The sequence below is a fragment of the Brachionichthys hirsutus genome, chromosome 8 (assembly GCF_040956055.1).
Source record: "Brachionichthys hirsutus isolate HB-005 chromosome 8, CSIRO-AGI_Bhir_v1, whole genome shotgun sequence".
Taxonomy (NCBI): Eukaryota; Metazoa; Chordata; class Actinopteri; order Lophiiformes; family Brachionichthyidae; genus Brachionichthys; species Brachionichthys hirsutus.
Genome location: NC_090904.1, coordinates 10,610,502 through 10,752,758, shown reverse-complemented (window position 1 = coordinate 10,752,758; position 142,257 = coordinate 10,610,502). Strand labels below are relative to the sequence as shown.

General features: G+C 45.0%; 8 protein-coding genes across 8 annotated transcripts in view; 4 read left to right on the top strand and 4 right to left on the bottom strand.

Annotated features, from left to right (window-relative positions):
- phactr3b (phosphatase and actin regulator 3b) overlaps positions 1-16,090 on the top strand; it is a 26,557-nt gene extending 10,467 nt beyond the window's left edge. Inside the window, exons 2-13 of the mRNA XM_068742735.1 lie at positions 1,015-1,167; positions 1,255-1,329; positions 1,418-1,558; positions 1,740-1,976; positions 2,062-2,269; positions 3,035-3,228; positions 3,808-3,961; positions 14,111-14,166; positions 15,092-15,153; positions 15,340-15,480; positions 15,701-15,777; positions 16,001-16,090. Coding sequence (XP_068598836.1) covers positions 1,015-1,167; positions 1,255-1,329; positions 1,418-1,558; positions 1,740-1,976; positions 2,062-2,269; positions 3,035-3,228; positions 3,808-3,961; positions 14,111-14,166; positions 15,092-15,153; positions 15,340-15,480; positions 15,701-15,777; positions 16,001-16,016 — 1,514 coding nt within the window. The 3' untranslated portion in view covers positions 16,017-16,090. The remainder of the gene's footprint in view (positions 1-1,014; positions 1,168-1,254; positions 1,330-1,417; positions 1,559-1,739; positions 1,977-2,061; positions 2,270-3,034; positions 3,229-3,807; positions 3,962-14,110; positions 14,167-15,091; positions 15,154-15,339; positions 15,481-15,700; positions 15,778-16,000) is intronic.
- Positions 16,091-18,587: 2,497 nt separating this feature from the next.
- ppp1r3db (protein phosphatase 1, regulatory subunit 3Db) lies at positions 18,588-19,668 on the bottom strand. Its single transcript, XM_068742862.1, has 2 exons — positions 19,657-19,668; positions 18,588-19,474 (listed from the first exon to the last, which is right to left on the bottom strand). Exon 2 carries the CDS (start codon positions 19,449-19,451, stop codon positions 18,588-18,590), a length of 864 nt encoding a protein of 287 aa, XP_068598963.1. The 5' UTR covers positions 19,452-19,474; positions 19,657-19,668.
- A 2,891-nt stretch (positions 19,669-22,559) lies between these two features.
- On the bottom strand, positions 22,560-33,745 carry si:ch211-236h17.3 (carbohydrate sulfotransferase 11). The gene is made up of 3 exons (XM_068742588.1): positions 33,447-33,745; positions 26,655-26,734; positions 22,560-24,363 (listed from the first exon to the last, which is right to left on the bottom strand). The coding sequence occupies exons 1-3, from the start codon at positions 33,538-33,540 to the stop codon at positions 23,518-23,520; spliced, it is 1,020 nt and encodes a 339-aa protein (XP_068598689.1). The 5' UTR covers positions 33,541-33,745; the 3' UTR covers positions 22,560-23,517.
- A 4,506-nt stretch (positions 33,746-38,251) lies between these two features.
- On the bottom strand, positions 38,252-45,326 carry txnrd3 (thioredoxin reductase 3). Its single transcript, XM_068741933.1, has 16 exons — positions 45,068-45,326; positions 44,638-44,698; positions 43,562-43,671; positions 43,290-43,397; positions 43,020-43,092; positions 42,821-42,940; positions 42,580-42,722; positions 42,169-42,284; positions 41,699-41,924; positions 41,528-41,620; positions 41,040-41,116; positions 40,338-40,494; positions 40,050-40,157; positions 39,844-39,939; positions 39,614-39,748; positions 38,252-39,221 (listed from the first exon to the last, which is right to left on the bottom strand). The coding sequence occupies exons 1-16, from the start codon at positions 45,167-45,169 to the stop codon at positions 39,159-39,161; spliced, it is 1,788 nt and encodes a 595-aa protein (XP_068598034.1). The 5' UTR covers positions 45,170-45,326; the 3' UTR covers positions 38,252-39,158.
- Positions 45,327-46,715: 1,389 nt separating this feature from the next.
- On the top strand, positions 46,716-54,662 carry bin2b (bridging integrator 2b). The gene is made up of 12 exons (XM_068742414.1): positions 46,716-46,862; positions 48,632-48,712; positions 49,297-49,351; positions 49,755-49,849; positions 51,237-51,332; positions 51,431-51,538; positions 51,616-51,701; positions 52,121-52,196; positions 52,277-52,359; positions 52,444-53,137; positions 53,383-53,475; positions 54,306-54,662. Exons 1-12 carry the CDS (start codon positions 46,770-46,772, stop codon positions 54,414-54,416), a joined length of 1,671 nt encoding a protein of 556 aa, XP_068598515.1. The 5' UTR covers positions 46,716-46,769; the 3' UTR covers positions 54,417-54,662.
- A 6,874-nt stretch (positions 54,663-61,536) lies between these two features.
- LOC137897927 (integrin alpha-5-like) lies at positions 61,537-86,204 on the top strand. Its single transcript, XM_068741920.1, has 30 exons — positions 61,537-61,739; positions 65,832-65,956; positions 67,797-67,897; positions 68,042-68,165; positions 68,542-68,603; positions 68,710-68,755; positions 68,898-69,023; positions 69,601-69,645; positions 69,742-69,785; positions 69,959-70,015; positions 71,801-71,853; positions 72,142-72,350; positions 72,443-72,634; positions 72,718-72,763; positions 72,851-72,964; positions 74,253-74,308; positions 74,693-74,850; positions 76,103-76,240; positions 79,091-79,158; positions 82,080-82,230; positions 82,393-82,485; positions 82,672-82,751; positions 82,872-82,952; positions 83,047-83,152; positions 83,363-83,521; positions 83,825-83,941; positions 84,890-85,003; positions 85,349-85,450; positions 85,539-85,661; positions 85,762-86,204. Exons 1-30 carry the CDS (start codon positions 61,537-61,539, stop codon positions 85,843-85,845), a joined length of 3,177 nt encoding a protein of 1,058 aa, XP_068598021.1. The 3' UTR covers positions 85,846-86,204.
- Positions 86,205-86,992: 788 nt separating this feature from the next.
- Positions 86,993-89,307, top strand: fbxo2 (F-box protein 2). The gene is made up of 6 exons (XM_068742534.1): positions 86,993-87,054; positions 87,862-87,928; positions 88,007-88,133; positions 88,222-88,314; positions 88,382-88,520; positions 88,609-89,307. The coding sequence occupies exons 2-6, from the start codon at positions 87,892-87,894 to the stop codon at positions 88,741-88,743; spliced, it is 531 nt and encodes a 176-aa protein (XP_068598635.1). The 5' UTR covers positions 86,993-87,054; positions 87,862-87,891; the 3' UTR covers positions 88,744-89,307.
- Positions 89,308-89,416: 109 nt separating this feature from the next.
- On the bottom strand, positions 89,417-91,059 carry svbp (small vasohibin binding protein). Its single transcript, XM_068742535.1, has 3 exons — positions 90,953-91,059; positions 90,517-90,651; positions 89,417-90,439 (listed from the first exon to the last, which is right to left on the bottom strand). Exons 2-3 carry the CDS (start codon positions 90,628-90,630, stop codon positions 90,353-90,355), a joined length of 201 nt encoding a protein of 66 aa, XP_068598636.1. The 5' UTR covers positions 90,631-90,651; positions 90,953-91,059; the 3' UTR covers positions 89,417-90,352.
- Between the last annotated feature and the right edge of the window lie 51,198 nt (positions 91,060-142,257).

Sequence of the window (142,257 nt, the reverse complement as noted above, 5' to 3'; positions counted from 1 at the left end):
GGGGGCAGCAGCCTAAACAGGGAAACCCAGACTTCCCTTTCCCCGGCCACTTCCTCTAGCTCTTCCGGGGGGATCCCGAGGCGTTCCCAGGCCAGCCGAGAGACATTGTCTCTCCAGCGTGTCCTGGGTCTTCCCCGTGGTCTCCTCCCGGTGGGATGTGCCCTGAACACCTCACCAGGGAGGCGTTCAGGAGGCATCCTAAATAGGTGTCCGAGCCACCTCATCTGGCCCCTCTCAACGCGGAGAAGCAGCGGCTCTACTCCGAGCTCCGGATGACTGAGCTTCTCACCCTATCTCTAAGGGAGAGCCCAGCCACCCTACGGAGGAAGCTCATTTCAGCCGCTAGATGGATTATTTAAACCATTTGAAAAACACTGGAACCAAAGAACATTGATATATTATGTGAAAATTCCAAAGTCTTAAACACGGTACACACTCCTCCCTGATGTTTTCTTGAACCTGGCATAAAGGGGCAATAAAAAAAACAGCAGCAGGAACGTTCCGATCTGCCTGCAGCAGCCTTTAACATTTATTCCGTTCTGTTGCTCCTGTTACGTAACATCAAACTTCTGTAGAATCATGTGAGCCACCATAAAGCATGCTGTCTGGGATACTCAGCTGGGGGATTGCGGGGCTGCGGACGTCTGACCTCTTAGAAGAAGAAGAAGAAAACGCAGTTGTGCTGAAAGCTTCTTGTATTTACTCTCTGCGTCTCTCCAGAGGTCTTTTAAAAGCCCCCTATTGTCTGTGCATTGGAGCCAGGAAGAGCTGGCTGCCACGAAAACATGAGTCACACACTAACAATGCGATTCTATGTCCTCTCCCCGCCGCTCACTGCTCCTCCCAGATAGGACTTGAATGGACAAGACATGCTCTTGCGTGAAGATTTCAGCTTATTGATTTGCGACCTCCATCGGATCGGAGCCCTCATCGACGGCTGTGTTCGGGATGGATTTCATTTTGCCTGAAGGAGCCTGATTCGAAAAGGCAGCTGCTGGTTTTTGTGTGTTGTAGACGTGATGGACCAGCAGAGGGCGCTGCATTCAGGGTGCTTGGTCTCAGGGGTACGCACGCCTCCCGTCCGACGCAACAGCAAGCTCGCCAGCCTGGGACGCATCTTCAAGCCCTGGAAGTGGAGGAAAAAGAAAAACGACAAGCTGAAGCCGAGTGAGTGTTTGAAGATACTGACGCCTCACTTTGTTTTGTCCTGAGCGCAGTCAGCGGAACAGATTCATAAATGTTTGTGTCGTTTAGCTGCAGACAAGAAGGCAGCTGTACGACAGAAGAGAGATGACCTCGTCAGCAGGAACCCGGGGGAGACGGAAGCAGGTGCAGAATGAAGCATGCGCGCGCACACACACACACACACACACACGCCTCCAAGATGATCACATCCCGGTCCGATTCCTATGTGCAGAGTCTGATCTCGCTTGCGGGGGTGACAGCGGAGATGCAGACACACCGACTCACTCTGATGGGGAGGACAGGGACGAGGGGCCCGTGGCGCCGCTGGCCAGCACCAGTGAGGACCTGGGCAGCGATTTAGACGCTTCGACAGGTGATCTGTGTGATTTGTGTTGGAAATGTTCACAAAGTGCAAAACAGATCAATAAAGCGAACAAAAAAACAATGAATGAAATGCTTTATCCATCCGGTGATGGTTAGACAAGTTTGTGATTGACCACTAGGGGGAGCCAGACTCTTCCAAATCACCCCCCCTAACCAATGTTTATTTCTAGTTCAAGATATGACTGAAGACTCGAAGGCCATTGGAGATCCCGGGCAGAGTGAGGATGGAGAAGATGACAGCACCTCGATAAGCGACCCCAGCGACGAGCAGTCGCCGCCGGTGGGGAAGGTGGAGGCTCTCGAAGGGAAACAGGAAGCCGCAGCGGCCCAGCCTCCGAGACGGACCAGCATCTCTCCCCCACCCAACCGTCCAGTCAAGCTGCTCAGCAGACTGGGCAGCCTCGATGGTGAGTACATCAGGCGAACCACGACGGGACGTCCCGCCGTGTTTGCAGCCGCGAGATCTCAATGAGATGATCTTTCCTTCCCCAGGCGCTCCTCCGGTGCCAGTTAAGAAGTCCCCGGCCACCTTACCAAGGAACTTCACACTTCCCAAAGACCCTCACAGCTCCCTTTTTAGAGCCAGGATGTCCACACCTACCGGGTCCCCACATTTCAGGACACTACACCAACAGCTGCCCCCCAGCTGCATCATTGAGGAACTGCACCGTGCCCTGGCCACCAAACACAGACAAGACAGGTCAGATGCTTTAGGTGCAGCAAGACGTTTGACTTTTTGTTGTGCAAGTTTGTCTGTTAGCAGGTTTATTCAAAACCTACTTGATGAATTTTTATGAAATCGGACGGAGTTGAAGATTGGACACTGATGCAAAGAAAGAACCCGAGCATTTGTTAAAACCTTTGTCAGAGGTTGGCATCATGGATGGGAGCAGGTGATTCAATTTAGGTGAAACTTTGTGCACCTGAACAAGAAATGCTGACTGTTCCGTAACATGACCAAAGTTATAGATGGATCCAAGCTCGAGGCTTGTGTTCTCATGGGTCAGAAAAGTCAGGCATTGCATAGAAATGAGAAGGTTAATCTGAAGGATTAGCTAAACTAATGAGTGAATGAGACAGAATGAGGTCTGACGGTCCAACAGAAGACAGGAACTTTACCATTTTATTCCAATCATGAAATAAATAATCCAAAAAATATATGAAATTTGCATTCATTCAATCCCGTGCATAATTTGTAACATAAGGGATGCAGATTAATTTACAAAAGCAACTTGTTTTGTTCTGCCTTCCTGTTTTTAACATATTCCTGCTATTTTACATTATGTATTTTTTGTTTACAAATTGTATATTTCCTGTCTCACACAGAGAAGATCTTTTTTTTAAACTAAATCCAGCACTTTGGTTATTTCGAGTTAATTCTCGCCTTCCAGCCGGTGCTAGCTGAAGCCTCTTTGGGACCGTGGCGTTGCAATTGACAGGCTCGACTTGTGATGTGTGATCTCAGTTTCCAGGCGAAGGAGACGCGCTCGTCTCTGAAGCGCCGGCTGGACGGCCGTCTGTCCCGCACCACCTCCAGCACGGACAAGGAGGCCGACGGGGAGTGCGAGAGCAAGAAGGAGTCTGACGAGAACAAAGAGAACTGGCGTCTGAACGAATACTTGAATGATCAGGACAGCTGGAATGAGTCTGTGATCTCTGGTAGGTCTCCCTCCGCCTGTCGGCACTGATCTTCCTTTTACTGCACAAATCCCCAAAATCTGGACACCCTGCCATTAGAATAATGAAGCCACGCAATCCCTGCGGATATTTGTTTACATCAAGAGCATGGCAGACGTGACGTACCGCAGAGTTACTGGTGTTAAGTCCCAGCGGCCCGTCAGCATCTGTTCTGGTGGCCTAATTCTTGTCCATTCATGTGGGTCAATGGGGCTCAGCCATCTGTGGCATCCGCGAGTCGAAGGACAAAACAACCTTCAAAGAGCGTGGCGTTACGATGTACAGGATGGACGCGCATGCCAGATGATGTCACATCCAGAACCGAGGATATTTGGACCCAAATAATGATTATTTATGCCAAATGGGATGAATTTAGCTTTTGTCTGAAAAGTCTGATCGTATTGACCAAATGGAAGGGACATTTTTGTCTTCCTCTCTTAAGACTCAAGAATCAAATAAGTATGCAGATGATTATGCAAAGTGTTTTCTGTCATGATTAGTATAAGTTCAGCGGTTCAGCCAGACGTCGTCCCTGACTCTAGCTTTAACCGCCTTTAACAGGGACCCTACCGCGCAGGATGAGGAAGGAGCTGTTAGCCGTGAAGCTCCGGAACCGGCCCAGCAAGCAGGAATTGGAGGACCGCAACATCTTTCCCGTCCGCAGCGACCAGGAGCGTCAGGAAATCCGCCAACAGATCGAGACGAAGCTGGCCAAGTGAGTTTCCCCGTCTGGGACCACTTCAGCCTCCCATCCAGCACTTTGCTCCTCTCTATCAGCCCTCTTCTGCCCCATGTGTCTCATTACTTTTGTCTCTTTTCACTTTAGCCGTTACCAAATAATTGCTCAGTCCTTGAACATTGTCAAAAAGGTCTTCACTGTAGATGTCAGTTTGGATTTGGATAGTAAACCCACTTCAGCTGATTATTTTGGCCATTTTATTCAGAGTGCAGCTGCAGAGTCAGAACAGGTTTGATTTGTTTTTTCTTCATTGAACCTGCAGCCATTAAAATCAGAACAAGCTGAAAGATGCTAAAATGAGAATCTGTGTCTCACTATTGATATAAACATATTGCTTTGAGCGGCTAAAGTGTAATTCTAGTTTTTACTATGTTATTATTACGTATGTAACCTTGGGTAAAGCAGGATTCTGAGTGTCACAACAAAGGCTGCTGTGTTGCGCTCGGGTTCGTGGCTTGTCTGGATCAAGCGGTCTGATTTTTGGAACAGGTGCAGGAATGCACAGCACATAATCTTGTGTTATATAAAAGGCCATAGGTCACTGTTGTGGCAACTCTAATTAGGATTAACATTCAAATGAGGGGTTTTAGGAAGCAATGCAGGGCTGGGGTGTTCTGGTAGCGTTACGCAACGCACGTAATGGAATGCAGCCACAAACCCAAATGCATCGTCCGTGTTAATATACCGAAGCAACTGCAGCTTTCTGGCCAATGCCCGTGAAGCAGCTCTTTACATAGGATGAATGATGATGACGTTAACCTCACAGAGAGTTGAAGCTGCTTTCGTTGCAGTTTTTCCTCTCTTATTTTCCCTCGATTCATCGCTTTGTGACGACAAACAAATGCAAGTGTGGAAAAGTCGCACTTCACTTTGTGCCGGCGGTTGCAGAGTGCTTTAATTGGCGGCTGACCCGCTTTCACCTGCCTATTGGCTTTAAAACAGATGCTACTCCTCTCCTTTCTGGATTAAAATATAGCAATCGTCTGAGAGTCGTTTGAGGTATTGTTGCCTTGAATGGCTGGACGAGGCACAGTTTCAGCATCACCGGTAAAGAAACGGACAGAAACTGAGCAGTCACTCCGAGAAACATCTGATCACATGTTCGTCGGTTAACAACAACGGGCGTGTTTGCCTCGATATATCTGCAAAACCCGTACATTTATGCACTTCATAAACTAATTTCACTTCATAAACTCATCTGAAATGACATTTAAAAAATGCTTTTTGAAAGTAATATTTTCCTTTTGTTTGTATGCTGGAGAACATGATGGCTTCTTGTCCCATTTCACAAGCAGCTCTAATTCATAATTACAAGCACTCAGAGGGGGCATAATGTACCCCCCCCCCGCCACCAGTGTGACTAATTGATTTTTGCATCATGGTGAACAGCACACGCTGTTCCTCCACACTGGAAATCTACTTTTTGGAGTTGTCAACAAAATATAATGTTCCGTAACAGCGGGTCATGGTCTCTTATTTGTCTAATAGAACTAATGGAACTTGTTGCCTTCAAATGAATTTGATTGCAAGTCATATCGGTGGCAGTCCCAAAAATTGTAAAGGATAGACAATAAATCTCAATTTGATGATATCTAGAATTTAAATTTCAAACCTGGACCCACCTAATAATTTGATGAACTTTTAACAAAATGCAGTTATTACTTTAAAATACATTACAGTCTGGCATTGCCATCAGGGGGGGGGGGGGGTTGTTTCCTGCAGTTCGTAACAGCGGATGCTGTGAAATCGGATCATTTAATACCAAGAAATCCAACCAGCTGAAATCTGTCTTTCGTCATTTCGCGATGGGCTCCACCAAGAGGCACACAAAGTTTCCTTCATTGGGTTGATCACATGTTTTATTTCACTGGTTGCATTAATGATCTAGCCTCGTACGCTCCCACTCAAAGTGCATCAGACTGAGGTGTTGGAGTTTATTACAGGATATGTAGGGAGAGGACTGTTTCATTTTTCTTTTCCCATTTTGTGTCCAGGTTGGATGCTTTAATAAAATAACAGCTCTATTTCATCCCTGATGTTCCTGTAGGACGAGCGATTGAACAGGGTGAGCGTCCTTACATAACTTTTGCAGCACAAAGGTTGCCATTTGAGTCAGCGAGCTCCGGGGAGGTCGAACCCCTGCTTTGTCCTGGATGTGGTTCCAACGCGTACCGGTTACAGTCACAGGTCGGGGATAATAATTAGAGGGATGAAGCCTTGGCGCTGAGGAGAAAATAGAGCAGCGAGATGTCGATCAACTCTAATTAACTTACTGTAAGGCCTTTTGCTTTGTGACTTCACTGCGAGAGATGACTCATGCATTCAGACGGGCACATGCGCTCCTCTGATTCTGGCATTGCTCCTCTCCAATGTGCATTTTTTTTTTTATGCTACGCCCTCGCCAATGGCATTTCTCAGCTGCTCGTCAATCTGGACCGCCAAATCATCTCTGATGTACAGTATGTGCAGTTATTATAGCCCGAAGCCGTTCCAAACGTGTTCCATGTGACGGGGGGAACGTCACATGGACTTTTTGCACATGGACTTTTGCGGAATAGCAACGAGAACGAGCTGCACCACGAAGCCGAATGCCTTACGTCCTGGGTGCTATTGCATAACGGCAAGAGGAAGCGATCAATTCCGTGTCACAAGGGGTGGCTGTAGGACGCTGGGATGGGGGGGCGCTGCGTAAACAGAGTCCGATTAAGGGCAGAGGTCAGAGAAGCGGGTTTGTTGTGAAACAAGTTCCCTGCTGTTCATTCAGCTTGCTGGATGCTTGAGGTTGCATGACTGCAGTGAAGCAACAGTAAAGTATGTGAGGAATGTTAGATAGCAATTAATATTCAATCAGTGTTTTTCATTGGCAGAGCACAGAGGCTCAGGTATTCCTGCATTGCCAAAATAAAGAGAAGCTATTTATGATTTCTTATATAACTTTAGACGGAGGAGCACAAAAGCCCGACATTTCCTTTTAATTATATTAAACCCAAATTCCTATTAATAACCACATAAAGCTATAAAACGTCCGTGTGATGGGTCTGGTGCTGGAATACCGGAGTGGGAAAAACTGGGGGAGAGAATCCTCTATCCGTCCCTCAGTGAGAGCAGGATTCAACTCAACTATTAGCATTCCGGGATTCTAACTTCTCATCTCATTGTCGGAATATTCTGACTCACCAGATCTGAAATATTTATTGGATCGAGATCAGACTTTGATGTCTGTGTCTGATCCGATGAGGATTGTAGGCAGTAGCTGTGAAACTAACAGACAATCAACCACAGCAACTCCGGCAACCCCCCCCCCCCCCCCACCCACCCCGCACCCCCCTTGGAGGAGGCAGTGATCTTAATTACACCCTGTCTTAATAGCGACACGGTATAATTTTAGAGTCACAGCATTTCAAAGAATGTGTCATACCTAACAACAGGATCTCCCACACCTCCACACTAAGGGCTTCTTTTTTCTCCTTGCGGGCTAATTTAAGATGAGATGAGATCATTCTCAAGAGGAGCTGAGGACCCTGAAGCAGGAGCTTCCTGAATTGAGGAATCAGTGGATCCCTCCTAGTAGCAAAAGACAACAAATCCGATTAGCATTAGCCAACCGGTGCCAGCCTCCATTGGATGGAATGAGAAGTAAAGCGCTAACATCCCCCTCTAAGCATTCATCCTTCACCGACGATTGTCCAGGGACAATGAATTATACCGAATCTGTCGCGTTGAATAAGTCGTGCTCAATGGAAACCGAGCGGCGTCAGGGACACTGTGTTCCGCCCACGGAATTCAAGGCAGCGCTCGAACGCAACGGAGGGCCGTGGGTGGCGCAGGTGTTAGTACATACTCAGGAACAGAACAGTCTCCATCACAGACAAAGAACAATCATTTTCATGTTGACTCCATTGCATGGCAACAGCAAACGCAGCAGGCAACGTGGTGCCAAGTCATTCGCAACATGCGAACCAAAGGCGAGGTGGAAAACATTTCGCATTGTCATCATTATTCATAATCTGCGCCCAAGTGCAGCAAAGGAAGATCAAATTGGACAGCTTTGAATTAGAGTGCCCTGAAATAGTGGAACAAGGTATTGGAACAATATGGGGATATAGACTTGTAGACAAAGAGAGGAATTTAATACATTAACTGTGGGTTTATCCGGGTTCACGCCCACTCCTTCCATCTGTTACTGCTCTGCTGTTCTGTCTCTGAAGAGATTGAAATTAAAATAACACCAACCCATCTGGATGGAGTAAGAACATAGTTTGAAATGGCTTTTAAATAGATATACGGCATTGAATAATGCTGCCTTCTATGCGCCACTAATATACCATAATGAGTGCGTTGCATGGAGAATTGATTTGCAGTTCTTATCTGCAGCACTCTGCTGAAGAATGCAGCGCCGTGGGCCGGTCCACAATAGCAGATGGGAAACCTCTGTTTCTAAATTTAGCTCTGTTTGACCAAATGTTGCAGTGTCGGGCATAATAGATCGCCTCTCCCTCCTCGCTCCCCGCGACTACAGAGACTGTGTTGTCCTCCAACTATTCCCAATCCGATTGAAACATCCTCACTTTTGCTGCAGGACAACCTTCCCTGCAATGGTCTTCATCTCCATGTTTGTCCTCATTCTCAGCTCGTAACCGTAGTTACGTATGTAAAGACGGCTCCGGTTATGTATTTGATGAGCTTCAGTAAGAGTCGAGGTGATGCCCACAGAAACGACTAGCTCACATTTTCAGATGTTCGACGTAGCTTCGTCACGCGATTGCTCTGTGGGTGACAAGTAAAGGAAGCACGAGCGCCACAAAAGGATACGTGGATGTTTGGATTTGCATTTTTTCAATGACTGCACACATTTGAAGTTTAGTTTCACTGACAATTTGGAGGCAGAGCCGCTCTGAAGGCAAAAATAGCCACAGTTTGTAGGCACACTGACAAAAGCAGGGTGGCAAAGTGTGACAAATATCAAGAAACTTGCTAAAGCACACATGCCGCTGGCTGGAGTAGCTTTTCAACATGGGCCTTGTTGCATAAATGTGAGGGCAATTCTCCAAATAAGCTCCCAAAGTCACATTTGCCTGAATGTTGGGACACTATTCTGAATATAGCCACACAAGAATAAAAAGCAAATGGTGTAAAAATAAAAGAGTGTAAAAATCCTCCAACCGAGCGAATAACGAGACCTAACTGTCCTCACGCCAGCCGCGTGTGGGTGGGCACAGCCAAAAGACTCTTCAGCTCCGTCCCCTCACAGAGGAATGAGCTGTCGGTCCGTTCAGCTCGCGTGCCGGCATCAACTCGATGGACTCCGGTCCAGCGTTCCGCTAATGTGGAAAACTCCTGGAGTTTTACAAGGCAGGTAACGACCGGATCAGGAAGGAGAGGAAGGAAGACGCACAGCAGCGACGGTGGAAATAACAGGAGGCCAATTAGCATTCGCCACGGTCAAGCCGGGGGAACCAATAATTGGATATTTGTAGCACGTAAACTAATTTCTGCTGACTCCAGACAGATCAGCTGACCGCAGTTGTCCTGCCAGACAACTATGAATAACTTGCATTGGCCACAAGGCAGCTGATTGCAAGTTAGCGATATCAGAAGAGAGAAGAAAGGGAGGGAGGCTGAGGCTTATTGGCCGTTCCTCAAAAGAACTGTCTGCTCATGCGCCACCTACTCCTGATCTTTAATTGTCTTTAATTGCAAATTGGCAGCCTCGCTTCTGTACTGAAGTACTGAATTCTCTTCTAGCTATGCTCATTTTTTTAATGAATAGATTAATTCGTTTTGTTTCCAACATCTACATTAGTCTGATAAAAATCCGTTTGGAATGTGGTATCGGTCTTTTTCGCAACAGAAACGGAAGGTCGGTGCTGTAGCCGAGAACATCGTCAACAGACGGTTGAAACGTGAGCAGTGTTCAGCTACTGTTGCACCTGAGGAACGCTTCTCGGATCTCTTTTTATGACTTTGTGGTGCGAAGAATCACAGCTCGGCACCAGTCCAATTTCAGGGCTGGATGTGGCAGATATTGCGGAGCAGTTGGAGAGGCGTGGAGCCGGCTGGCACGCCCTGTACATATATGGCACAAAGCAAAATTGTCAAATTAGACGTTGTCAACGCTGTAGACCTTCCCTGTCCCACATGCGGTAATTAATTCTACACAATGGCTTTTTTTCTGCCTGCAGATCTATTTGTGCGTACCCTATAATTGAAATGTCAGAAGTCTCAAAGTCCCTGAACCCACGCACTGCAGACTGGCTATTTGTTTCTGTATTCTAACCTCTTGCCAATTTAGGGTCAGATCGCTATCAGGGTCGCGACTTGTGACTAATTTTGTTAGCTTTTCTCCCGCTGCTACATTTTTGGGGCTATAAATAAACAGTTGTGGCAGGTTGTGCATTTGTTCACCCAGTGTGGCCGTCGTCCATCTCTAGCATTGATTCTGGCTTCCCAGTTAAACGTAAGAGTTCATTATGCCAACAGGGTCAGAAATGGATTTTGGACTATCTGTTGTGCGGATTAATGGATGCACATTATTTTAGAGGAATCAGTCTTTGTCTATTTATTCTATATCCGACATCCATTTCCACCACTTTGATATATATATATATATATTAAACTTTTAGGAAATTATCACTTGAATGTAATGGATTGTGATGTCAGTTATTGTACATGTGTTTGTAGTCGCGTGTCGTTGACCTGTTTCACCGTGAACCGATGAGGTGTCACTTTTTTGGGTCGACATACACAGCCTACTGTTTGTGTTTTAATAACCATCCTACATAGAATCGTTGGCTAAAGAGATAACAGAAAATAAATACTCATTATGTACTTTGTTTTTAAGTAAAATTATTGCATGCAGATAGGTTGTCAGATCTGTGTTGGTCTGTGCTTGGACACAAATAACGGCTAATGCTGACCCAACCACATTGTTTTTCCTTATCATCCCCTCGATATAGTCGGCTCCCCCGTTTTCCAATGTCTGACTGAAGATTTCATCATTGTTTAGTTTAGTCCAGTGCTTGCAAAACAACACTGTCATCAGTCCCCAGTGTACTTTGTGTTTTGTGCCAATTATACTTTTCATAGCATATTAAAGTTTTAGATTCAAATTGTGAACCATTGTAAACAAGTTAAATGTTAACGTGTTAGCATCATTATCGTGACCCTGTTCTCGCATCATAGTTAGGATGTTAACCATTGTAAAAAAAAATGTTTTATAATCATTTTAGCAGTGTCATCTGGTAAACTACTGTTAAAAAAAAGATTCCTGTAATTATTCCCACCAATTCGCCCCCAACTGGCCCCCTCTGCACCCCTTGTCCCCCAAGCCGTCCTGGGCTCGATCAGACTTCACATCCGACCTGTCCCGGGGCTCTGTCACAGGGGAATGGGCGAGGAATTACGACATACCTCGTTGGGCAGTAGCAGGCCGCCACCCGGCCTGTGGCGCCTGACTCATACCATTCTGCTCCACTTTTCATGGCCTGACATTCCCATCAGCCCTTGCTCTTGCAGGGAGGTCATTGCTTTGACGTGCTGGCGAGTTCCCCAACAAGCGAGGAACTTTTACCTCTCATCAAGAAGAGTGGGTGAGTGCTTGTGAAGCCCAAATTACTGCAGGGGCTGTGACTCAGTCCCAGAAGGCAGAAATAAAAAAGAGGTTTTCACACTCTGGCTTTTTATTTCTTCTTTTTTTGGGGGTATTTGAGTTTCGTCTTTGCATTAAATCCAATCCAAATTTACATTTAAAAGTGTGAAATGCATGTGACGCATCCCTTCTAGGTTAAAGAAAGCGGTGGATCCGATTTGCTCTCTGATCTCAGGCGTAGGCCAATGACCCGGTTCCATTTAACACGCCGACTCCCCTCAGCTTCCAATATCACCATTTCTGTTGTTATGTCCTGCAAGCGGTCAGCGGTCCCAATTACATGTGAAGTTGCCACAGGACTGGAGGCTTATTTTAGATCTGTGATCCATTATTTCTAGGGACGGGGACAATCGTTTCGGCTGCTTAAAGGTTTTCCATGATTTTATCTTTGATGGAGTCTCCGCCCCGCTGATTTGAAGTCAAGTAGAAATTGGGTTACTATGTCAAAAAAACAGAGGGGTTTTGCAGTTACGTCATCGGAAGAGCATTAAAAAATCACAACTGTGAAGCCAGCCCAGCAGCTCTTAGGATGTACAGCATGTAACCGGAACACTCCCGATCCAAACGTCGGATCATATTACAAAAGGTCAGAGTTTGACTCTTGTGACTGACCTGCAATAAAGGCTACCCTCTTTCCTGAGCCTTTTTATCGGAGGTCAGGGTCGCCCGCAAATCTTCCAAATCGAGTCAGTTTAAATGTCGTTTTGGCACTGCATGCTTTCATCAAGGACAGAAGCAGAGGTAGAGGATAGTTCGATTCGACGTTCAGCAGATTAAACACGGATGAAAAGGATTTTTAGATAAACCTAAAAAACAGCTTTGATTGATATGCATTTTGATACGCATGTGAGCATTGGATTAAAACATTTTGAATTCTAGTCTGTTGTTGTCTGAAGGGCTGACGCATTTATGGAGTGCAGAACAACATCTGATGGCGTTTTCTGCCTGCCCGGTCTGTCGAGCGCCGTCCCTGCTGCCCGGTGTGAATCATCCATCTCCCAACAGTTGGGATTGTGAAAACATTGTGGCGCTGACCTCTTTCTGGTGGCTTATAAAAATGGATTTTGTCATAAGAATGGCAGGAGAATCGTGACTGATCTTCATTTGAACCGCTTCGGTCATTCTGCGATCAGCACCACGTGAGCGTGGGATCAGGTGGAGTTCGAATGAGGCTGAAGTTTATTCCTTTGGGCGGTAAAAGAGAATCGGGGGTTGCTTTTTAAATCCATAAATGGTGTTTTCAATGTTAAAAACTGATATTTTTTCCTGACTTCATTCTGGATCAGATCCAGAAGACATTTTTCATGATATTGCATTTGGACTCCTTCATGACTGTGATACTTGGTGAGTGAATTGAATGCATATTTTATAAGATATGATTTAAAGCCTCCATTATAAGTAAATGGGAAAATCCAGATTTTATTTGTATCCAGGCGGGTATCCGACTCGCTCTCTAAATTTAAGGGGATCTAAGTTAGCCCAAACCCATCTTCAGATTTGTTTTGCATCAAGATCCATCCTGCAGCTTTTCCGTAATCCTGCTAACAGACAGACAAACAAAACCTCCTTGGCGGAGGCAAAAAAAATATGGCACCAATATTTGGGTGAAAATGACTTCTGTAAGAGCTCCATTGCTGGGGCACTGTGATTGGCCTACTGTCATGTTGGAGGCGGGACATGTCAGGCCCCAGAATGGGTGGGAACCTGAGGTCATAAAGAGGCCGAATACTGTCCTAATCGATGCTGATGGCGGACACACTGATTAGTGATTAGTGTCACCTGAGATGTTTTTGCCCTGTTTGTTTCCATGTGCTGATTAATTCAAGAGGATCAATAAAGGTTAATAAGTTGTTATTTCCAGCACAAAACAACATTTACCAGATAAACATGGTGGTTTTTTGTTTATTCCCTTGAGTGCGCAGAAATGAATAAAGAGGATGACATGAAACGCGAGGTTATTCAGGTTTACCTGGTCGCACAGGTGTTTTTCAGGGACAACGCTGGTGCGTGCGCGGGCGTGTTTGTGTGCACGCGCCGGGGGGGATCTCCTCCTCAGCCCCTCCCCTCCTCGTTGGAGTTGTTCATCTCGTAAAAGGCTGCGCTCAGTCCTCGCGCCGCAGCTCAGCGCGCACGACTCCAGGAGCGCAAGCCGCTTGTTTCCTCTCTTATCCGGCTCTGATGCGATAAACGAGGGGCAAAACTTTACCCCGCCCCCCGATGCCGAGCCTTAAATGTTAAAATACCAAAAATCATTTGCTCTGTGGGCTCCAGCCGGGACGCGCTCTTTGCGTTTTGGATGTGCAGATCTCGGCGCTCTGCAACGCCGATTCAATCATCTGAGGAGCAACGAGGAGTGAAAGGACTGAAAAGACTTTATTCCAAGAAGAAGAAGAGGAGAAAGAAAAGGGTCGAGGAGAGAAAGCCCGACCGGGCAGGAGTAACATGGTCCAGAATATAATTCTGGTGTTCTTCCGCAGGAGACTGAGCCAGAGGCCGGCCGTGGAGGAGTTGGAGAGCCGCAACATTTTAAAGCGTGAGTTTAAATGTTTGTTTGTTTGTTTGTTTTATTACGTTTTGTATTTTATGCTTTTATCATGAAAAGAACCCAACCGTCTCAAGTTTACATACTTCGGTTTAATAAAATAACTTTAGACTGTTGAGATGTTCAAAACATTCACTGTTTGTTGTTGTTTATTTATTATTTATCTAAAAATCGATCATAGGAAGAAAAACAATTAAAAAAAATTACAACTCTGAGGATTTCCTTTATCTGACTTTATTGTTCAGTTAAAACCAAATCAAGACATTCTTTTGACATTTGGAACTTTTGCTTGACTTGTTTCTGTCATTCTAAATCAATTATATCATAATTATAATTATTTCAATGCTAATTATCAGTACAATTCAGCTTTTTAATGGAAGAAGAATCCGCAAAAACAGACATTTGCTTAATAATAATATTTCCACAGAGTCAGCCAAATAATGAACAGACTGTAGTCCTCGGTTTACTTATATTTAAACCGTGAATGAATTTACTCCCCTGTGAAGAAGACACTGTTTTATTCAGAGGAAGAGGAGGAGGTGTCAGATCGTAGCACTTCAGACTGTGAAAACAGCTGCGCAGTCCGGATAGCACGGGCCCAATGATGAAACGGCCTTGTGAGATTTGTAGTGGACCCCTGGATGAGATGGGCCACCTGTGGCCCCCCCCCCCCCCCCCCCCCCTAGCAGCTGACCCCGTCTCCACCTGCTCGGGAACATGTGTTCGAACGAAACACATGCACCAACTAGCATTCCCCCCCCCCCCCCAGATCAACCAGATCAGCTCAGTCATCCTGCTCATTCCTCTGTTTAGAGATTTGACCTCGCTCATTGTGGCATTCCAGTCTCTGTGATTAAATTCCTTTTTGCTTATTATTATAATTACAATTTTTACTTTTTTTTTTGCATGTCAACAGAAAGAAATGACCAGACGGAACAGGAGGAGAGGAGGGAAATCAAACAACGGCTGAACAGAAAGGTGGGCGGAGGCATTTGACTCCATTTTCATCCACTTAATCCCAAATTTGGGGCGATGCCCCGGAGCTGTCAAGCTGCCAAAATAGAACCTTAATACACAACCTGCTGTGTGTGGTTTTTTTTGTATATTAAGCCTCCCTCGTCGCTCTCTTTGATGATTAAATTCTCGGGTATGTTTATTTTCCAGCTGAACCAGCGACCGACGGTGGACGAATTGCGGGACAGAAAGATCCTGATTCGTTTTAGCGACTATGTGGAGGTGGCCAAAGCTCAGGACTACGACAGGAGAGCTGACAAACCTTGGACCAGACTGTCGGCTGCTGACAAGGTAGCTAAAAACCTGCGTTAATAGTGCAAGAACGGCCGTTTTGAGTGGCGTTTTGGAATATAACCGTCTGACAGACTTTGACTGAAAGCGGCGTTACCAATCTCGGACCTTGAGGTGGTCATCGGAGCCGTCCTACCTTTTTGAAACGAAACCCGCTGAAGATGATTTGATCCCCTTGGACGTGTTGGCGCTCACGCTCGCTGTGGCTTTCCTTCCGCAGGCGGCGATACGTAAGGAGTTGAACGAGTTCAAGAGCAACGAGATGGAGGTTCATTCTTCCAGCAAGCATTTGACGAGGTCAGTTTGAACTCGTGCTCCGCTGTGCTTGTTTCTGCCTGCTTTGTCGCCGGCGACGCCCGAGAGGGTCGGTGTGACATTATCCAGCGATTTCACATCCGTGAATTTTGGGGAGAGGCCATTGGCTGCTCCTGAAAGCGCCGTCCATTGAAGGACGAAGCCCCTCAGACGACGTGAACATTTTAACCTACTCTCACGTTTCCCCCTCTTCTCCACTCGGCAGGTTCCACCGGCCTTAGCAACGTTTCTTCTGTGAAGAGTTGCTGATATCCGGTTCTGTCAGGGAAGACCTTCCCCCCCCCCCCCCCCCCCCGGAGTCCTCCAGTGTCCCCGGCTCACAGTCGGCGGGTGTCCTGGTGTCTGTGTCCAGCGAACTTCGGAGGCTATGTCTCCAGGAAGGGGAGCTGCCGGGACGCAGGCAGCGAGCGGAGGAACCCGACCTGAACCCTTCGCCTCACCTTGTCCGAGCAGCAGAAGAATCGAGGCCGTGAATTCGCGGTAGACGAGCAGAGAGACTCTTTTGTAAACAGACTCTTTTGAACGACATCCTTTTTTATGCCAAAAAGGGGGGGGGGGGGGGGGTGTGCATGTGACTGAAGTGACCAATCCCGTTCCAGTATCAGTAGTCACATCCCCGGGCCGTCTGAGTCTCAGCGATTCAGTTGATGTTTCGTATCGAAGGAAACGTTGCTGAACATAAAAGACAAAAGTCCCTTTGTATACACTATTTATTGTCTGCACAATACAGGTTTTTAATTTTTACCGGAGGCTTCCTTTTTGTCTGGTGCACGGCGTGACGTCTGCGTGTCATTCCCATCGCCGTGGCGTCGTAGAAATGTGTGATGTTTCTCACAAAGGCCCGTTCTGAGGCGAACATATCGCCGATTCCACGCTGGGAATCGTTTCTAATCAATTTTATGTGACGACTTATCTCTTTTAGAAAGCGCTCGGCTGTAGAGGTTCACTTTCATTTGATCAAGCAAGCCTTCGGTTCTGCTTCTTCTCATGAAACCGTCTCCGTGGGTCACGTTCCGATCGCTGGCGCCGCTGGTTCGAAGCTTTCCTCTGACATCAGCATGTATGCCACGTGAGTCACAGCCTCCCTCCTGGCACGGCTCGACAAACAAATGGCTGCTCCTGTTTAAATCGCTCTCGGCTCTCTACAGCAAAAAGGAATGTGCGACAGCTGAGAGCAGCCAATATAGCGTCCGGTCCAGAACCGACCGCTAACCTGGAGCAAAGGGGAGACCCCGATTCACGAGCGTCCCTAAAACAGACGAGGGAAAGTGTGTTAATTTCTCTGAAATAATATTAGGAAATACTCCTGTAGATCCTGATTGCCTTGGTGGTTTCGGTCCCTTCTTTGTTTCCTGCTCCAACAAGAGTCTACTCTACCAGTCTCACAGAACTGGAGAAGCCTCTTTGGTCCAGTTGATTCTTCATGACAACGTCACTGTCACTCAACCGGGCCGGTTATCTTTAAGCCTCTACAAATGGATATTATAAGCGACGCTGCTTTTTTAAAATTCTCTTCCAGTCACAGGCGATGTTTCAGTGACGCAACACTGGGATCCTGAATCATGCGTCTTTTTTTTTTTACATTTAAATCCCATCTCAGGCAGTCGATGAAGCAGACGTCACCACTGAGCGTCAGGCCGGCTCCAAATATGACGGCCCCTTACATAACCACCGGCTAAATGAGCTCAAGGGTCCCAAATAAAGGCACAGTGTTGCAAGGCAACGTGGAGGCATGTCGGTGAAGAACCGTCGAACCCAGGGAGGCTCTGTTTCTGGTCCAACTGCAGAAGGGTCAGAAGAACCTGAGGCCATTTGTATAGTTCATTGTTCTAAACATGCCTCACCTCAAATCATCTGCCAGTGGAATAAGTTGTCTGTGAATGCAGTGGTGACAAATGACCTCCAGAGGCCAAATACAAATATACAAAAAAAAAACAAAAAGCGGTGTGACAGGACGTTGCCTGTCACCTCAATTGATTCTAAAAGGTGATCAATAGCAGAATTATCAGGGATGAGTGATGAAATGAGCGCCAAAATGACAGTAATAACAAGAGATCTCTATCATGCTGCCATTAAAGACCTCTGTTAAAATAACAGTGCTGAAGTTCAGATGGTGCATTTAGCAGAACTTAAATAGGGGGGTGACCAAATAAAATTTGGATCAATCTCAGGTAAGGGAATAGATAATAGATAATGTTGAAGTTGAGTTATTCTGACATTTGCACATTATCTCCCATTTTATTTTTATTAGTATTAGTCGTACTAGAGTATTTTACCAATGGTGTTTAATATTTAAGATATTACTGCTTCTTCTACCACTAGTGCTGAACACGTCTGAGCAGCAGCGCCATCTGGTGTCCGATGGGCGTAACGACCGACTGCTTTAAGCTACAGTGTTCCTGCTGATGAATGAAAGGTGTTAAAGCAATAATAATCAAGCAACAATGTGTACTTTACAGCAAACCAGCCCTTTTGGAGCTGAAATATATTTTATTCCTGTGTTAAAATTGACCTAAAATCATTATGAAAATTGTATTTAACGACCTATTTAAAGATTATCAGCCTTTAACCAGCCACTTTACGTGCTGTGGTTGATGGATCCTGGAACCAGGCTTGACACGGTAAAGTAACGAGCGATCAGATGGCTGCCATGCCATCATGTTAAAAGCCTGTCACGCATTTGTATATATTTACACTGCACCAATTCCACCAAGTAAAAGGGAATAAAGCTACCAAGCCGCATTCTGCTCGGCGCCCCCCCCACATCTCTCATTGCACCCCTGACGTGATATTCAGGTGAAGTGCAGCATGCTGTCCTCGCACTCCCTCGGCACCGTCACCTTGTAGCTGTGGCAGGACAGTTTGTAATTGCGTCCATCGTTGTTGTCCCAATAAGAAGTCCCTTTGACACGGTAGCAGATTGCAAATTCCAGCACGGCCCCTGGCTGCAAAATGAAGGGTGGCACGGGCAGTCGAAATCTAAAGGCATCCGTTTCCGGCGCGTCGCCATATCCGCTCGACGCCCAGGATGCTGCGGTCTCCGAGAGAGTCCTCCAGTTGGTGAAAGAGTAGCGCACTGCGATTTCTTTCTCATAAGCCAAATTAAGTACTTGAACAGCACCCGTAATGCCCAGCTCTGAACACGCAACCTGCTCCAGACACACCTTCCGAGCCCGTAGGCGCTCCAGGAAGTGCGGCTGAGCTCCCATATTCTCAGGGAAACAAGGTTTGAAGTAAGGCAGCGACAATTCCAAAGACTTCCCAAAAGCCATTTCGGAGCTCATGAGCAGTCTGAACATGACATGCTGGGGTATCAGGGGGTGCTCTCCTGCTCTGAAGACCTTAACTTCCTCTAACTCCAGGCCCAGGGAGTCCACAAATCGGACCTGCATGCTCCTCAGGCCCTTCTTCCTCTCTGCGGACTCAGGAAGCGACTGAGCTCGCCTCCTCACGATCGTCTTGGTTGGGGGTTCGCCGGGCGAGTTGTGCTTCAGGTTGAGTTCCATCACCGAAGGAGCTCTCGGGCCTGGAGGGCGAATCTGGACCGGATCTTTGGGAGGTTGACACTTGGGATCGTAGATGTCCCGCAGACGTATGGAGGCGATTCTCTTCTCGTCCGGTCCTTTCCGCCGACATTCCTCACAAGACCCAGCCATTGTTTTGCTGCATTAATTGCACCCTGAGAGACAAAGAAGCCAAATGAACATCCCAAATCAGTCACGCCTTCGACACGCACACAAAATATCCTGTCCCAGCGTGTCTACTCGTCAGAGTTGCACTTATTTGCCATCAGCCAAATGCATTAAAATATAAAAGCTGCAAATGCTGCTGCACGTGAAAGACGACGAGGAAGGCCCAAACCTTTTAGCAGCAGAGACGTCTCCCGTTCTGTGGTCAAACCGGCCGATTGACCCCGTTCACCGCCTGCAGGGAAAGCTGCTACAAATCCAACTGCCTTCCTCTGCCAGAGAATTCCGGGGACGCTCTTGGAAAACCAATGCAAAAACAAAACAAACGAAAAAGAATGAAGTTGCTGTCAGCCACCAGCAGGAGATGATCCAACAAGTTTGTGTTCGCAGCCATCGACGAAACGGCGAAACCAAACCGTTATAAACGTGTCTCTCTCTCGTTCTCTTTGAGATGAACCCTTGACATATAACATGAGACACTAACCGGGGACGGGAGGTGTGGAGGGAATATTTATAGCAGGTAGCGGTGTGCCTCGGTCTCTGACGAGGCCTCGCTGGCTGCTTTATACTCACTGAGGTGAAAACGGTGAGGAACTTTCTTGCTTACGACGGTGATCTCGTCTACCCAAATGATTTACGGTGATGATGATGATGATGATGAATATATTTATTAGATAGAATGTTAGTACAGTACAGTACAAGTACAAGTACAGTCACACAGTAGCATGTATTACAGTACAAGTACAGTGAAACATCCTGTCTAAGAGGAGCATTTCAAAAAAGCCCTTGCAGTCTTGTTTCTATTGAAAGTCCTAAACACTCAAGCCGGTAACTAGGTAACTAGGACCGGGTGACCTGCAGGGGAACCAGCGCTTTAAGTGCTGCATGTTGATGACCTGATGAAGAGCAGGTGAGCTGGATCATGCTGCAGGTGTAGGTGAGTGGAACAGGCGACAGGCAGACACTCAGATCGCGGGTTCTCTGGTTTCCTCCCACCACTAACTGGTTACAGTAACTTGCCCATTGTCTGTCATGAACTGGCGGCATGTCCAGGGTGTAGACAGCCTCTCGCCCGTTGACGGCTGGGATAGGCTCCAGCACGATCCAACGACCCGGTAACGGACAAAGCAGATCGGGAAAGGAACGGGTGAATGTTTATTTAACAGAGACATTGCAGCAGAGTTAGCAAATAGCTCGTTTACATTTTACATTCCCTGAGCAGGTAAACAAGATAGAAAAAGCAGGTCAGTGCGCAGAAACAAACAACAAGCAGAACAAAGTAGAGATTCAACAGAATGACAAAGTTTCAACTGCAGTAAACTCCAAAATCAATTAACCAACACAACTTGTATAAAAAATAAAACAGTATAGGAAGGAAGGAAGGAACAGTATAGGAACAGGAAGAAAACATAGGTAATAGGTAAACACAAATAACGATGCATCTGCTGCCCAAACAAAGTGCAGGATCCTTCAGGATGTTTCCCTGAGCAGGAACCAACATTGCAAAATGGGCTCTTCGGTTTGTGTTGACAAACTTCTGACGCCTTTAACACCAATTTAAGTCGTTTTTTTTTTTTTTTTTTTTTTTTAACTGTGCAATATTGTCAGCCCCACTGATGTCGCCAGGAAGGGAATACCACTTCCCAACCCAATCCTTTATGAATGTTTCTTTGTCCAATAAAAAAATACAAGGCAGTGGAGGTGAACTTACAACAAGACGCCAGAAGGGGGTGCTGCAGGGACAAGAGGACTCGGTATAAGTCATGTCTCAAGAAGTGTTTTCAGCTGAGTCACTGCTAGTGTGTGTGTGTGTGTGTGTTTACCTAACAAATATTATTCTAAAATGTAAATTATAATAAAGACAGAAAGCCCCCCTCCCCTCATGCTCCTGCGGGGGGGGGGGGGGGGGGGGGGGGGGGGGCACGGTTGCAGCATCAGGACCCAGGAGGATGATGAAGGAAGGAGGAAGAGTCAGGTCACCTTGTTAACACGCAGAGAGGTCTGTATGGAGCATCAATCTCACACGCACGTGCTAACTATAGTCTAGTTTATGATGAATACTAATTTAATACCAAAGTAAAAGTACTGTGTATTGTACTGTGGACTGTAGATGAAGATGCCAAAGCCAAAGCCAGGCAGTACGGTGGCTCGGCGGGCCCAAATCTCATTGTAGAGCCAAGTGCATACCAGCCTACCTACCGTTCCCTGGAGGATTGGATAAAGGCAGAGAACAAATTTCAGCCAAAGAGATTCTTCTTCTTCTATTGAAACCCGCCTGAATGAGAGCATCGTTTTAATGAATGCCGCCCAACATCCAAAAGGCCTCTTCAAAGCCTTTAGAGAGAAGCTCTGGTGGGATCCTGTGATTCAGGCCTAATTACAGAGTTTGGTCTCATCAGCCGCGCTGCCAGCTGAGCTTCTATGTGGTCGACGAGGGAACAAGGGCTGATGATGATGGTTGTAACCATGGATGACAACCCATCATGTGATATTAAGACACGCTGGAAAGGCAAACGTGAATCCTTTGATGATGAAAAACTGTTTCCTGCGTTGGAGAACAAATTAAATGCTCTTTATAGAATGAATCTGCGTTACATTTTCCACATCCACGCAGGTGGAGGGGGAATTCTGGTGGCGGTCCAGGCCAGCAGGATGTCCACCTCCCTTCAGCACTGGAGCGTTCCTGGAATTCTGCCTTTTTAAAAATGACTGGGAGCCATCTTGGGAATTTTGTGACGTTCTGCTCCTCTGGTCAGGCAAAGAAAACCAGGAGGCCAGACGAGTCAGGCTTGTGCCCAAATAATATTAATATAAAATGGAGACAGTTCCTAAGGAAATTAGAAGCTGCAGAGAACATCCTGCACTGTCAATGCAATAAACAGTGTCCCGTCAGCGGAACAGAGATCCAGCTGTCAGAGCCCGGGGCGATGGCAGATGAGAGAGGGAAGCGAAAAGTGGAAAAAAGGATTCACATGTTAATAAAAGGAGGAAATAACTGAAAGAATAATTTGGCATTTATGGAACATTTTCTTATTTATTTCTCACTGAGGTTTAAATGAAAAGATCGATAACTGTTTGGTAAAAACGAGGTTACACCCAGCAGCTGAGGGGAAATATCTGGAACCTGTTGGCTCGGTCCTGAAGTATCGCTTTGTTTAATCCTCACAAAAACTGAATTGCAAAAACGCTTGTTTAAAAAAATAAAATAAAAAGGACGACTGATTATTGATCTGTTTGCTGACGGGCATTTCCTTGTCAACAACTGCTTTAGTTTGGATTTAGGTGACATTTTAATGATCTGATAGTATTAAAAGGTGATGGTAACCTTATTTTCACAGCGGCACCGAGCTTGGTCGGACTTTGTAGTCATCTTTCCTTTCAGGAAACACCGGCATCAAACTTTCCAATATTAAGACAAACAATTTCTTGCTGAAGTGTATTTATTTGAAAGTTGGAAGAGAAATTATATCTTTTTTTTGGTTTGTCTGACTTTCTGCAGTCAAAAGTAAACACAATAAATTAATACAGTATCATAGCTTCACAGAAATCTCTTCCTACAGCACAGAAGAACAAAACGGTCACAGGTACAAATGTATCAGCGAGGGTGAGAAACAAAAGGCACATATGGAGACATTCGCTGTCTAAATAAAGTTTCAATACATTAATTATGCTACTTAAGCTTGGAGAAATCACATTTGTCATGCAAATTACATTTTTGAAACAGCGGACAACTGAAATCAAACCTTAAATTTAACACATTCAAAGGCAACGACCGATCAACCAATCGCCGGTACAATACAGCATCACTTCCTTAGGCAGCAAATCGCATCTTGGTGATGGAACATCTTCGACTTGTATCCTCTGTGTGAAGTTCTTCAACTTGTTCTCTTTGAGCTCTGGTCTGGATATGCGTTTAGCAAAACTGCAGTGTCTGTAAGGCCTACAAAGAGCAAAACATCTCAAAAAAACACTCTACTTTTACAAGAGTCCGGGCTCCACAAGTTCAAGTCCATGGAGGAGAGACCTCCCAGCCTCATCTAAACTTCAGGTAGGCTGGTTTGGAGTAGTTGAAGAGCAGGAAGTCCATTCGATAGAGGTTGTACAGTTTCTTCTGATAGAACGGACTGATGTTGTGGAAGAACTGGGCCGCCATGTCTCCGGTAGTCCTGGTGCTCTTGGAAGAGGTGGGGAAGCTGACCTGGTCGTCCACCCCGGCTAGCTGCAGCACGTAGCTGGAGTCCTGCTCCAGCGTCTCATATTTACCCACCACGTTGTAGTGGATGAGGCAGGGGTGGCACAGGGAGTGCACCTGCTCCCAATGCTCATTGAAGGGTTCCTCTCGCTGGGTGGCCGGATCCACGAGGTAATACACAAACTCCTCAAAGGAGACGTCGTTTCCTCTCTCCAGGGCGTCCGGTTGGGGATCCAGCCTGTGCCGCCGTACTATTTTTGTGCCGTATCTTTTATGGAAAGCCGTGTTGTAGCTCCGCGTGAATTTGTTGCGGTACGCCGACACCAGCCGCTCGAACGGCTCGCGGACAAAGACGAACTTCAGGTAGGACCTGAGGCGCTGGTTAATCTGGGAGGCAGAGTACTCCGACAAATTGTGGAGCTTTCCTGGGACATGGGCCTCGTTGGCAGGAATTTCCAGGGGGTGTCGGAGGGATCCGGCGACGCCCGTCAGCACCATGAGCACCCGCTTCCAGTTGGTGCAGGCCACTTTGGGCACATAGCAGTACAGCAAGCCGTGCTGGTCATCGACGATGATGTGCTTCAGGTCCTCGGGGATGAGGAGTCTGCGTTTCCGGGTGTAGGACTGGCAGGCTTCTTCCAACACCTCCCGCCGGCCCTGATGGATCGCCTGCACCGGTGACTCAACCTAAAGGGAAAAGAAGAGAGGAATTAAACTAAAAGTACTATTTATGAGTGATAAAACTTAGCGCCGTCTCTTGTCTGCTATTCCTTCCAGCTTTTATGATGCATCTCGATGGAGCAGGTTAGCCAAACGCGAGAGAGAATGGTGTCAAATTTTTAAAGCGTCAGACAAAACGCCTGGAACCACCTGGTGCTTCCATGGGCCAACCGGTTCAGTTTGTCCTCCGTGGGCCACAAATGGCTTATTTGCTTCTACAGTTTACTCCGCCTGGCTCATCAGTGCAGCGCTGGAAGCCTCGAGTCTATTGGTTTGACTCACAGCCTGACACTGTGTTTACTGGCAGACACTGTCACATCTAGGACACGCCAGAAGCTACGCCTTCCAGTCTGTGTCCAATATACAATGCTATCTTCGCACCTAAGGATTAATGCCCTTCATGTGGACCTTATAACATTAAGGTAATCTGACTACATATGGTCTTCAGGTGTGGATCAAACAGATTAGTCCACAGGGAGCTCTTATGGATGAACATAGGGATCAGTTATGGATGGTTTTTATTTCAAGTTTTGACCTGATGATTGTCATTTGCACAGGACGATCATCTGCTGGCCTGTCCTTCCTTTTTAAAAATCACTGCTTTTCACGTAATTACCAGAAAACAAATACAACAAACATGAGCAGAGAAAGAGAATTCAGATTTTAAATGTAATTTTTTAGATAAATGAACGAATCGCTGCTCGATTCCACTCTGCCAGCTTTCGGCAGCTTATTCTCTTCGGACAAAATGCAAAGTGGAATGGAACGAATAAAATACTTTGAGTAGTTAAAAGTCAATGATGTTTACCGGACCTACTTTGTTTTCTGGCATGTGTACCTTCTCTGTCCCCACAGGGAGCTTTAACTGGTAACAGCTGTTGGCTGCTTTTACGGCATCGTGTTTCCAACACATGAAGGGTACGTGTGAAAATATGTAGGGACTTGTATAAAGGGCAAGAGGCCGTTTAAAGCCCCAGCAAATGTCGTTTCTTAGAGAAAGCCCCTTGATTTTTGACTCAAAGACACCAAAATATTATAAAATATCACGACAACAGTTATTTATGAAAAAGTCTAATGCATCTTGATTTTCCACGAACAATGTGGAATGAGATTTTGTTCAGAAACATTTTGAAGATGTCTGGAGGGAGGAAAGCTGCATGATGACATGCGGTAACGAGAGTCAACTGAAGATAATACAACCCGGTGTCGGACATATCATCCAATCCGATGGATGAATAGATGGATGGATGGACGGACGGCCGGACGGATGGATGGATCCACCACATGCAACTCGGTTATTCTTTTTGAAGCTGATAAAAACAATTACCTGAGATAACAAGAGTGTTGCAGCGACACAAGAATCCTAGCATGGTTCTGTCCTCATTTAGCATGTTAGCGACTGCTAAATAGCACAAGCAAAGACAGATCCATCTGAGGTTGATGTGAATGTCGGTTTAAAATCACATGCGATCTGAATACAAAGTACCTGCCAGTTGGAGTATTAATATTATGGTGGTGTTAGGTGACCCTGCTATCTGTTATGCTACGTTATGCTACACTTACTGTGTGTAACATACACTGGAAGAAGTCTGTATTTGATCTGCTTTTCTCTAAAGTAACCGGATCTGACTTGAACGCGTTCAAAACCATGAATCCAGTGCAATAAATGTCACCGCCGTAATTCAACCAAGATGGCAAACCTCTTTACTCTGCAGGATGAAATGACATGAAGGCAGCCAGGCCTGACACGGATAACAAATGGATTACAACTCTCAAGAAACCGCAAATATGGACGAATATGTGGATCCACAATAAGATGATTAGTTACTCCGGAGGAGGAGACGCTCATCAAAGACAGATTGAATTCACTGGTATGCTCACAGCTCAAAATCATGCTTTCATTTTTACACCACCACATCCTCCAACTCGGCATCTTCCATCAAGACACAAGCATAAATAATAAGGAAACGGAAAGAGATGATTAGTTTTAAGTAAATTAAGTATTGGAACAAAATATGGTCAGTTTCCCCTTCAGTTGCGAGTTGTGATGCTGAATCCATCATAAGAAACCAGGATCATTCATTATCCATCCATCTTTACTGTCGACAGATTAACTCCTCTGAATTTACCCATCAGACTGAGCTTGCGATCGGAAATATGCAATATTAAATGTCAGCCAAGAGTTGCAGGCTAGGCTTTAAATGGAGTCACTAAATCAATTGCAGGAAATACGGGGTTCGTCGATGAACGGGACTGACCTGTTCGCCGTCATAAAGTGTCTGCAGTGAGCTTCTCCTCAACTTCTGCTCGCTGCGTCTTTCTCCCACCGTCTCCGAGGCTGACACACATCCGTCAAGAAATCCGACTGGAAAAGCTTGCAAAGCAGCACCAATCAGAGCAATGCACAATGAATAACAGCGAAATGTTCATACACTTAAATCATTTGTGACACACCCTCATATATAAACACGATTTTTTTTTTGTCTTCCATTTCAAATACCAGCAAAGACCAGCTACAATACAAAAATAAACTTCATTTGGTTATTTCCTCGGCGCTATCTGCTCCGCTGCCTTCCTGTATTTCCTGTGAAAATCAACTCCTGTCAGTCACTGTTGGTGAAAGCAGTCCGGACAGAGAAGTCAGGAAACGAAAAATTATCTGGATATGTTGAGAAGCATAGCCTGAGGTCTTGTTTGCAGTGATGAGCTTTCATTTTGATCTCAGATTACACGGCGCCACAAGGTCGGAGTCACGGTGCAGCATTTCGTTGCTAGTTTAGTTCTATGCTTCTGATCCATCCCTGAAAGCAATCTTCGGTTCAGACACTTGGACATTTAGGCTGCAGGGCCTGGGGATTGAAACAACGACCTTCTGGATGAGATAGATTGTGCCACACCACAGCCTTTTTGTCTCACCTTAGCTTAGCTCAAAGTCTTTGCTTTGGTTTCCAACCTTACTTTGTGTTGCTTCATGTTGAACAGAGACATCAGAATGGTATTAATCTTCTCAGTTGATCACTGAGTCTGGAAAAATGACTGTCATGATTACCCGACTCCTACACTAGAATTTATTTCATAGCACAGGTCCATAAACTCGTGACTCTTTACGAGTGATTTCATTTTTCAAAAGCTTCTCTTTCTTTGAGACGCTACAAGTCCTTGAGTATTATTTCCCCTTTTACGATCCACATTGAGTCACTGATGCACAAATCTGAACAAAGGAAGACCAAATTAAACTGACATGTACGGTCTTTGTGTTCCTCTTTCCTCACTGTGATGCAATCAAGGCCGGTCATGGGTGCCAAGCAGCTTAAGGCCTGTCAAGCCACGAACACACCAATGGCGAGGGCAGCCAGTCGGACACATTCAGGACTGCGTTGCGTAGCTATGATCAGAATATATGAAAGTAACTCGGCATAATGAGCTATCAGAGTTCCAAGACCAGACCGTGAGTTATGTGCATTTCCAAGTAGAGGTCACAACTCAAATTTTACTGCAAAATGTTTTCCACCCAAGGACGCTTAGCTTTAAGGACTGGCTGCTGAACTGCAGTGTGTTTTCATGTCAGTTACATTTGAGTGTGCCAAATCTAAAAAGGAACAAAAAAAGGTTCTGCAAAATGATTAATTACCTCAAATTACGCAAGCCCTTGTTAGATTTGTGATTTCCCCAAGCAGGCATACTTTCTTTACATCATCTTCACAGGCTCTAATTGGACAATTATTGGATATAAAATTATTTAAAAAGGTGGGAAAAAACTTCTCTTTAAACTAGCATGCATGATTTACTGTACATTATTAACTTAACTGTCAGAAGAAGCAGTTCACACAGAAGACAACTACTTAAATGCACGAGTGTATTTTACAGTGTGTGTACCTTTAAAGACCAGCGAGGAAGCAACAGTACACTATTGGTCAATAGCTCACAGTTGTGGGTCGAAGGTCCCCAAATTCAAGCTTGACGCCAAAAAAAAAAACTGCACTGGCCCCCACAAGCAAATCCATTCAATGCTAATGCTCAAGCCTTGATGGTGAGTCCATCAGGTGAGTTTTGAAAATCTCAAAGTGATCCAGAATCCAGAATCGCTTCTGGATCATCACAAAAATGTACGGTTATAACCTGTTCCTGGTAACTTTCCCAACATTTTGATCCATCCGGAAATTTTGAGCTTTGCTGCTAAAAGACAGACGGACAAATAAACGCCGGCACAAACATAACCTCCTCGGCGGAGGCAATTACTCAACGCAAATTCTGAAGCTTGATAAGTTGTGTGTAAATCACTATGACTAAGGAAACACTAAATGACAACACGGTCATTTGCTGCACGGCAGTTGCACGAGCGTGAGCATAGCTTTTTGTCATAATGCATTGAACAAAAAGGTAGATTTAAAAAAGTCATGTGACTGAAAGTTGAAGGGGAGGGTATAAGAGGAAGGAGAAAACGGGACAGTGCTTATTGTGCGGAAGTTGAAGGGAAAGCGTGGGCCAACGCTTCCTGCCGCAGAAGATGCACAGATCCTCAAGCAATGGGCTGCATTCATTTGCTGAAAGAACCAAACACTGTCTCAGCTGCTAGCTCACATTCCACCAGTGAGGGGGATTCACCAACCCCACCTAAGGCAAAATCAAAGCAGGGAATAGTCCTGTTGGTTTAACCCTGTGTGACCGGTGGACTTCTGCGTTGTGTTGTTCGTGCAGCGCGTGATGCAGGAAGTTGCCACGGGATACAGTGGGAACTTCTGGAGGCAGTCTCCGTTTAATCTGGTTGACAACATACAATATAAAAATCAACATGTGTCGCTAGCAAACGGTCCAGCCCACACTAAAGGGGGAGAAGACAGTTAGCATCTCCCCACCCTTTCTTCACATGAATAAATCAAAGCATCTGCGTGAAGTCCAAGCTCAATATCAACACAAATAAAAGTAAAGTACATTCACAGACGGAGACAAGGGCAACATGAGGACAGAAGGACACCCAAATCATTGGGGTACAATGGATGACTGGCATCGGGGAAACTCCGTGCTTATGCCAGATGCATGGACACACGAAGAAGGAACCAAAACATAGAAGAAGCAGCTGGAGGACCTGAACAGAACCAGGTATGAACAGAACCGTGACAAACAAAAGACAATTTTGTGAAATCATAATGCCCATAAATCCATAAACCAGTTACACCTGTCTAGATTCCTCCCGGGCTTCTATAGAAGCGACAGCTTAGGAAACGCAAAATATAGAAAGGCTGATGTGTGTTCCTCCTGTCCGGGCCATAAACGGAGCTCTGTGTTTAGGTCCCACTGGGAGAACCGGGCCGCCTCCCCATCCCCCTCCTCCTAGTCCTCTCCTGCCAAAGAACAACTTTACTGAGAGACACTGTCTAAAAGGAAAGCCTGATCCTTTTAGCCTGCAAATGTATGTGTAAAGGGGGTAAGTGCAAAAGCAGAGGTATGTGGGTGGTGTAGTGTCTATTTATGAGAATGTATGCAGATCCTGCTTGCAGACGTAAGGCTCCGGGTTCGATGCACACCTGTGGGTTTTTAGTCATTTATCGTTGCAAACTATCAGGACAGTCGGGTTTTGCGCTCAGACGTGTCAAATTGACGGATTACCAGATGTCGTAGCCTGTCTCCTCTGTTTGTCTGATTCCTGCCCAGTGCTCAAATCATTTACTGGAGAGTTGAATGCATGCCACACTCATGAACCCATCATGAGCAAAAGGCATATGATCCTTTTTTTTTTTTTTTGGTCATTCCATTTTGTATAATCTGACTAAAGATTCAGATTCAGATAGAGATTGAGCAATGCTAGCAGCTCCAACAAAGATTTAAGATGCTAACGCCAGCAAGATGAACGCTCACATAGACAACTGTGACACGGTCATAAAGTCAACTGAACTTGAAATCTGTTCTAAAGAGCAGAGTGCAGAAAGTCCTTATGTAATGAAGACTAGCAAATCTTTATCCATGGACAAAGATGTCCCCAGTACAGGAAAATAGCTGTAATTCTATCCACTAGTCTTTTAAGAGATAAGGATAGAACATATCCTGTTACAGACAGACATGTGGAAAAGGGCAACCCTACGTTCCCACCCCTGGCACGGCCAGGGTCTCGAGAACTTGCTGAATAATCAACTCGTGCAGCGCTGTGATGATGAGTAAGCAGCTGTCTAGGGCGGGGTAAGTTGGAAGTGCAGGGATCACCTTATCCAAACAAAGATAATATAAAGGAAAGACAGAGGACTGAGAGTAATTTCTGCTCCACAGGCCTTAAAGACATTAGGGACAGCGACTGATGCCGTGTCCCTGGAGCAAATGTGCTTAGTTGGCTGCAGGTGTACCAACAAACCTGGAGAGCTGAATAATTCATCTTCATGGCCTCATGTCAAGCCTGGACATGAAAGGTATGAGGTGGGGGTAACTCAGGAAAGAAGCAATGACAGAAACCCCACATCATTCTTTGAGCTTCTGCTTGTATTCTCAGGAGTTGTAACTAGCTTCCCGATAACCATCAACTCGAGATCCGTGCTCCTTGTTTTCACTTTCCAGGGGGATGTACAAGCGAAGCAGACACATTCCAGACAATGCTGCAACACACTGCCTTCCTCCTCCGCAGTCTTTATGTTTGCTAAACTCTATGGTGAAATCACAACTGCCTTTTAAAAAGTCTGAGATGTGGAGGAAAACAGATGATTGAAGAGACCACGTTTTAGTGTGGGAGGCATGTCATGCTCTTTAAGACTGCCATTTTCATCCTACGGTAGGGCAACATGTGCAATGAAATAGTAAATCCACCCTTCATCCATGTAATTATCTTAAATTTAGAGGACTGCTGCACATCCTACAAAAAAAGGGGGCAATTCACAAACAAGACAATTTTGTACTGTGTACCGCTGACTTGGTGGCGCATTCCTTTCTTTTGACTCCTTAGAACCAACAATACTTCCTTTATATATCTGTGGAGATTGTCAGTAATCCATGTCATGCCAGATGTGTTGAATAAAGTCAACTGGACTTGTAGGACTCCAGGACCTTCCTACAAGTCCTTCCCTACAAATCGGCAAGACTTGTAGGAGTCAAGGGCTTTCCAGGACTTTCGTACAAGTCCAGTTGACTTTATTCAACAGATAATGCGAGCTTTACCAAAGATAGAGAGGAAAGGTCGAGGTATACAGAATACAAACAGGACAGATTGGCTGCAAACACTTAAAATTGGTTTTGGACATGTAGCCATTGTTCAAAGACAAGGGAATAGTGGTCATACACTGAATTCCAGGTCGGAAGTTCGATCCACAATCCAAACCCCCGTGAAACGTAACAGACTGGCGAACCTTTCAATATCATCAAACAGACCGATGTAACGCCGACAGGCTGCTTTGACACATTCCATGCTCATTCAACTTAATCTAAAACAAGAGCATGTTAGAGGCAGCATATTCCCATCCAGATCCCTTTTGTGTCTGAGGCAGAAATAGGCTAATTATCTCCTCTGTATCAGATGTGATACTGAAACCAGTCACTCTGGTCCAGACGGTGAGACAAAAGCCAAAGAGGCTCCGGAGTTATGTAGTAGAAACATGTAGCTGTAGGCAAGCCCGAGGAGTCGCTGAACAGGTCTATTGATAATTTGTAAATTCAAAACGGGTTAATGAACTGGAACATTCTGCGTTTTGTGAGACCTAGGGGGGGGGGCAATTTGCTGGTACTCTAGTTGCTCCAGGTCTTCTAAAGCCAGAACAATTTATCCTATGTTTTCTGTGTAACACCTGCAAACACGGAGGGGCACTCGAGCGGGATCCTTGAATGTTTCCAATTGCTCTAAAAGCAGTATATTAATTGTGAAACATTCCATGTTAAGATAATACTATGATTGTATGGAAACCTTCTAGGTCTCAAAAAAAGCCTGGTCTTTCATAGATTTCATTTTTTTTAAATAAGGCTGAATTCTTTCACACATCACACACACCCAGAACTAACTGACCCTCACTCCTCTCAGCTTGGGTTAGGAGCTTATTCGGGTCCATGATATAGCCTGGCCTGTCTGAATGAGGCCATTCATGGCTGAATGTGGCAGTATGTGTGACCTGGAAGAGGTAGAAACAGATCTCAGCGAGAGCCAACAACGCTACCAGCCAGCTGAGACTTCTCCCTGGCCTCTTCCACGTAGCAGAGGAAACAAACCACCAATCTGTTCTGTAATTAAATTGTTCCTCCACCGAGATCCGTGGTTCTTGGGGAAAATCAAACACAAGGAAGGGAGTGAAGCCGAAGGGAACATGAAGGGATTTCTTAGAGTCTAAGCTACATGGTTCAGCCTCTACGTTCTGAAACAGCAGTACATTCACAGTTTGCTAACTTAATTTGGGCGCAGATTGATTTGTTTAGACTTAATGGCTACTTAGACTCTGTGTGGCCCCGCGATGAGCTGGCGACTCATCCGGGGTGTACCGTAACTCTTGTCCATAGCAAGCTGGGATAGGCAAAGTGGAAAAGCGGATGGATGGATGAGATTTCATTTTGTAGATTTACTATGTAGTAGGTTGAGTGGAAATATTAATTCAGAGAAACTATTCTTTGTGGAGTTATTGTCCTTTATTGGCAATGTGCACTTCCTGCAAATGAAACAAAGCCTCTCATAAACATTTCAAATGAGATGATGAAATTCAGATCATCCTTGGAGGTTTTTGCCAAAATAAACCCTGTCTTTTCTTTTTTTTTTTTTTTACATGACCCTTAAATTGAAATTTTCACTGAGCAAAAAATGAATGATAGTAGAAGAACTTTTACCGGAAGCCTGTTTAAAAAATGAATGAAAAATACATGCGGAAATTCATTTTTAAATGCCGTCCCTCCTTTACAAAGGTCTACCCACTGGAGAACACGTGTGGGGGTTATCGATCGCTGTGCCTTCCGCTTAATTTGATTTCTTTGTTTCAGTGATGAAGACTGCAGCGCGTGCCCGCCGATGAGGGTCAGGACCCGGATCAGACGTAATGTTTCTGATTCCGTTACAGCACATTTGATATTTAAATAAGATTTTTTATTTTTCTGCTCACCTGGCTTCAGACTGACGTTGAAGTAGAGGATGGCCATAATGAAACAGCCCAAACACAGAGCAAAAACCCTCCGCATGACTTTGGGCTTCCTCATCCCGAGCCGTGTGAGAAGTACCGGTAGATCCGTTTTTTAGTACGGCTCATCCGGGGAGACGTTAACGATGTAACGGCGTCTGCTTCATCAGCGGCGGGAGCATCGATCCGGCTCGTCGACCTGCGCTGCTCCCGGCCTGCCTGCTCATCCTTACCGGGAGCGGCGGTGATGAATGAAGGGGAAGGTTCGGCTGGTCGGAACCGGCCTCCGGTTACCGGTACATTAGAACCACAGACCAGGCTACGGCGCCGGGTTCGTCCGAGCAGGGCCACCGACCGGTCTATTTGCGTAAGAATCGAGCTCGAGCCTTTTCAAACGGGAAGTTCCGCTTTGATCTTTCAAAGTAAAACGCCTATCCGCGAACTCTACGATAACCGCTTTCAAAAGAACACGACCCAGTTTGAGAAAATACCTTTTCAATATACCTCTAAAGTTTTACTAAAATTGGGACATTTAATGTACATAAAATGTACAATAAATTTATAACAAAGAATGAAGAAATATTGCAATAACTAATGTGATGTAAAATACATACGTAGTTTAATGAACTCTTTCTATGACGTTTCATTCTTATATTCTAAATCACCCTTCCTCTCGTTTTCATAAAATACTGGACATATGCCCACCTAGAAGGATTTTCGTGCTTTTATTTTGAAGGCAGAATGAACACAACTCATTGTTGTTCTCTTTATTTTATTTCTGCAGAGTGAATGATGCCCCCCTCCACAAAAAAAAAAAAAAACTAGGATGAATCCAAAGTGTGACAAATGATGGATGTGCTTGCTGTTGATTTCACCTCTCAGTGACTTCTGAGCCGTAAAATCAGCTTCGCAGAATTGTACCAAAAATACAGTAATGTGGCAGCTGGGGTGCTGCTGAAATACTATAAAATAAGCGAAATAACTGTCCCTTTATTAAAGTTTATACACTGAACTCCATGTTGGATCTTGTGTGGGATTATATTTAGCTTTCTGATGTTTAATGATGGACATTTACAAGTTGTAAATAAAAAGAATCGTGTGAAAATACGATACGATGTCCAGTCTGGCACGTATAGCGCACTTCCTCAGTCAGATAATCAGTCTTTATGATGGAAGAATTACCGACAGAACGAGGATCCTCGAATCGCAGTAGGATATTTCTGCGTCGGCCTTGTGTCCCAATGTGGACCGAACCGCCGGCTCCAGGATTTTCAGGAAGAATGGGAGGTCTTAATCTTGTCAGTGTAAAGTCCACTGGCAGAAATATCGACCAAACTCTAATCTCTAAATTCACTTTGGAACTTTGGCTCTTGCTCAGTGTGTCAAACATTCATCAATTTGAGACCAAGTACAAAAGAAGTGGCTCATAAATACCAGTCATATATTTCCTTACACATTCGCATTAGATGGAAGCATCATGGGGAGATTTACCTCCTCGAGGAAACCACACGACTGCGCCAAGGTCTTCAGAAGCTAACGTTAACCCGACGACTGCTCCCATTCTGGGGGGGGGACGACCAGATGCCATCTTGCAGCTCCATCAGTCACGGGTGCTGAATTCAAGTTGATCTTTTAAGAACAGAGAGGACTTCATGCCGAGCGACTGTTCACCTTTGACCTTTTTTAACATTCCGCGTGTCTTTTTTCCCAGAATTCCGGCATCAAATCCCCTGGAAGAAGTCAGAATGGGTTAGGAGTGCATGCGGCTGATCAAACCCGAGGCGTGATGGCAAGACTGTGCGAAGCCTGCCGGTGTTGACTGTGTCGGTATGGAATGACGCGAGATCGCCGCCGGGTTATGGCTGGTCGGCGCACATTTCCCTCAGCGGCTGACCAATTAGATGGAAGGTGTCAGAGGAAGTGATTTATATGAATGGCTTCCTCCCTCTGGTGTTAATGAGAACTATGATGCACTATCGACAGCTTATTACCAGAAGACGACGTGGAGCTCATTCAGCATTCTCCTGCAGCTTAATGAGCGCACAAACAAAAACACACTCAAAATGAGCTAAATCTCACTGGAGCAGGAGAGAAAAAAAAAGAAATTGATATTGTAAATGAGAGTGTATATTTTTAGACTCTCCAAAAAAAGCTTTCAAACAAAAATTAATTATTACATTTACACTTATAATCTGTAAATAGTTCCATCTTCTGCTTTTAGGTCAAACTTTTTCTTATGTTTTCCATCCATTTAATAGAATGCAAAGGCCTTTAACCCTTTACATGCTAACAAGTGCTAGTTACATGACAAAGTAGCTTCTCTGCTGGTTAGCTGAACCGCCTCCCCGGTCATGCCTGGAGGTTTTATTTACCATGAAATCCTGCTTCTGCTGATTTTGGCACCAAAACCTTCGCAATCATTTCTGGCAAAGATTAGATGCAGCAGATTAGAGAATTTTCTGACACTTCACACGTCAAGTTTTGGTTTGGTTTGGACTTTAAACTTGCAGAAACGACTGGGTTCTCATACCGTACCTCCGGCAAGGCCCGTCAGTCCCTTTAAAAGCACAAAGCCGTATCTTGCAATTTTAAGGAGTGTAGGAAAAAAATGAATCAATCCAAAAACTAACAAAGAAATCTTGCAATATTCCAATAATACAAAATGGTCTTATGTTTTGCTTCATTTCTTTTGAAGTTCTGAGTTAAGATACTGACTGCAATAAAACTACTATTGTCATGTTTTATCTGAGTATTTAGAATACTCAGAAAGTATTTGTGAAGTTTTTGTGTTAAGATACCTGAAATAAATATAATGCTGTATTCTAATCAGGCTACAGTGTAATATGTAAAGGTGTTATTCAGTGGAGACATGCTGATATTACAGAGTGGGCTGCCCCCTAGAGGCCGGTCAACGTCATAGCATTAAAAAGCTGCACGCATAATTAAAATCCGACATTTCTTCAAATATATTTTGCTGTCCATGTGGAAAAAGTTCTTAATGTTGCAAAACCCTCTCTGTTTTAAATCATTCTAACGTGCCTATAAAATTAAGATGTCTGAATAAAAAGGGGTCACTGTCAACTTGAACAGCATCGTACCAATAAAATAAAAACGTCACCTCATCAGGACGTTTCACAGAAGAATACAGAAATGTGTCTCCTGAAGGAAGTCATCATATGAACAGAGAAGTCTGACCCTAAATGGCTTGCTCAAAAGACACAACCCAATTTCCTTTCATCGGGAAAAGCTTCTGATAATAGGTCAGAAATCTTGTGTGTGAGTTTATGCCCTTTTATATGTTACCCTTCATCCAGACATTTGCCATAGCTCTATTATTACAACATTGGTTATCGTAAAACATGGAAAGCTCCATTTCGGTTCCATCCCGGTCATTTAAAATCATTTACTACCGGTAATACTTCCCAATGGATTCCAGTATGGAGCCACTGGATTTCATTCATTCACTTTGTCCTCAATTAAAAAGCAACAAGAGCCTCCGGCCTCATGATCCGGAGAGGAAGTGGGTGGAAAATCGTTGCCGCGGCCAACGCTGGACAGGCTGCATGACTCAGCTAATCTCATTGATCGATTTTCATGCTAGAAAGAAACTGTGTAAATGGAAGTTTTCAGCATGAGCTCGTTTTAAATGGTATATTGAAATCCAACTTTCAGTCATTTTATGTCCAAACCTTGAACATACGTGGGAATCCGATTACGTAAAGGGTCATGCAGGTCAGTGGTGATAAGGAGCCCGTTTTGAAAACAGCAAGTCATAGTGAGACATCATGACTTCAGACCTCTCACTGATAAGACAATCCACGGAAGCCATAAGGTTTATATTGGGTTCAGCTTAAAGCAGAATTACACCGTTTGCAGTTTTATAAATCCAGATAATGTCAACCACGGAGAAGGAAGCAAAGACATTTAATTTCCACGACGGAGGAAGCGGCCGGAGATTCCGCTGTGGTTTGTCTGGGCTTCGGTTACGTTGGATGTTGCAAAGCTCACTTCTGCGGCCTTTTTTCATACAAGTGATCGTTGAGCAGGATAATAAACTTCAGTGCACTATTATTGCGATTAAATGAGCTCTTCATCATGCCAGCTGAAGTACTAAAACAGATTATAGCTCAGATGACCTTTGACCCACACTAACATTTATTAAACGGGGCATCAGTTTTGGTGTCCCTGGAACAACAAACATTAGACTTACTGATAATAAAAAATAAAATAGGTTCCCACCCACCATTCTAGCATGTTATTCTCCCCCCCCCACCCCACCCCACCGCGCATGTTATCTCAAGTTGTCAAACAGGATCTCCTGCAGGCAGCGTGACAACTTCCAAGTTCACCTGTCAGACTGTGGGAAGCATCTAGAAACGGACGGACAAACCCGGGCGATTGCATAACCATAAAGTCTTCGAGCTAACAAGCAACAGTCGTGACTGGAGCCATTTACAGGAAGGATGCACGCGATTGGCTCGGGCGATACGTAGTGACAGGAACAAACTTGACTGTTTTTGCAGTTTAAATACTTGTGAATTATGATTTCTCGTGTGCTCGTTAATTCTCACCCATTCAATTAACGCATGGGACGAAGTATTTTATCCCAATTTATCCTCAGCACCTTTACAATTAAGAATCTCAAAAGTTCTTAGTTAAAATGTCGATAATAGAAATTATAACTAATACCAGCAGATGACTTGTACCCGAACTGCAAGTCATCTCTGAAAATGTATTCTCACTCAGTGTGAGCAGCTTTAAACATTCACTCCGCAATAAACTTGAACAAGTGCTGAAAGTAGCCTTTATTACATTTTGATTAGTGATGACATCGGTTCGACACCAACATTCATTCATAAAGATGGGCAGAAGAGCGTCCTCTAGATCACTGAATACAGCTCTTACATACACATAAGGCAGAGGCAAACAGTGAGATGCAACAAACAAACCTTAAATTCAGAGTGATGCGTCATTACATCTAGTACCACCCCCCCCCCCCCCCCCACCACCGATTCAAATATGTCTTCATGTTGCAGGGTCTGAAATTTAGTGTCTCTTGATCTCTGCCCGTTTGTTCAGACGGACGCTTTGGTAGAAATAGGATGAAAACCTGCCACCACACAGCAAAGAAACATTTCCACCTCGGCCATAGAGAGCCGAGAGGAATGTGTGGAATAAAGAGCACCAGAAGACGGAGTGATATTTAGGCTTCCCCTCCCAGAGTTCAGAGCCAACCAGACCCTGCTATGCAAATTTAAATCTGCCAATTTCAGCCTGCATTACCATCGACTGGGGCGATGAAGAAGTGTTTTGAGTTGGAGTTTGGACGAAGAGTTTGGGCGACCATCAGGTGCTTCAGGAGAGACATCAATCCGAGCCCACCCGGGTATCCAGGTTACGGGCCAGGACATCATTAACAGCCCACTGACACACCCGTAGGCGTGTGGCTCCTCCCCTGAGGGACACGCTGACGGGGCCCAGCAGAGTGACCCCGCTGTCCAGCAGGCTGCCCTCATCTAAAGACCTCAGCCTGGGCGAGACGCTCCGGCTGCTCCATCACCTGATCAAATCGATCTGGGTTGGTAGGTTTGTCCTTTTGAGCAACGACCCGGAGAGGCCGAGCAGAAGGGTAAACCAAGATCAGATGGAGGCGGGGTCTAATGTGAGGGCAGCCCGCTAAACGAGCAGGGCTTAACCTCAGCAGCCGGCCTGGGCGATGCTTCCACCAGAGCTCTTGGTCACTTCCAGAGTGGTAAAGATCTAAAGGATTGAGATGAGAACACATCAGATAAAAACAATAAAGCTTAAACATTCAGCGTCCTGCATTAAAGCCTCGTTTCTACATGGAAATCCAAGGACACATCAAATAAGAGGCGGCTGAGCCGGTTCATCTGCCGCAATGATCAATGTACGACATTAACATAACAAACGTGATGCAAAGCCCGTCGGAGCGCCGAGGGAAACAGATGAAAGCAGACATGCTAATACTCCAAGCCACCGTTTCATGTGTTCTGAACGGATCCGTGTCTCGCACCGGGACCAGGGACGGAGCGTGAGGTTCACACGCCCACTGAAGGACAGCATGCGGAGGAGGGCGCTAGCCCCTGGACCCGTTGGACCTACGCAGCACAAGTTACGGACCCCCATCTTACCTCAGCACACGTCGGGTGGATGCCGATGGTGCCGTCCAGCTGCTCCTTGGTCACGCCACATTTCATGGCTGCGCTGAAGCCCTGAGTCACCTCTCCGGCGTTCGGGCCCAGGTAGTGGAAGCCGATGACCCGATCCTGTCGAGGGACGGGTTTCAGTAACGGAACGCCATTCCTCATGTAAACAGCGCGCTTCGCTGGCAGCTAAGAACAGAAGCGGAATTTCATCTTACGCCGTCCAGCTTATTGCAGATGATCTTGGCGAAGCATTTGTTGTTGTCTCTTTGAGGTAGCGTGAACTCCAGAGGCCAGAACAGACTGTGGTACACCTGAACACACGAGAAACAATCAGTGCGTCGATCAGTCCGATTAGTCAGACCCAGCAGTGGAACGTTCAGCACATGGATTCCAGGAACTCAGAAGCGGAGCTGAAGGTTACCTCAAGGTTGTCCCCTCCGTAGATCGCCACGGCTCGGTCCTCCGACAGACCACAGGCGCCGTACTCCAGCGGGGTGAAGACAGTCGTGGGAACGTTGACGTAGTCGCACTGTAAAAACACACTCTGGGTTACAAACCTGCTAGAAGGGAGCAGGGAAACCTTCTGCATGTGCTGCAGATTAACTCTCCATCGCGTCAATCATCCACAATAATATCAGGATAAATCCCTTTTATACAGCCAGAACTTTCTTCCTCTTTATTGGACAACAGGAACTCAGACTTGCGCTACCTTGACTTTTGAGCCTCCGAAGAGGCGGCGGGCCAGCAGCTTCCCGGCCTGGATGGCGACAGGCGTCAGTTCCCACTTGTCTTCCAGAATGTCGCCGATGGCGTAGATGTAGGGGACGTTGGTCTGCTCTTCGTCGGTCACTGGAATCTTCCCATTTCTGGATGATGATGAAGAGGTCAGTGAAAACAATACTTTAAGTATTTATAGAGCAAGAATATATTTGTGGTTTCTCATTACACAGAACGATAACACGGACCGGTTCCTTCATAAGCGACGGTGCATCTTCTGAAATGAGCCAGCTTTTATCTTTTACTGTATTTAACGGTGAAATCATCAAACCCGCCGATTGATCTGCACGCCACGGGACTCACCCAGCGCTCTTTAGAGCTGCCCCGTGCAGTCCTATAGGCCGAACCGTTTCAGAGTGGAATGAGTCGGTTTGTAAAGCACCAACACTTTATATTTAATGCTGGAGTAAATCATCGTTTGCACACTTTGCTGGAACGACGGAGGCCAATTTTGCCAAGCTTCATCTAAATTTACGCAACATGCAAAGGGAACAGCGATAAAGATCTCTCCACTTTGCCCGTCATAAAAACACTGCAGAGACAGTCGGGAGACGCCATACTTGCAGAATCACCATGACTACCACCATTCTTAAAGGTGCAGGCTTCCTGACTGGAATGGGACCATGACACTTACTTGGGGTTGACTTTGACCCCCACTACGTCAAGGCCGATCTTCTCTGTGCATGCATCTCTGCCGACTGCTATCAACACCTGAGGAACACGGACGGTTTGGTGCGGTTAAGGAGGATAGAGTCATTCCGGCTGGGAATTTCATTAACATGAAGTGAAGGAGAAAAATAATGAAAGTATGTTTCAGATTATTTCACGGGAGTTCTTACACAAACCCCGATTGCTAAACATGACACGGCAGATGGATTGTTTTTGAGACTAAAAACAGAAACTGGAAATCAAGTCTCAAAAGATAAATTTAGCAGAAACTGAACTATTCCCTCCGTGTTTGGTCGGATACAGCCGCAAAGTTTAAACACAAATAAACAATCACACATTGTGAAAACCTAAGAATGAAACTATTCCATGAACAACTGGTGGCAACTAGCCAGTGACTTCCACGGCGCTGCGCTGGAGGTATGACGAGGGCGCGTCGGGCCGATCGGGACTTACCGTGTTGTACTCTCCCTCTATGATGTCATCGCCTTCCGTAGCCTTGGCTGTCACCTTCAGCCTGCCTGGAGAACCGGCTTCCAGCTCCTCTATCTGACACGCACAGATGGAATCAAGTCAAGGGGGGGCGGAGGGGGGGGGTCCAACACAAGATTTACAGTCGCCGCTCACCGATGTCGGGACACGCTTGTGGAGGAACTTGACACCGTGATCCTGCATGTACTCTCCGGCGCGGTTGGCCATCTCCTGGTCGAAGCCCCTCAGCAGGATGGACCGAACCATGATGGTGACGTCGAGACCCAAGCCGGCCAAAAAGCCGCCGCATTCCAGAGCCACGTACGACGCCCCGATGACCAGGGTCTTTCCCGGACAGTAAGGCAGCGAAAAGAGGTCGTCGCTGGCGGGAAAACAGGAGAAAGAAATTAGCGTGACCAAGTCGGCTAAATAAAATATTGAATATCCGTTTCTGACCAACATGAAACGCACGCGAGGATCAAAGGCTAAATAGACGTCCTTAATCAAAACCAGGACCAGAAGATGAGCCCCCGTCATTACAGGATGCGTTTGTGAGCTCACACTGTCTGAAGCTACAACCTCGTCTAAAGTGAGCTCTGGGTGGACGTGCAGCACGGAGCCCCCACCTGGTGATGCAGTACTCCTTGTCCCCAGGGACGCCCAGGTAGCGCGGCCTCTCGCCGGTGGCGAGGACAAACTTATCTGCCGTGTAGATGGTTTCCTTCCCTTGTCTGCATACAGCCTGCATATAAACAAACTTGTTTAAGTGTTCGCACATTTGACCCATTCCGTGTGCAGAAAATGTTTTTAACCAGAGAAGCAGCAACGATGTTGAAAGATGAGGGTAAATGTGCAGAAACATTTGATCAAGGCAACTAAAAGAGAAAGAAGAACGTTGCTTCCAGAAAGCCTGACGCAATCGCTCAGCCTACTTGGATAAAAGACAAGATTCGACAGGCCAACTTGAGAGAGAAGCTCCTACACGGAGAAACAAAGCTGCCTCTGAACATCTGAAACGCTGAACGTTCCTTCTTTACCTTGACTTTGTGTGGCTCGATGAACTCGGCGAAGGCGTTTCCGTACTCGACCTTCTTGTCCCTCAGCGCCACCCTGTAGCCCCAGTTCAGCGAGCCGATGTGGTCGTTCACCGCCGTCTTCATCGTCTCCCAGTTGTGTTTCACTGAACCGACAGACCATCATAAGTGGAATCGATGGAATGATGAGCAAACTGGTTAGATGTACCCCCCCCCCCCTCCCCCACGACCCCCGGGGCCTCACCCGACTCATCAAACTCCCAACCAAACTTGCGTGCATCCTTCATGGCGACGCCGAGCAACGCCGTCTGGTGCATCAGCTTCTTGGGGATGCAGCCCACGTTCACGCACGTTCCGCCGAGACCTGACGGGCCGCGTACGAGTCGGATAAATAACGCATCGGCTGTACCCAACGGGGTGACCAGAATGTGGCATCGCCTCACCCCAGGAGGTTCCCTTTGGAGTGGGCACGACGTAGTCCAGCACCATGACCTTCTTCCCCAACGTAGCAGCTTCCTATTGTCAACAGAACGAGTCACTGAAGCAATGCACGGATCTGGGAATCATTAACACCCACGCGACACTGCAAACACTGGACGCAGGAGGAAATGGTTCATGTCCCAAACACTGCTGGTTACTCATTAGAACACTCTTCAGTTATCTGGAAATCAGAGTAGCATCCCTTCCAACGCCAGCTCGATGAACTGGGTCACCTTTGAGCAGGCGAGGCCTCCAGATCCTCCTCCCAGGACGATCAGGTCGTAGTCGTAAGTCTCTCCGGCGCCGTTTAGCAGCTGCTGGAGGCTGCCATCTTTGCGAGCCTGAAAGAAACAACAAGGTTGTGACGACACTCGTAGGGGACAGAGCGGCGAGGGCGTCGTCAGGTTCTGCTTTTGTTTCCGCTACGCATTAGAGCCGACGCACAGCACCACGACTGAGCACCAACGAAGAAGACGCTCGTTCACGCGCACGCTCTGTTACTCACTTGCATCGTTTTGTCACAGCCACCGACGTGCGTCTTGTTGATGAAAACGTTGGGGACACTTTTCTGTCCCGTCATCTCAAGCAGCGTCTCCTGGTAGTTTTTCCCGTCCTCTGCACAGAAGGACTCACGTCAGAGTCAGACGTAGCTTATGTGGCCGTACAGACGTGCTTCAGTCGGGCTGAAAAGTGCCGGCAACTCCTAACCGTTCATAACCAGTTCCATTTCACGGTTACTATTAGTAGCAGCCATTTGAGAACGTTTTGCATCTTTGCCAGGTAAAACCCTCACCGACGACAATAAATCACTTTTGCAAGTATGTAAATGAAGCGCTGCTCGACGGGACTATCCACACCGAAACCGGTTTCAAGCGTAGCCTGGTCTAAACGCCACAACCGTTTTACGACGAGCCAAATAGTCGCCGACTTAATCCAGTCTAGCGGCAACAGGAAGCTGTGCTGTCGGACCAACAACAGATTATCACTCCTTCAGTTTCGACAGACGACTTGCTTCACCAACTTTCGCCACCCATGTTACTCACGACCTAGCAATGCACGCAATGAGGCGGACGCCATCAAGTTTTACCGCCGGTTACTTCAGGGAGAGACGCCGATGCCAACAGGATGGCCAAAAACACACCCACAGGAAATACTTCTACTTCAGCAGAAACTTAAAATATGTAATCTGAAAATACCTTGAGATAGAAAACAATCATCATGTTCCATTTAAACAAATATCCGGATGCAGAAGGGATTGCTGGCCCGGGGCCAATTCGTATTCATGGAGTGACTCAGCATTAAACAGACAAAGTTCACATCACACTGGCGTCTGTAAGCAGCTTTAAGAGAATGTGCTGATCAGGAAACATTTCAGGCCAAGAAGTGTTTTCATTTCACCATCATCATAAGTATTACATTAAAGTACATTTGGGTGCAACAAAGCTGAATATTTAATGTTGATGGTAGAATACTCTGCATTTGTTTTCATGCAGGCGTGTGGGAGAGGGATGTCAACAACTTGTGTGTGTGGTGTGTGCGTGTGTGTGTGTGCGTGTGTGCAAACGAATTGTCCCATCTCACCCATGAGATCTAACTCCAACGCGTTATACTCGACTTGGAGCTCTTTGAAAATGTCTTTCACCTGTAAAGACACGAGAATGTACACGTCAGACGTCACTCAGATACCGAGAGCACATTCACCAAATACACACAAGAAGAATCCTCTTATCAAATTAAACTACATGGTTGTTAGCTGCGACTCTCCACGCAACACCAAGTTATCTCACCAGAGCGGTTAACACATTCCCGATTTGCCATTGTCAACATAAAACCCCGTTAAGCTGCTCGATGCTAATTATCTGCTGTTAGTTAGCTAACAAAGAGACTGCGTTTAACACAGCAAGGCCAAAACCAGCAAGTAGACCGAGCCCATCGACGTCACCGGGAGATGATAGAAGTTCCCCGGCAGCCGAACGCAAAGCCCCGCATTAGGACTAAACGGACATCTTACCTGCAGACAGTACGGGCAGTAGCTTTTACTGAACACCATCACTTGATTGGAGTCGATGAGCTGCTTTATCCGCTTTTTGAGGTCATTTTCTACGGGCGGCATTTTAAATGTATTTCCGTCTGCCTACAATGGGCAAGCTTCGAGAGACAACTGACTGTAGAACTGGTAGAAATCCCGGAGGGGGGAAAACAAAATCGAACTCTGTACTTCCTGCCGGAGATAATACCAGACAGAAGACGTGTCCGACAGACCTGCCGCTCTGCTGTCTTGAGGCGGTCTACCTTCCGCGCCAAAGGTCTGTCACCATTTCTTGTCTCTTGTATTTGTGCGCGCTTGATGTGTTACTCCGTGTGTGCCGCATATTACATTGCTTGTCATTGACAAGAGTGAGAGCTCCGCCCGCCCGGTTACTCCCGTAACTTAAAACCTGCATACATATTAAACGTCACAGGGTTTCTATTTACATGCCGGAAAAGCAAAAAACGTAACCCCGCCCCAAAAACAAACAAAACAAAGCAAAAAAACGAAAAACTTTCAGCCTCATTTATATATATTAATATAAAAAATAACTATAATTCAACACACAGACCATGTTTTAGTTAATAATCGATTACTAATGTAGGCAGTCTAATTTATTTCTGACCCTGTTAACTCGACATGTAGCGCCTCACGAGCAATAGTTGGCTATCTTCCGCCATCTACTGGTGAATGTAGGTTATGACAAATAACAGGCAACATTTCTCCGTCAAAAGTCTGTCTGTCTTATTGCTGACACCCATCATTGATCCATTAAATCATTTCCTATCTGACTACGCCCTGATATGGCCTTGAGACACCCGAGGACTGAAACCACTAAGTATGCTTCATGAAATAGAGATGCCACAACAGCTTAGGGGGTAAGAAATTGATCATGTCAAGAGGATTATGTTCTATAGGTTAAGGACACAGGGCAGGTATGATGATGGGTATTGGAAAAGACCAACACCTACTCATATTAGGAATCACCTATGAGAAGCAAACGTGTCAATAATGGTCAACTCAGCAATTATTTTATATGTAGGCTATTTATCCGAGCTTTATCTGTTTTATCTGTCTTTATTACTTTTTTCATGACCGACGAGTCACATTATGATTGTCAGAGTATCTCAAATATATTTCCGTTGTAATGACTCGATTGGGAAACCGAGCTGTCTCTCCGGATAATTAGTTATTTCACCTATATGAACTCATATAGTATTACATTTTTCAGATATACACCCACTAAACGTCCTCTGCACCTAAACTTACGCCACCTTTGCTGAATCAGACAAGCATCGTCAAGGGAACGCAATTTTTACGCATCGTTTCCAGGTGAGTGTCGTTAGATGACTTCACTTTTCACGGATCCCGGGTGGGAGCGGCGCGGAGCGCATGACTATGAGGCTTGCAACACTTTATACCTGCGCAATGACTCTTAAGAAGATCGGGTCAACCGGAAAACAGTCAGCCATTCCCTGAACAAGTTTGAACAGGAGCCGCGTCCCGCTGAAGGCTGCGTGACGCCGACGCCGCCTGTGCGCGTCTTGACACTTATTATTCGTTGCTCCACCTCCATCGCGCCTTGAATTGGAGTCGCAGTTCAGCTTGCAGCGAGGCAGTCTCTGGCAAGAAGGGAGCGGACGGGAGGCGGGTCGGCGAGGAAGGAACGGAGAGAAAAGTAACGATGGCTGAAAATAAAATCGGTCCGAACCTCCAGGCTGGAGCCGGATTTCTCGCCAAACGGGTCCAGAAGTCTTTGAATCGCGCCCAGGAGAAGGTGAGCCAGTGAGACCTTTATCACATGGGGAGGATAACTTCTGAATAACTGTCATCAGCGTGGGAAGACTCCGCCAAATTAGTAACGTGTTCCACCCTTTGTCTGCGGGGTTGTCAACGGGATTACGCAAAAAAAACAAAAAAAAAAAACAAGCCCTTGTTTCCAAACTGTTTGGTAGGAAGATGGAGTTTTGGGTCAGAATAGTCTCATAAATGTTGACGCGCATTCAGATGAAGGGGAGGATCCAGGATATTAGGTTTTTTCCTTTTCTCTGACAGTCAGATTGGGTGTATTTCGACATCAGAGTTTAATGCGTGGATTATGATGGGGGGGGGGGGGGCGGGCAAAGAGTCGTTCCAGTTGTTTTAGCTGCAGGCCTCTGTCCTCCAGTTTAACCAAGAAACACAAAAGAGTTTAATCTAAAATGAGTTTTGAGATTCACATCAATGCTGCCAGAGTCCAGCAGCTCCTTCTTTTTTTTTTTTTGCATAGTTTTGTTTGACCTTAGTGGAACTGTAAGGACGGGGAATTTGGCGTATTTCTTATTTAATATGATTCTCTCTAAGCTATTGTGAATTACTGGTGTGTTCTTGCATGTTGCGTGAAATAAAATCGGGTCAAGCTGACCGTGCTCACAACGCCGTGTGGGATCATGTGATACTAACCATGAGTGGAAAGGGAAAAAGCTCTTTATGCAAGCCACGGAGTGGGGTTAGGAGTCTATGTCGCAACAGTCTACTTCTGTCAATGTGAGGCATCGACAAAAAGGGTAGCGAGGACTTCCCTGGCCCGACCGTCCTGATGTTCAGCGCTGTACATGCCTGAGAGGACGCGCAGGCCGCCACTTCCTGCATGTGCACTTCCTCTTGCTTGCTGAGCCTTTCTCTCTCAGTTCGTGGTCGACTTTATCTGCTCCACTTCTACATAGTAGCTGCAGACGTTTGTGCTCTGAAGCTGCAACACACACACAAAAAATAAAGTTATTTTAGGCGACTCAGGGATTTTTTTTTTTTTGGAGACTTAGAAATGAGAGCCTTTGTTGCAAATTTAAGAAGGTGAAGGTCATTTGATGTGGCGTTCGGGTGCAAGCTGTGGACCGTGAAGGACAGTCCAGCACATGTTCACGTGTGCTTTGGGAGGCATGGTGTCCCATATTAAAAGCTTCAGTTTGTGAACATGAATAATTTAGACCATGTGTCCAGACATTACTTCAATCCTAGACTTTTCAATGTAAGATTGCCAAAAATGTGTTTTGAGATGGTGACGTTCTCTTCGGCCAACCAGAGTTGGGAGTATTCAGCCTTGGTTGCTTTTCCTCAAGCTTTATCTGGAACAGTTGTCAACATATTCTGATTAATTTTTGTGTCGGGGTTGCTTCAATGTCAAATAAGAGTAGCTTAATCAAGGTTCCATCACTTTTCACAGTTGGACCGTGATCCTAAGCGATCTGTAGGGCTGCGCTATCTGGCTGCTTTGTAGTTTGGAAACGGTGTCACCCTGATGTCATAGGAGTGAAAACATCATCTGGATTACCCACAATGAAACGGAAGTGCTAACTGCTCAGCCAGAGCTTTAGGAGGTTTATGCAAATTGCAGCTAATTTTAATCTTGCGTTGCCAGTTTCAAGCAGCAACGAGGAACGCGGTTAAACGGAAAAATGCAAAGTGCCTTCACACTTTGATCAGAAAACCGATGGTGATTGTCTTCAACTAATCGTTAATGCATAACCTTTGCTTAATTTTAAAATATACTCTGTTGCTCTGTCTTAGGTTCTTCAAAAACTGGGAAAAACAATGGAGACCAAGGATGAGCAGTTTGAGTTATGTTCCCAGAGCCTCAATAAACAACAGGTAAAAAAATGTTTAAGCATGAAAAGGTCCACGTTGTCGTCCTTCGCTATTTGCTGTATAACAAGTAAAAGCTGTTAAAGTTTTTCCATTTGTATTTAGGGTTAAAATGCTTTCTTTTTTATCCCTCTTACCAATAATCTCCATTTAAGTGGAGCACTGCTAAGTCCAAGAAAAGAGCAGCCTTGTGTTTTTGCTGTTAAGATGCCAACCCACAAGTTCAGACACTCTGCCCAGCCTCGAAAGCAGGAAAAACAAGAAACATTTTCTTTACCCCCCCCCCCCCCCCATTCCCATTCTGCAGAACTACTGCATGTTGTGTCTCCTGTCAAACCCAGAACACTGATAGTGGACCAATAAGATTGTCGGGTTTTGTCTGAAGTGATACCCATATAGCATTTGAATGTAAACACAATGCAGTCTACAGTTTTGGAAATCAACGTTATCAAATTCTACATCAAGCAGAATGATGTTGATGTCATCATTTACGGTTGTCGGGGGGGGGATAACTTAAAGAGCTCACATCGGCCATGCAGCTTTTGCTCTGTTCAACCTTTTTCTCTTTCGTGTTTGGCCCCTTTGCTCAGATCGATGGGAACAGATTGTTTAAAGACGTGAAAGCCTACCACACAGCCATGAAAGGTAGGTTTCAAAAATCATACACGGACCCACAATGCCTTTCTCTGCTCAGGACAGTTGGTGGTTGTGGCGGGGGGGGGGAGGGAAGTGACTTTTCTCTATTCTTAGATTCTTTTCTCGACTTTTGCAATTCTGTCTGTGTTGCCACGTTTTACAAGAACGCATCAAATCCTGCCGTGAAAACGGCTGACTCGGCGTTGCGTATGTAGAACATGTGCAAGAAGCCGTAAGGCTTCCAGCGGTGTCAGCTTTTAGTCCTGCTCCGTGAGGTCCAGTCAGGAAGTCAGTGTTGTTCTGACCTTCTCGGCGTGGGTGTAGCAACAATGCCGCCCGGATTCATTGTGTTCCCGATGCCAATGGAGCCATAATGAGACTCTCTTTGGTCATTTCTTATTCCCCTCCGCAGCCGTACACGATACATCCAAGCGGCTGTCCCAGACCCTGCGAGACGTCTACGAGTCGGATTGGAGTGGCGTGGCGGAGCTCGCCGTCATTACGGAGGTACGTCCACGATGTGTTGCTGCCGACGTAAATCCAGTTAATTGTTTCATTTGGTTTCGTCATTTATTTGGACGTTTAAAGTGTCATATACGTACAGTTCAGTTAAGTGTTCCTTTTTTTCCCCGCTTGAGGGCAGAAATCTACATCTTGACCTCGAAAGCTTGAATTTAGACAAGCGGTCGTCCCTCGTTTATAGGGGTTCCTTATTTTACATGTATTTTTACCTTTTATGAACCCTCCCTGCTCTGTTATCAACCCACCCTCTCCTGTATTTCCCACATGCCTACAAACACTTTTGAATCCCACGATCAAGTAGAAAATCTGCGATAAATGAAGACATATGTTCGTCAAGAAAATCCACAACACAGCAAATCTGCAGGAAGTGAACCGCGATATAGCGAGGGACGACTGTACTTTGATGGCTAAGGTGCTGGCAATTAGAATGACAGATCCAGTTGTAACATTAGCATTCATTTGTAGTTCTATTTCCAAGTCCCATATTTAACCCCCCCACCCCCGAAACTTGGAATGCACCTCTTATCTTGCATCCTAACAAACCATAAATCAAGGGGAAGCTCATTGCACGCTAAACACGACTAGGTCAAGACTCAGTGCATGTCTGGACCTTGTACGATAGCTGTGCGGTTTTGTGGCTAAATAATACAGATTTTTCTGGAACAGCTGTTTCCCCTAAAGAATCTAAATAGAACTCCCGGGGTGAAGGGACCCTGTGGTGGGAAGGTTCAGCCTTGACGGAGGTTTGCTTTCATTATCTGCTGTTCCCCCTCGTCTTTCGTTAGTTTTTATCTACGGTATGTTTCTCATTCTCGGTGAAATACAGTGTTCTGACTGTTTTGTCAGATTCATTGTTACTTACGGTGGTTTAACTGTGTGCTCTCCCCCCCCGTGTTTTGATGGACTGTTTTCTCTCCAATGGCCAGATTGTTGCAGCCTTTGTCACTTCTTCTCACATAGAATTGAATTCATTGAATCTACTACGAACATTAACACTTGCCTATTATGGAAGTCCGACACTCGACCAAACTATGACGTAACTCTCGCTCCGACGGCCAAATTTGCTTCGTTCCAGCGAAGAGTTTGCTCAGCTGCAGCGCATTAATCACACCTGCAAAGGCTCTTCAATGCCACAAACGGCTTTCCAACCATGGCGCGCAGGACGCAGCTCTAGTGTCTCGAGTTTCCATCGCACCGCTACTCGTGTTGATGAATGTGGTTTGACTTAACCTTTAAAGGATCAGAAACCTTTTGTCTCCCTCATGAGTCGGTTCAAGTTGATTCAAGCTGTTGTGCAGCAGCGTTCATTTCACTTCTTGCACTTGGAGACTTGTTGCCTTTGCAGTGACGTGACATCGACTGTGTCCGTTAGAGCGAAGACTTGCTGTGGAACGACTACGAGGAGAAACTCAGTGATCAGATTGTCCGCACCATGGAGAACTATACGAGCCAGTTCCCTGAGGTCAAGGTGATGCTTTCAGTTTTGCCACAGTTCCAGCTGAACCGAAATGTTCAAGTTGATTCTGGTTCTTTGGAGGCCTGACAGAGCCACGCTTTCCGTTTCAGGAGCGAGTAGCCAAACGTGGCCGCAAGCTGGTGGACTACGATTCGGCGAGGCACCACCTGGAAGCGTTACAAAGCGCCAAGAAAAAGGATGAAGTCAAAATAGCAAAGGTAATATTCCAGAAATAATAGAATCATTTTCAACTGTAATTGTCAAATAAAATATACTTTAAAATCCTCTTCAACAGGCGGAGGAAGAGTTCAACAAAGCCCAGAATGTCTTCGAAGAAATCAATAATGAGCTGAGGGAGGAGCTCCCCGTTCTCTATCAGAGGTACGGTTACTGTCCTCTGCAGGAAATGGACACGCTTTGAGATAACGAGATAAAGACCTTGTTCATAAGTGGCTTGTTGGGTATTCAAGACGAACAGAGTGTGCTTGGACATTTTGGAACATGCAGTCTTTGATAACTGCGTGGCGAGGTGTGAAATGAGTTCTTTGAGTTCTTAAAATAAAGGGAAGACAAAGTTTCCAGGCCTCCGGTGGGGATTCAGATAATAGGAATACCCAACTAGACATTGCAGTCTCAAGGTCTGCGGCGTAACCCCGATGTCACTAGGAGACCACTTGTCTTGTCAGTGTCAATGGTAATGACAATAATATTGAACGCTTATCCTTGCTCAACCGTCATTTTCCGGACTGTCCATCGCTCCATACATGAACTACACGTTGGAACTGTCTTTGTCTCTGCAGCCGGATAGGTTGCTACGCGACGGTGTTTGAAAACATATCAAACCTGAGGGATGTCTTCTATAAAGAAATGAGTGTGGTAAGCTAAAAGCCCAGACCCCTTTAACTCCTGCTTTTCGAGTGAAGTGTGAGTGACCTGTGTTTCACTTTGTGTTGAAGCTGAACCATGAACTCTACAATGTGATGAAGAGCCTGGGGGACCAACACTCGGGAAAAGCTTTCATCATCAAGGGTCTGAACAGGTAACGTTCCCACCGGTCCTCCAGATGGAATGTCTTGTAACATGCCTGCTGTCTGCCTCACGTTTGAGTTGTGACTCTCAATAGCACGTCGAACAAGACAAAGAAGAGGACGTCCCTGGTCATCTCCAATCCCATCCCGTGCAATACGTCTTTCCCCGCTGATCACGTCTCCATCTACGCTACCGCCGACGACGCCAAAGTCGCCGTCCCCACTTCCCCCACCCAACAAACCGTTAGCATCTCTGAAGAAGCCAGCCAAGCAGAAGAGAGCATCCTGTCATCCAAAACGGCAAACTCTTCCGACTCCGATCTCAGCTCCAGTGGCGCCAACACACCGAAGGGGCAGTCGGAGTGCAACGATGAGAGCAGCGACAGGAGCACAGGAAGTCCAAGTCTAGATGAGGTGGAGGTGGAGGCGGCGGCACCAGCGGAGGAAGAGGCGGAGGCAGAGGATGAACTTGCTGCAAATCAGCTGGATGATTCCGAGGTGGGAGAACCAAAGACGGAAGCTGCAAACCAAGATGAGTCCAATCCACTTGATGGTGATTCCCTACAGAGTCCAGAGAAGGAGACTGTGAGCGAACCGCCATTGGACAATGCCAAGCCCAAACCTCCTCCAGTACCTGCACCACGGATCTCCTTCCGCTCCACAGATAGACGGCCCCTTTTAATTCAGGAGGAGGAACTGGAGAAGAAAGAGGGCCAATCAGTCAACCAGGGAAGCGCTGATTCAGGAGATGACTCCAGTTCCCACAATCCACCAGGCTTTCTTTACAAGGTAAACTCCTTACAAGGACAGAATTGCTACCGTCACTACAAGCACGGACTATTTTTATAAAGCGCTCAACACAAAATGTGAGCTCTTTCATTGGAGAAGAGATTTAAAGCATCGTGAATACTATGTTTTGTTTTTGCTTTGTATTTCCTGAATTGGAAAATATCTTTCCATGTTTTAGCTGAACTCTATACCATGAAATTAAATGAGGTCAATTAGAGCTGTGATGGTTTTTTGTTTTACACCAGGGGGTGGCGCTAGAGAGCCATGCGGCGTCTGAAGAAGGCCTGCTCCAGTTTGATAAAGGCGACGTCGTCCTGGTGCTCGCAGACACTCAGGAGGTTAGTGTGTGTCCTTATAAACCAAAGGTCACTTCCCAGAGACTGAAGAGTCCATTTTTCCTGCTGCTAAACCAGAACGAAAGTTTAATCGTAGTTTCTGAGTCGTGCGATCATCCTGCCGACGGTTTACTTTAGTTTCTTTAAGCTTCAGCGATGAATTTTAACTGCCCTTGAGGTAACCGGTCGAGCTGAGATATTTCCGCCACCGATTAAATTGAGTGTGACGGAAGGAAACGGTTCGAATGTCAAATTTAAAATATCTTCAGGAAACGTATTCAGCATACATCCTGATGCGATTGGTTTTTGGTCGAAACAATTCACAAAAGTGTTTTAGTGTTTAAAGTAGATCCAAGACGGACTCGGACGGAGGTATCGGACCACATTGCTTTCGCTTCCTCTCATCCGAGGTTTGCCAATCCAATAGCACCGAGTGCAAAGTGGAGCAGGTTCAAATAAAAGTCTGAGTCCACCAGATTTAAATATGTTGACAGGGGATAAGGCTTTATGGCATTAAAGGGGGACCATTGGGCCTTGATGGAAGTATTCCAATTTAGCACTTCCATCAGAAATGTGTCTATTATCCAAGATTCCTTTTTTGCGATCCGTTCTCAATGGCGCTAAAAGCTGGGGTTATTTTTCAGTGCCGTTCGGGAGAAATCCTAAATGTAAGACGAGACATGCTGGGGAATGCGGTTCCAGATGTTTTTGTCGGTCTCCTAGAACGCAGGAAACACTGCCATCTCTAACGCTCACTCGCAAAAGCACGTGATCAGAGGGTGCATTTGTTTTGTTCACCTCTTACATATGTTCGATGGCTGTGTTTCATGCAGGAAGGCCTGCTGATGGGGATCAGGGAGGAGAGCTGGAACCGGCACATGGATCTAGAAAATCACTCTGGGCTCTTCTTGGAAAAACTTATCCAGCCAGTTCAGAGAGAGTGAGGAAATAGCGACACACGCACACACACACACACACACACGGAGGGAGTGAACCCATATGCTATGGACGCAGGAGCGGTGAAAACCGAAGACGTGACAAACAGGCTAATGCTTGGATGTTGCAACCTCGGCAGCAAAAGTGAAGAGATGTTTGTGCAAATGTAAAACACCATGTTGATGTTTTTGGTTTTAATTTGTATGTGAAAACACTGTGAACCCAAAAATCTTTATACCGTTGCTGTGATTTAGTGTGAAATTTACTAATAAAGTTGTAAATATAGAAAGTGGTTCTTCTTTGAGCGGCAGGTGAGATTCCTTCGGTTGACCTGAGGGGGGGGGGGGGGTTCCAGTGTTAAAGAAACGGTTGACGTGCAGTGAATCTGACGGAATGGTGTAAATCGGGGAAATTGTTGCTACGAGCTGCAGATAAACAGCCGGCGCTTGGAAGAGGACTACAATGACTCACCGGATTGGAATGTGAAAAGACTGTCAAGATCGTGACAGCAGGCCAGCAGACTGTGTGCAGTTCGTGGATGGAAACCCTGTCTTGTATAAGAATCCGCTTCCCCTTGTTTTATAGTTCTGCTGTCAGGAAGTTGAAAACGGTGTGGGATCTTCAGCCTGAACAGCCTGATGAAGACCAGCAGGGGGCGATGAAGGGCACTGGCTCAGGGAGCCAGATGCAACACGAGACCTGCATCATGGGTGCTCTGTGTGACATATTGGGTTTGGTGTGTTTACACGGTGTCCGGCCTAAAAAGCAGACGAAGGGGACTTGTTTCAAACCGATCCCGAAAACATGGGCTCTACACCAAGCCCCCTCCAGGTGTCAGAACTCCTCGCCCAAACTCTAATCCTGAACCGGCCCACCTCAGAAAGAAACTCATTTTGGGCCACTTGTGCTGTGATCCTGTTCCTTCAGTCATTCCCAGACGAAGGTCAGAATGCAACTCATTGCTCCTGACAAACGAAGTTACCACGAGGACTAAAAGTGATCTTTGATTAGACTTCTTTTAACTCCCGTTTTGATGGAGATTAGGAGACTGATTATCGATTGAATTAACGTCCGGTTCTTAAACTTCCAGACCTGCCCTTTACAGCTGCTAATGATGCCTAAAGAACATTTATTTTTCCTCAACCCAAAGCAATGATATTTACTGTAATCCATCATTCTTTTAACTTACAGGAAGCAATTTCGGGGATTTATGCATGCTTGATAGCAGTGGGCCAGAGCTCTTAAATTACTCTGGTACTTTTTTTAACAAAAACAGAATTGCCTTTACACCCTTATTCCACCTAACACTCCCAGCAAAAACCTTCTGCTTCTGGCTTGAATCTTTCCGTCACAATGAAACGGTGACGATGTCCGAGGGATTGACCGAGGAACCACACGCTCCACGCTACCGAACACACTTGTCTGGGCAATATTTTAAAAAAGTATCCTTTGGGAGTTCATACCAAAAACATCAGGACAAAAGACAATCTCATGCAGTCATCTGTTTCTGATCACGGTCCAACTAGCAGAGAATCCAAAGAATAGCTGCATGACCGCGAGGTTGGTACCGAAAGCTCATGGAAACCCGGGTTCTGTCCCAATATGAATGTGCTGTATTATTACGTGTCTTTTACTGAATTAGGGATCTTTATCTTGGCGCGTTAACCTCAGAGGCCCTTTTCTTCTTCGCTGGCCTCGTGCTGCGCTGCTTGTTTGTGGTGTGAGTCCCCCTCCCCCTCCCCGTGGGTCCTCCAGGGAATAGGCGTGCTGGTTTCACGGGGCCGACGGCTCAGGTCCATTAACAAGTAGCGTTGCGTTGACAAGGCGCGTGATAGATAAACTCGTTCTGGGTCTCCTGGGGAGATTTGACTTTCAACTGCTGCTCAGATATGTTCATGAAAATGCATACTTGTCTAATTCCAGCCAAAGTTGATGTTTTCGTTGAAATGAAAACTTGTCTTGAACTTTGACGCAGACGTAAAATATTGCTAATCAGTCTTTCTTCCTGTAATGATATTCTTCTTCCTCTTTTCCAATGCCTTGAAAGTTTATAGGTCAGGTAAAGGTCAGAGGTCACCCTCGGCAACACAAAACATCAGTGGAGCCGGTTATAACTCAACAACACTTCATCGCCTGCCGATTGGGGGGGGGGGGGGGGGTATAATCACGAGTAAAGAAAAGCGCTGTTGCCTCACACAAAGAGGCTTTTTTTGTGCTCGTGCATTAATAATTCATTTGTAAAAGCGTTAGTTACCTCCACCAATGTCTGTCTCTGATTTTTGGCAATGTAAAGCAAGAAGTCACAGAGAGGTCTTGATGAAATTTTCATGATATGTTGGGAATGTTACCAGCCACAGATGATTACATTTTGGTCATGATCCAGAAGATTCCACTGAATTTAATCTGGATCGGATCCGGATTGCAGATATTATCAAGTTGTTGTTTTTTTTTAATGAGGGTACACTTTTTTTTCAGCCTACTGTACATTTAATATTAGAGATAGAGATTTCTAACAGGCGGCGTCTTATAGTTGAGTCGATTCTACATCAAAGCAGGTCAACGGATTTGTTCTATCTTTAATGCCTGATGAAACAGATCCAGTTGAAATCGAGCTAAATTTTCACAACAAAACGATATTGTTTTTGGACCCTTTCACTAATTTCTCTCTCATTACCTCCACAAAGGAGGTTCTGTTTCTGCTGCCTTCACCAATACGCTGTGGAATTAGTAGAGGACTAACAGATTTGTTGTGTCTTCAAAAGCTCTGGATCTATAGATCCAGAAGGTCTGTGCTCTCCGGGTGCTTTTCTAGTTGTAAACGGAACGGCATTAGCTTTGATTTGGAGCGGCGTCAACACCTACCTGTCGATTCAGTTTTTGTTCTCAACCAGCTTCAGAGGTAGATATACGGCATATATGCTTATCTGGCTCTTTAACAAATGCTCCACTATTTTTACCAGCTATTTTTACACCCCCCCCCCAACGAATGCTGCTGCCAGCTGCTGCTGGAAAAGAGGTTACTAACAGCAATGAAGTCAATCAAGAGTTGTTGGTGGTAAAACCAAAACGATGTACTGAAAGACTCTAAAACGAACTCAGAAAGGGAAGAGGAAGAAGATGTGTGTCAAATGTGAGTGACATCTTTCAAAATGCATAGTCTTTTAAAATATTGATCATGGAAAAAAAATATATTGCTACTCTGAAAGATACCAATAAAAGAAGCGTATAGTATTTTTGATTCCAGGTTTGGTTTTGAAATACTTTTCTTTATCCAGATGTGCGACTTTAGCTTCGTCTCCGCAGGACTCCTGGTACAACACGCTGCAGGAAGAGCGAGAAAGGCCAGCTAACAAAATAGGCTTTACAAATGTTCTCTGAAAATGGGAATAATATCCAGTGTGTTGGAGCGAAACGATGCAGAAGATTGAGTAGAAAGGAAAGCCGGAACTTACAAAAGGACATTTCCTTTTGTCTAACTCAGTCTGACTTGTGACATTTTGGTACAAACCCTTCATTAAAGAAATGATTTGTGACATTACCAACCACATTCGCCTCTTTGAATGTGAAGAACAAAAAAAGCCAAAAGAGACTAAAATATAAATAATTTACATGACTATATATACAGTTACAAAGAGAACCGAAACTAGAAGTGAAAACCCACAATTTAGATTTTCAGATCAGATGGGATGCAGTCAGAAATGAACCTGTAAAAACACAATGCCAAAGATATTCTTCACACAAATTTAAATATCGATTACAACGTGGCCTAACATTAATATCATCATAATAAATCCTCGTAAAATGTGATCCTTCTCTATCAATTATACTCTATGTCAAGAGAGTCTCACGAAAAGCAACACAGATTCTAGCGCTGCTGCTAAAACCAAACACGATTGTTTTAAATAAAGCTCCACCCACCGTTCAAGTCAGAGGAAACATCGGCAGACATGAAGTCATGATCCTTGTTGTGAACACCTGGAGGCCCACGTTGGCCCCACTGTTGTCTGAATTGCGGTGATCTTGTGGTTTCCTGTGTGTTGTAGGTAGCATTGTGCAGGGACGCTTCAGACGACAGTGTGAGTTTTGTCTCTTATCGCCTTCGCTCTGACATAATGCAGATGGTCGCGTGTGTGTGTGTGTGTGTGGAGTGGAGTGGGGGTTGGGAGGTAATTGTGGCTCTGAGAAGGCATAAATAAAATCCTCCACATGGCTGGCACGTTGACCAGCAGAAAAAATGAAACCCTTTAAACTTTACAAGCATCCACACAGCAAAAATAATTGCGTAAACGGTGGAATGGGCATTTCGGCTTTTCTCAGGCTTTTCCAATTAGTCTGCAGATGTAATGGCGGGTCTGAGCTTTTTGCTTACAGGCTGCTTTTTCCACAGTCTGGAGCCAAATCCGGTAAAGGTCACCTGTGATCACTTTTTCCTCTTTCCACTCTTAGAAAATGATGTTAAAACCACGCTGTCTAGCGTGAAGGAGGGAGTCCGTTCATCGGGCGGCCGACACTCCGCAAAGCAAGGAGCTTAGCTTCAGCCTTTGACTGTTTGTGAAGCTGCAGGTGTCGTTAACGCTAGCAGAAGCTAAAGCCTCATGATGTGAATTAGGTCTCCAGGGAAAACACAGACAAATACGCAAACGCAAGTTTCTATTTTATCTATTTAGACATGAAGACTTTCTACAATTAGCCTTGAAAGAGGAAGATTCTTACACATTCTCCTATTTTGGATGCCTCCCTCGGGAGGTGCTCCGGGCATGTCCCTCCGGGAGCAGGTCTCGGGTAAGACCTAGGACACGCTGGACTGGAGAGACTGTGTCTCGGCTGGGCTGGGAACACCTCGGGATCCCCCTGTAAGTTTGTCTTCTTTTCATTAACCATATCTGCATTTGCAAAATATCACAAGCTTGCGGCCTCCATCCTCTTGATTTTCATTATTTGGCAGAAATATCAATATTTATGCAAGAACCCATAATTTAAACAAAAAAGGCTTCAGTGTCCTCCAAAATCAGAATCTGCATTACATCAAAACTAAATGTATGAAACTATAGCCAACTATCAATGTTAAGATTAAATGTAATTTTATTAATGTAAATCTTTTTACAGAGTCCCTGTAATGTTGCGGAATGCGAGCGTGTCATGACCCCAGAAGTGACGTCATAACCAAAGCCTCGTGTTACGAAGCTTCTGACAGAGTCAATAAAAAGGAACCAGTCTTTGTCGATAATAGCGTTTCAAGTACGTTAATGCTAAACTTCACGTGCTTCGAAACGGAACAACAACAACAACAACAACAACGTAAACAGGAAGTCTGTGTACTTTTTTATCAATCCATAGTGCTGATCGACCACGTGACGCATAAAGCTCAGATAAACCGTAATTATTCTAGATTACCTCGCAGATAGACTCCATTGTGATGTGTCTGTGATTGTAGTTTTTGACATGTAGTTTTAGGTTAATGTTTATTGTTGCATGGTATTCTACACTTCATAGTACATGCCAATAGGGGTCAGTAAAGGTCACTGATGATTAAAATCCTGCATGTCGCATCTTCGGGTCTTTGTTTTGCAGCATGTCTCTAATATTGATTATTTGTAGCCTTTTAGCAAAATGACTTTCTTACTTTTAAATGCATAACTTTTGCTATTTAAGACCATAAGTGGGATTTCAGACTCCAGCTCATTATTATTATTTATTCATTATTCATTTATTTACAAGCCACAGTGTTTACTGTCTGCGCTGTATGAAAATGGGATTTTGCACAGAGGAAATTCCCTTTGTCGAAGCTTCACTGCTTTGGCAAGTAGCTACACTTGAGTCAGTGTTTCAGTGCAGGCTCCTCTGTTCTCATGAGCTGCACACACCCAGAGCCACAAACATCACGTTTTGTACTGTAAACCCGACTGTCTGTCAGTCCGCCACGATTAAAACATCAGTTCCAACGAGCTGCTGAGAGATGGAGCTGAGGATGGATGTCTGTGGGGTTTCCAGGTTTAGTCACACTGAATTATGTCTCAACATGCAGAATGTGGTGCAACAAAACCAGAGCGTCCTGACAGCAAGAGCTCTAACATCTGGATAAATATATTGATCATTGTACTGTTTCTGCAAGGCAATCAGAGCACGAGTTAAAACAACTCCGCCTTATTCAGTTTGCATTGAAGAGATGGGATGTTTTATGGCTTTAATGTCAGTTATTTAAAGCTGGAAAACAGGGATGAGGTCAGAAGAAAGTCTCAGGTGAAGAAAGAAATGTCACCAAATGCTGTCACGTTTAATTTTCAGTTAAATTGACAATAAATGCTTTTCATGTTTTATTTTCATCATGTCTTAATTGCATATTCAGTGTTTCATTTAAATCTCGAGACCATTATATTCTTTAAACCAATAAAAAATATATATGTTGTCTTAAAAATAAGAAGTTGCAGAATTGTATTTCCTTTTTTTTTTTTTTACTTTACACAGATTTAAACCATACTCTGTGATGTTGACATGACCCCAAAACCGGCACAAAACAACAACAACAACAAAAACATACACAAACCAAACCACTCCGAGTCCAACTTGAGACTTTTAAGTTGATTAAAGTAGCTTTTTACCACACACACACACACACACACACACACTCACACATACTTCTGGATGGTCCATTCTGTGAACACGGTGTTGTTAATTCTGAATTCCCTGCTATGACTTGTTAAAGTGTTACAATAAGCATCAAACATGTTTTCCACATGTATTCTGTCATCTTTTGGCGTTTAACACGATAATGATGTGTTTTTAATCGCCCCCATAATGATGGGTCTGTATTGACTAGTGGCAAATTCTGTCTCTGCCTTGCCTCGTTTATAACGTCGGGTTTGAGGGAGCAAACAGTCTGGTAATATTCAAAGCTCCACCCCAAATGAGTCTGGAGTGATTCTCTCCCCCCTTCTACACCCCCTTTTCTCTCCCCCTCTATCTGACGCGCCTTTCTCTACACTTCACCATTCACTCTGGATCAGAACATCGGACCTGTAGGAGCTGAAGGGAGTCCTTTAATGATCCAAACCACTTTACGCACGGAACAGCACGGATGATGCGTGTTGCGCTTCAGCCATTCAATGAAAGAAGAGACGCGCAGAAGAGATGGGCACCGTTCCTGGACTTCCACCTTCCCGGTCGTGGGGAAGACGTCAACGCACCGTGTGGGTTGCGCATGTAGCGATGGTTTTGGGTTTGGGCCAGCTTTGCGCTGCTTTTAACTTGGACACGGAGAACCGCGTCGTTTTTACCGGACCTCGGGGGAGTTATTTCGGCTATTCGGTGGAGTTCTTCATCAGCTCATCCAGGTAAAGTCTTCATCCCCAAAACTTTGGCGGTATTTATCATCATTACGCAGTCCAAAAGTACTTCATAATAAGATATGGAATGATCTGAGATTAAGTGGAACGTCTCGTTTGCATCTTAAATCGGATTATTTATACTCACACAGTGTTTTTATGACTCCATCACAGAGCAGCGTTTAATTTTTAATGACTTCCCTACAATAATACAACAATCTCGTGCGTGCGTCCGCAGACAATGCTCTGATTGGGAAAACATTTACCATCAAGTTTAAACTATTCCAGGTTAATCTCCAGTGAAAACGTTCTTCCATCAGCCACCTCTTCCATTTAGAACATCTTGTTACACGTATTTGGGATTTTATGAACGCATTTAAGACTTGTCTTTACAACAAAAAGTTGAAAAAAACCCCCAACAATATTCAGAGACGCTTTAAAATGAGTCTTTTTTTTGTAGAATGTATTTTACACTGATGGAAACCTTAGGCTAAGCAGTCTTCCTCTCTCTCACAAACACTCCCTGGATTGGAGCCCAAGTATGATTGGAAACAGACATCCACATCTGATTGTGTGATTCAGGAGGAGGGGGGGGGGGGGGGGGTGAACCCACAGCAAAGTAAGGAACAGTGTGATCTTCCCCTGAATGTCTACCGAAGGGACTGAAGAGGTTTCCTGCTGCGTTTTCTGGTGACGGAGATGAAGTCACAGATCAAACATGCCCTTTCGTAAATGCATCTCAGTTGTTTTTTGCTCCTTGTGTTCAAAGTCGAACACGCACCAGGCCGTAATCCATGTCAACAGCCTGCCAGTAGACCGGCTGTCACTATAGCACCATAGCATTAGAGTCACAGGGCTGTGATTCTGATTTTCAAAACAAAACTGGATCTTTGGAAAGGAAAGGTTTGCGGAACGACACATTCCAAAGATCCTAATATCTGGATGAAATAAATGTTCTTCCACTGCAGGATGAAAGGTAATTTTGTGCCTCTTTTTTTGCTCATTAAACAAAGATGTTAGTGAGATTATGTCATCCATCAGAAACATTGTTCAACCAATTGGCGCGTTTTGTTCTCTTATATTAATATATTATAATATATTAATTTGGCAGTATGCGTGTTTTTTTTAACTTCTTTCTTTTTAACAGTGCTTCAGTAACAGATTCAAATCCTTTTAGGTGGATGTTTATATGTTTTATGAAATGTTTATTTTGTGGTGAGTAATCTGAAGTAATTACAGATTTCTCAAGACTTGAAGTACCTCCTTGTGTCCACATTTGCACCATTTACAGATGGCATTGCATTAAAACTATTTGTGTTGTGGCACGAACTTCCTCGCTGCAGCATTTAACATTTAACCCGAGGGAAGGAATGCAGGTGAAGTAAGACAACAGATATGTCTACGCAGCAGGCGTGTGTAGTCAATGGAACCTCATTGACTCTGGAACCCATTGTCCTCAAGTGAACTTTGGAAGCAGAAGTAAGACCATGTCAAATACAACGATTTTCACACTGAAATGAAAATGAAGATGAATCACAATCCAAAAGAGTCAGATCGCCCGCGCCTCCCGTTATTTAACGTATTCAAGGGGTGAAAGGTTTGAAGATAACACAGCAGCTCAGAAAAAGCTTGATCATTAATGATAACGGCCGGATTACAGTGGATTTTTGCACATTAATGCTACAGTTTGTAGTCTACAAAGTCTTGGGGAAAAGTGTTGGGAAATGAAAGAGAATGGGTTAATCCTTTATGACATTTATAACACATGATTGTGTAAAGGCTGTTACTGCGAGGGTTTTTGACCATTTTGTACAAACATTGTAGGTAAACAGTCAAATGAGTGCGTAATGTTTCAATTTTCTTCGATTCATCCCTTGGAAAGCATTATCATGTAGCACACAGAGCTTTTATTTAATACATCACCACTTCATGATATTTGTGTCTTGTTGACCAGATATTACAACACATCTGCAGTTTACTGACTAACAAGCCTGTTGAAATATTTCACAGCTGCTTGATCACATTATCCGGCTTGTCCAGCCAAACTCCCACTCATCCAGCTGATCGAAATGAGCACATGAGGACACGAGGACACGAGGACCTCTGTGGGATGTGTTTGCATCGTATGAAACTCCTTTATTGACACGTCGTGACAGAAAACTAGCAGATAAGGCCTGAGAACCAGCTGACATTTAAATCCTTATACGTCTCGGTTTTGGTCAAAGTTTCTTTAATGAATTCCTGGGAGGAAATTGTTTAAGATTCTCTCTGTTTGGTTAACTAAGCTTGTGGCCATCAGGACAATTAAGTTCTCTGGTAATTACTAAGATGCTGATTTTGATCAGTTTGTACAAACAAAGCCTCTTTTTTTTTGCGTGCCTGCGTTAGATTTACACTGAACAATACCACATTTGTTTTTGTCCAGATTCATGCATGCAGTCTGCTTAGAATCACTTTTGAACATGTGAATCTAGTGGTTCTTGTTTTCCGGGTAAACAACCCAGCAGGAAAGAGACGCTTGTCGGAATGAGGGAGATCGTTTCATTAAGTGGATAAGATTGTTTCTGCCAGTTGCCGTGCATTCTGACAATTACTAGCCTGGCTGAAGGGAAACTTGGTGAGAATTGCTGCCGCTTCTCACCATGTTAGCCACAAATCCAACTTGGGTTCAGGTTAGCGTTAGGCTGAGCATTGACTGATGAATAACGTGGAATAAGTTACTGACAAAAAAATATTGTGGTACCATATATGTGACTGAATTTCACTGTTGATTGAAATTAAAAACAATATATAGTGTCCTCTATTTCTTTACCACTAAATGCAGCTTTGAGTAGAATATGATTTGCACACCGGATAGCGGGACAATGACGTAGATCGACAATAACCTCAACAAAATTATTTTGTTGTTTGTGTGCATATTATAGTATAGTCGTGCAAGAGTCGTGGCTCTAGAGACGTCAGTGTGGGTCCAACCCACTACAACGACACATAGTCATTAGTAACAGCACGCTCAGAGCAAACTACCATGCCTACGACCTGAGTAAGACCTTCTATAAAAGCATGACTTGTCACAGAATAATGCGTCTTCATGAATCCATTCACTAGCTCATAAATCCCTGCGAGCAAATTGCACGTTGCGTCCTTGACCTCGCCGTGCCTCTGGGCCAGATGTTCCTGCAGCATGTGTTGTAGGAAAGGAATCCTCATTTCAGGTCTCGACAGACCCAAACGTACACATCTATTGTCTCCGGCTCCATTATAGCCGTGGACATTTCAGCGCAAGAGCTTTGGCTTACAGGTGTAGGTTGCGTTTGCAGAGATTATAGGCGCTAGTGGGTTAAACATTGACGTAGAAGGCCATTAAAACCCTGCGTGGTGGCTGTAGAGATTGGTTTTATAAGTAAAGTCCATCCAAGCATGTAAATATTCTTCATGTGCTCTCCAGACATTTTCGGGGATGGGGGGCGCGGGGGGGAGCTCGGCGTCGGTCTGATTTCTGCTAATGTCATCAGTCACCAATGCCTTAAGATGTGCCAGAACTTTTTGGCAGGGATGTCTGAAAACTTTAAAAGCTGTATTGTCACACACACACACACACACACACGCGCGCGCGTATGCGTGATGTCGACAGACAGATTGTTGTAACGAAAAGTAAAGTAAATACTACTTCTTGCCAGGATGACATCCAGAGCATGCGTGTAAGACTTGTAAAAAACTCTCATATTTTCTTATGAAACATTTAGCTCAGCTTAGCACCCCCCCCCCTCCTATCTACCTTGTGGATACTCACAGTACAGCAGCAAAAACCACCAAACAAGCGGTTCCAATGAGAGATTGTCATTCATTATGCTAAAAGCAGCTACGGTAATTGCTCTAATGTCACGTCGAGTCTCATAAAGGCTCACAAGGACACGTAATCCTTCAGCCGGCTGTTGCATTCGTTTCTAGAATGGAAGAAGCTTTAGTCAGCACTTTGTGTTGCATGAATGAACTGATAGAGACAAAGGCGGATGGGATTTAAGCATCTTTCAGCTCATAGCTTTGGCTTTATGGCCGGCAGCTTTACTGTTTAGTCTCTTTGTCGTCCTCTCCGCCGTCTAGGGTCAACATCTTGATCGGCGCTCCGAAAGCCAACACCAGCCAACCCAACGTCACCGAAGGAGGAGCTGTATACTCGTGCCCCTGGAGCCAAGCTAACTGCAGCATCATCGACTTTGACAAGCAAGGCGAGTCTCAATTTCAATCGAGATTGACGGCTGATTTTTGTTTCCCTGAATTATACAACGGCCCTGATGGGTAGCGGCACTCTAGCGGCACCGTTCTTGACTCCGAGGTCAGAAGCGGAGCTCCATGCGGCACAATCCCAACCGTCCAGTTCCAGCGAACAACCTTTTCCACATGTCAAATCTGTCTCCTTTTTACGGTGGCCAGGACGTACAAATCCCGAAACAAATGTGCATTTCAGAAAACAATCTTATGGAAAGGGAACGTCCCAAATCTGGGGTTGACCCGGAAGTGATAACCTACGGTGGCCGGGAGCCGGGAAGTCCTGAAACAAATGTATATTTCTGAAAATTAAAAACCTTCCCTTTTCCACAAGATTGTTTTCTTAAATCTAAATTAGTTTTCCGGATTTATAAATGTGGTTTGTCCCGGCCAACGTACCTTACCCTGGTTTCTGCAGAAAAAACAAACAATGAAGTGCAGGTCCGTACCATCTTACAGTTCCAAAACCAACGCCCCCCCTGTTTTGATTCAAAACCAGCCTCCCCAGTGAGTAAGCAGTGGCCGAGGACGATAAGGTCTCCTTCTCGGGACGTGTTTTCACAGAGCTCTGGTTTCCTGCTGGACTCAGGCCCAGCGTTGTGCTCTTTAATTAGGACACAGTCATTAAGGGGGCAAGGACCCCAGAGGACCCGGGGCTGCTGGCGGCTCTGGCGGAAAAATAATCACCTAAATCAGAAATACAGGAAGTGATATAAAGGCCGCCGTTTGAGGATCACAGGACTCGCTTATCGTACAGCGCTAAGACACTGATATCAAATGGCTACGAAAGTCAGCGTACATAAATACACACCTACAGACTATTTGCAAAGCGTCTCTGCAGACAGCTTCTGGAACAGGATGTATTATAGAGAAAAAATATGGCAGACACACACACACACACACACACACACACACTCACACACTCAGTAGTCGCTGCATTTCCCATTGCAGGCTTCAGGATTCACGGTGTGTTTGAAGACACGACCCAGACTCCATTAACAGACGTACTGAATAGCAGCCAGGACATTTTAAATGCCGCCACTCTGCTACAAACGGCACATATATCAGCCCCCCCCCCCCAGTCACACAGGCACATTTAAACATACTTTAATATTTTTATTCCTTAAACAGGGACCAATTCCAAGCTGTCATGACCATTAAGCCATCAGGCTCTATGAGATTACGTTTCAAGGACTTGCCGAGTGGTGAAAATGTTTGAGGAATACTTTCGCTGTGGACGTGACAGAAATCCAGCGTGTAGAAGAAATTGAGGAACCTACAGGAAATTCCACCGTTACAAATTTTCAGTCGCTGGATCTGGACATGACTTGGTTTGCCAAGCCGGGAACCGGATTACCCAGAGTTCTGTGAGACATAAAGATAAACTGGCTCGGTTTTGTCAAGCTGAACCAGCAATCTAAATGAAAAATATTGTGTTATTTTAATACTTTACTGCTACAAATGTGAAAAGTCTGGCATGCGCACATGCAATGCGATCAATGTTGTGCCTAGCCTTGCTGCGGCCTCTTAAAACAGATTCTTGCCATGAAATACAGCCGTTAGGGTTACAGTAGCAGCAACGTCCAAGTTCCTTTGAGCAGTGCGAAGTCTGCCATAGAGCACTGAGGCATGGAGGATGGATTAAGACTGCAGACCCCCAGGGACAAGGTCATAAAATAGCCATGTAAAAAAAAAGCCAAATGAAGCCCTGAGCATGAAAAGTTGAAACACTAACGGCAGGTGTTGCATGTCCTTTGTACGATGGTGTTAAGTGTCTTTTTCTCTTCTCTCTTCCCGTAGGCGATCGATATTTCTACATTAACAATGTGAACACTCAGGTCGAATTCAAGTCCCACCAATGGTTTGGAGCTACTGTGCGTTCCCATGGCGACAGCATCCTGGTAAGAAGGGGTGAGGATTGGTTGGCGTGTTCATTGACTCACGCTATGCCACATCAATACACACAATTGAGCAGCTAATTTACCTCTGACTGATATGCTGTCGTCCGCGTCAACACAATGAGAATGTGTCTCTGTGCTGGCCAGGCTTGCGCTCCCAGGTATTACTGGAGGACCGAACATGACACCGCCTTTGCCGATGTCACCGGAACCTGCTACCTCTCAACAGACGGCTTCAAATCATTTGTGGAGTACGCCCCCTGCAGAACAGGTGAGTTACTGCAACGACAGCCAGTTTGGGACGCCTGATGTATTTATGAATACATTGCAGCCAAATCATCTTGAAAGCCAGAGGTAGAAGTTGCGCCTGATTTCACGAGGCCTTGCCTTGAGGATCTTTTTTTTCAAGCTTTCTTCTGTGTCACAGTAATCCAGTATTAATGCTCTCTGTGTCCGTGGGAACATTGCACAACTGCTGCTTTCAGTTTGTCTGGAGTTCATTTTTGGGTGAATGGACAATTGACAAATGAAAAACATTACGCTGGAAAAATACCGCCTTAAACAGGACAGAATGTTTTGTATTTTTCTAGTTTCCCTGAAACGTGACGTTCATCAGTGCTTCCTGTCTTTTGTGCTGTGCGTTGCAGAAAGACCTGGACCTGCTGGACAGGGATATTGCCAGGGGGGGTTTAGCGCAGACTTCACGAAGGTAACAGAAATATGTGTAGAGTTATTTCTGGATTGCACGTAATCACATCGTCACGGTTCCCCAAAGGTTTGCAGAGTTTGTTTGAAAGCCTGTTTGTATGTCGCAGGATGGGAGAGTTGTGCTTGGAGGACCAGGCAGCTTTTACTGGCAAGGTGAGTTCGTAAGGAAAGCAGGAGTGCTTGGATTGATTGGAGGATATCTTGCAATGGATTTTTCCTTTTGATTGAGTCAGTAAATCCATCCATAGTAACCGAACTGCCTCATTGATCCCTTTGTTCCGTGGCCTTCGTGCAGGTCAGCTGATCTCAGCCAGCACAGAGGAGATTGTTAAGGCATACTACCCATCGTACTTTCTCCTGTCGGTTGCCGGGCAAATTCAGACACGACAGGTGCAGGGAACCTACGATGACAGTTACCAAGGTGGGAAAATACTTTATGTGTACCATACTGTGTACTATACATCTGTCTGTGCGGTAACCCTACCAATGCTGTCATAAATACTCCCGCTGTGTCTTTATGAATACAAACAGCAGCCCCTCTTAATCCAAGCACATGTCAGAACAGTTCAGTCCAGATCGACAGATCTCAACAGCAGAATGCCGTGAACTTTGACATGAACTTTGACATGAACTTTGACATGACACTAGTGGTAACTAGAAAAGCACTCAGAGAGCACAGACCTCCACCAAGCAGCTCATTCCCCTCCTGATTGGATGTAGTGATTTGGTGATCTGGATCATCACCAAAAGGTTCTAGATTGTTCTTGGTATCTTCGTACACCAACCACGAAGATCTTTCTGAACCTTTTTTGAGTTATGTTGCTCACAGTCAGACAAACCAACGCCGCCGATTACATGGCCTCCACATCGGTGGAGGTAAACGCGATAGTACAAGTTTCTGGCGGTTGAATTGGGGCTTCTTCCGGTGCCGGGGTTTGAGTGCAATTTAATCATCTTTCATTAAACCTCATGGCATTTCCTCTTTGTTTCTCTTGCAGGTTATTCTGTGGCTGGTGGTGAGTTCAGCGGCGATGATGAGGAAGGTGAGGGTTTGCTTTTATGAATTAAATCCAGTATTTTTTTAGTTCCTAGCCCAGCTTTTAAACAAAGCTTTTTTATTTTTTATTTACCTGTTTCAGATTTCATCACTGGAGTTCCAAAAGGACTCATGCTGTATGGTGTAGTAAGGAGTCTCTGCATCTTCATTCAACTTTATTTTGCAGCAAAAAAATTATAAAAGCATATATTAACATATTCAGCCTGCACAGATCTGCAGTCCTTAGAAATAAAGCTGAATCTGATGTGAATATAATATGCATTTCTGATCAATAACGACTTATGCCTGTCTCAACATAGGTGTCCATATTAAACGGAAGGGATCTGAAGTCTTTGCTCAACCTGACCGGGGAGCAGGTACGCATGCACACATCTGGCTGGGGACTTTCTGCTCTGGTCTGGTTCCTGTTTTCATATGTAGGTACTTCTCAAGTGCCATGTGTAAATGGGGGGATGGGGGGGGGGGGGGGGTGAAGAAGAAAGAATTTGCCCCATGGAAAGGTCGCCTCTGCCACGGTCAGAAGTCAAGCTTATAGCACACACAGCTTATGGACTCTGAGTCACATCAAGAATCAGCAGACTCAGACCTTTTTTTTAAAGAAGTTCTGGAACTTAATTGTTTCATGGATTGTAAGATGTAATGCATGTGTTCTCACTGCATGTGTGTGTGTGTGTGTGTGTGTGCGCTTTCTGTGTGGGAGGTCATCAGTGGCCGCTCAGAGGCGTCAGTCTCGGGGCGAAGGGTGATGTGTAAACTGTTAAGTCACAGTGAGAGTGGGCTGAGGTTAACGCTCTGTGGGTGCTCGGGCTGTTTATTGAAGGTCAGCTGCAAAAACACCGGGCTAGGCCTGTTGACTTAATGATTAAACCTTCAGCTTTTGTTGTTTTTATACTATTGAACAATATACTAGAAGTACATTAGCAGATTTATGGTATTATGAACATTTTCAAGGCTGGTTTTTGATGTTTAATGTGTGACTTTTAAGAGATAATTAATCATCAGTGCTATTTGCCCCCAAGGTGAAACACCCCAACACCCTGGGGATAACCTGAGTACTTAAAAAAACACATTTTTACTCGTGATTTTAGTTCCTAAACTTGAAAAGCACTCAGAAAGCACAGACCGGCAGCAAAAACACAACCTCCTTGGCGGCGGTAACAAGCAAACCAAATTCCATGGGGGTGGGAGAAGGAAGCTGGGTGCTGCTGTCTGACTGTTCAGAAAGTGTTTGCCCTAAAAACAACTTAGCTGAGTCGAACTTTATTAGCAAAGCTAATGTTAATATCAGCTAATGCTGATAAACAACTTAAATGGGTGATAAATGGGTATTTCTGTAATAACAGAATCAGCTGCCAATGTGAAAACAACGTGACGGCATGTGTGTGTGTGTGTGGACGCACTTATGGTGATTAACTTAGATAATAATGACCCCATTCTGCAGCTCCCTCAGCCTTTGAGGAGCTTCAGCACATTTTACCCACAACTTTATTGTTGTGGCTCATTCTCGCAGAATTATCGTCAGCAGAAGCAGGCAGCTGTCCTCACTGGGAAAAACTCCCAAAAGCCCACAGTTCATGAACTGCTCCGCCTCAAACAGCTGACAGCGGCTAACGATACAGATACTTCCCACACCAGTTCAAAAATAGAGCGGAAATAGAGTCAATATTGGATTAAAAAACTGGCCGTGGCCGATCAGAAACACAACAAATGAGCTGCTCCTGCTTCGGGGGTCTCGCAGGAAGTAAACACTGAAGCGGTTTGTTTTATTGGTCGAGATGTTTTCCCACACACACAACATAGGTTTAAAACCCACAACTCCAAACTCACTTTGAGGTGGATCACACACAATATGACAATGAACCGGAAACAAAAAACTAAATCCGTCATAAAGACGTTTTGAGTTCCCAATCGTCTGACCTCCCTACGTCTCCTCGAGCTTACAGAAGCTCTAGCATTGAGTTCCGTGAAAAGGGACAAGAGGAGACATCGGGGGGGATTCTGGGAAAGCTTCTGGGGGGGGGGTTGTGCAGGAAGGTACGAACAGAAACAAGTACAGAGAAGGAGAGGGTAAGAAATGAAAGGGATGCATTTGCCGTGGCGTGATTACAGGCTGACTGGGCCTTGTTTGTGATGCCTTCCAGATGGGGTCGTACTTCGGCTACGCAGTGGCTTCCACCGACATCAACAGCGACGGGTGAGTGACGGTGAGACAGAGGACGGACCGAGGGGGAGAAAGTGCAATCTAAAAGAGGGTGAAAGTGATGGATGAGGTCATCGGTGGTGACCTCATCCAGCAGCGTCACTGGGAGTTTTTGGCGTCTCAATGTGTCACGAAAACGTTCCGTTCTCTCACTCAGTGTAAAGTTCCCCTTCGGCCGGTTTCACTTCCGTAACCCTTTGACGCTTCTGTTCCTAAGGTTAACGTTCATCATCCCTGTCTTTTAAAACATCTCTTCCTCATTATTTGCCCCCCCCCCCCCAGTTTGGATGATCTGGTGGTGGGAGCTCCGATGTTCATGTGCCGAGGTTCCAACGGGCGCCTGGAGGAGCTGGGTAAGGTTTACGTCTACCTCCAGAGGGGTCCTCTTCTGCTGGAGCGAAGCCGGTCCCATCTCCTCGGAAAGCAGGCCTTCGGTCGGTTCGGGACCTCGCTGGCGCCGCTGGGAGATCTCAACCAGGATGGATTCAATGGTGGGTGTTCTCCATAGGATAACGCCTCAGGGGGGGGGCGTCCATTGAGCTTTAAACAAGAACTCGGTTAACAACCAGAGACCTATTCCCAGACGTGGCCATTGGCTGTCCCTACGGCGGAGACGACCAGCGTGGATTGGTTTTCATTCATAACGGCTGTGCAGGAGGACTGATGGACACGCCCACTCAGACTCTCACCGGCCAATGGGCTTCCAGCTCTTACCCACCCAGTTTTGGCTTCGCCCTGCGAGGCGACAGAGATCTGGATGGAAACGGCTACCCAGGTACCACAGGAAGTCGTCCGCTGGTGGACGCCTATCAGCAATAAGTCCTTTGGTCTTCATTGACACGCTTTCCCTTCTCGCAGATCTGATCGTGGGGGCTTTTGGGGTTGATAAGGCGGTGCTATACAGGTATGTGAAAGCGTTGAAGAGTGTGAAAGCGAGTCTATGGAGAATTCTCTGCATCTTTGCCCTTTGATGATCCGTGTCTTCTATCAGGGCTCGGCCTATCGTGCGCGTCAGCGTGTCACTGACGGTGCAGCCGACGATGATCCACCAGGAGGAGAGGACCTGTGAGCTGGTCACAGGGAATGACGCCATTGCTGTTTCATGGTATGGAGATTTCACCTTCAGAAAGTTCCGTTGCAACCGAAATATTTGTTTAATAAGTGAATACAGAACTTAAGAGTAGTTAACCAGAACATGGAAAGCTTATTAGGTTACGTAACCCACATCTTGGTTCTATTTCTGCTTTCCAAACTTTACCTCATGAGAAATTCAAATGACTTCAATTTTGCCAGTTTCATGGCCAAGTTTTTTCCGAACGACACGGTTAGTGTTCTTAGATCCCGCGAAGGAAGGGGAAATCCGAATGAAGCTCTTTCTGCAAGTTAATCTTAGACGTGGAACATTTTTATACTGCTCTGAGAGGCGTTAACCGAACCAGCCGGCTTTTTAGCCTCTGCCCTTTAGGTTGCTACAAGTGAGCCTTGTTGTTTGTGTTTGTTGGTGTTTCCTGCTGCCGTGGAAACAAAAAGGAGATGACTGGAGCAGAGAGGAGGAACCGGGAGAAAGGTGGAGTTAGTAATGTGAAGACTGAATGAGTGTTGTTAAAACTGAAGGGTTTGGAAAACGGCTGTACAGATTTTAAACGGCTGTACAGATTTAATTCTTTAAAATTGAATCCTTAAAATTTAAGTCCTTGTTAATTTTTTTTGTAGATTAATGATGGACAGCACGACACAGAATAAAAAGGAACTCTTATTTAGCAGCAAAAAAAAAAGTTTGTTGATGGATTATTATGTAAACAAATTGTTTACATTGTGTTTCCTGTGGCTCCTTCACAATAAAAGCCTGCCTGTTTTTCACTAAGTGACTGTTGACACCGTTTATGTAAAACGAAGGTATTTTTCCACCTGTGGTTGGTTGGAGGATGGACTTTATCCCTAACAGAGGATGACCCTGGTCTTTGAAGAGCCCCCCCATTAACATTTGGTGTAAATCCAGAAAAAGGCAAACTTTTTTAACAGCTGTTTTTGACATTTTCTCATCAGATAAACTCCATGGCGGAGGTAGGAATGTATTAATCTTGATAAGGAAAATAAAATAAACTCAGATTAAACTGGATTGCTATGTCTAAAAAAAAAAGGGTATAAAACCCACCAGATGTTCTTGGTTTTGATGGAGGGTAGGAGCCCCTGTAGATTTTGGTTGCAGGGCTGTGTGTGTTGAAGAAATGCCTAGCCCTAGGATATTCTGGGAATTTTACATCTATTTCTTTATTATTTTGAACGCTAAACTTTAGCAAAGACGACCACAGGACTTTAAACAATACAAGGCCGGAGGAACCTGAATATTTCATGCTTGTTAAATATATTTATCGTTTCTGTTTATCATCCAGTGTCAGCGTCGGTTTCTGCCTGCTGGCGGATGGGAAGCACCTCCCCTCTCATCTAGGTGAGACACACACACACACACACACACCTACACACACACACACACACCCACACACACAACCCCTATTACCTTGCTTTCTTTGTGTATGCTGGACTTCACTGCGGTCAATTTGGTAGTTGAGATCAAGATAAAAGAACAATTGTGTAAATACACGGTAACCGTAGTGACAGCAGTTTGTGTGTGTGTGTATTTTAAGAATGTGGTGTGTATTGTCTGTTGTGAAGTGTTCACAGAGTAGAGGGAGAAAAATAACACATGGCCATAATTATTGCCATGATAATACTTATCGCTGTAAGCGTGCATTTTCCTGCTTTCAGGCATGCATCGGCGTGGACGTTCATACATTTCCTTTTTTCTTGCTTTTTGTTGCGGGTGCGTTTTAAGGCTTTCTGGTGGAGGTTCAGTTGGACAGCGTGAAGCAGAGCCAGAAGGAGTCCATCAGGAGAACTTTGTTCCTGGACAGTCAGCAGCCCAGTTTGCTGAAGACCCTCAGCGTTTCCAACGGAGAACCCTCCTGCTACGACGCCAAGATCTATCTACGGGTCAGTCAGACATGTGCTTCACGTAGTTTGAAAGCAAAATGATCTAAAAATAAAAATAAAAACTGCCCTTTTTCATAATCTTGAAAAATAATTTCAAAAATGTCACCCCTTGGATACGTTTGGGTCCATCCGACCAAACCAATCACCTCCTGAGCAGAGGTGAAATCCAAAAAAAAAAAAGCTAACAGTGTGCTTCTGTTAGCACAAAGCTTTTATAGAGCGGAGGAACATAAAGATGCTTCTATTTCTGCAGGCCTCAGATCCTCATGAAGGAGCACCACAGACGAGGGGCTAAATTTGGACGCCTGTGAAGTCTCGTGGTGCAGTGATGTGACACAAGCGAGCACATGCCCGTTGGTTAGATAACGCATCAGTCAACACTCGCCACAGAGATCACAAGGACGAGGAACTCCACTCTGTGTCTATTAAGGAGATTAGAAGCCTGTATCTATTTCCAAATGTTTTATCTTTAAATCCATTAAGTTTCTTCGCGGACATGTGAATAAGAAAACAACGAGAAGTACTGTGCGCTGAATAGATTTCAGGCCAATCATCTCGCGCTGTTTTAACAAAGCTTCCGGTTGTGTGTTCCCGGCCCCCCGCAGGAGCCGGAGCCATGCTGGTTTTCATTGAACCGGATCTAATCCGAGGATATTTTGCACCTGTGGCACCAGGTGAACGCAATTAACTTGTTGGCGGGGCCGAGGTTATCGTCATTTCCTTGTAGCCGTGGTTTCTGAGTCTTTTTTGAGGTGGAACTATATTAGCTCCAATCATCTCATCACTCAGTGGGGATCTGATCAAAGCGAAGGCCTGCCAGCCGCACTCGGGTCATGCATGTACGTGTTCGCTGTAAGGACGTAATGATCAGAGCCGCCAGCCGTCCACTTTATCCTTCTTTTTGTACGACGTCTTCTTCAAAGGAGCAACATCGGACAGAGTTCATGTCACATCTCAGAAGGACTCAAAACAGACTAAATCCTGCACTTAGGCCGATAGTTGCTGCAACATCTGCTTTGGATTTTGTGACTTTCCCTTCTGCGTTTTGTTCCGATGTAAAAGAACACGGCTTGGAATATGTACCCCGAGGACACGCTTCTATCATCTTATTAGATATGTCAGTTTGTTTCAGGACACGGAGATCTGACCAAACAGCACATTAGAGCATTGGATCCCAGTTATCCGTCCATGGGAACACAACTTAAAGCATGTGGATTTAAGTTCCTCACATACTTGCGTCTGTCTGTTTCAGGATGAAGAGGAGTTTCGAGATAAACTGTCTCCCATTTACATCAGTCTAAACTTCAGTCTGGATCCGAGCGCCCCGGTGGAACAGAACGGGCTCAGACCGGTGCTGAATTATCAGACGGTGCAGCGTGTGGAACAGAAGGTACGTGTGTCCCTCGCTGATCGCGGGTGTTACTTTCCTGGACCGTGACGTGTTATTTTATTATTTTAGTGTGTATTTCTACCTTTATGAATCCTCCCTGCTCTACTGTGGGTTGATGACGCAAAGTACACACAGCGAGAACGACTCACACACTGATGCTAACAGGATAGCATGCCGTGTACATTCTCACGTACCGGTAGGTGCCGCTCTTTGTGTTTTCCGAACGCAGATCTCGTTCAATATATACAGTACCGGTACTGCATTTTATATGTTGCAATACTGTGTCTTCATATACTGTGGATTTTCCACCATATCGCGGTGAATCCGCGGAAAGCAAGCCGCGATAAAGCGAGGGAACGACTGTAAATCGTTATTCAAGAAGTTTCCCCGAAATATTTGACGCACCCAAATCCATCTGGGTCACTCTGTTTCGGCTCTTCAGTCGCGTTCGGAAAGCCGTGGCGCGTGTCTCTGTTCGGAGTTGTAAACTGCATCCATATATTACGTTACCACACTAAACGTCCAGACTGCGCCACTTCTCGGGCCACACGCCTTGCTTTTTATGAACTAAACCACGAGGCTTATCGGAGGAGAGAGCGAGTCGCAGCATGTGTTACAGCATGCTAGCGAATTTTCTCTGCGCTCTGGGTTCAACCCCACGCAGAGACTGTTTACATTTAACATGAAGGGAATTTATTTGGCAGAGATGGAGGACACCGACCCCTTGTTTTAAAACGAACATCAAATGTAAGGATCCTTTTTTTTTAGTGCTGGACCCCATACGGTTGGCGGTTGAGGGTCATCCTCGATGGAGTGAGACCTGATTGGGCGCTCGGCGGCGCTTTTAGTTTCCTACATGAGGAGTTGGAGGGCTTTATGGAGTACTGGCGAGTCGTGGCCCTGCGGAAACATCGAGGGATGGCTGACAGCTCTGTTTGGGCGGGGTTGGCGCTGAGCTCTCACACATCTGGTTGCGGTTTATTTATGTGCATTGCCAACGGCCTTCTCCGCCGTGTTCATGTTTATGCGAGTGATATAAGGTGAAGCCAGCGTGCGATGTGTGTGCGTGAGTGTGCGCAGAATGAACTTGTGTCTGGCTGGTTTTAACAGTGTTTTTTAGAGCCTGAGAAAACAGGAAGAACAACATCGACAGCTCATTGTGTTCTTCCTTCTCCTCCCACGTGGAAGGAATTAACAGGCTGTTCTTCTTTAATCCTGCAGTAATGACAGCATCGTGCAAAAATCACCAGTGTTCCCAGTGTTCCCAGTTAGCCCTGATGCTTCATGCTAACCCTCAACATAAGGCTCCACGCTGCTAATTTAGCATCCAATGCTATGCTGAGTCACGGCTGTGGGCTTGCATCGCCCTTAGAATCATGTATGTATGCATTTAAATGAAGTCCTGCGGTAAATGTAAGAATTGCAGGAAAAAGCTTTTTGCTGCTTCCATATTTAGTTGTGACAGTATGCGAGCATCGAGGCAGCGTAGTGGAATATTAAATAATTACCGGGTGTGGTCGCAGTGCATCCGCCACAGATCTGACCGCACCTAAAGCTAAAATTATGCATCTTAAGATTTTCATGATGTCAAACAAGTTACTCCTGTTATTAATGGTTTTTAATACGAGCATTTCCTCGCTTGAACGGCACCGCCCTCCAGGTTTCACAGGCCTCCCTGTGACATTCCTGGGATTTCTCAACACAGACACAATCGGAATTAATCTGAAAGAAACCAGCACTTGGTCATAAATTGTTCCAAACTTATGTGATGTTCTGCCGTAGTTCTGCAGAGAGGAACGTGCTCGTGTTCCTTCAGTGGAACAAGAACATTGACGATTCTCGCACAGCGTAGGTCTCACGGACGATACGACATCCAGCCGGTGTGTCTACAAAAGTGTCTGAACATAGAGGAGACCCACTTTTTGGGCTGCAATGGACTCTTAGATTGCATAAAACTTCATGCACCCTGGATAAATTGTCAAGTCAACACAAAGAAAGACACACAACCGTTCTCCCTCAGTCACAACTGTGTCAGGTATAAAGAAGCTGAAGGGTGCTCTGTCCCTTTAAAAGCACGGACGCCGGAAAGAAACACGAGTCACATGTAACAAACTTCTGAAAAGATGAAAGAGATAAAACAAAAAGCAGGGGAAAGAGCGCGGGACTTATCACTTGATCTTGTGGGTCAGTTTCGGAGCTTGCCGCTTCTGCTAGTCCGGTTTTAGCTCTTCAATCCGGGACTCGGATCAGGATTCTCCAGCGAGGCGCCGTTAACTGTTGCCAGGCCGGTTCCCTTTGTAGCCCTTCTGTGGCATTCTTTTGGAATCTAATGTTTCCCATATGTAGGAGAAGATGAGGAGATGGCAGCAGCGATGTTGTGGGAGAAATGGTGCAGAAGACAAGAGCATCAAATCTCATTTATATTTCTACTGTGGTTCTTACCAAATAATCTATCATGTCAGATGTGAGATTAAGCCTCGTATTTACTTTTAAAGGGCTCAAGGCTTTGCTCCGTCTCCATCTTTCTCTCATTTCCATGAGTTCTTGGCCATGCTTTCTCTGCTCTTCCCCACATGCAAAGCTCGTCAAACTTTTATCCAGCCAAGATGAAAGGAGGCCGCCTACACTCGACATCCTTAGCACATGTGTGCGGCAAATAGCATGTGAGCATCTGGAGGATCTGTGCCGTCTTTACCGCCGCGTATCCCTTCATTAAACCATGAGTCTCGCGAGCCGGCTTCTGTAAACATCCACTTCCTGGAAGTTTTCTTCCTTCTCCGTAGGTTTTGAAGTCCGCTCCCTGGATACCTGTCTGTCTCTCTCATCCCTCTCCTCCTTTTTTGTTCTCAGGCCCAGATTCAGCTGGACTGTGGAGAAGACAACATCTGTGTCCCTGATCTCAAGCTGGCTGTTTATGGGTGAGAGGAAGTCACCTTTTTTTTTATGACTTTACCTGAGTCACATGCAAAAAAACTAAAAGATAGTCTCGAGCCAAATCAGGAAATTCAACAAGAAGGGGAAACAGGCATTGCTGTTTAAACAGATTAAGGTTTTTGTAGATCCTTAATATGATCATAAATACTTAATTACTATTTATGAGCAAATATGGAGCAGCAACATAGGAGATGAGTCTCCCAACATTAAATTGATTCAAGGTCAGTTTTCTTGACTTCCTGCTGTTTGATAAGCCGATATAGTTTATCAAACCAAGAGCTTCCGGGTGAAACGTGTACTTACAATTACAATACTTTATTAATCTGTCCCTTGGAGGGCAATTTGGCTTACAGCAGTTTGAACTGCTGCTGGTCGCAGCGTGCGCATGCGCCCGGGCAAATGCGGGTGAAGTGTCTTGCCTAAGGACACAACGACAGTGTACACATGCGCCTGAGCCGGGGATCGAACCGCCAACCTCCCGGTCATAGGACGACCCTCTCAACCACTGCGCCACTGTCGCCCCCCTTATCGGTGCTTGTGGAGAAGGAAAACCCTCATCTGGTAGTTTACAAGGAATTTTAAATACTTCTTGTGATCAAAAATGTCACTAAAGCCTCATAATATCCACTAAATCCTTCACACAGGACTGTCAGCGAGAGATAATCACCGACAGATAAATATTGTTGCTAAGACTATCCGAGAGAGGAAACTGAAGAGCTGTGTTTCCCCCTTCTGGAACATTTAAGATTTATGCATCCATGTGACTTTTCTTAGTTGCATTAATGCAATCGGTGCAAAAAAAAGAAAAGTCTCCATGGAAACTCGCAGATTTGCATTTGTAGTTCAACAGTGTTTGGCTCTCCTGATGTTTTAAACACTTCATTCGTTTGAGTCGTGTCCTCCTCCTCCGCCAACAAATGAAACCCGGCTCACGTTTCCATTGGATGCCGCCGACATCTGTTCGTTCTCTGCGTCTGCTCGATGTTGTTGTCGTGCCGGATCCGCCGCATTCGCCAAACTTGCCTGGTCCTGATTAAAGTCATCTGGTGGACGCCTTACCTAGCGAGGGGGTCACCGCGTCCAGACCCTCTGAAGACGGGGGGGAGGAAACGAGGAGTGAAAGGAGAACCCCCCGATTCTGACCCACAATCAGAATCCTTTCCTCCTCTTTCTGCTCTGTGTCAGGATTTATCACCAGGCCGCTGGACGGCTGTTAGCCACTGTGAACATATGGTATATAGGCGGGGTGGGGGGTTCCTTTCCTGAGACAAGTCACTGTTATTGGATTTGGGCCATTTCCCGGGTTGCTTATATAGACAGGGATGAAGGTGAAAATGGCCTCCAGGGGACAGAGATGCTTGTGCTGAAAGTTTCACATCTCTGCTTTTCACTACATTTAAAATTTGCTGAAGTAAAGGTGGCACAAATAAATCAAGGCTAAAAACGGAAACTGCTGTTTCTGACAGCGATGGTTAAATAGTCTTTTCAAGTCTGAGAGAAAAAATGGCTGAGTAATATCTATGCTCATGGGAAATACCACTTAAAACAACAACAACAACAAGACTCATCGTCTACAGCCGAGTCAGTGTACATGTGAGCTAGAATACAACCAGGAGTTCTTTTTAGCAGGTGCACAACCGGTCGAAATATTCTTTGTGCAATGCAGTGAGGTTATTAACATATATATATATATATAAAAAAAACTTGATTACTCTATTTTAGGATTTGAGTTAAATGGGATCATTCTATGTGGGAAATGTTTGCTGGTTTTCCTTCTGTTGCCCTCTGGCTGCTCTGCCTTGACTCTCAGCGATTGCCAGAGTTTCCAGATGAACAACAATCAATATCCGTAGCAATTCCCCCAACAGCTTCCTGTTTTCACACGTAACTGTGGTGAATCAACTCTCACGCTGTTTCACCAGATTTTAATATCCATATGAAAAAGAGTTTTGTAATTTGGACACTTTGAAAGGCTGCTGCCTTGTGGTGGCGTTAAAAAAGAAAGGATTAACATCAACCCGCACTCATAAAAAAAAAGAAAAGCACCAACTGCACCAGCTGGATAATCTCTGAAGTCTCTCGGTTTAGGGTTACACATTTATAGTCATAATACTTGGATGAATAAAAAAAAAAAAAAAAAAAGAACTACTGTGAAATTGTGCAAACTGAAATTGGACCAGTGGATTAAACAAAAATGTGCACCGCGGTTGTAGCGATGACTGTACTTAGCATTAGCATCCACGCAAGGAAAAAGCGTGGATGATCTTCCAAAAAGCTGCAAAACGGCCTTTATATGATTTCTTTTTTTCCCGTTGTAAGGAGTTGACACGCTCGACAGGAAATGGAAAAACATTTGTTAAATGAGGGCTGACGCGACGAACACACAAGACTGATGGTCTGTTTCCTTTCCAGGAGAAAGAGCGGCCTCTTCCCAGATATTAATACCTTGTTCACATGATGAAATAATTACAACTTGCCTTATTAAAAATAATTCCAGCTGCCTTTTTCTCTCTCTCTCTCAGAAATGGCTAAGACTGGTTGCGTTTCTTCTTCTTCTTCGAGGTTTATTAGCGGTTGACATGCAAATGGTTTTATTTCTAACCTCCACTCGGCAGCCGACTTCTGAAGAAACTGCATGCTGTACACCGCAACCATCCCAACTAGAAACAAGCCAAGTATTCATAAATGTAATCAAATCTCAGCAAAAAATATCAAATCTGTGGGCTAAGACTTTTGTTACTCTGCTCTCATTCTTGAAACTCGCATAAAAGTTTAGCCTCTAAAGGATAGTAATGAACCATAAAAGGAGACAAAAAGCTCATTTTGAGCAGGGAAAACGGTTTTTCGGGTTGCATATGCATGTTAGCAGTGAAAGGACGAGTGATGATGTCATTTCCTCTCTCAGTGATAGGACGGAGGTCTACCTGGGCAGTGAGAACTCCTTGAGCCTGACCTTCAACGCCAGGAACGAGGGCGAGGGAGGGGCGTACGAAGCCGAGCTCTACGTCGTGCTGCCCCCCGAGGCCGACTACAGCGGGATAGCGCGCAGCAACGAGGTGAGGCCGGCGGCTACTGGTGAACCTCGGTCTGATTGTCTGACTTTTAGCAACATAACTCAAAAGGTTACTGACGGATCTGGATCCGATTGTCAGAAAATGTTGGGAATGTTCCCAGGGACAGATGATTACATTTTGATTATGTTTTTGTGTCGTCTCCAGAGCCTGACTCAGCTGACGTGCAGCTACGAGGCGGAAAACCACACTCGCTATCTCGTGTGTGATCTGGGAAACCCCATGAAGTCTGGGACCAGCGTAAGCGCCGGCAACGCCCAGACGTTGTCGTTACCTTTTCTTGAGTCACGGTTGTCAGATTGAATTGTTCTTTCGCTCTGTAAGTCTTAGACAAACTGAGGATTGAGTGCACAATAAAAAGAAAAAACAACAAATAGTGGTGACATTTGTATTAGTCGTTGATATTTGTCTCGATTCATTTCTTAGTTATGGGCCGGGCTTCGGTTCACCGTGCCCAGACTGAAGGACACTCAGGACACCGTCGAGTTTGAGCTCCAGATACGAAGGTAGGTCGCCTTCCAGATGGGAAAATATTCACATTTGCTTCAAAGCAGCATTTTACATTCAGCAAGTTTGCAATTATTAAAGGAAATCTTGTTAAAAAAAAGGTTTGTTTTTTTCTATAGTGAAAATGCCAATAACTCAGAGAGTGAGGTGGTGCTGTTTGAGCTGGAGGTCGCTGCGATGGCTGATGTCATCCTGCAGGGGTGAGGCGTCTTCAACCACATCTACACATCGCAGTTCTAATCATTTTTAACGTAATGGCCCCCGAGGAGAGATGACTCTGTGTTTCTGCCGCAGAGTTTCACATCCAGATAAAGTCATCTTTCCACCCCCGAACTGGAGAGGCGGTCAGAGCCTGAGGGAGGAGCAGGACGTCGGGCCGGAGCTCCAGCAGGTCTACGAGGTACCGTAGGCGGAGCTTTCTTACAAATCATCCACCCAAGAAGCGAGATCATTTCACTCATCGAGAAATCTTAAAATAAGTTTAGAAATAATCCGTTTAGGTGAAACAGTGTGTCACTCTTCAAAGATTGTTTATTGAATCTTATTTTTTCCACATCTAAGATTCTAAATCTTGACCAGTTTCCCGGAATCTCCGAACTCTCTGTTCCAGCTGGTGAATAACGGTCCCAGCATGGTGAGCCAGTCGACCCTAAAGGTGAGGTGTCCTCTGAGGGCTCACGGCCACGAGCTGCTCTACCCTGTGGAGGTGATGACCCAGGGGCCCCTGAGCTGCTCCTCCAAACACACCTTCAATGCACTGAAACTGAAGGTGAGGACACACCTGCGGAAGTGTGTGTGTGTGTGTGTGTGTTGGGGGGGGGGGGTCATTGTAGGTCTATTCCTGGTCTATTCCTCCGCCAACTAGGTTGTGTTTTTGCCAGTGTTTGTAGAAACCGCCAAACGTTTGTTTTCATGTTTAAAGAATCTAAAAATACAGATAAAATAAAATGTAGGGCAATTATGTTTGGTGTAAATCACAATATTTGGGAGGCTGAGGCGCTTGGCGGGGGTCTGCGCTCTCCGAGTGCTTAGTTCTGACTCTTAACGACTGTTGATGTCTTCTTGAATGCAGCTCCAGCCGCCGGTAGCAGAGGGTCCCGCGATGCTCGGGTCCCGCGTCCCGAAGTCTGGCCCCGAGCATCGCATCCGACGGAGGGAGCTGCACTTCCTGGCTGAACAAGGAAACCTGGTGAGGCTCCGTGGAAAGAAGAGATCCTGGATGCCAAAACTCATTCATGTTCTGCTGCTGCAATATTACATTTCAAAACTTCCGAGCTGACTGAACTACTCTTAGTCTTCAGATTAAATTTCCTCTGTGATATTTATCTCCTCATGAACACCTGAAAACCGACTCAAACATTCCCCTTTAATTCTATCAAATTAAAGCCTAACCAGATGGCAGCATTATAGCGCAAGCTAAATGAGAGAGAGCTGAAGACTAGTTTCTTATTTGTGTGTCCTGAAATCGTTGTGTTTAGACTAGCGCAGCTAAGATATGGGGACTGAGCAGAAGCTCCTCCTCCTCATCTCGTTGCCCATAGCGACTGCTGTGTTTGTGTTTGTCCTCTTCCTTCTTGTTAGACGCAGCATGTGGGGGAATGGTGTAGCTGTCGAGCTATTGCCTCCACAGCAGAGGCCCTTAAATCGTTACCGGATGTCGGGTTGGCTGTTCACTTCAGTGTCCTGAATCCCCTCGATGGGCTTTGGAATCTCGTGCGGGACAATTTAAACCAAAAAGTCGTCCAATTAGACCGTGCTCGGAAGCCTTTCAACTTTATTAAGATTCAAATTATAATGAGATCATTTCTTACAGAAGAGGAAATGGATGGAGGGTAATGAGTTCTGGGAAGCATCGCCTGCTGCTCGCTGTAATTGTTTGTGAGATGAAGTTAATCCAGTTTGTGATTTCCAGGGCTGCCTTTGTTCGGCTTGCATCACTTACAGTAGCTTGATGATCCAACCACACGTTGGACATGTTTACAAGTGAAGCTGTTGGTGCTGCATAAAACAGGCATTCCTGTAAATGTTTGGGTCGCTGAAGAATGACCTTCCAGTCTCTCTTTTTGTTTTACTTGAGGGACGTCTCTAATGATGAGATGCTGATGCTGCATCGTCCGTGTGCTCTGTGTCTGTGCAGTCGTGCTCGACGGTGGCGTGCTGGGAGCTCCAGTGTGACGTCGGGCTGCTGGACAGGGGAGCCAGCGTCATCCTGGCTGTTCGCTCCAGAGTCTGGGCTGAAACCTTCATGGAGGTGAGAGTTACAGGACACGCCGCGCTGCACTCAGGTCTAATAGTGCAGGAAACTCAGATGAAGAGGGCAGCGTGGACCAGAAATCTAGTGTGAGCAGTGTCCTGGTGCTGCCCTCTGCTGGTCAGATCGCAGAACAATAATCATATAAAATAATAAAACTAAAGAAGCAACTCCTCTTTGACATTTTTCCTAAATGCAGCCATCGATGACTGCATTTTTAGAATGGTATTCCGTCCTTACCAGAAGTCTTAGTGGTAATTCATACGATTAAAAGTTTGAGACGAGTTCTGAAAGCATCTTTTAATTATTTTTAACCTTTTATTAAAATAATTGCTTTGTCCACAGAGGCCACATAAGCAGCACGTTCTCGAATGCTCTGTCCAATACAAGGTGGACAACATGCCTTATTCGATTCCTCCCAAATTCAAGCCATCAGGATCCAAAAAGGTCAACTTAACACCCTCTTCGGTGTATATTAGTGTTAAGGGTGTAGAAATCCACTGGGGCTCATGCGAGTGCTGTGATTTATGCTCAGGTGGTGACGGCCGTTACATGGAACAAGCCTGATAGTCTGTTCTTAATTCCGGTGTGGATCATCATCCTAGCCATCCTGGTCGGATTGCTATTACTCTCCCTGCTCATATATCTCTTATACAAGGTGAGAGAGTAAACCTGCATTAAAGTCGTCCTTTCAGTCTGGCTGGACTTTCAATTCCAGTCTAGATTCATCATCATTGATTTATCCATTTTCCCTTCAGATGGGCTTCTTTAAACGGTCGGACCCATACGGCACAACCATGGAGAAGGCCCAGCTCAGACCGCAGGCCTCCTCTGAAGCGTAGGCCCAAACGAGGAGCCTTCAAGGAACTGGAATTATTATCACATTCCCAAACACATAAATCGGCAGCCCATTTCTGAAGGGACGCATAGGGGTCCTGTATCACTGGAACACACAAAATATCTGGTGCTGCAATAAAGGCCACGGGGGGGTGTCACATGCAGATCGACATGCATCGTTTAGGAAATACATTTGGTCACCCTGGAGAAAATGTTTGGAGCTTCTGCGGGAACGAACGACGAGGATTTGTCGCTCGCCGCCGCGGGGAGATTTTTATCGGAAGATAGTCCACGTATTCAATGATGGTGACCTTGAAAAAAGTTTTTAATTTTACAGCCCGTGTTGTTACAGGGGGGGGGGGGGGGGGGGAATAAAAAAGATGCACCGGTTTTATTTATGGCACAATGTTTTTCCAAATGATTGTTGAATGTTGTACTGTAACTGTCTGCGGGACAAATCCTGATGAAACTGCAATGTTTAACTTGAATTATTCCTCTCCCATATTGGGAGGTATTTTTTTGCGTATGCTGTGCTGTATGTAATGTATTCATTGTGTGCTGCGGCCCAGAATAAAGCCTGATGTTTACCCACCCAAAACGTAAGTAGATGGTTGCCGTTGAAGTTTTTTTAAACTGGCATTTCCTACGTTGTGCATCCTTCGATGGATTGAACAGAACATGTCAGTCATTTCTGCATAACATGCAACAAGTTGCCTTCTGATTGGAAAGCGAGCTGAGCTCAGTCAGAGGCTGATCTTCTGCACAAACGTGGATTAACGGCACACGCACAGCTGGTTCATCCGTTAGTCTTCAGGTTCACACAGAAGACAGCGTGGAATACCCACAACCCGGAGAGGACAGTCCAGCGGGACCGCCTCGTCTCCTTCCCTGAGTGCTGTGCTAAGCTATCTGGAATCTCACCGTTGCCTTGGACTGCATGCTCTCTCCCACTGTGACTGTCAGAGTTGTGTCTTGCTGACATTTGTGCTGAGTGTTCATGCGTGGTTCTGCTGAGTTCTGCTGGATGGGGGCTCCATTTCAACCTGCAGACTGGCTCTTTAGTTTTCACTCCTCCCTCCCTCCCTTTCTCTCTCTCTCCCTCCCTCACTGCTTGTGTGTCTCTGGCTATAAAAACCCACACCGTCACAGGGCCGCTATCCCACGGAAGAGCAGGACGGACACCAGGCATCAGACTGCACCGACCTTCCACGGCTGTGAGTAACACGTTTGCTGTCTTCTGTATTTGCAGATAGTAGAATGCACTATTTACCCGACTGCACGCCTTTAATGTGAATATACCCCCAACTTTAAAGATGTTGGGCCTCTCCAGGGTGAGATGACTCGGCTGCTTTGAAATTGTGCAGGACGACGATGCAACTGGAGTAAATAGAATTTCCCTGCAGAGAAAAAGGAATAAAAACAGAACTGCTATTTCCACTTTGTAAGGTAGTCGTCGTTTGTGCTGTGGGTTCTCTGACATTCGTGCAGACATCTCCATTGTGCTCTAACAGATTAGATTTATTGTGCCACTCAGGACACCCTCAAGTAGCCCCTCGTACCACTGGTTTCTATGGAAACATGCCATCCCGGTTTGTTTTCCTGCTGAGTGGCGTCTGTTTGACGAGAGCTTGATCCTCTGTGATTCCCCCTATTCAACATGCAAAGAGTTGGATCTGTTATAGTGTGTGTGTCAGCAGACAGGGTATTAGTGCTCCGTTTGGGATGTGTGGAGGGGGGCAACCCGATCCGGTTTGGTGACACTGGGTCCTTCCTCATAGGGCCTGTTTTGATCCAAAGCTTTTCACCCCTTGCTGGAGCGAACACTCAGTCTGTGGCTTCTTATTTCACGTTGAAGTCCTCTTGTTGGTCTCCATTGTGAGATGATCCATGTTTGAGACGTTCACATGACACGGTGGGACGTTCTTGGAGCGGATGCGACTGCAGTTTGGAGGTGGTGCATGGGATCAAGATAAAAACTGCATTAGAGGATGTTATTGATTTGCATTGCTTCTCCTCTGCAGGCCCCTTTCTTCTCTGCATAATCTGCAAGCATGTCCCGAAACCTTTTGAAGAATCCCTACGGGGAAGGTAAGGTGTCCAATTTTCCCAGATTCCCATTTAACATGTCACATGTTAGGTGACTTGAAGCCTTTTCCTTTCCTTCAGAGGAGCTGGAATTCTGGGACCTTACGGAAAACGGGGGGAGTCAGTGGAAGGTGGAGGACATGCCGGGCGACTGCGGCTTCGACTTCTGCATCGACGGCGTGACCAAATACTTTGCAACCTCTTTTGAGTGAGTGTTTCTTGCTGTATGTGAAGTGAAACCCAGCCTCACCCTCAGCAGACAGGACGGTCTTTAACATTCGCCTTCCTGGTTGCAGGTTGTGTCTGAAGAGGCAGGTGATCGACCTGCTGGCAGAGGGCTTCTCCGCCGAGCAGCTGGACGCTCAACCCGCTGTCATGGTGGAAGACTGGTAAGATGCGACTATGTCCCCTGTGAGGGACCGGGTGTCTCAGACTAACAGGTGACTCATCCCTCAGGTACTGCGGGAGGACAGATTGCGGCTGCACCTATCAAATGGCCACGTCTCTGCTGGATGAGAATCACGAGGTCATTCAGGAGTTCAAACCCGAGGAGGTGACTCTGGACCCCGACAGTGACGACTGCTCATGGAAGCAGGTACGCAGAGATGGGAATGCACTCTGCACCCAGGTGAAGGCCACAGGTATTCATTCCCCCCTCCCCCCTCGCTCTGTTTGAACCTTAGATCAGCCACACGTTTTCCGACTACGGTCCCGGAATGCGTCTCATCTCCTTCGAACACGGAGGACACGACACCAAGTTCTGGGACGGTTGGTTTGGCGTCCGGGTCACCGGGAGCTCCATTACTGTCGATGTCTGAAGGAGAGGGGAACCATGGAGACAGGAGAAGGTGGAGATGCTCCAGACTTTAACGTAGATTCTGAAGTTTTACCAGGACCGGCTTTGCCTTAAGCGCTAACTTCTAGTCATGCCGGAGGAAACATGCTGCTGCCGTGGAGGCTGTAGCTGCACATCTAAAAATACCAGACACTCTAACAGCACAGCGGCGGCATGGTGCCTCCACTAACCTCAAAATACTAAAATGAATGCTTGCAACAACACGATCATTAATCATTCTCTCCTAACTACTACCTCTGCGTGGGGACTTACCCTGGGTGAACTGAAATAAATTGTCATCTACTGTAAATAACTGTCTATTTTGTCAAGCTGAACTTCCAAAGATCTAATTGACTGCTAAGATCCTTCATCTGAAGACGAGCGAGCTAACACGAGCGAGTTGCACCTGCACAACGTTCTTCGTGTATCACAACCCGTTATTTTTTACTTTCCAGTAAAGTTAAATTTTCTCTTGATGTATTCTTTGAGATTAATTTAATGTAATTCTCTTATATATATATATATATATATATATTTAGAAGTTTAGTAAATCCCTCCTCAAAATATATATAAAAGAATCTGAACCAAACGGGATCAGATAAACCCATTTGCTGCATGTTAGCCTGAAGTCCAACCAACCATCACACGAAAACATATTTTTTTAAACCCTCACTTTTATTTTCATTCAGTCAAAATGACACAATTCAAGTGAAAGTTGTTCGGATTGCAAAACATGAATGCGACATTAAAATGCAATACTTGTCAAGTAAGATCCAATCGGCACCGCAGACGATGTCCTTCATCAGGACGTGATCACAGTGAGCAGCATTGTTAGTTTCACTGCCCGTCACGTAGATCACAGAGCCGAGCATGAAGTGAAGAAGCAGAAGGATTTGTTCGTAATATAACATATCTCTGCCTCAGTAACAAATGTGTAACAACGCTAATAATAAAGAACTAAAAAGCAACAAAGAATGCTTCATATCCTTTTGTGTTTAGCACAAAAAACATGTCGAACTTTCAAAATCTGAAGTTTATAAAAGCAATTTCCAATCAATACTATCTAACAATACTGTCGAACAACTGAAATGAAGTATTAACTAAATAAATATATTAGCAATGTAAGATCACAGACTACGCTCATCTTCATCACGTATGACTTGTACATCTAAAACCAGGGAGTTGTGTTGCTGCGGGAACAAGAGTTACCCAGTTATTGTCGAGTTGTTTCTTGGACGTTACAAAGTTTGTGTCCAAAAACAATCCTAACTTGACGGACTCTAGACAACACATTTCCTTAAAGTTAATGAAACCACGGTTCATATTTAAGTGCAGGAAATGTCACTGAACGTGTCGGCGGGACATTTAAACATTTCATTTTGGACCTTTTAACTTTCAGTCAACAACCAGATCGCTTATAGTAACCGTACTCTGGTATATTCAGGTTAGGGAGAATCAGGAACGTGAGGACGTAGACGAAAAGCGTCTCTTCGGACGCACGTTGATGCGATGTTGGCACGAGTGTGCAAACACCGCTTTTCTGGTAGATCTCGGTCCAGACGGATGAGAGAAGCAGAATAAGCTGGAATCCATCATTCTCCTTGTGACTGCGTCCGTTTACAGAAGGTTTCAAACTGTTGCTGCTCCAACTCTGTCATCACCTTGTTTAAGGCATAAATCTGTAGATCAAAAATGGGATAAAATAAACACTCTGAGAATTCTGTGACAAAGTCCTGGAAACAGCGACGCCAATCACCTCTGCCCTCTGTCGCTGTTTGAGCTCTTGCTGTGCGGATTTCTGCCTGGCTCGGTCTCCTCTGGTCGGTGTGGAGTTCAGCTTCGGCTTGTCTTTGCGACAGGCAGGCTCCATGATGACGGTGCTCCGATCAACCTGGAAGGTTAGACCGCTGTTTACACTCAAGCATGGCTTAAAGTCTTCATTTAGGTGGCAAAGTACGACTAGCGTTAGTTAGTAGAACCCGACGTGAAGCAACAACAATGTTCAAATGGCAAAAACAACGCGTTTCCAAACAGTTCACCTGTTTAAAAGTCTAGGATTGGTAAGATCAAGTTCAGCGAGTCCAAGGTTAGCTAGTGCTCCTCGTTAGCAAACTAGCCGTTAGCTTTGCGGATAAGCAGTCCCACCAACAATTTGTTTTCCTCAAAGTTAACCCAGATAGTTGCACACTTACCGGTAAAATCTAAAAACCTAGAAAATAATCCAAGTGAGTAAATGTCAGTCTGCTAGTTGGCTGTTGCTACTCTGTTTTTAGCCCAGCCAACAGCTGTACCTATGGTGTCACCGAAAAACATATCCGACTTTCGCAGTGAGAAATGTTCCGGAGTTCCGCTTTTCAAGGTCTTTAAAATTGTTGTTAATATTAATAATAATAATAATAATAATAATGTTTATGTTACATAGTTGAGAGTTGAGACCACCATGTCTGGAATTCCACTGACTTCTTTCATATTAAGGAAAATCCCAGAGGTGGATATTTCAAAACGTTAATTAATTAATCAATAAAGCAGGCCACCCTAACCCAATTACGGTACGTAGTTACATATTAGCTGTGTATTTATTTTAATACTAAAACAGAATAATTTATAAATTGTTTTAATGATTAATTGAATCTTCTCCACTGTACTGTAACCTTGTTTGACCACTATAATAATAATAATAATAATATAAATATTATTTATTCAGACTTATAAAAAGAAACACACATACATAAACTCACCCAATATATATATATTTTTACCGTAGTTCATAACCAAAGAAGCGTATCAGTCTACTACAATTCCAACTCACAAAACTGAACAGAATTTAAATTCATCCCTTCGAAGAGGAGTGGGGAGAAGTAAACACTAGATGTCACTCTTGCATAATAGCCCAAATAGCATCTAACTTCGATGGTACATTTGTAAAACACAGGGTTAGGGTTAGGGTAAAATCATCTGGGGTTGTGTGACCAGACAACTCCAGATTATTTTATTTCTACTGAAGTCTTTGTCGGATCTCAATATTTATTAGGCAAAATATGAGCATTTATAAATTACAAAATTGTTCTCCCAACTACCCTTATTTTCACTTTTGATTTAGAACAGTAAAGCGATGAGATCTCTCGAGTGGAGAGACTTCCCCTCGGGGCACGGCTTCAGTGCATAAATCAGATGGGTGACGAGTGAGCCTGACACCAGCTGAAGGGCGGTCCAGAATGAATTTATCACCTCAGAAACAATAACAATCAGGAAGGGAAAGAATCATTAAACACCCATACATAAATTATGGTGATCATCCTCCCAGACCAAGCCGATCATCTTCGGTGCTGTTGTGAACTTGAGTCTGAATGAGAGCATGCGGGCCCTCTGGCAGAGCTACGCCACTGAGAGTTATCATGCAGCATACCAATGGTTTACCTGGATTTATCCTCCAACTACAGGAGAGCGCTCTCCCTTGAAGTAATATCCTGAAAGAACAACTTCTGCTGCAGACAACAGTCAGACCTGTTTGTCCGTATACGCAGCAGCATAAAGAAAAAAACACACACATATCATAACTCTTTGATGAAATCACAGTATCTAATGAATCTAATCTAAATCTCCCGATCGAGGTCATCCACGAGAGGGAACTTAAAGTACCTTTCTTTACTGAACATGTTCAACATTGATTTAATTTCATTATAACTGAAGTTTTCACTGGTGCTGGTTTGTTTTTCTGTCTTTTAGCAAGATAACTCAAAAAGTTCTTAACGGATATTGATGAAATCTTCATGACATTTTGGGACTCTTACCAGAAACGGTTGATTAAATTTTAGTGAGGATCCAGAAGAGATCCTGGATTCTAGATCACTTTGAAATCTTCAGTACCATTGCAGTAAATGGAGCTCAATATCTCGGTTTATTATTGACCGATGTTTACGGAATTGATGGGGTTAATGTGATATTAATGCGAATCCAATTACTAAAGGTTTGTTTTAATGGTTAAGGAATGTAAAAAAAAGTATAGATAAAATAAATGTAGGACAATCACTTTTCGTGTAAATCACAATATGGGACTGAGCTGCTTGGCGGAGGTCCGCGCTCTCCGACTGCTTTTCTAGTTTTGATGTTATTCACACTGAGATCTGAGAGAATGGTGAAATCACAGCACACAACATTCTAAAACCATTAGAAACACACAAAACAGGTTGTAATCTGTAATCTGATGTCTGATGTTGACCGGAACAAAGGAGTGGCAGACAGAGAAGTAAAACAGATGAGAAGGCTAAGAAGTAAGGGAAGAGACGATGGAGTGATGGTAGAATGGCAGAGAGAGAGAGAGAGAGTCTGAGGGGGGAGGCGAGGGGGGAGGAGTGGAGAGACGGGCCAAGCAGACGAGTGTGTTAGGGGCCTTGTTCCTCTAAATTAGGCTTTCTCTCTCCAGGGGGAAGCACAGCTCTGACTGCTCTTTCACACCAGCAGACCTGAACACACAAACTCACCACAATCTCCTAACCCCGCTCACCAGTTCACTGCCAAAATACACACACGTATACAACGCACACACGCAAGCAAGCGCGACGTGCACAGAGAAACATCCATATGCATACACACAAAGTGGCTCAGAACTAAAAATACACACCCCGGTGACTGCTCCCAAAATAACTGGACACACAAGCGCATGCAAATATATGCTTTCTGTACAGGCATCCATAAAGGGCCATGTGAATGAACATGCTTCGACGCAAGCGTGCAAGAACTCTGACGGGGTCTTCGCACTTGAACTCCAATAGACCTGCAGCCACAAGAAAGAAAGAAAAAAAGATGTGACCTGTCAAGCAAAGGGTCGGTTTGAAGGATGCAGAACACACACACAAGCATTCACGCACAAATGACACACGCCGAACCCCGACCAGCTTGTGTTTGAGGTTTCTTTCTTTTTTTTTAACGCCGTGAAAGATCTTCAGCTTTTTTTTTGCCGATCTACTTGACATTCAGAGAAGTCCCAACTCACATCTCAAGTCCTTGCAGCCAAGTCCAAGTCAAATCCGACTGACACAATCTCATGTCTAAACAACTTGAGCCCAAGTTCTCTTAAAATCATAGTCAAGTCCAGAGGTTTCCGAGACTTGAATTCTCAGTTTAGTTGCCAAGTTTTAACTCTCAGCCCTGTTTACAGATCAAGTCACCTTGCAAAAGGATCAGTAATAGAGTGTGGGGGATAAAAAAAATAAAAATAAAATCACAAAAGGTATTTTGTACATTTGTCACAAAATTAAAGAGGGTTGGTGTCTAAGAGGGGATGCAATTTGGTGCAGGTTGGCGTTAAAAAGACATTTAGATGTACACCTGTGTTCGTTTGTTTCTTAAGTGGATTGTACAAAAAGTACCCCAGAATTTCTCTGAAACTTGGTGGAAAGTTGTGGTTTTCTGGCTTTCAGTGTTAGCATGTTGGTGGTCGTCATGTTTAGACGTTGTTGCCCCCCCCCAAGCATCAGGCTGAGTGACTTTAGACCTTAATCTCCTGTCTCCGCTTTTGCTCTCTCACATTGCAAAACAGACTCCCTCCAGTATGTGCTCATGGTTCTGTCATGTACAAGTACACAAGAGGTTATATATAAACCAGTCTCTCCCTTGACAAATATAAAATGCTTACGCTTACATCGTCAGGTTTTAATTTAACATTTACCGAAGAGGTTATGTTTGCGCTGGTGTCAGTTTGTCTGTTTGCTCAAAAAAGTTGTGAATGAGTTTCGTGACCTGAGTATTGCAGCTGGTTTGGCAGGTGATGGTGCCGGAGGAGAGAGTAGATTTGAGGACGCAAACACTCCTAAACCATGGAATGGTAGAAGGATAGACAGAATAAAACGCAGAAAAGGAGAAACCTTGGGGAGTTGATATCGTCACATTTTTGCAATGCAAGATGTGATTGAATTAACATTTAGCACTGGAACATCTAATTCCTCTAAGGGTGCTTAGAACTATTGGTTCTGACATGCAGTGACATATCCAGGCATATATTGATAAAATACAATCCCTTAAGTTCACGATGAGCTGCAATGGAAAGTTCTGCTATTTTTCAATTTAGTGAGTTCCTCATAAAAGTAGCTGCTGACAGCTATTTGGCACGCCAAGCCCCGATAAAACCAAAATGACACAAAGCATTTTCTGCACATTAAAGTTGCATATTATCAAAGCTATTTTGCAGCCGGTGAAACTGGGACTCACTGAGCAGTACCAGAAAAATATGGCAGCAGTGGAAGTAGTACTCAGATCCTTCACTTACTAGTAAAGTGAAAACAAAATAATTTCTACTTACATCAAAATTCTGCATAAACAGAATGAGTATTTTATAAAAAATGTAGATGCTTATATATATATAATATATTGTAATATATTATCCGATTGACCAAAAGCTCCATTGCAACCAGGAACGAGCATCATCGTCGTCATCATCATCATAATCCGGTCTGAATGCACGATGACCGTCTACACACCCAAAAACATCTCTGTGAAACACATGGAGATGAGATGCGTGTCTGTCATCAGCTGTGCTGCGTTTCCCACACACGGTTTCAAATGCACTTCTAATTGCCATCACTCAGCTCATATCCTCTCCTCCCCTATCATGTATAGCGGGGTAAGGGAGGCCGGGGCAGGAAGCAGCGGGGAGGAACGAGAGGGGCGAGGCCGGTGGAGGTGATGGTTCGCGCCGCAGGACAGAGGAGACCAGTATGTCCTTTAAGTCCACAAGAGAGACAGCGAGCGAGAGACAGCGGGGTCAGTGTGTTTTGGCCTGGCTGAGTCTCCTCCATCTTTCTCTCTCCCTCACTCACCTTCTCACTCGCTGTCCCAGGAGCTGCTTCTCATTAAGCATGTTTGCTTTGGCCGGCACACAGTGGCACTTAGCAGCAACACGCTTGCCCACGTGTGCGCACAGACACACATATATGTCACTCACACACACACACACACTCACACACACACACACACACACACACACACACAGTTGTGTTTGCTTTGGCAGCGACCAGGTGCCACTTACTAGAGCCTCTAAACGACGGCGATAAACCGAATACGCCAGCGTGTTTACGTTCGACTAGCGTCGGCCCTCTGTCGCTCACACATCCACAGCGAGTATGGATTTAGAAACCAGGAATTTTATTCTGCCTGCGCCCATAAGCAGAAAGCTACTTCACAGTCACCCCAGGTGTTCGTTCATTGTTCAACTTAAGCGACGTCCTTCGAGCAGCCTTTTTCAGCTCAACGTATTTGGACCAGTGGATCCAGAGAATTTCATGCTGGTTTGGGGGTTAACGAGATGGTCAATTTTGGGGGCGACCAACTGACTTTGAAAGAAGATGGGCTATTTATGCTGTGCATATTATTCACGTACTCGGGCAGCACGGTGGCGCGGTGGGTAGTGCTGTTGCCTCACAGCAAGAAGGTCAAAGGTTCAAATCCGAACTTACGGCCTTTCTGTGAGGAGTTTGCATGTTCTCATGTCTGCGTTGGTTCTCTCCGGGTTCTCCAACTTCCTCCACCAAACACACGCCAAGGTGTGTGTGTGTGTGTGTGTGAATGATTGGCTGTCTGGGTGTGGCTCTGTCATGAACTGGCAGCTGTTCAGAAGATGAATGAATGAATGATATTCAAGTCTTCGCCACTCTGCAGCCAACTTGCTTTCTACTCGTCGTAACAGCGATTCCTTGTGGCGAAACACATACTTTTAAATTTCCGAAAGCCAGTCGTAACGCCGAGTACGTCGTCAAGTGAGGACCGTCTTTATAGTCCTCTTTATTACTCAGCCAGAGGCTGCTCGGACCCACATTTGGCCAAGTCAGAGAAAAACATATCCCACACGAGCATTACACAACACACCATACACTCTGTCACTGTATACACTCTGAACACACAGAGTGGGAAACAAATGCAGCGTTCTTTTGGACCCCAACGCTCCCAATCTTCTGTCTGGGACAGCCTTTTTGGACGGCCTGTGGCTTGCAACAACTGTTGCCGCAAGCCTTGTTGAATAGAATACATGCATTCTTAGGATGGGCCACAGACACACACACAGATGTAAAGATACATGCATATGCACACATGCATGTAGCGCAACACGTTTGCAAACACACACAGATCTGGCTGCGCCTCTGGAAGCTATACAATCTATTGTAGCTACATATGTTAAAGCCCACGGTCTCTCTCACACAGACAGCAGGTCTGTGAACACACACTCGATTCAGTGAACATTATCCAGGGCAGAGTGTTTCCCAACAGAATCCAGGAACACTGTAGCTCTGTGGGCAAAATGGTACTGAATCATGCTGAATTATAAGCAACAGTCACTCTTTTCTTTGCAACAGAAATCCTGAAAAAAACAAAAAACATGCTGGCAACAAATTCAGATTATTGAAAGTCAAGCGTTGGAACATTCAGGAAGAATCACGTACAATGACGTCAATATCGGTTTTGTGAAAAATAATAACACAACATTGAACCAAACGTCTTTGTATAATTTTGGGTGTTTATTTAGTTGCCCTTTTGACTGAATTGGTTGCCTTTATGATGCTAAAACTGGACTACAAGGTGAGGCTGAAGACCTGGTCTGGTATCAGGAGTTTGTTTGCATGCAGAGAGGGGGCGCCACCTGCAAACTACTAGATAGACCTATTACAGTTTTCAGAGAATTGTGTGCAATGTTGTGTGTGTGTGTGTGTGTGTCAGATAGGATACTGCATGTATTCATGTGTTGATTCAGTGAGATTGGCAGCTCGGTCCCGAGGGATCCGTGGCTTAGCCGACGCTGGAGCAATGTTAAAGCTAAACAGTCTTAATTGAGGAAGACGCTGACAAGCCCTCCTCTGTGTGATGTAAATCTGTGTGTGTGTGTGTTTGTGTGTGTGTGTGTGTGTGTGTGTGTGCAATTAGAATTAGAAGAACACAGCGATATAGCTATGTTAAATAAGGGGCAAAGATGCAATGGTGATATGTAATAATACCTGTTTTCATGTCTGCAGGACTGAAATGTGTGTTGTGTATAATTGTGTGCGATAGCCATCAATGTTTGCTGTCGTGTAAAATCTGCTGTGCGTCGGTTCGGTACATTTCTCTTCACTGCACATGAGCGTGCTTTTAAATATTCCATATTCCAAACTTCACATCTGGACCCAAAACTTGGCCCAGAGATTATTTGTCCACACAGGATTTGAACAGCCTGACGAGGCTGCGCTGGATTTTCATAAAATTAAACTCTCATAAAAGTAATTCCTCTCACTCATCGCTTGCGACCCACCGGATAGTGTGTGGCAGCGCAATTGCGTCTGCAGAGACCTTGTCTGTGTGTTCTACCGTACAAACATGTCCCCGCGCAACACAGCAATGTTACATCACTGTAACGAATAAGAGTAAATAGATTTATTTAAATGGTTTCGGCCTGATATCTTGGAAGAAAACAACATGCCAAGACTTGATTAAAACTAGACTAAAGTACAATTAAAATAAACACACAGGATGATAAAAAAAAAAATACAATAATTAGCAGACAAAATAAACCGTAATAGCGATTTATCGCTTTCTCCGTTTTAAAAAGGTGATTCCTATTCATTTAATTTGTCACAAATGACACAGCAAAGAAAATCAAGTCATCAAAAGGACAATAAATGCGGCACATATCCCCTCACGTTCTAAACCGCACGTCCGTATACGTCCCGCCACATTCTCGGCAGGCTTTGTCAGAATCTGTAAAAGCTGGGTATCTGGGCTTTTTGCCAAACCCAACTTGCTAAACCTCGCTTCGCCGAACGGAGTTCAAAGATATTTCTTGGCTGTGAGGAGAGCCGATTTTTCAACCTGGAATCTCATATCTGCCATCTTTGGCACATGCAAGCCCCAAACGGGGCAGGTGTTGCAGGTGTTGCGGATCTGCTCTGGGCTGATTCGCCCACTGAGCCTCTTTCAATGCGGGCTCTGTTCAGTGCGTGATTTCAGCGCTTTGGCAACTCCTCTGGCTGCTTCCCTCGGATGATTCCGCCAACAGAGTTTACTTAAGGATGGGAGCGTGACAGCTTCTGGAATGCCTCTCCTCCGCCCACTGTGAATGGGACATGGGTCGCACCAACACTGCAGCGACACAGGCCCGTGCATCACGGCTGTTCGCAAGGCGCCGTGGACCAGAAGCACTCTGACCGTGACAACAGAGGCTGCATTGGATTGTCTATTGTTAGTGTCGTGCAAAGCAAAAACCTCTAGATATATATCGTAAGTCTAAAATGAAAACAAAGGTTGTTAAATCAAGCAGCGCTTTTGGAAAATCAATACACAAGTACTACTAATACTACTACTACTGTACTTTCGGGCTGTCCCGTCAGGGATCGCTACAGCAAACCGACCTTCTCTTCTTCACTCCTCCTCTTCTCCTCTTCAGCCACCCAACAAAGTCTCTTCCAAGTCTCTTCCCATCCCTCTTCTCTCGCTGCTGATGCACCTTTCGTCCCCGTCTTCTTTGTCTCTGTCTTCGACCCACAGTAATCCAATTTCCTGTAGCGTCCTGTGGGTTAACAATGCTGATGGCGGGTCGACCCATCCGGTATCACTTTCATATTTTAGGTTGATTGCATGCTCAATTTTGGCAACGTTTTACGTCGGATCCCATTCCTGCTGCAACATTCTGCATTCGGCACAGAGGAGACAATGGCTGAGCTATGCTAGCTCCTGCTGACCGTGCTACCCATGAGGCTGCATTAAAATCAACACACAGCATAATATGAAAACTCAAATCTACCAGGGTTTCATTTTGCATGTCGACTGAGAGTCTGAATGGCTCAGAGGGAAAACGCTGGCGACGCAATAGCATCAAAACGCCGCCGCTTGAGACAGAAACTGGTTTAATAAAGACGCATGCAACTCAAATATCACATCAATCTTTCGATCCCCATTTAGAAACTGTGATTTGAGCAATTTCATACTGGTTCAAAGTGTAAACAGTCAAATCACGTAATTATTTTGGTAATTTTCTTTAATTTCACAAAAAAGTTATTTTTCACCGTCACATTAACACGAGGTTGCTAGGTGACGCAACGTGTTTGAGATCTTGCCTTGTCTGTGTGTTGACCTTACATGCTGACACAGTCTATGGAGGGTCACCTGGGACCAGACGTAACTGAAAGTGTGCCGGTCCAAACACTTCTGCGCCTGTGTTTCCTGGCTGGCAGCTCAGCGCTGGTGACGGCGGCTCATGTTAGTCACGGCCCGGCCTGAGAGCTGCCACACAGAGTTAGTCTTGGCTCACTTTCAAATTTGACCGGAGATTTGACTGGATGTTGAGGACTTGAGCCGGACATCAAAAACGTGTGATATGAATTCACAAATTGCTCGTTTGCCTCCACGTTTACTTGTTTGGACTGTGCACGACTTGCACAGCATGATTATAAAGACACGTTTGATATTATCGGGGCGGCCATGACGAGTCTGCAAGAAGGAGGTTTACGGCTGGATCTGGGAACCCCTCAGATTACCAGATAATCTGGACCAAGCATCGGTTCTGTCAAAGGTCCCTTTCTAGGTTTCTCCTTTGATTGAGGGGGTGAATCTGGGATGGATCAACCCCAAAATCCTGCAGCCTGAGACCGGCTTAATTGCGCATGTTGGCAAACTAAAACCAGATTAAGAGATTTATTTGCTCCATTTTTGTGCTGCTTTAGCAGAACAGCCTATTAACTCAATAATCTTGTCTCTAATATTAATAATAATAATAATAATAATAATATCAGTCTGATTTAAATTCAGTGGCAATATACTGTCCAACCAAACATGCTCATTCACCAGTTGCTAATAGATCGTTAGCGGCCAGCGATGTTATCCGAGCCTTTTCCCTAATAGCCCTGCAAATATTAAATTAAAACATTCATTCATTGAAAGAAAAGAAAAAGCAGTGAAAGTCATCAGAACACAACTGAGGTTGAGGAAAACTGCAGTCAGATGGTACGTTTCGGTCGCTCGACCTTTTTCATATGATCCCACGAAGTAAAAATACATAGGAAGAAAATATTGATTTGAGAAGCTCAGAACAAAACTGGGAATTTCAGAGGAAATACATTTCTATGTTGATGAAAGTGCCCCCCCACAACCCACCACCCACCACCCACCCCCATCCCGTCTCGCTCACGTACATTTATCATGCAGTTTACGGTAAGGTGATATTCGACATGAGGGAACATCTGATGAGTGCGATAAAGCCCGGCGCTGCAGGGTCTCATCGCCTTGACTTTCACCAGTCTTTAGAGTTTAAGCCGACTGCCGCGCATTCTGGCGAGATGTCGACATTCTCACGGCTCTGCACATCTGAACAGCAACGAGGACACGTTGAACTCTCGAAGCTTCCCTGCTAATCCGTTCCCTTCTTCCTCAGCAGTCTGTAAATTATAAGTTTCGTATTTGATGTTTGGTTTTTTTGTTCATAAGAGTGACTCGTTTCTTCAATGATCCTTTCCCAGAACATCTTTAGTGGCCATTTCTGAAATTCCGCCACACTAGTATTGCATTTTCAATATTTAATTTGCACACTGTGCAGTCGTGCTCCCCAGAGGATAAAGCCATGGGACTACCCTGTTCCTCTGACCCCTCTAGAGCCAACAGATTTTGGACGCCTGTTTTTTTTCTGCAACATCTCAACTTCTTCTGGATGAATTGACAGATTAACAGAAAATCTTGCACAGTTAACAATCTCCGATTTTTACATTAGCCCCACCATGAATTAAGGATTAATGTTTTTGCATCATGTCCTCATTCGCTGTCATCAAATCCCTGGCGATGCTTTGCAGATCGTCTTTCGGCTGGGAAGCCTTTCAGACATGTCGTTAATGTTCAGACTCCGACTCCGCCTGTTGACTCCTTTTGTTGCTCTACATCAAAACTAATGAACTTCCTGTCCACCTCAACTGTTGTTGCTATCTAATTAGCAGTAGTTAATATTAAAATGTTAATCCCTAGCATTTAGATAAAAAGGAATTTAGATTTTTTTTTAGGCTAACTCAGGCTCACTCACATTATTTACTTTTCTTGTGATTACTAAATCTAATATCTGCAAAGTATATAATATATTTGATGTGAGTGCATATGTTATAAACATAATAATATTTATTATTATTATACAGATGTTTATGGAATTTGATACAGTCATGTATGGTGGGGATATCTATTTTACCACTGAATTTAATCCGGATCGGATCCCAAATGAGGTCAGAAAACAATATTACATTTTAACATCGAAGACCCCACTTATGGATCAACTCCGATTTATTTAAAAGTATCAAAAAGTAAAATAACTTTTCATGGTTGGTGTATAACGATACCAAGAACAATTTCTAGCCTTTTTATGATGATACAAATCAACTTGTGGACAGTGTAAATGTAATTACGAGGGGAATGAGCTGCTTGGAGGAGGTCTGCGCTCTCTGAGTGCTTTTCTATTTATGAAAGCCCTAAACGTTTTAAACCAAACGTGTGTATGTCAAACATGCCTCATTCAACCTTGCATCTGTTGTCCATCAGACATGAAAGCAATGATTATTTTGCGGACTTTGAGTCATTATTTGTGAGACTGTATGAGTCTATATATTAAGAAAATGTAAATATAGGTCACTATATTCTGTAATAGTTGTGAGTAGGAGTATCCTACTTGATATGTGCAATCCTATTTAATTTTATAAAGTACAAAAACTGCAAGAATCAAATTAATTTCAGGGTTTGGACAAATTAGTGCTCAGAGCCAAGGTCGGTAAGTTGATCTACTCAGGTACCAGGATTCCTCAGCACCTGTGTATCAGCGACAAGCCTTTTTTTACTTGTGGTACTGGAAGACAAAGTGCATCTGATAACAGCGGTGTTGGAGCGTGAACATTTACACACAGGTGAGGTGTGTGCTTGCATCTCAGGTGTAGTGTAGCGTGAAGAGCGCAGTGCAGCGCGGCAGATGATCCAGATAAGAGGACTATTAGTTTATAAAACATCTTGCACTCACAGCTGGGCTGCGTTCAAGAAGATCCTCCTGCAGCCTGCAGTCAGCAGCGCCGGAGGAGAGGCGACGGATCGTAGCGCTAACTCCTCATATCACCTCAGATAATTCTGCTCTGTGACTCTGTTAAAAGTGCTTTAGATAAAACTGCAGCTTTAAAGCAATTATGTGTAGAGTTTTACTCACCGGATTGCAGTGCGTGTTTATCTTGTGTACTGCATGCTGTTACATATGCACGATATGTGTGGTTGTCTAGGATTATTAATCCTCTTGAGAATCCTCTTGTCATCGCTGAAAACAGTGGATGAATGAGCCATCACAGAGCCTAGCTGGAGACACGTCGTGCAGACAGGAGAATACTGGTTCCAGTGAGGTTTTTACGATCTCACGACGCCACGATCTTTTAAAAATGTTCTCATGAACATCATCAATAACTGTCCAGAGGACGTCCTGGTCTCCGTCCAATCACGCGGCTCCTTCCATGGTAGTGACAGCTCACGATAGAGGATACGTTGGTTTTATATATAATAGAACATTTAAAGCTCAATTCCTTCCAGAGCTGTCCATCCACACATCTGCATGGTAGTTCGCTATTGTCTCATTGTCATTTAGTAAAGTCAAAGCCAGTGTGTGGTTGCAGCGAGCAACGTGCTAGCAGTGCCATTTGTGATGCAGATTATCCACCCTTTAAACAACGTTTTTTTCAAGATTCTTTTTGATTTTGCCTTCCAATGTAATTCTCATGGCAACAGCTTCTACCTATTCCTAACAAAAGAACAAGTGTCACCCTTGCAGCAGTCCAGGTCATGCATTCAGGACAGCTGAAAGAGTGCAGGGTTAGGCCCAGTCAGAAAATTTGATGCTTGCTGATTATTCATCACGGGGGCATTTTATGTTTGCTTTTTCTCACCGGAATGACCCAACATTCCTGCATAATCCGTCACAGGACCCCAGTTCTCACTAGTCCCAAATATCTTTATGAGCACATACAGCCCAATCTCCTCAACCTTCCTTCTCCTTGTCTCCTCGGTCCTGCTCTTTAGCTTGGAATGCCTTATCTCCTTCATACAGCTCTAATAAAACTTACTCTAAGAGTCTGCAAGGAGTAAAGTGTATGGCACGGCGCCTGTTGCCTCTTTAGGGCAGGATATTATAAAGGTCTGGAACACCTCAAAATGTATTAGCACAAGTGGAGGCAGCAGCAGCAGCGATGGTGTTTGTTTGAACGAGTGAGAGGCGGATAGAGAGAGCAGTGTGCTCAGGTTTACTTTCAGAGTTTCTGCAATCCTCTTCTGACTCCCTCAGCTCCTGTCTCTTTCTTTCCTCATTTCTTCTCATCCCATTTTCTCCCTCTCTCTTCAGACCTTTTGTTTCTTCTCATTTTTTTCTGCTATCTTCTCTCATCTAATGTTCTTATTTGAAGTTTTGGTGAGGGGTGGGGGGGCTCTGGTGGGGCCCCGGGGGTCGTTCTCGGGGTGCTGTAGCGGCTTAGGTTGTTCTAGGGAGCTCGTGCTGCCCTTATTGGCATTTCTTTAGGTTTCATGCATGCCAGGTGCTGGAGTGGTGGACCTATCAAAATTCAATACGAGAGTTAACTCCTCCCACAGATCTCTGAGTCAGGAGAGGTTGCTGGGTTAGTGTCTGTGGCCCTCGCTCTGCTCTGCCTCCTCTTCCTCAGATCTCCTGAGATTTTGACGATCCAGACTTTCTTCTAGAGACCAATGCTAACCTGGGATAGGGGATAGAAAGACGGAGCACAAATAAATCCACTGCAATTTCTCCTCAGAACACCGTGTATTTATCACTTTTTGTCTGTCAATCTTGTCGGTTCCATGTTCCATGTTTCACTGTGGTGTGCACAGCCCTCTATGGCACAAAGCAGGAAATAAAACTTAATAGGCTAGTCTGCCAAGAGGGCAGGTGACGGTCACAATCACAATAAAAACACATTGCATAAAACTCTAGCAGTGACTGACGTCATGTATGTTCTATGTTGTCACAAATTCATTTGTGCTACAAGATGTGCTTGTAGTCATAATTGAACACTGTGGCTGCGCTTAAAGGAGACGTGGACCGAGTGTGTTCATGATGTTTCACTGTGCAGAGAATGTGTGTCACAGCGCCAAGGCCATTTGTGTTTAATTTACGTTGGGAGGGAAGGGGACCTAGCCCGAGATGCCTGTCATCGCTGGTGGAGAACTACTTTGCTCTACACCCTCATCTCCATAATGGCTTCCAGTTGCTCATAAAAACAATGAGCCATGGGAATCCAGGACAGGCCAGCGACCGTCAGAACTTCCTCAGATGCCTCAGAAGGCTGGCTGGCCATTGCTGCTAGAGTTTATATCTGCCATATAGTCGCCCGGTCTCAAGCCCAGATGACAAAGACGATTCTAACATTTATCGGTTTTGGTCTCACATCCAAGGATATTTCACATTTTCTGGTGTTGATGAATCATGGCTCAGATCATGAACGGTGCTTGAAAGGGCTTTTATTATATACAAGTATGTGCAAAGTTTAGTGAAGGTGGCTGTTTCTCGATAATTGGACTATGAAGAACGGCGAGGAGCTGAGCCGGATTGGGCAAAATAAGTGGGAATGGGTGAGTGGGATATGATGTTTGCAGATTGCACTGTGACCTGCAGAGGGAGCAGGTAGAGGAGAAGTGGAGGTATGCGCTAGAAAAGAGAGGAATGAAGGTGAGCAGGAGTAAAACAGAGTACATGTGTGTAAATGAGAAGATCCCAAGGAATAGAGGTAAAGAGGGTAGAGGACTTCCGGTACCTCGGGTCAACAGTGCAGAGTGATGGAGAATGTGGAAAGGAAGAGAAGAATCGGGTGCAGGCAGGCTGGAACGGGTGGAGAAAAGTATCAGGTGTGCTCTGTGATAGGAGAGTGTCAGCGAGGATGAAGGGAAAGGTCTATAAGACGGTGGTGAGGTCAGCCATGATGGACGGCTGAGAGACAGTGGCTCTGAGGAAAAGACAGGAGGCGGAGCTAGAAGTGGCGGAGATGAAGATGCTGAGGTTCTCCTTGGGAGTGACCAGGTTGGATAGGATTAGAAATGAGACAGTAAGAGGGACAGTGAAGGTTAGACGTTTTGGAGATGAGGCCACGGAGGACCGACTTCGATGATTTTTTTCTAGGAGAAGATACATGGACGTAGTGAGGGAGGACATGAGAGTGCCTGGTGTTGGGGAGGACGATGCAAAGGACAGGGTGAAGTGGAGATGGGTGATTTTCTGTGGTGACCCACAAGCTGAAAGAAAAAGAGGAAGAAGAAGGTGAGTCGGCCTCAGAGCTCAGCTTCTATGGACGTCGTGGCCGAGGCAAAGAGGACAACGAGAGAGATAAGGACAAAAATACCCAAGCCAGAGGGAACCGAGTAGAACTGATTGCCGAGTAATCGTTGAGAGCTTTGAGCAATAAAAGGCCACAAAACCAGGGCTGCTTGCTGTTACTTGCCCCAATAGCTGGATGACTTCAAATATAATTGCTTTAAGGTGGTGGGAGAGTCTAAGCATAAGTTCACAAAAGCAAAGGACGCCCAGATGAACCAAACAAAAGATCCACGAGACTCAACATCTGCCCTGGATTATCTGCATTACATAATTATCAGTTCTACTAAACATAATATCAATATATCGCCTTCATACTATCCTCAATACCAGCGCTGCCTTTTACGAGGGTAACAAAAGCCTCAGTAATTGGAAAAGACTTGTGTGCGACCCAACCTCTAACACACCCAGTGATAATGCACAATGCATCATGACATTCGCCGTCTGGATCCCACCCTGGTGTCTTCTGCGCTCTGGGGCGTGAAACGTCGCCGCCAAACAACAAAAGTAAGTGCGTGTTGCCGCGTCGTCCGCACGACCTGAACACGTTTTGTGTGCAGGTCTGTAGATAATCAACATTAATACGGATGAACATGTTCCCTATTATCACTTTAATGCACAAACACTTTGTAGACTTTCTAATAAACAACCGTCTTCTAACATGCATTACAAATCCCCGTACAACAGTGACTTCTCTATGGCCTCCATGTATTTATACTGGATAGCACGTCTGTATACATTCCATCTGGGCACTTAAGTCCTGATCCATGTCAACAGATTTGTGTTTTATAGGGTGGAGAAACATCAGTAAGGCCCGCGGCTCTGCGGGCACCGATCATGCCAGCATAACCGGCTCTCACGTGAAACAGCAGTTCCAGTTTTCGAGGGGCGAATGCTTGTATCTGCATGTGCGTGACGACTGCTTGTATATTTCTGAGCGGTCGTCATACACGATACAGATACGGCGATTATCTAAAAAACAAGTTATGCTCAGAAAAAACAAACAAACAAACGAATGAATGGATCCAATCTGCAAAAATGCATAAATGATTTTAGTTTCTTTACCCAAATCTTTTGAAGCTTTGAAAAGGATGCAAGCGACACTAAAAGGTCAATCAGGACCAGTTCAAACAGTAAAAACACCAATGAACAGACGACAAAGACGCATTTTAACGTGTTGGGAATCCGATCAAATCAACCCATGAAGTCATCGTAGGGTCTTTTTCAGCTCATTATTGCACATGAGACTGGTAAGTGGTATTGTAGACAGTTTATAAGCCCAAATGGGCTAAGCTAACCCGGATCATAATAGCATGGTTAACTATTGTGGGCTGCTGGCCTGAATGTGTTTCCTTGTGATACTGTCACATTCCTCTGAGTCTCTGGCGAACAGTTTTATTGTGGGAGAGGATGTGAGAATGATTGATATAATTTATGCTTCAGACCGTGTGTGTGTGTGTGTGTGTGTGAGGTGCATTGTTTCTTGCTGTGCTTTGTGTAAAGGACACATGTTTGATAGATTACATGATTTGGACTGCAGACATTTGCGTGTGGCAGACACAGATCAGAACTCTGTCAAATAACATCACCGGTGTTGCTGCCAACATTTGTGTGGGTGGGTGGATGGGTGGAACAGGACAAAGGGGTTGATGCGTGACAGAGTGATTTAGCAACGGAGTTATGAGCAGTGTGTAATCATGTCACTGTGTGCGTGTGTGTGTGTGTGATTTTTTTATGAATCTCATTGCAGACACTAAAAGGTCGGAGTTTCATGGAATTAAAATGTCATTTCTAATTGACATCAATGCTGAAATACATCTGAAGGTTTCCAGACACACACAAACACACACACACACACACAACAAAAGTAAAAAAAACAAAAGACAACTTGATTTGTCAGAGATAAATATATTGCAATAATAACGCGAATAATTAGGTATCAATACTTAAAAATGAAGATGCTACTGTTTATTTAGGGCTTGCTCCTTGTCAAACCAACGTGAACATTTGTCATGCGTTTTTGCTTTTCTGCACCGGCTGCACAAAATCGTCCATAGTCTGGAGCCGCCGAGCGTCGTGCACTGCAGCGATCGGGCCAGAGTTCAAGACTTTCAATCACAAATTTGAAAGTTTGCCTTGGAGGATAAAAATAACTGCTGAGACACCCTGCAGGTTCGGTTCAGTCCGGTTGGCGAGCCACTCGCCATCAGTCAGTTTGTCGGACGAATGAAAAAGCCAGCGAAGACCATTAAAATCTCATCTTTCAAATCAAAACACCGCTTTGTGCAGAAACAACTTAATGTGATATATATTGATGATGACTGTAAAGTGTTTTCACAATTACGCGGCTACTGGAGCCTTAGCTTGGCCTTTAGTGTGTGTTCTGAGCCACACACACACACACACACACAGTGGAAATGGTTCCCAGTGTCTTGATGGGGAGATGTGCCGTGACAACCGCCGTCTCCTCCGTCCAGTGGACAGCATTGGGAAAGTCCTAATGACTTTCCAAAGCCAGAGACACTATATCACTCACACACAAAGAGGCTAACACACACACGCCCACACACACAGCAGTCTGCAGCGCCAGAGAGTGAATGGGATTTATTGTTATTGTGATAACCTGGGAGTCCAGCCGTGGTCCAATGTGGCTGACATTAGGCGCTTTTAATAAGGCCTGATTTAAAGTGGAACTCCTCGAGGAGTCGCACTCACATCCATTCCCACTCAATCCTGGAACGGTTGTCTCTCATGTCGTCCTCGCCCTCCCTCATTTTCGCAGCTTCACCTCAAATGCTCTGGGTGTGCGAACATGGGGACGAGCGGTATTTATGAGGCTCATTTAAAATCATCTGTCTTGAGTTGCTTGCAAATCATGCCATCTTTGCCGAGATACGAATGTGTGCGTGCGTCTGTGTGCACCTTCGCCGTTGCATCCCGGGGGGATCGGGTCTCCGTATATCTAAACTAAGCAGGCAGCCATGACAAACATTAGCCCATTGAATTATGACTTGCCTGTTCGCCGCAGGATGTTTATCTGCTGTGCGTGCGTGCAAAAAGTGCGTCTGTGCGCGGTTCTGTGAAAATATTGCTTTAAGTAAAGTCTGTCCAAGGGTTTAATAGACGGTGTCTACTGCAGCCTAATACCGCCTGATATATTTTCAATTTCATATAAAGAAAATACCTTAAAGTAATATTGTCAGTGGCGGGACACAGCCTCTGTTAACCATAGGAACGAACTGAGCATGATTATCCCGTATTTGCAAATGCCTACACGTTGTGCGGAGGCAGCACGGTGGCGCAGTGGTAAGCGCAGTTGACTCACAGCAAGAAGGTCACAGGTTAGAATATGACTTGCGTCCTTTCTGTGAGGAGTTTGTATGTTCTCCCCGTGTCTGCCTGGGTTCTCCGGGTTCCTCCCACCACCAAAAACATGCAAATTAGGTGACACTAAATTGTCCATAGGACACACAGCAAGAAGGTCCCGAGTTCGAATCCGTCTGAGGCCCTGGGAGTTTTTGTGGAGTTTATGCTATTTGAATGCTAGCACGCTAAAATAAGGTGGTCTCAGTCTTGAGTGGACGGATGGACGGACTTTATGTGAGACTTGACCTAAATGTGCTCTGGCATCTTTACAAATAGGCATGTAAATGCTGCATTTTGGGCGTGTTACTGCATGTGGTACTGGTTAAATGTTGTTCTATACATGCGGAGGACGTGGGCGAGGCTCTGACTGGTGCACCATACATTTCACTGCATAAAGCATGACCTCATAGGCTGGAACATGTTTGATGTTCAACACACAACTACTTTATTCTAAATTAAATCAGAGAAAGAATGTCTCATGACATCTTTCAAGCATCAGACTTCTATTTGGAGTCCTGAATATATGCAACCGTGACTGATCTTTCAAGGTTTTTACACAGGCTAGCAAATTGAATTATGGGCTGCAGCTTTGGATCGGCCCATTGGTTGGTCGATCCACCTGACGTCTACCTGCATGAGAACATGCTAAACATGCAGCAGACGGAGGAGGGAGTTTGTAAAAGGATGTCCAAAGGACATAATTCTTGCACATTTTATTGTCTTAGGTTTTTTTCAGTTCGTCTCTCATCTCCAGCTCCTCCCTTCACTCCCGTCCAGTGATTTAGACGCTGCACGATAGGATCGCGATCGGCGTCTCACGGCCTTCTAAATGGTGACAACATGATGCATTGCAGCCCGGCACATAACGCTGACTTCATCCGAAGTTATAAAAGAGTCATCGTTATCATCCCCCCTTCGCTGAAGATATATGCGGCGTGCGGTTTGCGAGCTTGTGCAGAGTAATTCATTTGTGTGATGCCACTGGGGCAGTTGTACCTGGCAGAGACACTGAGTTTAAAACCTTAGTAATGGGTTGGGGGGGCACATACCGAACATACCCTGGAAGAGATAAAGGAAATAATGTCTCAATGATTGGCGTGCATTTTATTGCCTTTCTAAAATGAGGCCACTCAGCCGCGGATGGAATCGGCCTCATTATGAACATGAAAAGGACTCCATGAGAGACAAGCTCTATGTAGCTTAGTCGTTTGTCTTTGACATGCTAACAGCAGCCTGGAGGGCGTTTTGGTCTGAACTCATGATGTGGAGTATTTCACAATCATCGGTACAGCAGTTTAGATCTTTGCAAATTTTAAAATGTTATTTTGACACATTTTTGTTGTAGATGTACCCGTAGAATTCTTACATTATGACCATTCTCCATTAAAGGCTCATCATGGCGGGAACCCCAGTCCCCGCAAAACAGATGCACACATTTAAACCCTCTAATTTAATATATGACACAGTAAATATATGACTTAAAGATCAATTCCACTGTGCATAAAACATTCGAACTAACAGAAACTGTGTAGGCGTACAATAGAGGTGAAGCAAATGTCTTCCAGATAGGATTTATTTTGAGTTATCATCGAATTACAACTGCTGCAGCTATTATCTTAAATTCCTGTCAAACAAAATTTGCTTAAATTCATCTTAATGAGAAGAGTTATGTGATTGGTTACATTTGTATTTAAAATGAGTAATTGCCGATAAATTCAGAGAGGACAGGAGCTTGTCTTCATTTTTCCAGGAGGAGGCATCTTCATCCATCTGGATGCCACTCCTCCTGCTCAGGATAACAGATTTAATACCGCTGTAATCAAGAGCTCTTTCCCCAGGGATGATACAGTTTTCACAGATTTTTTTTATTTTTTTATTATGGTAATCCATTTGTCAATATTCTCACAACATATATGAGGCTGAAATAAGATGTACGATTTTGGAGATTGTGAGGGGACGGCACCACTCGCCAGATTAAAATGTTGGGTTATTATTAATGTAGTGTAAGATTCAAGATTCAAGATTCAAGATACTTTATTATCATTATGCGAACATAATAAAATCGTGAGAAGGCCCACGGCTTAAGGCACACATCGGAACATAATCAAAAACAAAAACTAAATTCTCTCTCTTAAAGAAACAAAATTTATAACAGCAGCAGCTCACAGGCATAAAGCGTCCCAGATCGCTACAAGGGAACGACTGCTTTCACAGCCCGGGGGAAGAAGCTGTTTCTGAGCCTAATGGGAACAGTTTGGTACTAAAACTGATGTGACTGACTTAACTCTAATTTTTTAATGACCTTTTACAAGTCATCAAAACAGTTGGAAATAAATCACACAACACAATTTTGTGGATGTGAGAATTCAAGCCAGTTAATTTTTATTTTTTTAACACCAGATCATAATCTCAAGACACTTTCCAGGTGTAGCAGGAAAAGATTGGACCCAACTTGCCCCACAAGAACAGGCACTTTGGAGATGGCGGCAACGAAAAACTTCCCTTTAACAGGAAGAAACTTTGGACAGAACCTAAGACTCATAGTGGATGGACCATTTGGGTTGATAAAGAGAGAGAAATGATAGAGACAATGATAGCGAGAGAGAGACAAGGACAGATCGCAGGAGAGTAAAAAAGAAAAGGGTGATCGAGACACAGAGAGAATAGGAGCAGACGGAAACATAATGTATTTACACTACATCCAGTGATTCACAACATATAGGCTGATGAGTAAAGATTTGACCACGGTATAAAATTTCAATCCTAATTTATGTGGGAGGCAAGTCCTGATTGGGACTCCTCTCTGCCTCCAAATGATGCTGCAGGGGTAATTAGAGAGCTGCTGATTGGGCTGCTGTCGACAAACTGGGAAAGCGAAGGGGCTGGAAGAGGCGGTTGTGCGAAACACTCATGAGACAGCTGCCAAGAGGCTGACTGCAACCATCGAGACATTTTGCAGCCGTCTTTGTGGCAACAAAACCAGGTATCAGCCAAAGCATGACCTTTTCCTAACCTAAATGAAGCCGCGCCTCATCCTGACCAGACCTTAAACGCAGCATTGTTACAACACAGCGTTGAAACACGATTACTGGGAGTTTCGACATAGCTGTGGTTTGCAGAAACATTAAGTTCCAACATTTATGGGCAAGCGAGCGAGAAAGCGCTGTTGCATTATCATTAGCAAATGGTAATAGAGAGAGAGTTGTGTGGCTACGTATTGTGATGGCAAGCTGTGGCTTTGTGCGCAGTCAATTTGGTTTTACAAAGCGTTGCATAAACAGACTGTAAATGTCTTGGCAGTAGCGCGATGGCTATTATGGGCTAATCCAATACGACGGCTGACATTCCAATTAGTTCTACTTTCTGTTAAGACGCACAATGAGGGTGGGAGCTGCCGTAGTCGAGCAGAGATTTTATGGAAGTTCTAGATCTATAAAATCGCACATCGGTTCAGTGTCTGACTCACAAGATAAATACTTTCATTTCCAAAGTTTACACGTTAGAACTCCCAATAGAAAGCCGATCCAAAATAAAATCAAACCAGTTATCTCTGAAATGCGTATTACCTTAGCACGGAACGGCTGCATTTCTACTGCTGTGGAACTCTACATACAGATAATGGGATTTAATGTTGCTGATCAGATGTCCATTGATATAAATGACGTTTTTTATTTAACTTTAAATCATATTTAATGATGTATTATTAACCTTTTAATCATACTTCCCCTCTTTTTTACCACTATGACTATTTTGAGCCAATTGCTACAGATATTTTTTTATTAAATCGATGTGCGCTCCTGGAGCCAAAAAGAATCAGAGATGGTCTTTTTTTTGCATCTCTTCGTTTCAGTCTGCCAGTCAATTTCAATAATAAGCCAACTCTCTCTCTCTCGCTCTCTCTCTCTCGCGCTTTCTTTCTTTTTCCACTGCGATTTGTTGAGAGCTCTGATGGATAGGTGGTATGTATGAATGACTGTCTCTATTTATTGAAGGTGGAGGACACAGACGCTGTGTTGTTGGGACAGGACTGAGACCGTGACCCCGTGACCCCCACGCATGTCACACACACAATTTCGACTCGTTCCATAATGAGTGTGTCCCCGGTCACAGCGACTCCTTTCACCTGACCCGCTCGCACCCACGTAGACGCTAACACATGCTGATCGGTCAACGCGTGTCTGCTGCCTCTAATGAGTCGACTGACTTTGATAAGTGAAGCTGCAGCGAGATCAAGATCAAAACAGAAATTCAGTTTGGAAATAAATGGCAGCAGCGGCTCTACAGTGCAAATACGGCACGGCAACTCATCAAATAGTGCATAGTAAATCAAGGAAGGTGTGTGTGGAGGAGCGGGTGATGGAGGCTGCAGCTCTGCAAAAGGAGCTTTAATGGTCCTGAATCTTTTTTCCTGATGTTAAGAGGACAAACAAGTTTTATTCCGCCCGATACAATAGCATACTCAGCGGTATCATTATCAGACCATAACTTTGCAAAATTTGTACTCCGTAACGACAACCGGCAGTCAGCAGTCTAAGGTAAAACTGTGGTTCTTGTATCTGATATTTGGATGTGGGGCACGGAGACAGACACAACGTGTAAGAAAGGCTGTGTGTTGTCAGAGCAGAGCGATACAGACTGCAGGTCGCTCAATAGACCTTCTTCTATGAGGAAGCGGGCACAACACATCTCCCCAAGGGCCTCCTCATGAATGAAGCACTCAGCTCTCCGTCAGTCTGGGTCGCCGCGTGTGGAGGTGCCTGCTGAGGAAACGTAAAAGTGGGTTCCTGCATTTACTCATCGGGCTTAGAATCCTCATGTTATTGTGAATGTCTCATTTGACATCCTAGAAATGAAGCCAGGTATTTACACACAGTAATAGTCCCTCTGTTTCTTTACTTGCACTGTACGTGGATCTACACACACACCCACACACACACCTACACACACATACACACCCGCACACGCACACACCCCTCCCAAACAAATAAGCCCAGTCAACTGTGGTATGCCGAATAATTTACACTAAATGGCGGGAATGAGATCCCATCATTCCTCCGAGACCTTCGGACCGACTCACTTCTGTTCCTCATAAATGTAATTTGATTTCGTTCCCATATATGTTTACATTTAATTTTAATATGAAAGAATAGGAGTAAATGTTTCTAGCTGCAGTCTGCTCAGACTCCGTAACAGAGATCAGAGATCGGTGGGCGATTCAGCATCCATTTCAGACACAAGTCACTGCAAAGTTTCACTGCTTGAAGAAATGGTGCTGTTTACAACCTCAAACACACACACACACACACACACACACACACTCAGAAGGTGATTACTGACAGAGCTATGTGCTGACTTTATGTGTTTCCAGTTAAAATTATCCAGGAATGAAGACTGACACCACCGGATTAAAACCAATGTGAAATTACACTTAACCAGCGGTGGAACACACACACACACACACACACACACACACACATTGGTACGGGTACTAGAAGGACATATTCTGATCACTGCATTATATTAACAGTTTGGTGTGTTAGTGTGTGTGCGTGTGTGTGTGTGTGATCATTGCTGTTATTTTAGAACCTCACCAACTCAAAAGACAATTTAGGTACATGTAAGTAGATTTACAGTGAGAGTTGTTTCTTGCATTTGGGACTAAAGATATCCACCACCCTTTCAAACACACACACATACACACACACACACAAACCACAAGTACCACATTGTTAGAGCAGCATCAGTCAAATTAACGCTGAGCTGCTGAAAACCAATACATGTTTTCACGCCGTCTCACTTTCATTCTTTCACCCACACATAATCGCACAAACACACGACATGGTGTTGCATATGATGTGTACAGCCAAGGAAGACGTTAGCAAACATTTCTGCTGTTTTCCAGTACAGGACGAAGGTTTTGTGTTTACTCATCATTGCGTCAGCAGAGCTTTGTTTCCACTCATAGGTCCTTAATCCCACCTCACTCTCTGTATGAAGTAAAAGTGTTTGTTCGAGGAATTGTTCTCAGATTCCTGCCATTTGCTTTTCGGCTTCATCTACGCCCTCCGACCCGCTTTGACCCCATCCTGCTCAATTTTTCATTTCCTACTTCTCCCAGATGCGTCAGGTGAATTCAGACACACGCCTGATGGTCTTGAGGGGTGCTAATTCCAAAATGCCTTGTATTAGCAAAGGATATTCAAATGGTTTGTGACACATCAATTAGCAGTTTAATTTAGAATTCAAGGTTTGGATAAACACATGTCAACCCTCGTAACCTAGCAACCCTACTGCTGGGTTAGTGAGAAGACTGTCCTCCGAATTCCTGCATCTACCTATAGTAAATACCTGCACATGATACGTCTGCTATGCTAAATTTATGTGCAAAACTACACATTCCAACGCCGTCATACTTTAGATATGAACTTTCCTTATTAAGTAGTTTGGCCTATTTATATTTCTATTATGCTAATTTTGAGTGGTTTCCAGGGAATGGTGACGTTTTCGGTGTCTCGCATATTCAAAACGTGTAATCCTTTCCTTATGTTATATTTGATTGTGTGGTTGCATGCATTTTCTCAGTCCACACTAAATGCTGCTTTGCTTTTCCAAGCTGCGTTTGAAGCATCTGCGCCTTTTTGTCGGCCTCAAGATGTCACGCGTTACCTGCGCTGCCCGTTGATTCTGGAACGGAGTTGCAACATTTTTAACACTGTGAAATGGTTTCAGGGTTGATTAATCCCTAAATGGGACGCTATCCCTCAGATAGCCATGTCTATGCAATTAGCCATATGCAAGATGTTAGCGTAGCTGCTTTTCTCAGGTTTTTACTGCTGAAATAAACACTTTCAAATGATGTCTTACGGCTACAGCCTGTTCCCCACCTGTACAACGCAACAGCGTGTAAATGCATGTACGTGTGTGTGTACATGTGCACATCCAGAGGTTAACAGCCTGCGGTCTCAGTCGCATGCAGGGCCAAATCTTTTGGGTTTTGGCTCTAATATTGTTAAACAGAGGATACGCAGCACAGTTGCTGTGTAATGTGTGTGATTGCGGTTGGCTCCATAGCTGTGCAGAGTAAACAGCAGCTATGCTAATATCATCCATACGAGCATCCTACTGAGCTACATATACGCGGTGTTTTCTCAGCTGCTGTGGGCTGTGAACGTTACCCACAAGGCAGCCACTGAATACGGGCTTGTTGCTGCTCTACAAGAAGCCACCTGAGTGCAGACATGCTTCTCTTGACTTATTTTAGCTCTTGAGCAAATCTGTGACAGACAATATTCAATGCACAGATTATTTATCCAGTAATTCCAGTAAATCACACAAGCTGCAAGTATATTTATGAAGATGTTTTTCAGTATATTGTGACAAATCATGTACCTCTCAGTTCCATTTTCATGTCATGTCATATCTTGTGTTGACTGGTGTTGTTGTGAGCGTCCATGCGTGCTGACATTTTGGACGATTTCCCATGGACTTTGTGTCTCTACATAGCTCTGAAGGTGACTGTCTTTTTGTCACCTGTCCAGTCACTGTTCCTGTCAGCGCTCACGAACTTTCCAATTCCAGACACGTGTTACAAATCACACCCTTTCTATAGACGATCATTTCTTGGATGGACGGAGCAGACTCCAGGTGCTTGGGGGAGCAATCACGCAGTTTAACATATCTCAGATAGAGATTTAATATATGCTTTTCTAATTATTTGCCTGATTTATTGGATTGAAAAGTCTGAAAATGACCTTTCAAACACAACTAGGCCAATACTTCCCGTCACGCACCTTCTTGAATCTGCCCACCGGTGACCCCGTTACGTGAGTCAGTTGAACGGGGGGAAATTCCACATCAGAGTGTTTGTTGAAGATTTAGCCGTGTCTGTAGTTTGAGTATGTAATTAAATTAGGAAGTGGTGGGAATCTAAAGAGCTGCAGAGAGGGTTGTAAGTAAACAGAGATGGCCTTTTAATCCCCGTCTCTGTTTGAAGTGCACGAACCCCCGCCTCGGCTACTTTTACGAGGTGTACTTCTCTCGGTGTTGTACTGCGGAGGTTTGAGTTTCACGAGGGGTTAGTTTATTTTAGAACAGGGCAATGAAGGTGGAGGCTGATGACAAGATGAGAAAATAGTTAGGAGAGATGGAGGCAGGACGATAAAGATGAGAAGTACATAAAGTTCTAGAGACAAAGGGATGTCGGGAGTCAAGCACAGTTTATGCTGGTGTGGGTGGTAATAATTTGTTTAAGGTGGTCGATTCGCTTGGAGATCGGAGTCAGATCTGACACTGGGAATATGGGATGTAATGTAGGGAAAATGGACACTTAATATAAAATTAATTGTAAATGCTTCACCACTGAACCATGAGGTTGCAGTGAATTCTCACTAGCAAGCTTGTCATTTGTAAAAAATTGTGTTGACTATTACTAGCAAATAGAATTCCACCATTGAATGGGATCTTTCAAGCGCTAGGATGTGTCAGATGAGCCTATGAAAATATGATAAGTAAGTGGGCCTGAAAACAAGCCTTGTGGAACACCACTCCCTGAGTTTTATAGATCATGTGTAATACCAACGTTCTCTGAGCATCATTATTTTTAACAATTCATATTGCGACAGGCTAGAAATGCTGACTGTCTCATCCTTTAATATCTAAAAGTATTTCAAATATATTTCCCTCTCTTCCTCCCTATATTTTATAAAGGTATACACCTTGAATGTTGTTTATATGGTCAAGCTTTGAGTTAATTATAGAAAGTAAATCAATACTTATGCTGTACCAATGGATGTTTCTAAACTCCCCAGAGAAAACAAAAGCTGCTGCTATTTCCATCCAAATAATTTATCTCTAGGTCACGACTTCGTAAAATATATGGCAAGAATTTAAAGGATACCCGAGTCGCCACCCGATCTGCTCCTACGCCGTCCTTAGTGTGAGGTCCTGACGTTCACCACGCCACATGGAGAATTTATGGCGTAAGACCTGAGCTGCATACCTTAGATTGTTCCTTAAACAGATTCTGCTCTACAAGGGCACAGGCACCCAATAAATCAAAGTGTTGAGACGGTGAAAACATCAAAAAGGAAGGCAGCGATAGACAGGTCCAGGTCCCTGCGGGGCTGGTATCGAGCTCCAAAATCAAGAGACAAGGATTTCAGTCGCTTTGACAGTTCTGGATCCACGCACATGAACACACACACACACACACACACAGTGTGCAGACACACATGAATCATTGAGCCCAGGTTGCAGCTCCAGCGCCTGAAGCTAGATGGAGTAGTCCATTCAAAAGCTAATCCGTACACAACAGGGCTTTGTGCCAAGCTACTGATAACAGCTGAAACTTCTCTGATAGCAGTTCTTTTTCATTTCTACAGTAAAAGAGACAAATGACATTGATAGATGTTCTTATAATTATTTTCTTTTTCAACCATCCAACTCCCTCGTGTTATTACGGTGAAATTATGAGATAAATCCGATTGACATGGTCGGAGCTAAAGTATATCTTTCTGACAAGGGGGGCGGGGCATTATGCCAGAGGAGGGACTTGATTGCGAGGTGGACGGGGTCACTGTGCCGGCTGTGGGAAGCTTTAGGGCCACTCAGCAGCAGCGGGGAATGGCAAGTCAGCCGGTGCACATTCAGCCGGTGTGGATGCAAGGTCAGCCCTGCTGTCTTGCTTGGCTACCATGCTGCACGGAGTCGCCAAATCAAACAGTCCCACACTGTCGTACACACACACACACACACACACACACACACACACACACACACACACACATGCATACACACTGCTCTGAGGCATAAATAGACTTTATTATTTAGATTTCTCCTCAATATGTGGGTGTTGGATTCTGCTGCAGCTTTTTGGCGCAGCCCAGCCCAGCTGTTCCCTTACCTTGCTCTGTCTAATTACTTAAGTTTACTTACTGTTTTGCACTGTTTTGGTTCTTGATTATGTATTTTTTGTTTGTTTGGTTCTTGATTATTTATTTATTTTGTCTGTAAAAGCACTTCGTGCATTTTATTTTCGAGAAAGGTGCTATATAAATGAAGCATATTACTCTTTCTTTGATGCTGAAATACTAGAATTGCTTTGAAACAGTTAGCGATGCTGCTGCATCCAAAATATTCAAGCAATTCCTATGGATTCCATTTAACTCATTTTTCTGCAGGTCTGCCGATTTCCTCTGCACTTTCAACCGATAAATGGAATGCACTGCCATGCCAAGAAATAGTTCTTCCTCCACAGTGTAATGGAAACGTAAGGCAAACGTGTGCGTAACAGTCTGAAAGAACAAGATGCCACCAGCTGTAGTAGTTGGAAGATGCAGATCTTAAGTGTTACAACAAGTGTACGCCAAAGTGGAGAGGGGAAACTCAAGGAGGTGCTTGAGCGAAATTGCATATTTGCTGGTGATAAGTTGGCGTGCACGCACACACACAAACACACACACACACACACACACACACGCAGTGGGGAGACTCATTAAGGAGGTCATAAATCACCGGGAGCAGTGCCAAAGAGCGATCACTCTCCCATTGTCTAAACACTGCTCTCACTCAGCCTTATTAGCAGGAGGCCCGACGGGACATATTAGCCTCGTAGCTAAAGATGATCACAAAGATTACATTACGGTTGCCAAACATACCTGGAGAAGAGCCGTATTCCAGGCAGGTCTCATACTATCCATCTATGTCACGTTCAAGTTTTGCATCGTTCATAAGAAAATGTATGAATAATGTCATGATTTTAATTTGTAGTTTGACTAATACATTGTTTGAAAATGATTTATGAAATCATCAAAAGTCAAGCAACGCCTCAGCCAATAATATCACACCAAAACAGATCCAATTGAAGGCAATGAACAGTGTAAACAGGAAGTCACTGTGTCATAATGAGCTGTACTTCCAAATATGGTGCAGAACAGTATGGGAGGAAGGGGCGAGGAGGGGGGGCGGCTGACAAAATAGTGACATCATCGCCGTATCTGTATGATGTAATAGCACTAACGCGTTGGTTCTGGCCAGTAAACTGTTTTGCACGTCTCTCGTCCGCTGGCGAAAGAAAGGCCAGGTTTCACTCGATCAAAACAAAGTCGTGAAAAACACTTGAAGTATTTTTTCTCTGTTTTGTCTTTTAGACAAACGCAGTAAAATCAAATCAAGTTAAAGGCAGATTACTGATATTTTTTAGAAGTAATCAACTTAATTGATTAATTTAACACAAACATCTTTAAAATCCTTTAAATGGACAAAAGCAAAAATCATATTGATTATATTTCATCACTGTGTCGCAAACTAGCATGAGACTGTTGGACAAATCGAGATGATCGGAAGAAGAGAGTGGAGCGGTCACATTTGTATAAACAGCAGCCTGGGAAAGGGACCGACTGGGTCACACGCACACACTCACACACACACACACACACCTACACGCACACACACACACAGCATTTAGTTTAGTGAATACTGTAAAACAGTCAACACCGACAGGGTGGAAATCCCTCTGCTAGTGGCTCTGAAAGGTTTAGGAAAGTGTAAGTGTGTGTGTCTGTTATTTTAGCCCCTCTCACAAACCAAAAAGTGCAGACACACACACACTGCTGTTATCTCTGCTGTAAGGGAGTACCTCCTTAGAGTTCTGCGTTGTCGTTTCCGTGTGGTCACCAGAAACGTGTGTGTGTGTGTAGGTGTGTGTATGTGTGTGTGTGAGTCTGTGTGTCTTATGGTGGAAAGCCTGCTGGTGTGGCTCCTCTGGAAGGAAGCGACACGTAAATCGGAAAGTTTGTGGCCTGAGACAGATTTAATTCTCTCTGTGTTCGGCGTGTTCCAGCATGATTTCACTCCTGCAGGGTGTCGGTTACCGACAGATAAACTTGTGTTATCTGTAAATCAATGGCAGGAAGCAAACTGATCAAGATACTGTCATCAATAATAAGGGAGAGAGTCGGAATATGCCCCTGAATCAGCTGTACGTTTTGGAGCCATGCATGTGAAAAATTGCGTGATGTTATAGGGGTGGAAATGAGAGACGAGGCGGCACAAATGGAAATACGACTTGGAAATGATTGAAGGAAAACGGAAGGAACGAAGGGGATAAAATTGGAGCGGGAATGAAAAAAAATAAAGGTAGAAGGAACTCTGTCCAAAATTCCTTAAATGCTGTCAATAGTTTGGAGCGTGTAGAAACTAGAAGGCGGAGGAAGGAATCTGTTCCATCACGGAATTTAATAGTTATGCAAAGAAAAAACAAACAGGAAGGTCGTTTCCTCTTTAGTGTCAAATGAAAATGACTTTTAGGGAAGATTTCATGTTCAACTATAAATGACTGATGTCCTCTACTGTGGAAGGTAAACTGTGTTGGGTAACACACACACACACACACACACACACACTGAATGGGACTGGGCCTTGGACTCTCTCTGGGCGTAGCTCAACATGATTCAACATCAGCGCTGGATTAATCTGAAGGAGGCTGAAGTTTCGTGTCGTGCTGGTGCTGCTAGGAGTTCAGTGCGGGTTAAGGAGGATACTGAGGAGCTTTAAGTGCTCTCACCTCCTCCATCTTCTTCTGACTGGCTTCTCTTCCCTCCTCTGACTTTTTGAGACAATGGTATCCAGCTGTGAGGCTGTAAAATCCTCTGGAACGTCACTAAAGAGGCAGCATGGCTTGCAAATGGCTTCAATTAGCCTCTCACATGCTAATAAAGCTGGGTAAAAAGTGGGACAGCTGGCCAAGTCTCACACACACACACACACACACTTTACTGTGTATCGGCCTAACAAAGGACTCACAAACAACACACAGGCACAAACACCTGCACAAAGTATACGCACATTAATGCACTCCAGTCATGCAGAAACCTTGTCACACACACTTCATTCTCTGTGTGTGTGTGTGCGTGTGTGTTTGTGTGCGTGTGTGTACGCATGCGGTTGTGTAAGCATGTTAAAGACGCAAGGACACATACACACATATGCAAACGATTACTGTCTAGAAACACAGTGACAAGTTTGTTGTGTCAGTGGGACGTCCCACTCCTGTTTTTACTCCGGAACACTCAGTGGGACCGACACACACTTCATAGCCACGTCCCATCTGACAGCTCCCCCTGACTCCATCTTCATCATCCGCAGACACAAGATGAAGACGCACGTTCTCATTTCCTTCCTCATTCGGGATGTCCCTCGGGAAACCAGGCGAGTTAGCATTTGTTTCTATTTGCCAGGAAAGACACGCATGGTGGTGCGACTTTGGATATTTGGACATGCATGTGTTTGAATTTATCGACAGATATGAACGAAATTTCTTGTATGTCGTAGTTGAAGCCAAAACATGGCTCAGAAATCTGAAAGTCAAAGATGAATCTGGTGCGACCAAAATCTGGAGAACGCAGTAAATTTGAAACAGCGTCCGCATCCAGTCGGAGAAATGTTTCACAATCCCAGAACATGTCTGTGGTTTTCTTTGCACGTGTGTTATGTCTTCATTTGATGACATGTCCACCGTTAGACGACCATAAGAATGACTTTAAAGACTATCTATCTATCTATCTATCTATACAGACAGAAGAATAACCTTTCTTTCTCTCTCCTTTGTTTTACCTTGCCTTGTCTGACAGGAAACAGGAAGTAGGGAGTACCCTGCCATCTTTCCACCATCAACTGGTTCCCATTGTCATTACCGATGACATCACCGGTTCTACCAGTCCTGTCGGGGACACAGTAACTATTGCTACTGTCAGCCGTGACGCAGCGACGGTGAATCATCGACGTAGAATCACAGAGTCACAATGACCAGATTAATGGGAAATGCGTCAGACAGAAACAAACCGGAATCTTCCTTTCATCCACAACTTTTAACCATTGAAATGACTTTTAAAGGTGAGAGGGGAAAAAAGAGTACGAAACAAAACAAAAAAAAGTCTGACCTTGTCAGACGTTCGGTGAAGATTTGGCAGGACATACTTTTAAGCACTTACTGAACATAAACTCTGATGATAGACAACATCTCGTACAACATTATCTCTCGTCTCCCAATCCTGCAAAGCATCTCCGGATGAACTGAGCATCGTAACGGGAGAAAGTGCAGACAGTGAATGGAACGTTTCCGCAAATAACTCATTATTGCCTGTCGGATTCAATAAGACTCTTCATATGCATAGTTCACACACACACACACACACACATCCCACAGGAACAACTAGATCTGCAGATGTGAGGAAGTGGGGAGGATGCTCTATCTGTCTGCATGACACAAGTCCCTTAGAAGCAATAATACGATCAGAACTATTCGTACTTGTCGCTGATATAGAGGCGTCATTTTATTCTATCCTCTTTCTCTGTCGGCGTCGCTTGGAAAGTCTTGTGTGTAGATGGACTGACTGCAGAATCCGGCGATGATAAGTTACCCAACAGTACGTCCAGTTAACGAGGAAAGCAGCAGGGGAGGGGGGGTCATCATCTTTACCTTAGAATGCACACAATCAGTGAACATTTAGAACCAACCTCAGCACCTTACAGATGATCCTCACTTAGCAATGGGGTTACGGTCCAAAGACCCCGTCGCTAAATGATTTCGGCGTCATACGTGCATTCTTCTCATACTTTTCTAAAGTTTCTTCTCATTTCCGAAAGTCCGTCGTAACTCCGAGTCGTCTTTAAATGAGTACGTCGGTAAGTGAGAACTTTATGTACTTTAAAAACAAAAATACGCAAAGCCATTGTCACCATCTGCTCCAGGGGGCAATGTGTTGTTTGAAAGGGGACAACAGAGGCCGGACTAAAGAACGCTTTCCTCATAACTCATAAAACACGTCTGTCCTGAAGGCTCCTGCAGCAGGTTACCTGGCTACAGTGGCAGGAATCCTTCAGGACAATGGAAGTATTCCACGGGACGGTGGGCTCAGAGAGAGAGCGCCGTCTCTCAATGGTCTTCTTTGTCCACTCTGAGCCAAATATTTGTGACTTTGTTGAAGCGCTGTTCTCCTTTATGTTCACTTTTAATTTATAGCTCTTATACAAATGAACAGCTGGGAACTCAAACGCAGCAACGGGTCCATTCACAAAAAAAAAGAAGTCATTCAGGATTTCGCCGGGTCAGACGTTGTGATGTCAGCATGTAACCCGACACAATCAATTCGCCTGGTCTTATTATAATAGAGGTTTCTGGAGAGTCAAAGAAAAAGACTGAAGTTTTATTTAGAATTTCAAAGCTGATCCCCGCGGACACGGATCTGCAAAGATCCGCAACACCATTTCTGAATTAACACCACAGAATAAGAGCAGAGTTTTGGAAAGAGAGCAGCAAAAATAAATCCAGGTAAACCAACGTTTCTTTTGTTTTTGTGTGTGTGTGTGTGTGTGTCTATAGAAGGCATGTGTGAATCTGGGCTGTGACATCATCGTTTTCAGTTGTGCGCTAGTGGGATGGAAACCCCTTTGACCAGAGGTGAGCCAAAAACCTTAGCACGTAGGTGTTAAAATTAATTTATTGCAATTTTGCGGATGTAAGAGCGACACGACGAGCTCCAGCTGCAACGAAGGAGCTCATTTGGGAGGAAGGTTGCTGAAAGGAGGACACGTTAGTTCATCCCAGCTTCGGTTTGCAGAATATTGGCTCAGATTCCGGCACTTTGGGAGCTCCTCGGTGTCACGGGCGAATTTAATACTTTGCTTTGGTGCATCAAACACTGCTAACACAAGCTGTGTGCAAACTTGCTGCACAAACTTTGCACCAGACTCCGTGCTAAAGGATCCCGTCGTCTCCTGGTCAGTGAGTTCACTATATATCCGTGGATGTGGATGTGCACCGTGGAAAAAAGGCTGTATTGTGCCCTTGTCCTGAACACCCGCACTCTTCCCACAGGGCTACACACACACACGTGCGCACGGACACACTCTTCCTTACGGTTTTCCCACAGTGCTTGGCACTCCCGGGGGAGTAAATTGCAGTAATCCAGGGCAGCGGATTCAGACGCAGCAATTAGACCACAGCGGACGGCTTGGGAACCAACGTACGCACAAACACACACGACACACTGCACTAGTCGGTAGATAGAGAACCACACACCTCTAACACACTCGCTTCTGCTCTCCTCTTCCTTTTCTTTGTTCATTCATTATTAGTTGCACATACAAAATACATAAACACACACACACACACACATGCACGCTGTTGTGAGCGGCCATCCAGCTGTCAACACTGCAGCAAATTAACTGACATCAAACACCGGCGAGCACAGGCTTAGACATGTAGGGGACGAGGTCTCGCAAGAGGAGGAGGAGGAGGAGGAGGAGGAGGAGGAGGAGGAGGAGGAAGGAGGCGAGGAGGGGCAAGGAGAGGACATGGGGGTGGAGAAGGAGACCAGGAAAGTTAGAGAAAGAATGATGGACAATATTTTATATTATAGAACAAGCTGGAACGACTAGAGCGCCACACGATGCCATCAGGATGGTCATGACATCATCAGGCTATGCGTAAACAGACGATAGCGTGTGCAGCTACGTAGCACTGAGGGATGTTTACGCATCAGTGACGCGCAATCGCTGGTTCATGTAATCCTAGCAAACAGCTGCCTTTTGAAGCATCTGATCATGACAATTATTATTATTGATTTGGAATAGTCTTTAATTTTTAGGTCATTTCAGAAATAGCTGACTCGGCTAGATCTCCCTAATGCCCTCTGGATATTGTCCAACCGGGTCGTTCTCGTGTTCTGAGCAGGTCGTGATTAGTGCGGGTTTCTCTGAACACACCTGCCTTCTGCTGATGAAAATTAAATTGAGAGAGCTGCAACAGAAAAAGTGGAGGCCTGGGCCGGTAAAAACGAATAAGATGAAGGCGAAGGGAGGCTGTAGATTCAGGGGATAATTCTCTGTCAGCTGCCATTCTCAGCATTCTTGATTAATAATAATATATAATCATTTATTGCATCTTAACCGAACCCCTTTGTAACCATAGAGGCTGAAAGGAAGACTTTTTAATTTTGAAAGTTATCCTGAAGCTGGTACAAATACAGGAAGTAATTTTGTCCTGCTCTTATTGGCTCCGTTAAATAATATCCCACATATCTGCTTTTAATATTTTTATATATATATATACTTTACAGTCCGAACAAACTAGTCCCAACCAACTCTGAAATCTTTTCACTTTCTCTGCCAGGTGGCCTCGTGTTTGCCGTACTGTAGGCATGCATGAGTGTCTTACACAGCACACACACACACACACACACACACACACACGCACGCACTGTTCAGCCTCATTAACTGTAATGACAACACTTAAAGGGCTGGGATGCACCAGGAAACTCCTCGGTATAAGATGGCCAACGAAGGGAGGGCAGGCTGTCAGGCGTCCCAGCTGCTTCTCATTCAGCCTCCATCCTCGGCACACAAGCAGCCACCACCCGGTACCTGCCTTCAAACAGCCGCCAGCGTTATCGCTGCTGTAAAGATCAACCCAAGACTGGAGCAGCGGCTCGTTTTAACAACGAGGCTTTCTATCCTTCACGCTCCTCTCTGGCATCTATAAAGATGCTTTAATTTAAAGCAACTTTACAGTTGTACCTGCGGCCCAGCTGGCACCCATCATGGGCCGGTCACAAACGTGCTGGCCTGATAGCTGCGTGGCTGCAGGTCAGGGCTGCTACCAGCTCGAGCCTCAGACTCCCGTGGATTTGGTAGCGCAACTCGAAGCACTGACAGCTGCAGTGTGTGTGCATGTGTGTAATTAGGGACCTTGACAGGTACATATTAGCTCAGTAACTGATCTCAGGGGGTGTTTTCCTGTCCGCTAGGGTCGGCTGGCCAGAGAAAGCTCAGTCTAGCGTACCCCGAGCGTCTTTGCAATTCCATTTGCATTTTCGGGGTGACAAAAATGTAGTTCTGTCTACAGGGCTCAGGGAAAAGGAATGGGATTGCGGGATGGCTGTACGAAGTGCCTGCAAAACTTTATTGATACTAACTCTGTGACACAGGAACACGCATCCCTTTAAGAATGCCTTGTGTCGTGACGATATCGCGCCGCTTGTGTCGGACGTTGCGTTGAACGCTGAGCTCCAGCTGGGTCGTGTCTTCTCCTCACTGCACAGCTGGATCCCTTCAGTGTTCGGGGATGCTTAGGTCTGTTCTTCATGGACATACTGCACTGTGCATATATGTGTACCGTATGTAATTAAAATGTGCATGACCGGGTGTGGGTACTCGGAGTTTATATTTATGAGTGTGTGTGTTCTGCATGGTTTCTGTGGTTGATTATGTGTTTTCTGACCGTCTGTGGATTGACTGCATACCCTCCAGCTGCGTGTGTGGATGAAGAATAAATATGGCACACGTGTGTGTGTGTGATTGCATCGATCACGCTCGCCAGGCGCTGACACTTGTTTGTTTAACCTCGGAGTCATTTAAAAGCCGCCCGGACATTAAACCTAATGATTTATAGCAACGTTTCGGTCTCCGTCGGACTCTTTCCCTTATCCGATTGTGTCGTTGGATGCCCTGCGATGTCACTGATGGCCACCAGCGGTTGAGTTGGGCGGATAGCTCTGCAGCTCAATCTGTCATTTATGACTCCTCCTACCTTGCTGCAGTGGAGTAGCAATAAAGCATTTCTCTTAATCTACACCAAACAGATCAGACACACTTGTGTGGTCCGTTCCGACGTCAACGCCGCCACGCGTCCGAGCGATCCTGGATGAGCGGAGACGAACTGCTCGATCCAGGGTCGCAAAGGAAACGGCGATCTAAATGGCAAATTAAAACGCGCCACACACACACACACACGCCATTCAGACCAACACAAACACACAAACTTTCTCGGGATAGAAAAGGCGTTTAATAATGGTTTTGGGGCATCGTGAGGCCTGTTATTAGAGGAAATTACCTCCTGGCCTGTTGGAAGGGAAGCGCTTACACACTCAGATGCACACACTTTCACGCAGATACTGTAGCCTACTTACTAGCGCACACACACACACACACACACACACACACACACACGCACAGGAGTTAACCGGTTGGATCTGTGTGAGACGCGGCCACCCGTGAGTCGCTTTTCTGCAGAAAATGGCCTGTTTACTCTGTAATGGAAGTCGAACAGTCGTAGATGATGGATTACGATCCGTGTTCAGGCTCTCCCTGAGGCTCACGCTCCACTTCTTTATCCGCTGTACCTTAAACACTCCATCCAGAATCAGCCCAGCATTTACCCGGCTTTTAGGCTGAATGAAGATCTATGCATAGGTCCCACAGGCCGAGCTCATACTGGCGACCAAAACACGTTCAACTGGGACGTGGAACTGGGAGCTGCACGAACATTGATTGGAAACCAGGACCTGAGATAAATTCAACTTTAAAAGCGGATTTTCAAGTTTGAGTGGCTTCCTCAGAGATCCGCGTGTTCCTTGATCACCAGTCTATCAGCAAGCAATTACACATCCACGCAACTTCAAAGTGAGGAGACAAGATGAGAAGTTAATTGCAGCCTGTCAAAACTTCCTGCAGAAACACAACGGAACAGATGCCCAGACAGAAACCATTCTAATAACCTTTAGCTGTAAAAGTGTGATACCGTCCTCCTATAAATAACGTGTGTGTGTGTGTGTCTCATTATCACAGTGTCATTGGGACACTGGTAAGAAATAGGACGTGAGACTCTGTCAAAGGAGTTGGCAGGATAATATCAACGTGAGGAATAGTATGCTCTTAATTTTGTAAGAGCATGAAGTGAAGCTGGTTAAGTAATTAGGAATTAGGAATCATTTTGTGTGCGGTCTCAAATTCTTATCATTAAAATCTATCAAACAAAAAAAAAATTGTTGAAGTGCATGAAAACTGGACAAAGCTGGACTCTAAATGTCAAAACTGAATTTTTCAGATCCGTCACACGCTTGGAAACGCTCCCATCATTGAACGAGCTCCACTAATCCTTAACCGCTGCAACACCGGTGAGAGACACTCAATCTGAGCGTGTGTGTGTGTGTGTGTGTGTGTGTGTGTGTGTGTGCGTGCGCCTGTTTGCCCGGGGACCATTGGGATTTCCCTTTTTAATTAATTCAGGATTTGTTTGGGGCACAAGGTCAGAAATGTAGAGGGAGACATTTTCTCATGTAAAACCATGGGGAGAGTGTGTGTCGCTGTACTTGTGTGTGTGTGTGCGTGCGTGTGTGTGTGTGTGTGTGTGTGTGTGTCGTGTGGGTGGAAGAAAGTCAAGGAGGACAGTGTTGAGACAAAAGCCAAGAAGAAGATATTTGTGTTGGAAGGATAGCGGCGTCACCCAAAGGGCTCGTCCTGATTGGACACTGAGTTCTGTTGCCGCCGCTTGTCGGGCTCACATGTGGGAAAGGAATGTGTACAATGAGTCGACGAGACCATCTGGAAGTGCCTCGCATGAGGGATGGTTTTGGACTGCTTGGGGTCCGTTGGACGTCGTCGTCAAGAATGAGGGCGGGGCTTCATTGCCTCCTCGTCGTATAGAACGATTGCAATAATTCATGATGCGGTTTATCGATGAAACTGAATATTATTTGAAAACAAACCGGCCTTTCTCATGATTTCCCTGCCTGGTGCGCAGCGAGGTCCGCTGGAGCGCCACGCTAGGTGGAGTTCTTTTTGCTGGTGAGTCACGGCCCTGTTTTTATTGCAGAGCTCTTCCACTCACAAATAACTTCAGACAGAGCCGCGCTGCGCTGTGGCGCTTAGAGCGCACACTCAGTATCTAATCAATCAATAATGTGAGTTACATTCTCCAAGCAGTTAGTTTGATGACTTTAAATGACCATAAAATGAAAATAATGCCTCATTAACCTCTTAAAAATGGCATCCAAGGCCATAACAATGTCTGTGTGTGTGTGTGTGTCTGAATCTTTTATTAAAACTTGTTGGCTGGTTTTACTTCAGCTAAAGGTGTCCACCCTGTTTTCCCACGAAACCCTTGTCAGTCCCTTCTATGATTGATTCACAGTATGTGGCACACACATACACACACACACACACACACACCTACACACACACGCACACACACCTACAAGCACACAAACACTGATGGACACATGGTCTGTTTCTGGATATTCTAATGATTCATAGCGGGTAGCGGAGTGTTATTACAGTTTGGAGAGCGCTCACATGTCAAAATGTTCCCTGAGCGCATACATGTGTTTAAGGGGTCTGTGTGTGTGTGTGTGTGTGTAGGTGTGCGCACGCGTTTGTGTGTGTCATGCCCTGTGACATTTCTTACACATGAAACATGAGTCAGCGGGCGAGAATTTCAAATCTTTTTACGAGCGAGATTCATTTGTTCGCGAGAGCAGCCCAGCTCATGTAAGCGTGCTGTTTTCAATGAGTGTGAGAAAAAGAGTGTGTGAATGCGACGGTTGCTTGAATGCGACGGTTGCGTGTCGCCATCATTCTAATGAAAAATATGAAATATGGACCACTGCAAAAGAATTTTTTTTTTTTTATGACCTGACAAAGTTATCCCGGCTGGAACATGTTCAGTTTGTGATGCTAAAATGTTACTTGTGCTTTGGCAAGTAAAATGTGGCCCATGAAGTCCCGGCTGAGATGAATGTGAGGACGGTTTTGCAGCGCTTCATGCTGGGTTGTTTTGCATCGGACGCACAAGGTGTGTGTTCGGTGAACAGGAATGCGCTCGGCGCAGTAATTGAGAGATAAGATCGAGGCAGATGGCTCAGGTGCTGACGGACAAACGGAGAGGCGATGAGACTCCCGTCATTTCCCTTCACCTCCAGCTGCTGCGCCTGTCAGGTGACACGTTTATATTTCTATAAAAAAGAATTCTCATGAGATTGGATCTAAATGTGTCAAACTTTCTCTAATTTAGAGGATAATGCAAAATGTCAGTCCACTATGAGTCTTAGTGGACTCATAGTCCAGGTTTTTGCCTAATAGGCAAAGGTTTTTGCCTATTAATCTGAAGTTTTCTTTCTTTACCTCCATCATCAATGTTCTTGCTCTTGTGGGACAAGTTGGGTTCTGTCTTTCCCTGCTACACCTGTAAAGTGCCTTGCCATAACGTTTTGTTATGATCTGGTGCTATAGAAATACAAATAAATTGACTTGTGTAGGTTCGCTGATGGTTGGTCTGGATGGGCGGCGGGATTCAGCCTTGACAAGTTGCCGGTTCCATATATTCCAAGTTTTTGGTGGTGGGAAGAAGCCGGAGATCCTGGAAGGAACCCAGAACATGTAAACTCTAGGTCCTCGAGTAGATTTGAAGCCAGGATCTTCTTTTTTTAAAGCCTGCTTCGGTAAAACCTGTCGCTGGTTGTAAAATCATTGTTTCGTCCTTTGGGATGATGGATCACATAACATTCCTGTTTGCATGGCCAAAGTAGCTAATGTCTTTGTGTCACCTGCAACAACGGCATTCCCAAACCTCATAGAACCCCCTAATGTGTTGCTATGAAAACACAATGGATGCATTTAATGCTGACTGCAGCATCTCTTCGACTTTAATCATCACAGGTGTGCAGCAGTGGAAGTTGAGAGGACTTTACTTAGGTATGATTATGATTTTCTTCACATGCTCGTTTTACATTTGTGCAGGCAAAAACGGACGTGTGGATTCGATGAGAATAAATGCAACTTATGACTTTATATGATACAGAGGGGACGGTGAAGGGTGGGTTTACTGCTGAACTGCACACTACCCATTACGATTGGACCCGCAAGACTGTGTGTGTTGAATGTGTGTGTGCATGTGCGTGTGCGTGTGCGTGTATAAATGTCCAGTGGGGCAGTTGGAGTTAATATGACCAGTTTCAGGGATATTGCAGGTGATTAAACTTAATCATTTGTACAGTGGAGCTGCAGGAAGGGAACGGGGTGTTTAAAGAGAGAAGCAAAAAAAAAAAAAAACAGGAAGTAAAATTCAGAAAATCAGTTGCTTTTAACCTTGAAATACGTCTTCAAACAGCAACTCTCAATTTGCTTGAAGGCATTAACAGTAATTTTCTTTTATTTGCATTTCTGCTTTAAAAAAACATAAATTAAACAATTAGAAAAACGTAATTTTACTCAACTACCGGTAATCAATTATGGCATTAAGAAGCACATCATTGTACTGTATATCAAGAAATAAGAAAAGGACAATAAAGAGAAACATAAAGAAAGGAAATGGAAGTTGAATGGAATGGGAAAAGGGACTGGGAACAACGGGAATAAGGACCGAAGGGGAAGGTGGTGGAGTGTGGAGCCAGGTAGGATTTAATGAAAGAACAAAATGACATAAAAAGGAATTAAGGAAGAGAATAAGGAGTAAAGAGGAAGGCAGCAAAAGAAGCATCACAGTTTGGCCAGAAAAAGGAGCAAAAGGTAAGAAATGTGGTGAAAAAGAAGGGAGGAGAGGGATGAAGCGATGGATGGAGGAATGCCAGTGTTAATCCGTGTGTGAGAGCAGCGGCTCAGTGTCGGGTGTCTCCTCGTGAATGAGGCTGTGTCACCGGGATATCGATGTGACCGGACCGGGACGCCAGGAGGTGGGAGGGAAAAGAGCTGCAGCAAACCTGACAATAGGAATGTGATAATGAGTGTGGCGGCGCGGCGGCGAGCAAATAAAAATGAACACAGAAGAAGAAGATGTGGAAGTCAAATAGCCTTCAAATGTCAGCTCCAGCGCTTTGCTGGCCTGCGAGGCCGAACGTCTGTCATCGGCAGGCTTCTGTGTCCCGAACTGGAGCCAATTTGTAGAGAACTTGTAACCCTCCGTCCTCCTCTCTCTGCCGCTCGGCCTCAGGCCCTCTGACATTTTTACGCCAGCGTGTTTTTCTGTCGCCTCAAAAATTGTCAAAAAGTTTTTCTATGCTCGACAAGAACCGAACAGGCGCTTTTAGCCGTTCAGCAACATTTGAAGTTTATATTTTTCTGTCCTTTCCATGGCTCTCATTTGATTTCAGGTTCATTTACGGCGCAAACGGTCATTATGTTTACGCCATTTCTGAGAATTGCAAAATTAGAATGAAGGAACTCACCGAATGAGTACGGGCCCGAGACGTGCAAACCACATTTACAAATCCAGAACCAAATTTACATTTCAGAAAGCAATCTTGCAGAAAAGGAACGTCAGAAATCCAGGGTTGACCCTGAAGTGATAACCTCCCGTGGCCAGGATCTGAAAACCAGATTCTGAAAACAAATTAGCAAGAAACAAAACGCTCTCCATCATTAAAAACTCAAACTGGTCCGCTCACTTCCGGGTCAACCCCGGATTAGGGATGTTCCCTTTCCATAAGATTGTTTTCTGAAATGTAAATTTCGTCCGGGATTTGTAAATGTGGTTTGCATGTCTTGGCCCGGTACTCATTCGGTGAGTTTCTTCATTCTAATTTTGCAATTGAACTTTTCCTCAGAAATGCTGTAAAAATAATGACTGAAATAACTTTGTCTTTCTTCTGAGGAATACTTCCATGACAAGGAAACTTTTGAGAAGTTTAACCCGCCTATATCTAGTCTAGATCTTCTGAGTATAAAGAGCTCTTCCTCTTAAATTTAAGGTGAATGAAAGAGTAATACTCATAAACTTGCTACGATGCTGACAATAAACCTTTCAAACTGTTAAACAGAGGCCTTTTCCTGTGTGTGTGTGTGTGTGGGTGTGTGTGTGGTACTAATTACACTCGTTCTGTCTACAAAACACCATCCCCATTTTTCACCTGCTGAACACACACATTCCCGACTTGACACGAAGATCCAACCCTCTCTCTCCCTCTTTCCGTTTCATCTCATTGCTGCTCTTCCCTACCGGTGTTTGTGTGTCTGTGTGTGTGTTTGTGTGTGTATGTGAGTGACACCTTGCTGATGGAGAAACGTCCATCTGATCCACCTTCTGTCTCAGGTGTCCCTCAACGCTGCTCACAACACATCCGTCATCCTAAAGCTGCCCCGCAGCCCCAAAACACTGCCCGTCCTCGCCAGCAGCAGCAGCAGTCATACTCACCTGCACAGATAAAATCACACACCTTAACACTGGCCGACACACACACACACACACACACACACACACACACACACACACGCACACATGCACACCTTCACCAGTGCAATCCCACATCTGGATGGTGTGGGATGAGGGTGAGGGGTGTGAGCAAAGAGAGATAGGGTGCTGTGACCGGGACCGAAACACACAAACACACACACACACACACAGATATAGACACACAACGCCTGAGGCGGATTCTTAAGATTGTAGTCGCCATCATGGGTGGCGAGATCCCCCCCCCCACTCACACAGTCACCGCTGGGCCGGTTGTGGAGGTGCAGTGTCAGGATGAAGTGATTGATTTGCAGTGGGGGGGTGGTGGCCACGTCAAACTGGGACCAGTTGGAACCCACCGCGTGTCTGTCATACGTGTCTTTTTGGGTGGTTGCACTGTAGATGGGTGGTAATTCCATCCGGGACCCTCAGAGTGACCCCAAAACACAGAGCGACCCGCCCCCACTCGAGGCCGCACACAAGCCAAAACACACCGGGCCATCTCCTGAACCCACCCAAGACGACATCCTCAAAGAAGATGGAGGAATTTTATTTTAGTTCGTCGGATCGTATGGAATTAGCAGGTTAGCTGTGTTATTGGCATTAGCAACCTGTGCTAAAGAGAGGTGATATATCCGTGCACCTGGGTTCTACACATGCCTTGTCTTCTGTTAGCTCAGTAATTTCCCGATTGGGAATTTATATTTTGATTTAAATTTTTGCTCATTGAAATAGAATCTCTCTGATTCACACAAATTAAAAATTATAATCTTAGAATTCAGATATCCACCAATTCATCCTCTTGCCGCTTTTCCGCTTTGCACGTCACAGAAGTTGCTGGAGCTTCTCCATGGGCGAGAGGCGGAGTACACCTCAGACGCGTCGCCAGCATATAGAATAATGCCAACATTGGTGGTAAATAGGAATCTGTCACAGGCCACGTGTGAAAGTAGATAACGCCACCAATCCTTTATTCTTTTTGGAAGATTTGAGTGATATTACAGTATTCCAGAAATTCATCAAGATTAAGCGGAAGAGGCCGTCACCTCTATCCGTCTAAATCTGGCAAAAACGCTGCATAATAAAGACCGGTGGACCTCGGCTGTGACTTCACCTTGGGGAGTGTCTGTGGTTCTGGCGTTGAAACTCTGTGCCAGGTTTCCTGCCTCGCCGGGAGACTTTGATCGCTCCTTGTTGATATAATCCATTGTATTTTTAATACCTTCCACTTAGGATGAAATCGTCGGTAATCCGCGGTGCGGCGTCTGAGCGCGTGCTTGTGTGAACTGTTTTGCTTGGCGCTGTGGTCGACTCGAAGGCGAGTCAGAGGGCAGTAAGTAGATCCATTAACATTATCTCACAGATCCTCTTGGAGGGGAAGTGTTGTAGCCTCATCGAAGCACCGATGGGGTAAAACGAGGAGTGCGAATGACAGGGAAATGCATGAAACACAGGGCTGGGGGGGTAGAAAGGTAGCTCCGCTGTGGATAAATCACAGAAGTATATGGAAGAGTGTAACCTGTGCACAACATCTTGCTGCACATTTCAGTCCTGGATGTATATCCGAAGACTAATCCACAACATGCAGCTCATCACGGTGCAGAGTTTCCACGCGGACAGCGCCGGCGTGCAGTTTACATAAAAAATACCAGCTACGGGACAAATCGTACAAATTCAACGCAAATGGAAACAAAAGTCCGGAGTCTGCCGCGATCCGTTCTGATCCGCTACTTATCATCAGATAGCATGCGAAGCCACCCAAAGATTCCACACAAGCCACATCTGCTCAGCATATGACCCTTCACGCTTGCCATACAGAACTGTACAGCAGCCAGGCCTACGATCCAGAGACGGCAGGGCTCTGCTCCGAAGCGTTTCCATCGAGGCAAGTGAGCGGGGCTGCGGGACAAACGTGAAGCACGGAGGGCCCGATTGATGCCATGGCGTCCGGAGAGGTGGAGGACTGACAGCGCGGAGGCGGCTATCACTCATTCATTTGTGGCGACTTCGCCTTGCGAGGGGCATTGCTTAAGCATGAACGCGCAACACTGGTGATCTCTTCCAGATGATCATTTACATGATGGTATCTCGCCGTCTGTGGATCATGTGACTTACGGTATGCGTTGCGATGTTCCAGTCATCATTCTTTTGTCCTGGCGTCGTTTCCATCCTCTCGTAGCCCTTCACATCCACTCTTCACTTCGACCGCACGATCGCCCACGGGATTTACACGGCTCTCCGCTTTCATAGGCGAACAAAACAAATAATGTTCTAACATCTCGAAGTGTGCGTGTTCCGTATACAAGTTATTGTTCTATAGCTGCGCCAGAGCGGAAACCGGTCACGCTCAAAGTCCCATTAATCACCCTTGCACCCAAAAGGCACACTAGGCCAGCAGATGGGACCTTAAGCGTGTAACGCTAAACCACAATGCCTCGCCACTTATGAACATTGTCCATCCTCCATCGATCACGCATCTGGATCCTATTGTCTCGTGCCCCAACATCAGACAGTCATCTGGATCCCATGGTCAAAAAGGGAGGGAACGGCGGGGAAGAGGGGCACTCCGGTTACTGGTAGAGTAATTAATCATAACCATATTGGAAGTGGGATGAGGCAATGACAGAGTCGGACCACGGGGCAGAAGGATAACGGCCGCTCCTTCGAGTCTGGGGCGTCAAGATTGAGGGGCTGAAGCCAATAGGTGAAAACAAAGTCGGGATAAAAGCTTGGAGGGCAGCACCTGAGGTGTAACTGAGAAGTTTAGGCGAATTAGAGCAAATCTCTGTTTTAGATTAGCATAAGCAAGCGATCACCTGAGTCTAAGCTGCTATGCCCAGACGTGGGACGGGAGCTGCAACCGCTGCAAGGATCTGCATGCTAGGAATTCGAGTCATCGGTGCACACTCGTCTGTCCAGAGCTGCCTGCATACTGTATGTGCAGATGGAACACATTGGCCGCACATGTGAACATGATGGCTTCCACATTTTATGAAGTATAAGTGAATCGCATGTGATTCCGCTGTCTGTTCTGGAATGTGCACTTACACTGAGTGAGTGAGTCTGCAAATGCATGCCGACAAGGAACGGACAAACATTTAGATAGTTGTCAATGATGTCATTGAAACTGTGATTATAGCTTCTTCGCTAGCTGGTTGCGCATTCAAACCGAGCTAAGGGAACCAATCGACTTTAACGTATATACTGCGTTTCACCTACGCAAGAGCCGATGCAGTGTGCAGTTGATTATTGAACCCAGCTGGACGTACCCTCAAGCTTACGGTGTAAAGATCCCCTCCTCAAATGTAAGCCGTAAATAAAAGCTGTGTGTCCGATAGGATTTTTGCAGGAAAAATGAATGATGGTTGAGATGCTTACGAACACAGAGAACAAAGCTGTGCCGAGGCCTCTCATTTTCCCCTTTATTGCATGTATAGTTTGACCATTATATTTAGCTCTGGCTAATTTAGCTCATTAAATATATTGATTTCGTAATAACATATTGATGCTGATTATTCTGTCTGTTGCAGTATTTATTTCATGTTGCTGTTTAAGCTCATACTCCATTTCCCTATTAGAGTCCAGTCTTTGCAGGTTCACCATCTTTATCAAATAATCAGCCTCATTAGTCTCAGCAGAGTCATCAGCCGCCACCATCACCAATAAGAGCTTCCTTGACTCCATTGGGGGTTTATGTTGCCACATCTCAGGGTAAATAACCTACGATTGCAATCTTCCTTAAAAGCAGCGAAGATCACATAAGTATTAATCGTCTTGAACAAAAATAATGCCTTATTAGTTATTATCGAACGTAAACGGTAGATCCTACAGGGATGTCATTGTTACATTTTTGTCCGAGCATTGTGGTCGTTATTAGCGCAATCCTGTAATTGCTCCTGTCCTGCAGTGGTAAAGAAAAATCCTTATAAAGAGTCTAGATCATGATCTGGATCGCCACCAAAAGCGGACTGTTCTTTGGGTCATACTCTAACCTCATAAAACATAACCTCCTTGACAGGGGCGAAACTCTGACAGACATTTGGCTTAATGCTTGTAGGTGGATAATATATAATAAAAAATCATCTAACATTTAACAAAGATGAAGACAAAGGAAAGAGAACTGTTGGTGTCAGCAAACATAGAGACAAGGAGATGGAGGAAAGTTTCTCTTTGAAGGCTGAGTTTCAGTTATTTAGCATAAGTGTTGGGACTTGAAGCAGCTGGGAAAATAAAGGAGGTGTAATTGTAGTCTCGAACATGGAACTGCTGAAGCAAGGAGGAATGACGGTCCTCGCAACTTGTGGCAGAACAAAAGAGGAACTTTTGAAAGGCAAAACTGAAAATCAATAAATCTGTCTTGTGATTTGAGCAAGCCTCTCCAGATGCTCGATTCCAGACAAAACTCTAAAATATCTGCTTCTTCTTTCCCTTCTTTCTCCACCTCTGTTCACAAAAATGCCGGCGCCTGACCAAAGGAATTTGTGAAAAGAATGGGGTGTGTGATTTAAAAGCTCTTCCAGAACCTCATCCCCTATCATTGAGGTCTTCAGAATCCAATCACTATTATAGAATATGCTCTGTATTGTGTACTGGATGCCTGAAAGCAGATCACAATCAGTTTATACCAGCGTTTTCCTGGTGAGATGGCCAAACCATCGAAGCCTCCATTGGGCAATAGGCTGGGATTTGCTTGGTTCTTTGCCTTACAGTCCGTATCCTCCAAATGGGAATCTGCCATCCTGTCGGCTACCGGACGTCCGAACCACAAACCGGACCTTCCGCTCCGCCCTGAGCGGGTTCTACGGACAAACACCAAACATTTGGTTCCGTCTTTGATGTGTGGATCAGAGCAATCAATGCTGAGATTCATGGGATGAAATAGGGTCTCCTGCTGTGTGTGGCTTCGACTGTAAGAATCCAGGATGACTCATTATGCCCCCCCCCCGGCCCCTCATTCAACTCTAACTCCCATCAGACGCCCCCAATCCTGTCCTGGCACCTCTCCTTCTGTCCCGTTCGGGGTGATAAGATCCAATTAAGACTGCCTTCATTCAGAGTTCACACACATGCAGCATTACATGTCCACACACACACACATGCACACACACACGCACACACACACACACTGGTCAGGTGCCGTAGACAGAATTCCCCGGTGTGATTGGGCTTAGTGAGCCATCTCCTCTCTCCAACCTGTCGCCAGTAGCTCTGCTTGGCCTTAACACCCAGCCAGCTGGCAACACAACACCACTGTCTGTGTCCCTGTATGTGAGACAGCCAGTGTGTGTGTGTCGAATTACTCTTTCACATAGATCCACACTGTGCGTGTGTGTGTGTATGTGTGTGTCTGCTGTCTGCAGCCCCTAAAGCTGTGTGGATTAGTGACTGGACCCCACTACAGCATGACAAGGCTTTTGTCTCTGGAGCCCAGAGGTTTTATGGCTGAGCACACTCGTGTTTGTGTGTGTGTGTGTGTGTGTGTGCGGCGCACGTTTCCGTGCAGCTGTGTGCGATGCATCGAGCAGGATAGTCTTGTCTTTAATTTCCAACCCGTTTTTTTGACTAATCATAGTGTGAAGAATAGAAAAGGGAAAAAAAGAGAGGCTTGTGGTTTGGAGGCAGGCGTGTCACCATGTTTGCTTGTGTGTGTGTGTGTGGTTGTTGTTATTTAGTAATTTTATTTACTCCCACTAGTAGAGAGGCTGATGCTGAGTGGTTGTGTAAATGTTCACCAATGTGCAGGAAAGAGGAGAAATTTAAACCGATATGCACTTCCCACTCCGGACACTTAATCTTAAGGTCTTTTCTCTTGTAGAAAAAAAAAAAAGCAACACATCTGGAAGGTACAGACAACGCTTCCATTATGAGGCAGTGCCGCAATCAGCATTTTGTTATCACAATGTTTGGTATTTTCCTGACCTTGAAACATGCTCTGTTGGGTATTTTGTTCCCAGCGGTCCGCAGGTGTTCAGGAAAAGGCCCACACGGGGACGATTCCTCCTGCCAAGATTGTGAGGCTTTGACCTGAGAATCCACAGAGAGCAGACCTCAACCGAGCACCTCAGTCCAGGATCTCTTCTGGATCATCATCACACTTTTGTCATTTGTTCCCGGTAACATCCCCAACATTTAGTGGAAATGTCATCAAAATACGGCTGTAACTTATTGATTTATGTTGCTAACAGGCAAACGAACAAACAGTTTAATTGTTTTCTCTCACTGAGGTGAACTGGAAGGAAGCTTTCTGACTTTAGGTTCACTGTAGAAATGACTCCGATAAGAAGGAGGACAGCATTCAAACCTCCGACACTCAGCTCCCTCTTCACCTCCGCCGTGGTAAAGGGCTCCCATCAACCTTTATGTGGGAAATCGGATCTTTCAGCACCTTCACGCTCACAGTTTTCAACTTTCTTCCAGCCGGAGAGGAAACTACTCACTGCTGAGGAATAAACACATTTATAGTTGTGGCTTCTGTCAATAGAAGCGTCCAATCAAGCCCAGAGCCATGTGACCGGGGCAGATATATCTCACACATTTCGACCTGTAGATTACCAATCTGTCGGGAGTCAGCTCAACTTCATCATCCTCTTCCACTAGTCTCAGCAGAGTCATCAGCCGCCGCCACCAACGGTACCCGCAGCCTTTGATTTTCCTTCCAGAGAACATTCCCCCAATCACAATCGGCCTGAAGACTCCAAGCAACCTTAGTGGAACTTTGCGTTTAGGGTGTTTTACATGCTAAACTTATCCGGTAATAATAATAGCGAGACATAATATTGTCGCAAGTGTTGGAAAGCAAAGCGGGAGTGTTGGAGAGTTCTGCTTCTATAAAGTTCTCTTTATATTGCATTGTCTGACAAAATGGTCTCCAGACTTCCTTCCTGCTTGTTAATCTCTTGGAGGAACAACTTATTTTTAAGGTCTAATTATAATTGCATCAGATTCCACCCAACTACGCAGGACTGTGTTTTAATTATTTTTGTCTCGGATGCCGTCGTTCCACTGTGGTGTGGGAGAATTTTTCTCCAAACCTATAAAACCTACATTGAAACTGGCCTCGCCCTGTCTGTAATCATAACGGAGAACATTTCACAAGTATGACTTTCGGGGGGAGAGTTTAAGTGTCCCCTCATGGTCAGAACCTGTTCCGATGGCATTTCCACATAACTGATTTTTCCAGCTTTCGTGCCAGCTGGAATGTGTGGTCAGTTTTGGCTTTTTGCTGAAAGCAAAAAAGCTCCTCCAAAGCCACAGACAAAGCCACAGCAGGTGGATGGGTAGCAGGGTGGAGGAGGAGGACGGAGGGGGTGGGGGGGTTACAGAGGTCTCAATGCCTCTCCTCATCACGCTCCTCGACTCTGAAGAAAAGGCTGATTAATCGGAGCCTAATAGGATGGAGGGGCCACGCTCACCCTTTTAGCGGCGCCGGCGGAACACCGGCCGACCGGCGGGAGAGAAAAACGTGAAAAGATCTGTGGAATTCTGGGAAATCCTCCACGTTGACACAATGATTTTAATTGTCAAGGCTGAGATGTGAATTTGATAGAAAGTGAGTCCAGATCAAAATAACGTGCTGAAAGACGCAAAACATTTGTCTGCAGGCTTGTGGCGATGAGCGAACCCTTTCTCATTCTGCAGACGTGAATTTGAAAATATCGATGAAAGCAGCTTTAGAGTTGGAGATTTGGGATGTAATTTCTCAGAGAAAGTTGGAAAAATAAAACCACTCTTAACCTCAATGAAATAGATTAGCAGCGGTCGGACGAGGGCTTTGCTAACTTGGAGTTTTCCTTTAACCGGTA

Coding starts and splice junctions, on each gene's coding strand:
- fbxo2 (XM_068742534.1), top strand. CDS start 87,892: ATGTCCCGAAACCTTTTGAAGAATCCCTACGGGGAAG. Junction 88,134..88,221: donor TACTTTGCAACCTCTTTTGA/GTGAGTGTTTCT, acceptor TCCTGGTTGCAG/GTTGTGTCTGAAGAGGCAGG. Junction 88,521..88,608: donor ACGACTGCTCATGGAAGCAG/GTACGCAGAGAT, acceptor TTTGAACCTTAG/ATCAGCCACACGTTTTCCGA.
- si:ch211-236h17.3 (XM_068742588.1), bottom strand. CDS start 33,540: ATGAGGAAGCCCAAAGTCATGCGGAGGGTTTTTGCTCTGTGTTTGGGC. Junction 26,735..33,446: donor CAACGTCAGTCTGAAGCCAG/GTGAGCAGAAAA, acceptor GATGTGTGTCAG/CCTCGGAGACGGTGGGAGAA. Junction 24,364..26,654: donor CACTTTATGACGGCGAACAG/GTCAGTCCCGTT, acceptor TTTTCCCTTTAG/GTTGAGTCACCGGTGCAGGC.
- bin2b (XM_068742414.1), top strand. CDS start 46,770: ATGGCTGAAAATAAAATCGGTCCGAACCTCCAGGCTGGAGCCGGATTT. Junction 49,850..51,236: donor AGCTCGCCGTCATTACGGAG/GTACGTCCACGA, acceptor TGTGTCCGTTAG/AGCGAAGACTTGCTGTGGAA. Junction 52,197..52,276: donor TCTATAAAGAAATGAGTGTG/GTAAGCTAAAAG, acceptor TTTGTGTTGAAG/CTGAACCATGAACTCTACAA.
- LOC137897927 (XM_068741920.1), top strand. CDS start 61,537: ATGGGCACCGTTCCTGGACTTCCACCTTCCCGGTCGTGGGGAAGACGT. Junction 65,957..67,796: donor CATCGACTTTGACAAGCAAG/GCGAGTCTCAAT, acceptor CTCTTCCCGTAG/GCGATCGATATTTCTACATT. Junction 85,451..85,538: donor AGCCATCAGGATCCAAAAAG/GTCAACTTAACA, acceptor ATTTATGCTCAG/GTGGTGACGGCCGTTACATG.
- ppp1r3db (XM_068742862.1), bottom strand. CDS start 19,451: ATGGCTGGGTCTTGTGAGGAATGTCGGCGGAAAGGACCGGACGAGAAG.
- txnrd3 (XM_068741933.1), bottom strand. CDS start 45,169: ATGCCGCCCGTAGAAAATGACCTCAAAAAGCGGATAAAGCAGCTCATC. Junction 43,093..43,289: donor GAGGCCTCGCCTGCTCAAAG/GTGACCCAGTTC, acceptor TGTTGACAATAG/GAAGCTGCTACGTTGGGGAA. Junction 39,749..39,843: donor TCTGCAATAAGCTGGACGGC/GTAAGATGAAAT, acceptor GTCCCTCGACAG/GATCGGGTCATCGGCTTCCA.
- svbp (XM_068742535.1), bottom strand. CDS start 90,630: ATGGAGCCTGCCTGTCGCAAAGACAAGCCGAAGCTGAACTCCACACCG. Junction 90,440..90,516: donor AACAGCGACAGAGGGCAGAG/GTGATTGGCGTC, acceptor TTTGATCTACAG/ATTTATGCCTTAAACAAGGT.